Genomic DNA, 114,511 nt, shown 5'->3' on the forward strand with positions numbered 1-114,511 from the left:
GTCTGTATGCTAAGTGAATGCTGGATTAAAGTAAGCTGGTCAATCCCTTCACTGTGCTTTCCTTGTTTAAGCAGATAAAAAGAACCTGTGCTTTCCCGGCAGCCTCCTGGGTCTCGGCAGCCTCCTAGGTGCCAGCTGTGGGGGAGGGATCCTACACCTCCACCGAAGCTGCTAGCTGGGTTGTTAAAACAATCATGTGTTAGTTCTTCTTGTGCAGTGAATGTGATTTCTCTCCTAGGGATGTCTGTCTTTTAATAGGAATCTCTGAAGATTCAATATTTTAAACCCAAAGAATATTTCTCCAGCAGAACTTCAGAGGGCAGATGTTTTGGAAGCGGGAGGGGCCTTTCCTTAATCTGTGTAAATCACTGTCTTTTCCAATATGGTCAAAGTATCTCTGCCCTCAGAAAGAGACCAAGGCCTTCTTCTGCTCCCGGGGGTTGCCTGCTCTCAGTTCTTCAGAAAGCCATAGGGATAGCACTGGTAATAATCAGCAGCCCAGAAGACAGCACCCATTCCATCCCTCCCCGCCCCCCCAAAAAAGTCACCATAGCCAGTAACTACAACAGAAGGATATATAAAATGATGGGGCTGGATTAGATGATATCTAAACTGGTCTCAGTTACTTACCAGGGTGTGATCCTGGGCAATTCACTTAATCTCTGTCTGCCTCAATGTCCTAAACTGTAAAATAGAGATCATACCTACCAGTGTAATTGGGGCAACTAATGGTGCAGTAGATAAAGTGCTGGACCTGGAGTCAGAAAGACCTGAGTTCAAATTCAGCCTCGGACACTTGACACAAGCTGTGTGACCCTGGGCACACAAGGTCACTTAACCTCTCTGCATCTCAGTCTTCTCATCTGTAAAATCAGGGGCCGGATCTGATGGCTTCTAACATCTTTTCAAGCTCCAAATCTATGATCCTACAGTTCCCTGGCTCCTTTCCTCAGCCGCTGTTGTCTCCTGAGTCAGTCCCAGCCCAGCCCAGATCTTCTTCAGTTCTGCTGCTCTCACTCATCTCTGGGCAGAGGGAGGGTAAGAGAAAGGTTTGAAGTTACTATATCATTATGTTCCTGACACATAACCATTTTCCCATTTCTTCTAGTTCCCTCAACCAATATTCATTAAATGCTTACTTTGTGCAAAGCACGTAGGGGAAATACAAAGATTAAATGACACCAAGCAAACTCTCTTTACTCACCAAGCTCAAAATCAAAAACATTTGTTTTACAACTCTTTTTTGTTCCTGTTTTCTCTTCCTTTCTGCTCTAGGATTCTCCCAAACCCAGGTCCCACTTATGTGGAACTTTCTTTATCTACACCTTAAGTAGCCTTTTCCTGTTCATTTTAGGTACTTTTTGCACCACAGACAGCAAAAATATGGAAAGTTCCTATTTATATAGGATAGAGACACATTTAAACAACATTTTTATTAAGTAACTAAGGAATGAAAATGTACCTTTGCACATATTTAAAGTATTACACTCACCCCCGCAGTGTAAACCATTGCTACACTAACTTGTTCCTTAAGGCTGGTACTTTCCAATATACAATGATCCCAAGTGTGGCAGGTGGTAAACCAACCCAGATCTTTGAAAGTTTCCTTCTTTGCAAGGGCCCATGAAGAAGCAATCAAGGGATTCTTCAAGGGTTTAGGTATGTCCATCTTCAGTGTGTGACTAATCTTTTTGATAAAAAACAAGAGGGCAATATGGAGGACAAAGACCAGAACCGGCCTGATGAGGAAGACTCTTGGCAACCTTCCCCTTAGTGCCATCTTTTATCTACCTCCCCCAAATGACTCAACCCCTGTATTCAATGGAAGTAATCAGCAAGGACTGGGAGTCATCTTCAGGAATGCTTTTGCAAAGATTATGCCTTGGCAAGTCCTGCACTATGTCACTTGGGGAGTCACATGTCTCCTGTTCAAGAAAGCCAAAATAACTCAGGTTTTCTTGGGGTAGTGTCAAGTTTTTAGAATATGCTGGGGCACCCTCTCAAGTACTACTGGACCAGCCAGGTATACCTTGCAGGGATTCAAGAAATCATATTAATCTAGTGGCGGGGGGGCAGAGAATAGGAAGGTGGTGGAGATCACCTCATGCTGATTGGTTAATACTTGTTTTTCCTTTGTCAGGAGAAGTAAATTGGAAGGTGCTTCTAGCAGAGATTATCATGTACAAGCATCACACATGAAAAGGAATTAAACTAGGGTGAAACAGGAATTTTCCCTCTCTTGCAGAAGGGACTTTCAAGGACCCTTATGCTCCACAAGCACTTGTCTCCAACCTTTGGTAGAGGATAACCAAGTAGAATTTTCCTCCTCCTCTCCCCAGGATATGTTTCAGGGAAATTGTCTTAATTGACTTATTCCTCTCATGGTATAATGAAAAGGGTACTGAACTAGTCAGGAAAACCTGAATTCAAGTCCTTCATAATTCTCACTAGTTATGTGACCATAGGCAATTCACAACCTCTCTGAACATCAACTTTCTCTTCTATAAAATGGGGGATAATAGAACTATAAGGACCTAGCTCACAAGGTTATTGTCAGGATCACAGTTAGGGGGCACTGTTGGCCATGTGTCTGACCATGTTCAGTAATGGGTCTAGATTTCAATCAAATTGTCATCATCACCTGATATTCACAAATGTTAAAAATTGTTTTTACATGTAATTGTGGAAAATAAAATATTTTTTTAAAAGATGTCTGCTGGACATAAAGTTTGAGAAGTTTGAAAGGCAATTGGAGATGTAAGATTGGAGGTCATCAGAGAGTTGGGGCAAGATAGGTAGATTTGAGAACCATCAACGTAGAGATGGTAATTGATCCATGGGAACTGATGAGATCACTGAATGAAGTAGTAGAGAAGTAAAAGAAAAGAGGATCCAGGACAGAACCCTAAGGGACACTTACAGTTAGAGGGTGTGATGTGGAAGAGGATCCAGCAAAGGAGACAGAAGAGGAACTGTCAGATATTTAGGAGGGAAACCAGGAGAAAGAAGTTTCCCAAAAACCTAAAGAGAAGAGAGTATCAAGGATCAACAGTGTAAAAGGCTGCAGAGAGGCCAATGAGAATGAAGTTAGAGAAAAGGTCACTGGATTTGGCAAAAAAGAGATCATTAGTATCTTTAGAGAGAGCAGTTTTGAAGGAATGATAAAATCAGAAGCCAGATTATAAGGGTTAAGAATGAAGTAGGAAGAGACAAAGTGGAGACACCTATTGTAGCTGGCTTTTAGAAGAAGTGTAGCTACAAAGGGTGAAAGAGATATAATATTAGTGGGAATGGAAGTACTGAGAGATTTTTTAGGATGGGGAGACATAGTCATGTTTGTAGGCAGAAAGGAATGAACTAGTAGTCAGGGAGAGATGGAAAATAAGTGATACCATAGGGATAACAGAGGAAGTAACCTATTGGAGGAGATAGGATAGGATAGAATGGGGTCACTCAAACCAGTAGAGGCAAGAAGTAAGGCCACTTCATTATGTGAGAAAGAGTAAAGGATGAGATAGTGGTAGAAGGTATATGACTTACAGGTGACGAGGAAGAGGGAAGAAAGGGGAACTCATGATGACTGGCCTCAATTTTTTCTGTAAAATGTGAGGCAAGGTTCTCAACCGAGAGAATGGGAAGAAAGGAAGCCACAGGAAGTTTGAGGAGGGATAAAAAACTTTGAAAGCCACTGTGGAGAGTGGAATAGTGATTACATGATGATCAAATGATAGGTGTGTAAAGGATTTTGCAAGTCTTAAAATGATGTATAAATGTAATAATAAATAATAATAATAATATAGCATTTATGTAGTGCCTACTATGTGTCAGGCACTGTGCTAAGCACTTCACAAATATTATGTCTTTTGATCTTCACAGCAACCATGAGAGGGAGGTGTCATTATTACATTCATTTTGCATTTGAGGAAACCAAGGCAAACAAAGATTAAGTAACTTGCCCAGGGTCACACTACTAGTAAATGCCTGAGGCTGGATTTAAACTCAAATCTTCCTGACTTTAGGCCCAGCACTCCATTCAATGTTAGTCAAATGAATCTGTGACTTTATCAATGCATATCACAGTCCAGTCATGCTTGTCTGTCCTGTGACATTCTTGTCCAGGTCTTCCCATGAGGTAACTACAAAGGGTTCACCCAAAGCCTTATTCAAAGGCCTTATTCATTTTCTCTTGACATTGCAAGGATACCAGTGGAATGTAAGAGCTGCACTTTCATTATCCTGCACTGTAATCATATGACCACAGCTTCTTTATGGAGTATACTTTTCATTGCAGAGTAGGGAAGAGTCAGGAAAGTCTAGTGGTTCAGGTTTGGGATTGGAATAAAATGAGATATTTGTAGATAGTCTAACAAAAGGAAATTTACTTAGCCAAAGCATGGGAAAGGATATTCAGCAAAAATCCAGCGTTGATTCAATTGGGAACATCTTTTCTGCCTCTGCTTTTGCCATGGTAGCCTGCCATCATCAAGGAAATTGCTCCACATTTTCCTCAGGTGGCCTTAATTCATCCCCAACATGGACCCTAGGAAGTGGCATGCAACTTAGGTATTCAGAGGCATGATGCCAAAGCTCTTCTTTAACTGAGCTAAATCTCTTACCCTAAAGTGAAGAGAGAGGGACAATTTGTCAGCTGGAGGCAGGTCGAGAAATTGCTCCTAACTCTTCATTCACTGATATTTGTACTTGGAGACCAGGAAGCTATATAAGTGGTTCAAGTTCAAGTTAAGGCTTGGTCCCCTGGACCAATTAATTCTCAAGGACAGCTTTGTGGTCTTTAAAGGAAATGTAACTGTATGGAGTAGAGCTTTAGAAAAAGTAGCACAGACTATTTGGCAGTGACCTTAGCAAATATAGCTCCTATCACAGCCTGCCCCTTGGTGGCGAGTCTGTTGGATTTATTGTCAGGAAGATTTGAGTTCAAATACTACTTCAAATACTTACCAGTTGTAAAGACAAGCCACTTCATCTCTACCAATTCCAATTTCCTCATCTAAAATAGGGCCAATAATAGCATCTATTTCACAAAGTTAGTGGGAGGATCAGATGTTACAATATATGTAAAGTGTTTTACAAACCTCTAAGCAATGTATAAATGTTTTATTAATTATTATCGCTGTCAAAATTCTTCTAGAAGAATTCGCACCACTTTATGGTCCTAGGGCACCTACTGGACAACCCAGACCTTAGGGATGCAAGGAGACTGGCATAGGTGGTACTGGAGGAGGAATGTCAGCTCTGAATCCAGACCACACATTTGTAACCTTTTTCCTCCAGGGAGCAAAATATTGTAAAAGCAAATAATTTTTAAAAACTTAAGAACTCTGATCACACAATTATCAACCATGATTCCAGAGGACCCATGATGAAGAATGCTACCCTCCTCCTGATACTGAGGTGATGGACTAATAGGCAGAATGAGAAATGCATCATTGGATATGGACAATATGAGAATTTGTTTTACTTGACTATGTCTATTTGTTACAAAGGTTTTTACCATTTTGGGTGAGGAAGAGAGAAAAAATAAAAATTTAAATTTAAAAGAAACAAACAAAAATAAGTTCAGTTTCTGGCTCACAAAAAAAGTTTAATTGCTGGCTCACAGTCTTAATCTCCACCTGGGAAGAGAAGGGAAGGAAAGGGAAAAGCAGGTGATTTGGGGAACAATTCACAGTGGATTTCCCATGAAAGCAGTGATGATGAGCAGGAGCAGCATCAGGGACATAGGAACCACAATGACACTTCTGGCACAGTCGCCAATTCTCATTACAGACAGGATCATCTATAGTGAGGGGGTGGGACAGGAGGGAAGCATGCAAAGGGAGGTCTAGGGAACTCTGTGCCATGGACAGAATAAATAAGGGTGGGAGAGGGTTAAGTGAAGGTATATACAAAAGCAGTCTATCCTTATCAGGTAAGCGTTCCTGGGAGGTCAGATCCAAGAAACCACTGGACCGGAGAACCCTCCCACTTTTTCTCAGGTGACCTTAATTCATCCCCACCATGGACTCTAGGAAGTGGCATGCAACTTAGGTATTCACAGGCATGATGCCAAAGTTCTTCTTTAGCAGAGACAAATCTCTTACCCTAAGGTGAAGAGAGAGGGCCAATTTGTCAGCTGGAGGCAGGTCAAGAACCAAGGGAGGACTACAATTGGCATGAGGAGCCCTGCTGAGTAGAAGTAGCTACCTTGTTTTATTTAGAAGAACCATGTGGTCCTGTGTCCAGCCCAAGATGGAATCATGGCCCCCACGAACAGATTGGCAATAGGTCCAACTACCCCCAATCTCTACCATTCTTTAAACAGCATCAACCTAGTTGCTTAGTTCAGCAGAGGGAATAAACAGTCACCTATTGCTGCTGATGTGCCCCACAAATAATAACATGCCATGGGAGACACTGGAAAATTTTCTCTATTAGTCTTGACTCCAAGAGGGAGAATGCTTGATTCTCTAGTTCTGTTTTCTTGAGATCCCAGAGCAATCAGACCCAACAGGAATCAACTAGGACTGGAGGCCTCAGCCTCTGGTAAAATCACAAACTGTGAAAGACACTAATGTCTCATGGTCCTGGATGAACAAGTTTTTGAGTATGCCCTTCCTATTTAATAGAGAGGCCCCTGGGGCAGCTAGGTCATACAGTGGCTAGAGCACCGCCCCTGGAGTCAGGAGGACCTGAGTTCAAATCCAGCCTCAGATACCTGACACTTAACTAGCTGTGTTGTTGTGGTTTCATGGTGTGTTGTGGTGGAACTGTCTCAAAGAATTCAGAGTCAAACCACCTCTAATCCAAGTATAGGCATTTATTGAGATTGACACCTCTCATGAAGTGGGCTAAGTTCCAAGAGGAACCAGCAACTTCAGGGAAAGCAAGATGGATTTTTATAGCATAAAGATGCAATTACATAACAGAAATTATGAATATTAAAAAGGCAGGAGGGGTTTGTTAAGAGATTAGGTAAGAGGGAAGGAGTTCCAGCCTCAGTGGGACTGCACATGCAATTACCTACAATGCATACAGAAAAACCCACTTAGAGGGGTATGTACGTATGATAACAATATTGTAACAAGCCTCTCTATGTCATAAGTTCACTCTAGGTCAGTTCTTTACTGTTACTGCGCAGGTGCCTACTCAGGGAAAGTCCCTTCTATTGTTTTGGGGTCCACATCCTGCCTGGGCATCGTGGTGGTGCTGCTGCTTTCTGATTGGCTGAATATTGTGGTCCTGTCTGAGGCTAGATGAATGTGGCTGTGGTTGGGTGCATGGACATACCTGCTGTTTCTGTGGGAAATATGAGGAATGGGTCTGGGGTCAGTGGCTAGCTAGAGGCAGTGGCTGGGATCCCATCGCAAGGACACGCCTGCTGTTCTGTAAGAAATATGAGTTCATGGACACACCTGTTGTTCTAGTGAGCAGTGAGGCATATATGAAGAAGTTAGGATATTGGGGGGATGAGTGGCTAGGTAGGGGCAGTGGGCCTGCTGTTCAGTGGGGCCTATAAGGAAGTTAGAATATTGAAGCTGGGGGCAGCTTTTATTAGGATTCTATTAGTGTGACCCTGGGCAAGTCATTTAACCCTGATTGCCTTACCAAAAAAAAACACAATAGAGCCCTGCCCATCTTGTTAGAAGTACCATCTTGCATCACCTAACACTTAATAGGCAACTCTGGGGAAAGGGGAAAGGGTGATGGTATGATCCTGTATCATACATTTGATAGTAACTAGGGCCCAGTTAACAGATGAATAGCTGCTCTTCCAAAGGGGTTTAATCAGTAGTTGCTTTAAGGGAGCTTATAGCTCCAGAAGATTAAAAGTTGTTTGATATGACCACTCCTTCCAAAGGTTCCATTTAGCCTAGTCTATATGGACAGAACTCAAAAAACATGGAACTCACCGAGTCTTATCATAAAGGTCCAAGATGAGAAACTGCCAGGCAGCCCTCAACAGACCGATTTAGGTGTTCCAAGGCTAACGTGTGTTCTAAGTCCCACTTGAAAGAGGCAGATGTATGGGTGATTCAGTAAACAGGGGCCATTAGGACACCCACGTGGGGAATGTTGGTTCTTTGAAACTTGAAATCCAAAAAGCAAGAGGCTTTTCTTTTAGGCTATAGAGAAATGAGCATCTATATTTTGCTCTGGGCTGTGTCTGGAATTACTTGGGTTCACCCCATTCACTCTGTTTCCCCAAACTTGACTGGGCAGTCTAGGTCCTGGATTTTCTTAGAGCTGATCTCCCTTCCTTTTTCCTTCTCATGGGCCACCATCCTACCCAGAACCTCTGTCACTGCGGCCTCATCTGGCTCGATCAACATTATGTTATTAATATTATGGCGGACATCAATGCCCTCGGAAAATGGACCTCTTTTAGGTCTCAGCCCACTAGATTGTGTCAGTATTAGGTAGCATCTGGAAGGGTGGTAAGGGTACACATAACTCCTCCTCAGATGAAAGTGACTGACTACACTCAGCCACTAGAATAGAGAAAAAGACATTAGAAAGATTGACTCAGTATCGTTCGGTGCCAACTATAAAAGTTGGCTCAGGCAACACCAAGGATTTCCATTTGTTCCTACGCATAGCACGCCATATGGGTATCAGCTCCCAAAAGCTGCTCATGATTCCCCCTTGTCTCAACGGTCTTCCCTCCAAACTCCTCCATGGAAACTGGTGGTCCACTGGTTATGACAGTAACCTGGCTGCCAGTGGCTCCAAGGGATTCTTTAGGGAATGCTCAGGATACTTTAGGCTTGGGTGGGGCTGAAAGGTCATTACTTCTAGTTGTTGTAGTACAGCCCCGCTAGCATGCCCATAGGTTGGCATCAACGGTCTCCCTATTAATACCATGTTTCAGGAGCCACACCCAAAGCTCCTTGTTTGTCTCCACTTCTAGAGTGTCCCTATATTCAATAGAATGCTCTTGTTTGCCATAACACATTTCCCCTCAGGTTTATATACTATCCCACAAGTTTCCTGCCAGTCTAAAAGCTTTATCTAAGGCAGAATTTAGTGAGAAGCTATAGCAGTAGCAGAGATAGATTTGTCATCTAATGAACCCAGTATTTCTACTAACCCAGAGTCAGATCTCATAGAGAAGGCATAGGAGTATAAGAGATGGGCCTAATGCTAGCTCTCTCTTAGTTCAGGTTTGATTTGGGGATAAAATGAGGCACTCCTCAATCCTTGAACAGTTTTGTCCTAATCCAGCAAGGATATTCTAAAAGAAGGCGTTGGTCCTTATAGCTTTGGTTGGTACAAGGTTTCACTCTCCTCCTTATGGAGATTTGTGAGCAGCACATCATGAGGGCAAGGTATGGCTACTTGTGTGGTCTCAAGTGCCCACTAAATCCTAGAAGCACCAATTCCACCTGGTGGGATTTTTTATGCCCTTAGATGACCAGGAAGATTCCCAGGGGAACAGGGGTCAATCAAGTCTCCCTTCTCCCATAGCATATATTCTTATCCCAACCCTTTTCCCCTAGGAATTGCTACTTATGGGAGCACAACATTGAATTCTAGACTCTTTAGAATTAAAATTATTAGATACGACTCTTCAGTGAGAGGGTACATAGAAGCTGCAGGGGAAAAAATTGTCTCTATGGTGCCTTTCTCTGAGAAGCTCCATGTACTCAACTATGTTGGCAGCTGGGGGGGATGGAGCCCTAGACCCAGCTGGAGTCACTGAGATTCAAATCCAGACCTCAGACACCTATTGGCTGTGTGATCCTGGGCAAGTCATTTGATTTCTGTCTGCCTCAGCTGCCTCCTCTATAAAGTGGGTATCATAGTTAGCACCTACCTCCCTAGAGTTGTGGTGAGGACAGAATGAGATATTTGTGAATTGCTTTACAAACTTTAGAGAACTATGTAAATACAAGTTGTTGTGGTTGTTTCTCTTACCATTGGCCGAGTGAAAAAGATGAAGCACAAAACTGGAGGGCAATTTACCTAGAATCATATGGCATCAAGTATGGCATATAGCAAGAGATGGCCGGCATCCTCTAGGTATCGAGTTACTGTCCAACCCTGGGCAACTTAGATGACATTTGTTTGCCTCAGTTTCCTCAACTGTAAAATGGGAATAAGTGACCTATTGTCACAGAGTTGTTGTGAGTGAGGACCAAATAAGATGGTATTTATAAATCACAGTGTAAAGCACAGTGCCTGGCACAATATAAATGCTTAGTCTCTTCCTTCCTCTTCCCCTTCCTCTTCCTCTTCCCCCAGACAACCCACCATTTACTGGTAAAGACATCTTTGGAGTACTAAAATGTCCTGGGCTCCCTAAACTTGCTGAAGGGCTAAGTCATGGGAGGTGCTGACAGATATGATGAAAAGAGGAGGTGTGATGGCTGGTGTATATCTGAACATGTAGTCATGTTACTACCAGTGAAGAAAGGCCACCAGGAGATAAGGTTTATAGGATCATAAAAAATACCTTCTTCACTGAATCTCAGGAGGAGTTCATGTTTTCTGAGTCCCCTGATTCCTGTAACCTAAACCTGACCCTTGAGAACATCTAAATTTTTCCTGATTCTTTCGACTCTGTTTCAGTAACCCCTGAATTTGACCAAGACAAGGAGACAAGCTGGAAGAATTATGGGAATACATAAACTGCACCAAATAAAAAAGAGAAGCAGAGAACTTTTGAGTTCTAAAGGCATAGCAACACTCTCTCTACTTAGCCTTGATTGAGTCTCTTGGAGAGAGTTCACTAAAAAGTATTCCTTTTTCATCTGCCTTCTTCTCCTCTCAATTTCACAAGGGCAAAAGTAAATTTTATGCCATTCCTACCTGTAGTACAATGGGTCATTTATATTTACAGCATCATCCTTGTCCTCAGAGAAAAAGGAACATTTACCCTTAAATGAAGAGCACATTTTCGTATCAATCACTGTTGCAGATGTGCAGGCTGCCATCTTTCTTTGGGAATAGGAAAGGGGAAGGGACCAGAAGAAAGTCTATTTTCTGATGCAGTCTTTTGGAGGTTTTGGTATGGGTGTTCCAAGATCAGACCTAGAGAGGCCAATTACATTTTTTCTGGAAACTCTAATGCCCAGAAATCAGGTAGATGCCACCAGCTGAATGTCTATGTTTGGTAAAAGCTATGAAAGCCAACCAGACTAACAGAATTCTGAGATTGCAAAGGACTTCAGATGCTATCTTATTCTAACCTGTAACTGAACAAAAAAGAATCTATTCTATAACATGCATGACAAGCCATTGTCCAGCCTTTGCTTGACAGCATCTCTAATAAAGAGAAGCTCACCACCTCCCAAGGTAGTCCATTCTATTTTGGGAAAATTTTTGTTACTTGAAAGTTTTTTGTTGCATAAAACATAGATCTAAAAACTTTCTGCTTCCCATAAGACTAATATCTACCAATGTTTCCCCACACCATAGGTTGTGGTTACATACCTGCTCCTTCCTACCTGTGATAAGAATTAGTTTTCCCTAAAAGGAGACAAAGCATTCCCAGGGACCTGTCTGACCTCAGCTTCCTGGTTATTTAAGGGCACAAAACATTCCACCTAGATAGGGTTGGTGCTTCTTGGATTCGATGAGTACCTGAGACTATACAAGTGGATATACTTTACCCTAATGACCTCATGACCAGACACATTTCCATAAAGAGGAGAGGGGGGCTACTGAATTTAAAATTTGCTGAAACCAGGAGAAACAGTGATATTTCTTCAGGGATCCCCTTGATTTCTGACAAAGAAAGTGAAAGGACCCAATCACTCACATGGAACAAAGACTGATCCAGGAGTCTGGGTAGGTGGGCCAAGAGAAGGCATAAAGAAAACAGAACAATTGTAGCATATGTGAACTCAGTCCCCCTAGCAGAACCCAAAGAGTAGCTTTTACACTCTTCATTAACAGCTCCCTTTCCCCAACCAAAGCAGTAATCTCACAGGATGTTACATTTCAACCAATTTCTAATGATCTGTGGAATGGACTGCAGTAGTGGTCTTTGGACGGATATGAAAACAAAACATAACTGCATCTTCTTGACCCCAACCCTCCTCACTCTCCTTCCCTGTTCCCATCCTAAGCTGCACTTCTTCCATGTTCCTCTTTAGCACCATGACATTCATTTTCCATTATGCTGGCATTAAAACTTTTATTCACATATAAGAGATGGCATCCTTTTCGAACAAGTTTGAAAGCAGGCAGTCTTCTCATTGCAGGGCTACACATCCTCAGATCCAGGGTCCCTTACGTTGTCACCTGCCAGTTCCATTCTTACTGAGGGCACTTGAGATCCCCCAGTTTCTGACAGTATGTTGGATAGTCCATCTTTGTCCAGTGCATTTTTGGAGGATAAGGATATGGGAACCTGAGGAATGCTTACTGACTTCTAAGCACCGATTGGTGTCCCTGTTGGTGATCGAGGCTCCCTGGATAAGAAGAGATAAGAGACAACAGCATTGAAATGTCCCAGTCTTCATGTGCTGGCATCTCCAACTCTCCTTTTCCCAAATCCATGGTCACTACTACAGCTAGAGCTGGGCTCGTAAGAAACTCTCACATTGCTTAAGTTATTACCTTAGGGGAGATGCAACGCATTCATTGTGAGTCTCAAGTGGGACACAATTTCTAGCGTATACATGTTCCAAAGTGGGGGGAGGGGAGAGAAGTGCTGACTTCAGATTCCAACATTAGCCCACTCTGATTCTGAATCTTCAGTAAGCAGCCTCTCTGATTCTGCCCCAGTCCCAACATTCTACCCATAATCCTCTGACAGAGGCTGAAAAGACACTTCCTGAAGATGACTTGATCCCCCATAGAGCTTAGTCAGTCAATAAACTTTTATTAAGTGCTTATTATGTGCTTTTCTAAGCAGTGGGGATATAACAAAAGGCAAAAGATAGTCCCTCCTTTCAAGAAGCAGATATTATAGTGAGAGATATAACATGGAAATAACTAGATAACACAAGATATAGAGAGGAGATGAAGGGAATCTCCCAGGGGAAGGCACTAACAGTTGGGGGACCTAGGGAAGGACTCCTGCAGGAGGTGGGGTTTGAGCTTATTCTCTAAGGAAGCCGGGAGAGCTGAGAGGCAGAGGAGAGGGAGGAGGACATTGCAAACACGAGGAACAGTCAGGACACAGGCACAGAGACGAGAAATGGATGGAATACTGTACTGGAGGAATTGTAAACAGGCAAGACTGCCTGCAGGGGGCTGAAGTGTAAGAAGACAGGAAAGGTGGGAAGAGGTCAAATCATGAAGAGCTTTAACATTTATATAGCTTCTACTGTGTGCCAGGCACCGTGTCGAATGCTCCACAAATACTGTCTCATTTAATCCTCACAGCAGCTCTGTGAGGTATGTGCCATTGCTATGCCCATTTTACAGTTGAGGAAACTGAGGTTAATTGACTTGTTCAGGGTCACACAGCTAGTAAGAGTCTGAGGCTGGATTTGAACTCCAAGCCCAGGACAACTCATTACCCAAGGAAGGAATATATATATTGGATACTGGATGTAGCAGGGATTCACTAGAGCTCATTTAGGAAGGAGGAACATGCTCAGATCTACACTTTAGAAAAATCACCTTGGCAACAGAGTGGGACTATGTTAGCATAAGGACAGACTGGGGCAAGGAGATTCACTGGACTGGAGTAGTACAGGAGAGAGGTGATGAGGGCCTGAGCTAATGTTGTGGCTGTATGAGAGATGTTGTAAAGGTCTGACAGCCTTGGACAATTTGCTTAATTTCACTGAACCTTAGTTGCCACATCTGTATAATGAAGGGGTGGAACTTTGTTGTTCAGTGATTTTTGCATCATGTCCAACCCTTCATGACCCCATTTGGGATTTTCTTTGCAAAGATTCTGGAACAGTCTGCCCTTTCCTTCTCCAGCTCATTTTTATAGATGAGGAGCTGAGGCAAACAGGGTTAAGTGACTTTACCCGGGGTCACACAGCAAGAAAATGTCTGAGGCTGGATTTGAACTCACGAAGATGAGTCTTCCAGATTCCAAGGCCAGTACTCTATCCACAGCATTAAATGGTCTCTGAATAGATGGTCTCTGAACTCCCTTTCAGCTCTAAATTAATAAACTTATGATCTCATTCTATAGTTGATTATGGTTTTTTCTTCTCTCAGAAATCGTAAGTTCTTGAAGACACGGAAAGCTTCTAATTATTGTACCCACCTTGCCTAGCACAATGAGTCCAACATAATAAGTTTCCAATCAATCAAAAAGCATTTATTAACTGCCTATTATATTCTAAGCCCTATGGATACAAATACAAAGAATGAAATTATTCTCATCAAGGAACTTATATTCAAATGAAAACAATAAATGTATGTGTGTATCTACATATATTTTACGCAGTGTCATGTATATATTTATTGTATTACATATGTATGTAGGCTTGTTACAGTGTACATACATGTATAATTATATATGGAATAAACATAAGTACAAGAAATACAAAGCAGCTAAATACTAGATAGGGAAGGATGCAAGAAGGGGACAGGTTGTTGGGATCAGGGAAGGCTTTGTGCAGAAAGTGGTACCTGAGCTCTTGAAGAAGAGGAGGAACTGCATTCCAGATGTGGAAGACAGCTATGACAAAGGCATACACAGCTGGGTGATGAAGACAATGTGTTAGAAATAGAGAGGAGATCACCTTGGGAAGCCTGCAGAGTGTAAGAGGGGGATATATAGATGTGTGTATGTGTGTGTGTGTGTGTGTGTGTGTATGCTTGTGTGTGTGTGTAGATATAGATATAGATATAAACATAGATATCTGTGCATAGATATAGACATAGTTGTAGATACATAGATATGTATATAGATATGTGTGTAGATATAGATATAAAAAGATAGGCTAGGGCCAGGTTGTAGAATGCTTTAAGAACTCAGCAGAAAAGTTTATATTGTATCCTAGAGGCAACCACTCAAGTTGATTGAATATGGGAGTGACATGGTCAGTTCTGCAATTAAGAGAAATTTTGCTGAAACCTATATAGGGGATTAGATCATAATATGTAGAGACTTGAGGCATGAAGATTAATTAGTAGCATATTTCAATAGTATAGGTCAGGGTTTGGGGAACCTGTGGCCTCGAGGCCACATATGGCCCTCTAGATCCTCAAGTGTGGCCCTTTGACTGAATCCAAACTTCACAGAACAAACCCCCTTAACAAAAGGATTTGTTCTGTAAAACTTGGACTCAGTCAAAAGGTCACATCCAAGGGCCTAGAAAGCCACATGTGGCCTTGAGGCTGCAGTTCCCCACTCCTAGTCTAGGTGAATGGTGATGGGGGCCTAAACTAAGGTGATTATTATTTGAGTAGAGAGGATAGTTCAGAAGAGAGATGCTGTAGAGGTAGAAATGTTACGATTTGGCAACTGATTGACTATGTGGGGTGATGGAGTGTGAGGAGTAGAAAATATAGAACAGGTTATGAAGCTGGAAGACTGGAAGAATGATGAGTTTCAACAGAAATAGCAAAGTTGGGAAGAAGGTAGGGTTTGAGAAGCAAGATAATGTTCAGTTTTGAATGTTGAAGTGGAGAAATCAAGGAGATATCCCTTCTGAGCCACTGATGTGGGAATAAAGAAAGACTAGAGTTTAACATGTAGATCTGTGAGTCACCTATACAGAGATGATAACTAAACTTGTGGGAAATTATGAGGAAGTACAGATGGAAAAGAAAAGCGTTCCTTATCAAATGCAGCTGATAGGTCCACATTTGGAAGCGGCATCCCCTTACAAAAGTAAAAGATAGGGTCGTCAAGCTGTAAAACAGGAATTGAGGAGGTGGGGGAGGTTTGAAGAAAGAAGAAAAGGTTTTGAATAGCTTCTGTGTAAACTGAGACAGGGAATAAATTAGGGAGAAATAAAAAGGTTGCCTTTCTGCAGTGTGGAGCTGCCCAACTGAAGTTAGAAAGCATAAATGAAGTCAATCCAATCAGCAGAGTTTTTGGGGTTTTTATTTGTTTGTTTATTTTTGTTTTTTACTTCTTCCATCTCTGTTCAGCTGTACAGATGGAGAAGGGAGACACTCAGAGAAATCCAGGGGTGGGGTTTGGCAACGGATGAGTAGCAATAATACAGGAGGGCAAGAGATTTAAGAATATAGGACAGTGTGGATTTGAATTAATTCACTTTGGGGTCAAGATTGGGGGCAGATGGAAATGTGAAGTCAGAGTAGAGATGGAAGGATGTGAAATCACCAAGAAAAGTGCTGGACAGGTTTAGGAGCGGTAAAGCAAAGGGAGAGACAGAATGGGGAGGGTGGAGAAATGTCAGAGTTTTTAAGATCCAGGATGTGATCATCCCTGTGTGGATTTGAGGTGGAACATAAGAACAGGTCATAGGATTTGGGGAGATTGAGGAATTGGACGGTTAGGAAGCTTCAAAGAGTATCAACATACATATTGAAATCCTTTAGTACAAGGTCAGGAGTTGGAGAAGAGAGGAAAATAGTGAGCCAGGGGCCGAAATACTTTAGAAAGAAACACTAAATAGTGTGCAATTTATTTGTTGGATTAAATTGATCTATACTTAGACAACTGAGGCATCTGAGGGGCACAATGGACAGAGCGCCATGCCTGGAGTTAGGCAGACTCATTTTCCTAAATTTACTAGCTGTGTGACCCTAAGCAAGTCACTTAATCCTATTTGCCTCAGTGTCCTCATCAGTAAAATGAATAGAAGGAAATGGTGAACCACTAGAGTATCTTTGCCCAGAAAACCTCAAATGGGGCCATGAAGAATCGGACATGACTGAAAAAATGACCGAACATAAGCAATTAAGTTTCTACACCAAAAATCAGGGTTTTCATAGTTATAATGAAATTTCTCATCCTTGGTTTGGCCTAGCTGCTATAATCATCTGTCAGAATTCTTCCTTTGAAATGTCTTCAAAACACGTTCTTTGTAAATAGAAAGAAAATCTCTCTCTCTCACACACGCACACACATGCACATACATATATGCATTCAAAAGTGAACATTTTGAAATTATAAAGATCAAGGATAACTTAAAAGAAGAAATATTAGTGACATTCCCAAACCACTCCATTGCAAATGTGGGAGGTGCACAAGTATTGCAGCTGTTTTCAGAATTTTGTAATGTATTAATTGGTTATGTCAATTTTTTCTGCTTCTTTTTCTTTTCTTAAAAATACTATTTGTTATATGAGATGGCTTTCTGGGAATAAGGGTGATGCTATAGAAAATGTTGGCAATATAATAAACAAAAAACCAATAAAATCTTTTTTTAAAAAAAAAAAACCACATTGCTACTTCTATCTCCCTACTCAAGTGCCTTATCCTCTCATGCCTGGATTACTTAAACAGCCTTCTAACTATTTCCACACACATACCCCACCCCCCATTATTTCCTCTTTGTAATCCAAGCTATATATACATGATTATTCTCCCTAAACCCTAGATTTCATCATGTCACTAAATAAATGCTTAAAAACCATCAATAATTTATGTTCTACATATTAAATCTAAACTTCTTGTCCAGGCATGCAAATAAGGGGATATTTTAATTACCTGCTTAAAATCCCAATACATGTTCAGCCTTTTCACTGTGGCTTCTTGACATGACACTAATTCAGGCTTCCATCCTTCTCCAGGGTCTGCCAGGCATAGATCATTTGAAAATGTTTCTGCATAGAGCTGTCCAACATAGAGTTCTCCAGTCAAGTGGTAATATACAAACTGAAAAGAAACAGAAGACAGATACTACTAGACATTTGCCCTTCAATAGAAAGCACCCAATCTGGACAAAGAATTCAGAGGGTTACACTTAGAGAATCACAACACATTTGCCTGTTCCATCCTGGGCTCCTCTCACAGTCTACGTTATACCACTAAGTCCCAGCTGATTCCCCCAGAAAAGAGGAAAACTGTGAGAGGGGTCTGGGCCTTCTTACTACACCAGAGTTCCAACAGCTCTAATAGGAAAGAATAAAATATTCCTTAAATTAAACAGGATTAAATGGGAAGTATAGAGACTTGAGCATGAGGTCCCAGCTACATGATTTCAACTTCGATAACCCCTTCAATCTGTGCTTTTGATCTGTGCCCGCCCTTTTAATCTCTCTGGAGACCTTGTGCTGATGCTCAAATTCTTGCCTTCTTTCTTCTCTTGGCCTGTATGCTTCTGTAGACAGAAAGGACCTGACTTCACCTTCCCACCTTTTAGGAAAGGCAAGAAGTGAACTGGACAAATATAGGCAGTCAGAGGAAGAAGGAAAAATAGCAGTGAGAAGTGTGAGGAATCCACAAGATGAGAAGAAAGGATTTGGATCAATCCTAGACATTTAGATAGCAACCACTGTAATGATATAGAGAAAGTGAAATGTGGTTAATGTCGTATGCTGGTACTTATATTGATTGGATGAAGAGGTGAGGAGTCTGAGGAGAGAAATGACCAAGCTACCAGCCCAATTGGCTACCCCAGCTTGTCCCAACTTCACTCTCTCATATTTTCTTATTTCACTGACATGGAGTCATTTCCACTAACCTTTAGTTCACATTTCATTCTGCTGTGGATCTGACAAAATCCTTCTTGTGGGACTGAGTTCTGGGAGCCAAGATAGCAGAGTAAGCAGCAAATCGCTAAAGCTCTCCAACATTCACCTCCAAACCACCATAAAATAGCACCCCAGAACAAGTCCTGGACCAGCAGAGCTAGTGGAAAGACAGGGCGGAGCAATCTTTTAGCCTGGGAGACTTGGAGGATTGACAAGAAAGATTCATCTCGCTCAGGTAAAAGGAGAGCACAGTCCAGAACCAGAAGTGTCCCAGCAAGCCCCACCTCAATAAACCAGCAGGAGATCCTGAGCCCTACTGTGGTGGAACAGGCAAACGCCAACACCAGAACCCCCCTCCACCATGTGCTTTAGTATAACCAGGGGAACTGGCAGACTCTAGCTCTGAGAACTACCATGTAGTCCCAGGCAAACAGCATGACAATAAAATAGGCCAGACCTCCATGTGTTTTAGTGATGTCCCAGGTGGGCAGACATCCTCCAGCAGTCAGACTTACATGTGCTTCAGTGCAGCCCAGGGAAAAAAGGCATCCTCCAGGGACCATGCCTCCATGGACTTCAGTGTGGCCCAGGGGAAGCACAGAAACATCCCACTGGGCCTCAGCACATGCCATTCATCACCACTAGGACCACAGTTTAGCACTAGGTAAGCTGCCAGACTCCTTTGGCCTCCCACAGCACCAGCCACTCCGCACCCTAACCCCTCAACACAGCATGGGACATGAAGGTCCCCTGCAGGACTCAGGGCAACATCAGTATAGCACCGGATAAACAGCCAGGGCCTGCAGCCACTGGCATAGGAAGCCTGAGACACAGCCCCTTCCACCCTGGGAGCAGAGATCAAATTTAAAAGAAAGGAAAAAGGCCAAAAAAAGATAAGCAAAAAACAACAAAAAAGAATCTAACCATATAAAGTTATTATGGCGACAGGGAAGACCAAGACACAAACTTAGAAGACGACAACAATGTCAAAACACCTATGGGCAAAACCCCAAATTAAAATGGGAAGTGGTCTCAAGCCCAGAAAGAACTTGTGGAAGAGCTCAAAAATGAGCTTAAAAATTATATGAGAGATAGAAGAAAAATTGGGGAAAGAATGAAAGTGATGCAAGAGAATTATGAGAAAAAAGAGTTAATAGCTTGGAAAACTTATTAAAAAGTAGAATTGGCTGAAGGGAAAAGAAAGTACAAATGCTAATTAAGGAAAACAATACCTTAAAAGTTAGAATTGGGCAAGTGGAAACTAATGACTCTATGAGATATCAAGAATCAATTAAACAAAATCAAATGAATGAAAAATTGGAAGAAAATGTAAACTACCTCATGGTAAAAACAACTGACGTGGAAAATAGATCCAGGAGAGACAATATCAGAATCATTGGACTACCTGAAAGCCATAATCAAAAAGGAGGACCTGGGTAGCATTTTTCAAGAAATTATAAAGGAAAATTGCCCTGATGTCCTGGAACTAAAGGCAAAAGAGGTTTTGAAAGAATCCACCAATCACCTCAGAAAGAAATCCCAAAATAAAAACTCCAAGGAACATTATAGCCAAATTTCAAAACTATCAGGTCAAGCTAAAAATACTACAAGTGGCCAGAAAGAAACAATTCAAATATCTGGGAGTCACAATCAGGATTGTACAGGACTTGGCAGCTACAACATTAAAGGATCAGAGCTCATGGAACATGGTATTCCAAAAAGCAAAGGAGCTAGGTCTACAACTAGGAATCACTTACCTGGCAAAATTAAGCATGATACATCAAGGGTAAAAAATGATCATTCAAGGAAATAGAGGGATTTCAAACTTTCATAAGAAGAACAGAACTAATTAAAAATTTGACCTCCAATATCAAGACCCAAGAGAAGCATAAACAGGTAATATGAATAGGATGAACTCTCCCATAAAATGGAAGCAAATAGTAGAGTGGATCAAAAACCAGAATCCCACAATATGCTGTTTACAAGAAACACACTTGAAGCACAGAGACACACACGGAGTAAAGATAAGGGTCTGGAGTAGCATCTATCATGCTTCATCTGAAGTAAAAAAGCAGGGGTAGCAATCCTGATCTCAGACAAAGTAAAAGCAAAAATAAACCTGACTAAAAGAGATAAGGAAGGAAACTACATCTTGCTAAAAGTTACCATAGACAATGAAGCAATATCAATACTAAATACATATGCACAAGTGGTATAGCATCCAAATTCTTAAAGGAGAAGTTAAGGGAGTTACAGGAAGAAATAGACAGCAAAACTATGCTAGAGGGAGACCTCAACTGTCCCCTCTCAGAACTCGATGAACCCAACCAAAAAATAAACAAGAAACTAAAGAAGTAAATTGAATGTTAGAAAAGTTAGATGTGGCAGACCTTTGGAGAAAATTGAATGGGAACAAAAAGGAATATACCTTTTTCTCAGCAGCATGTGGCACCTACACAAAAGCTGAACAGGTAAATAGGGCATAAAAACCTCAAAATCAAATGTAAAAAGGCAGAAATAGTAAATGTATTCTTTTCAGATCATAACACAATAAAAACTACATTCAACAAAGGGCAGTAGAAAAACATATTAAAAATAAATTGAAAACTAAATAGCCTAATCCTAAAGAATAAGTGGGCCAAAAAACAAATCATAGAAGCCATCAATTTCATTAAGGTGAATGAAAACAATGAGACATCACAACAAAATTTATGGGATACAGGCAAAGCAGTATTTAAGGGAAAATTTATTTCTCTAAATTTTTACATCAACAAAATGATAAAATAACAGATCAATGAACTGGGCAAGCAACATAAAAGAAAAACTAGAAAAAGAACAAATTAAAAATTCCTGACTGAACACCAAATTTGAAATCCTGAAAATCAAAGGTGAGATTAATAAGACTAAAAATTTAAAAAAAAAACAACACTGTTGAGCTCATAAATAAATCTAGGAGCTGGTTTTATAAAAAAAAAATAAGATAAATAAACCATTGCTTAATTTGATTTTACAAAAAAGAAAGAAGGAAAACAAATATCCAATATCAAAAATGAAAAGGGTGAAATCACCACCAATGAAGAAGAAATTAAAGCAACAATTAGGAAATATTTTACCCAATTATATGCTAATAAATCTGACAATCTGAGCAAAATGGATGAATATTTACAAAAAAAATATAAATTACCTAAATTAACAGATCAGGAAATAAAATATCTAAATAACCCCATCTTAGAAAAAGAAATTACAAGCCATTAATGAACTCCCTAGGAAAACATTCCCAGGGCCAGATGAGTTCCTGAGTGAATTCTACCAAACATTAAAACAACAATTAATTCCAATACTATATGAAGTATTTGGAAAAATAGGTGAAGAAGGAGTCCTACCAAATTCTTTTTACAGCGCAAATATGGTATTGATACCTAAACCAGGAAGAGCTAGAACAGAGAAAGAAAATTATAGACCAATTTCCCTAATCAATATCAGTGCAAAAATTTTTAATAAAATACTCACAAGGCAATTATAGCAATATATCACAAGGATTATACACTATGACCAGGTGGAATTTATACCAGTAATACAGAGTTGGTTTGATATTAGGAAAACTATCGATATAATTGAGCATATCGGTAACAAAACCAACAGAAATTATATCATTATCTCAATAGATGCTGAAAAAGCTTTTGACAAAATACAGCACCCATTCCTATTAAAAACACTAGAGAGCATAGGAATAAAGGGAGGATTCCTTAAAATGATAAGCAGTATCTATCTAAAACCATCAGCAAGCATTATCTGTGATGAGTATAAACTAGGCCCAATAAGATCAGGGTGAAGCAAGGATGCCCATTAACACCACTATTATTCAATATAGTACCAGAAATGTTAGCTATAGCAATAAGGGAAGAAAAAGAAATTGAAGGAATTAGAATAGGCAATGAGGAAACAAAGCTATCACTCTTTGCAGATACTATGATGATATACTTAGAGACCCTTAGAGCATCAACCAAAAAAGTGCTTGAAATAATTAACAATTTTAGCAAAGTTGCAGGATATAAAATAAACCCAGGTAAAGCATTAGCATTTCTTTATATGACCAATAAAGCCCAGCAGCAAGAGATAGAAAGAGAAATTCCATTTAAAATAACTGTAAGCAATATAAAATACTTAGGAATCTATGTGCTAAGACAAATCCAAGAACTATATGAACACAATTACAAAACACTTTTCACACAAATAAAGTCAAATCTAAACAACTGGGGAAAATATCGATTGCTCATGCATAGGCCAAGCCAATATAATAAAAATGACATTTCTGCCTAAACAAATTTATCTATTCAGTGCCATACCAATCAAACGACCAAAAAAAAATTATAGAGATAGAAAAAAATAACAACAAAATTCAGCTGAAAGAACAAAAGGTCAAGAATGTCAAGGGAATTAATGAAAAAAATGCAAAGGAAAGTAGCCAACCAATATCAGATCTCAAACTATATTATAAAGCAGTAATCACTGAAACAATCTAGTACTGGCTAAGAAATAGAATGGCTGATCAGTGGAATAGATTAGGTACACAAGACACAGTAGTCAATGACCACAGTGACCTAGTGTTTGATAAACTCAAAGACCCAGCTTTTGGGATAAGAACTCACTATTTGACTAAAACTACTTGGAAAACTGGAAAACAATAGGACACAATCAAGGTATAGACCAACATCTCACACCATCCACCAAGACAAGATCAAAATAAGTACATGATTTAGACAAAAAAGGATAACATCATAAGCAAACTAGAAGAGCAAGGAACAGTCTACCTGTTAGATCTATGGGGAGGGGAAGAAGTCACGGCCAAACAAGAGATAAGAGAGCATTACAAAACATAAAATACATAATTTTGATTACATTAAATTAAAAGACTTTTGTACAAACAAAACCAATGTAGCCAAGAGTAGCAAGAAAGCAGAAAGCTGAGAAACAATCTTTACAGCAAGTATCTCCAATAAAGGCCTCATTTCTCAAATATATAGAGCACCGAGTCAAATTCATAAGAATACAAGCCATTCCCCAATTGATAAATGGTCAAAAGATATGAACAGGCAGTTTGCAGATATAGGCATATGAAGAAGTGCTCTAAATCACCTTTGAGTAGAGAAATGCAAACTAAAACAATTCTGAGATTCACACCTATCAGATTAGCTAATGTGACAAAAAAGGAAAATGATAAATGTTGGAGAAGATGTAGGAAAATTGGAACACTAATGCATTGTTGGTGGAGTTGTGAACTGATTCAGCCATTCTGGAGAGCAATTTGGAACTATGCTCAAAGGGCAACTGTATTGGCAACCAAAAATGGGCTCCTTAGCACTTAGTCAACAAGTGCCCTTGACTAGTTTGGCTTTTTCCCCTGAACTGAATGCTGTTTGTATGTTGGACTGGAGTAAGCTTGTCGGCCCCTTCACCTTGCTTCCCTTGCTTAAGCTGATGGAAAGAACCTGTGCTTTCCCGGTCAACTCCTTCACCTTGCTTAAGCAGATTGAAAGAACCTGTGCTTTCCCCGGCGTACCTTACACCCCCGCAAAAGCTGGATGGTTAAAAGCAGCTCCCGTTGGAGCCAGAGGCTGCTACAGCCACAGCCATAGCCACAGCCACAGCCACAGCTGAAGCAGGAGCTGCCAGTAGCAGAGCTGACCTACGGGAGGAAGCTGAACAAAGACTTCAGGCCAGTGGGTAATCTTTTTACCATAGAGGGGGAAGCATGATTTTGCTTTACACAATCATGCTTCTCTGTAGCCTCCTGGTTACTCTTTCAAGGCGTACTTATTGGGCCTGGAAGCTTTTGATCAATATATCAAAATGGGGTTGCTGGTTCATGGGTTGGTTACTGTGGAGCCTAAATATATGTTTTGATTCTTCTACCTTCTACTTTGAGAGTTTCTTATATCCGGCGGTTCCGAACCTTTCAGACATGTTTATGATCCTCTTTGAGATTATAAACTCTGCCCTCCTAATACAGCAACCAAACTTCATATCCTTTGATCCAGCAACACCACTTACTAGGTCTGTATCCCAAAGACATGACAAAAAAGGGAAAAAGACCTACTTGTGCAAAAATATTTATAGCAGCCCTTTTCATGGAGGCAAAATATTGGAAATTCAGGGAATGCCCCAATGGGGAATTGCTGAACAAGCTGTGGTATATGAATGTAATGGAATACTACTGTGCAATAAGAAATGATGAACAGGCAGATTTCAGAAAATCCTTGTACTAAAACTGATGCAAAGTGAAATGAGCAGAACCAGGAATACATTGTACATGGTATCAAAAACATCATGTGATGATCAACTGTGAATGACTCAACTCTCCTCAGCAACACAACAATCCAAGACAAATACAAAGGACTCATGAAGGAATATGCTATCCATATCCAGACAAAGAACTAATGGAGTCTGTATGCAGATGGGAGCATTTTTTTTCACCTACTTTACTCTTTCATGTGGGTTTTTTTAATGTCTTTCTTCTTTCACAATTGTGATTAATATGGAAATATTTTTACATGATAGTACATGTTTTAATCATATCAAACTACCTACTATTTTCAGAAAAGGGGAGGGGAGGGAAGGAGAGCAGCCATTTCCCTAGAGAATATAGAGAAGGGCTTCATTTATTTACTAAGCACTTGTTAAGTGCTTACTTTGTACAAAGCACTACTGTTAAAGTACAGATATTGAGCTTTAAAACTCACTCTGGAGGGCGGCTAGGTGGTACAGTGAGTAGAGCACTGGCCCTGGAGTCAGGGGGATCTGAGTTCAAATCCAGCCTCAGACACTTGACACATGTACTAGCTGTGTGACCTTGGGCAAGTCACTTAACCCCAATTGCCCTGCCTTCCCCCCTCCAAAAAAAATCACTCTGGGGCAAAGGGGAGCCAGATTTGAGGGTAAATCAATGCTTATATCAATTTGTTATATTTTGCTGGCCCCAGACCATGCTCCATTTCATATAGTCAAACACCTAGACACAAAAGACGCCAGCATGGACATCTTACTATATGCTCTGTTGCTACACATATACTGTCTCCTCCTTCACTTTTCATCTCTTGCTTAGGGAACAATAATCCAAGCAATATTACCATTGCCACTCGAAAGAGAATCACAATCTACCATACTATGGTTCCACTCACAATGCCTGTGAATGACCAGACTAATACTCCCTTCCCTAACCACTACTTCCTGGCACTTGTTGAACCTCCCGAGTAGCATGTGAAAACCTTGAGGGTAGGGACTGTCTCACTTTTATATTTATATCCCCAGTACCTAGCCCAGGACCTAGCAATATGTATGTATGTATGTATGCATGTATGTGTGTGTATATGCATATGTGTATGTGATTATACACATACACATATACACATACTCGCATATATACATATACATATGTATATATATACATATATACATATATGTGTGTATGCTAAGACACAATAAATACTGACCAATTGATTTCCTTCACCCTGAATGTTCCCCGCAAAACTAAACTCCAGATCCCCTGAACCCCAATGAAGTTCAGTAACACTTATAAGGGGCTGAGACATAATAGGTAACAACCAGTGGTGACATGCCCATCTATGGAGAATACCTGTTGTCTGTACCCATTGCAATTATACATGGCTGGGGTGTTTCCTTGGATATCTCCTTGGTCCATGCAGATCTTTTCATTCACAGAATTTTTCATCTGTAGGAATAAAATATGCCACTCCTGGTGAGTATAGACAGAGGAAAGAAGTGCATAATATCTGTCAGAAGTTTGCTTTTTCACACTGTTTAGTACCACAAGGCTAAATCTAGATAAAAATAAGCAAAGATGTGGGGGTCCAGAAACAATTTTCTTGCTCTTGAGAAAGAGACAAGGAGGTACTGGTTTGGTGCTCCCATATCTTGGGAACATTGACCTATCCCCAGAACCAGCCCCTAATGGTATTCTTGGGAAGATATATATGCTTAGAGTCAGATGACTGTTATTTCTGAAACAAATAGTCTGGTCAATTGAGACAATGAAAAAAAAGTGGGGTCTAGGGTAAAAACAGGAGGTAAAATGCATGGGCATGGTATTCTTATGAAACGAAGGAAATCCTCATTATGGGGGCAATAGAGTGATGAAAATCGAAAAGAAATTTGAGAAATCTTGAGAAAAAAATTAAGTGACAGAGGATTCCAGGAAGAAAGAATATTGGGAATCTTGTATACTCACAGCTCCATAGCCAACAATGTTCTGAAGTGGCATTAGATTTGGATAAACATTTCTGAGATACCATTCAAAACTCTTACACTTCAGTTTCTTGCGGAGTTCTATCCTGGAAGACACCTCTCCGAAATCGATTCCATGATTCTGCAAAGAACCAGTATGTTTCAGGGACCTACTTGTGCCTTCAAATATGTAATTAAGGGTCACTCCTGAGGTCAAGTGAGTATTTGTTCAGGGATTTCACATTCTGGAGTTTTCCGGGAAAAGGGGAAGCAGCAGTAGCTTGAGCTCCCAAAATCTGTGTCAGCTCACTTGACATTATGAATATTTGCCAGATCTGCTTTGTAGAGGCTACTCTACATTGCCCATAAAGCTTCATGCCTCGTAACTTACAAAAAAGCCTGCTTTTCTTTTTTGCCACTCAATAAGAAATGGTCAAGATCTCAATCAAAATTAAATAAGATTAGAGTGTATATTGCTCCCATGTTTAAAAAAGGCAACTAGTTCATCCTGGATTCCAGATTCACAATTAACAAATTTTGTTTTTCATTTTAAACCTTTTCCTCTTTTACTCCTTCCATTTTCTGGTACTCACCAATACCTGAAACCTCCCAGATGATGCAGTACCCTTGGTCATCCTTTCCAGTAAAGATTACCCCCATTAAGTAGGGGAAAACAGAATATTCCTCACTCCTCATTGCCACTTCCAAACTCTATGTCTATTACCATCACTTAGCAAACTCTTCTTTTTGGAGGTTTTATCCAAATTTATCACTGAATCCAGATCTTGGTGGCCATTATCAGTGGACCTCCAGGACATGTTCCTCCTTTCTCAGTGAGCTTAGTGCCTGTTTTACAGTCTTGCTCCTTACCCCAACTCCTGCTCTCATACTAGGGGACTTCAATATACAGATTGATGTTCCCTCAAATATTTTTCATTCACTTTATTTTTAATTTATGCAAAAACAAGTATTTCTGTAACATTGCATAATAAAAAGATGACTGCACATGAAACTGCAAATCTATTAGGTACAACTTGCTATTTCTTCAATTATTTCATAACTGATACTTCCATTCCATCTCTGCTACACAGCATACTTCTAATCTTACCAGCACCCACATGTTCCACTTCCACATTTAGGAACTCCAGTATTTCTAATCTTTTATCATTACAGCTCTTCCTATGGCTTACTATTCTTAATCCTATTTGTTTTATCCATTACTTCAAATCATTCCATCTCTCAGAAGTTTCCCAGGCTATCATCCTTGCTCTAACTATAATACTCTCCCTTCCTAATCTCTGCTATTTGGTGAACCATTTCAACTCTATGCTAACCTCTGCTCTCAAATCCCATCCCTTGTTCCCTTGTTCTGTAGCCTTGCCAGCACCCAAGTTAGTATTATTCTGACTATTTGCCTCTTTTTCCTATTCATATGCTGCAGAATGGGGCTGGGGAAATGAAATTGCTGACTGGGTCCACAATTTGTATTATCTAATCTTAACTGGATCCTCCCTGCAGCAAGGCAATCCTTCTGCTCCTCCCTAATCTATTCTCTGTCCCCCAACAACCATTCCAACTATTTGTTTCCTGCTTCACATTTACCCTGGTATTCCTCCTCTCTCTCTCAGCTGAAGGCTTTACTTCATATTCACACACACACACACACACACACACACACACACACACACACACACACACACACATATGAAAAAGGCTAAAGTTTTACTGAGAACTTAACTTTTTTTTCCCTTATCTTTACTCATATCCTTCAAATGTCTTCCTCCACTAAATCTTCTTTCACTCCTGTCTCACACAAAGAGAGGACCCTTTACCTTGTAAAGGCCAACTCCTACCTTTACCAAATTCTTCAGCAGATTGCCCCCATGATCATACCCAGACTCTCCCTAATCTTCAGTCTTTCTTTACATACTAGTTCTGTCCAGGCTGCCTACAAAGTTAGTCAAGTCTACCCCGATCCTTTAAAAAAAAAAGCTCTCTCTAAATCCTATCATCCCCGCTAGCTTTGATCCTGTATCTCTCACCCCCAATCAGCTAACTCCTTGAAAGAGCCATCTATACTTTGTGTCTCCACTTGCTTGCTACTCACTTTTTAATAGCATTTTATTTTTTCCAATTATATAAAAAGACAATTTTTAACCTTTTATATGTAAATATGTAAAATTGTAAAAAAAAAAAAGTAAAATTATATGTAAAGACAATTTTTAACCTTTAAACCTTTACAAAATTTTGAATTCCAAATTTTTCTCCCTCTCTTCTCCCTTCTCTTCCTAAGACGGTAAGCAATTTGATATAGTTTATATATGTTTCTACTTGCTGTCTTCCAAACTCTCTGAAATCTGGCTTTTGACTTCACAATTCAACTGAAACTGCTTTCTCCAAAGTTACCAATGATCCCCTACTTGCAAGTCTAATGGCCTTTTCACAATCCTCATCCTTCTTGACACCTCTGAAGCATGTAACATTGTTTACTACCTTCTCCTTCTGGATGTTCTCTCTTCTCTAGTTTTTTTTTTGTTTGTTTTGTTTCATTTTTACAATACTGCTCCCTTTTGGTTCTTCTCTTACCAATTTGGTCTTTCTCAATCTCCTTTACTGGAACTTCACAACTGCATATTAAACATTTCACATTAGTCATTAGATGCCACATAGGCATCTCAAACTCAACATGTCCAAAACAGAGTTCATTATCTTTCTCCCAAAACCTGTCCTTCTCCTGAACTCCCTTATTACTGTCAAGGGCACCATCCTCCAGGTTACCCAGGTTTGCAATTTCAATGTCATCCTTAACTCTTCACCCCCACTCTCACTCAGCCCCACAAATCCAATTCATTGTCAAATCTTTCTCCACAACCTCTCCCAGGTCTGTCCCTTTATCTCCACCCAAACTGCTGCCCTCTAGTTCAGGCCCTCATCACTTGAACTACTGCCTCAAGTCTCTCCACACTCCAATCCATGTTCAACACAGTGATTTTTCCTAAAGCATAGATATGACTATATCCCACACACTTATGCATGCGCGCTCGCGCACACACACACACACACACACGTTTCAAAAGCTGCCCATTACCTCAAGGATCAAGTATAAACTTCTGTGCGGCATTTTAAAGTTCTCCATAACTTGGTCCTTCCCTATCTTTCAAGTCTTCTTCCACTTTCTGTTCCTTCTCATACTCTACAGTTAAGCTAGACTAGTCTATGTGATGCTTCTCCCATCTCCATGCATTCTTACTGGCTTTCCCCCATTCCTGGAATTCTCTCTTTCCTCATGTCTGCTTCTAGAAACTCTGACTTCCTTCTATATTCAATTCAAATGCTATCTTCTGCAGAAGGTCTTTCCTGGTTCCCTCTCCACCTCAGCTGCTCATGACTTTCCCTCTAAGCTTACCTTCTATGTATTCTGCATTTATATTGTGTATTTGGCCTTTTTTATGTGCATGTCATCTCCTCTGTTAGAATCTAAGTTTCTTAAGCACGAGGACTGTTTTTACTTGTCTCACCTATGCTTAGCACAGTGCCTAGTTTATCTTTACCTTCACTTATAATAAGTGCTTAATAAATGCATTTTTTGTGGATGGATGAATGGATCGATATTATTTTATGGCCAAGTCAATTCAATCTTCTTGGACATCATGAAGGGGTAAAAAAGCAAAGCATGACTGTGGAGCCAAGAAATTCAACATAGAATTTACAGGCTACATGTAAACTATTTCAGATTCTTAGCTAAGTTTTTGGTTTTCTTCTAATTAGCAATTATACACCAAGTAGTCAACCAGAAGAGTTGAAGAACTTGCTCAGTATTAGCCCTTTATAAATGACAGTTTCTGTGCCTATTGATTAGGGAATGGCTAAAGAAACTGTGGTACATGAATGTAATGGGATATCACTATGCTATCAGAAGTGGCAAATAGGTTGAATAAGGAAAACATAGAAAGAGCTACATGAAATAATGCAAAATACAGTTATCAGAGCCAAGAAAACAATGTAAATTAAAGGAATAACCATGAAAAATAAGCAAATGCCGCAACATTATAAAGAACAAGCATAGTTTGAAAGAAGAGATATGAGAAGATATTCCCACTCCTTTGCAAATGAAGGAAGCCCAAAAGGGTTGCTCATTTGCACATATTATCAGGCTTACTCAATGTATTGGTCAGTTATGCTGATTTTTTTTTCTTTTTCCTTTTTTGTCCTTAAAAAATGCTATTTATTATATGGGATGGCTCTTTAGGAGAGGGAGGGAAAAGATAGTGGAGAAAACTATGAAAAAAAGACATCCATAAAAGCTAATTGTTTAAACTGGCCATCACAATGCATCCTATTACCAAGCTTAAATCAATCAGTAATTGTTTTTAAAGCTGAATATCATAGTCATGTAATTAAATTAATTCCACCTTCTCATATGTGAATTTCTTAGTGTGATCATTCTTGAAAAATTGGGTCACCAGAGAGTAGGAATTCTTAACCTAGGGTCCATAAATTTATGGGGTTTTAAATATTTTTATTATGATTTAATGCTATTTATTTTTTGTTATCTTTTGTATATTATTTATTACTTTAAAAACATTATTCTGAGGCATCCATAGGCTTCACAAGATTTCCAAAGGGTCTCTAGCTACTATACATGAAGAAAAGAAGAATTCTCTCATGGAGGAGAGTATATTTCTTTCCCATTGTGCCAATGTTTCCTGGCGTAACTGAATAAAGGATATTTAAACAATATGCTGGCAGCTAGGTGGCGCAGTAGACAGAGTACCAGGGCTGAAGTCAGGAAGACTCATCTTTCTGAGTTCAAATCTGGCCTCAGGCACTTACTAGCTGTGTGACCCTGGGCAAGTCACTTAACCCTGTTTACCTCAGTTTTCTCATGTGTAAAATGAGCTGGAGAAGAAAATGGCAAACTACTCCCGTATCTTTGCTCAGCAAACCCCAAACAGGGTCATGAAGACTCAGACATGACTGAAATGACTGAACAACAACAAACAATATGCTCATTATAATCTATTACCAATATCTTAGCCTATGTAAGGGATTTTGAATAATGAGTAAAATTCAGTTTAAGCTGGGCACTTAAAAATATATTCCCTAAAAATGCTAACTTACCACATAATTCCCAGATATTTATTGTAATTTCTAGCTCTCCTATCAATTTCAATTTTCCCCCCTACCAGATTCCATTCCAAATTCTTCTTTTTCATCAAGGAATTTTTTTTACTTCATGGTACTCTGAATATGATGAATGGGCCTTAGAGCAAGCAGGCTAAGCCCATCAGATGACTGACTTACGCACTTCTGAATATGACCAGTGGCCAGCAGCAGCTTGCTTCAAGCACAAATACAGACACCAGGTAGCTGTTATTTCTGGACAGTATAATTCTTGAACTGAACCAACTATTCTCACACACTGGTGACTAGATCATAATGGCAAATGGCAGAATATATTCCATGAGAACATGTGTTCAGAACCCTGAATTTCTGACTTCCTTCATGATACCATCCATAGGAATAGAGGGCTTGCCTAGTAACCCTGGGGATGGCCCAGGGTTGGTACCTTGTCACATATAAATGTGAAATCCATTGTTCTATGGCTCCTTGGGAGAGGTAGTATCTCCCATAAGTCTTTTTTATGTCCTTCCATTCTTCCTACCGCTCTGCTTTTACCTACTTATTTTGAATTCCGCTACAAACCTTCAGAGGCACATTCCAAGATAAATAGACCATATGTTTGTACTTGTCCATCCAGACTTCAGCCACACGAAGAGCATTGCGTTTCATGAGGGGTGAAATAATCAGAGAATAGGGTTTATGGGCTCGTTGAAGGTGAGCAATCCGAGAACATGGTAGGATCTCAATTCTTCCTCCACACTGCCATGTCTGCATGCAAGAAAGAGCCATGTATCCATGTAAGGGCTGGTAAATTGCAAAATATGTTGTCCCAAACAAGATTACATTTAAGTACCATTTACTTTTAGATGTAAGTTTCCAATCAAGTTCTACCTTTAAGCCTTCTCTTGCAATGCTTTTCCGGAACAACCTGTCCTACAAATCTTTTCACCCAGCTCATGAAATCCCATCTCTTGCAGGAAACTTTTCCTCACTGAACAGAGACGAGATCCCTGCTGATCCCTTCCAGTACCAGGAAAAATACAAAAAGTGCAGGCTTACTGAGAAAGTCTCTAAGAGATGAAAGAGAAATGGCTCTGTACTGCCTTACTCAAATAACCATTCCTCTTGCCTTCCCTTGCAGGCATGCCTTTATGTTTGACCTAGAGACTAATCATATCCATGTGGAACCTCCTGCCAATGGTACTGATTTCACCTGACTCACACCTTTTCATCCTATGCAATTCTTATCTATTTTTTCCTATAAATCCTATTCTAGAAATTTATATCATAAGGTACTGGCAACATAGGATAAAAACACATCAATGTGTCATGTGATATGATTGTGAAGGGCACTAGTAATTCTAGTCCTTTTGAAAATATGCCAATGTAATGGCACACACACACACACACACACGTCACTTGGAAAGCGTACCCAAACTCTGTAAGAACTAGCTCGAACAAACAGGGGAGAGTACAACAGATTAAGTCCTGGATGAAGAAAATAGGGTGTGCAGGGAAAAGAGTAAGAAAAATTTCCTCTTCATTCTAAACTTAAATTTAAGTAGGAAAAACCATCAGACTATATAGATATGACCATTCCTTATGAATATGAAGTGGAGGTGATGAATAAATTTAAAGGATTAGATCTGGTAGATAGAGTGCCTCAAGAACTATGGACAGAGGTCCACAATATTGCATAGCAGGCAGCAACAAAAAATATCCCAAAGAAAAAGAAGAGCAAGAAAGCAAAATGGCATCTGAAGCTTTACAAATATCTGAGGAAATAAGAAAAGGGAAAAGAAAAAGTATATCCAACTGAATGCAGTGTTCTAGAGAATGCCAAGTAGGCAAAAAGGTTTTCTTAAATGAACAATGCAAAGAAATAGAAGAAAACAATAGAATGGGAAAGACAAGAAATCTCTTCAGGAAAATTAAAGATATTGAGGAAAAATTTCATGAAAAAAGTGGGCATGATACAAGGTCAAAATAGTAAGTAGTTAACAGAAGAGATTAAGAAGAGGTGGCAAGAATACACAAAAGAACTATACAAGAAAGATCTTAACATCACTGATAACCGCAATGGTGTGGTTACTGATCCAGCATCATAAATCCTGGAGAATGAAGTCAAGTGAAACTTAGGAAGCATCACTAACAATGAGGCTAGTGGAGGTGATGGAATTCCAGCTGAACTATTTAAAATCCTAAAAGATGATGCTATTTAACTGTTGCACTCAAGGATTAGAAAAAATCAGTTTACATTCTAATCCTAAAGAAGGACAATGATGAAAAATGTACAAACTATCAAGCAATTGAAGTCATTTCACCTGCCAGCTAGGTTATGTTTAAGATTCTGCAAGCTCAGTTTCAGCAACATGTGAACTGAGAATTACCAGAAGTACAGGCCAGTTTTCAAAGAGGCAGAGGAACTAGAGACCAAATTGCCAACATTTGCTTGATTGTAGACAAAGCAAGGATGTTCCAGGGAAACATCTACTTCTGCTTCATTGATTACATTAAGGCCTTTGACTATGTGGATCACAACAAAATGTAGCAAGTCCTCAAAGAGATGGGGATACCAGATCATCTCACTCATCTCCTGAGGAGACCTGTATGAGGGTCAAATATGGAACAAATGATTGGTTTAAGATTTGAAAAGAAGTATGACAAGACTTTATATTGCCACCTTATTTATTTAACTTATATGCAGAGTGCATCATGCAAAATGCCAGAGTAGATGGATCAAAAGCTGAAATTAAGGTTGCCAGGAGAAATATCAACAATCTCAGATATGTAGATGATACCACTCTGATGGCAGAAAGTGAAGAGGAATTAAGAAGGCTCTTGATAAGGGTGAAAGAAGAGCGTATAAAAGCTGACTTGATGCTTAACATTAAAAAAACCTAAGATCTTGGCAATTGCTCCTATCACTTCCTGACAAATAGAGAAAGAAGAAATGGAAATAGTGTCAGACTCTATATTCTTGGACTCAAAGATCATTGCAGACAGCAACTGCAGCCATGAAATTAAAAGATGTTTGGTGGTCTGACAATATAGAATTTGTCCTTCCTAGTTCTAGAAAAAGGACTTGCAGCCCAATGATTCAAAGTTCCATCTCCAAGCTCTCTTATCTTTATTTCCACACTTGATGGTCACTTAACATCTCCAGGCCTTCTTTATTTTTCTCATATATAAAATGAGAGCTTTGGACTAGATGACCTCTAAAATCCCTTTTAAATCTCAATCTATGATACTTTGACCCTAAATTCAATTCAACAAACATTTAAGTGCCTACAATACAGAAGATACTGGGTTAGTAGGTTACCAGTGGTATAATTTATAAAACTAGAAAAAATAACAAAATGAATACAAAAAAATAAAAAGGGAGACTTGGAGAGCCTGAATTTAAATACCATATAATAATAACTATCAAAACTATCTAATGTTTGATTAAAAATAGAAAAATATGCTAATGAAACAGATTAATCATAACTCCAACCAAATGCATGTTGTAGAAGGCTGTTCGAGTAAATCAAATCACAGTCTGATCCCTGTCAAACTAGAGTTACAAGAGAAACTGAAAAGGTAGCAGAAATATACCCTCAGGCTCAGTTCTACATTTTCTCCTCCATAAAACAGCATCCCAGTATCCAGGAACCCAATCTCCTTCAAGAATAATCTGCTTGCAGCAAAGATGCCCATAACGGCAGGACTCCTGCATAAACACATAATTGAAGAGTCATTAGCTTCTCTGCTAAGGAGTGGGAAATTTGGGGTTTAGATACGAGGTGTGGGAAAGAAGGCTGGTATAGGAGGAAAATCTGACTATAAAATCAGTATCTTAGAGACCTTTAAGAGCAAAATAGAACAGTTTAGAATCAGTCCTGCCCAAGGTCAGTGAGCGGGTTATGAGTGCTCTTGAAGGCCCCATATAACTGGAAGAGCATTGGCAGTCCATAGTATACATTCATCTCAATGGACAGACATTCATGTGATGAGAAGGAAAACCCAAACCCAATCTTAGCATTTCTGCCTCCCAGAGAATACTTTCCTTTTGCAAACTCTTCAGACTTACTTTATTGGTACAGTGTCATCTTTCGGGTTGATAGACTGATAGTCATAGCGGCCGTACAGTCTCCAGTTAAACCCAATAGACATCAGTGGATACTTGTCAACTTCCAAGGTGTCAAAAAGAATGTTGTCGATTATGGGCGACACAATCACAGCGTGGTCTTCCTGGATCCTAGCTAAGATGGGTTCTGCCCTAGGAATATAAGAGAGTCAGCATATATATATATAAAATACATATTATATATAAATGTCAGGGAGGTATAGTAAAGAGTATAAGAGATATCCTAGGTTCCCACTTTTGTACTTTCTCCTGCCATACAGTGCCAGGTTATCCAGGATATCCGGGCTGCGAATACACAGAGGGGACTCAAGAAGTTCTGAGGTCATGCTCTCTTGGGGGAGAGGGAGGTAAGAGGGAGAGAGAAAATTTGGAACTCAAAAACTTGTGGAACTGAGTGTCATAAATTAAAAATAAAAAATAAATCTTTAAAAAACAAAAAGAAGTTCTGAGGTCCTTACAGTATGAATCTGGATCAGGATCAAATAATGCCTGAAGATACCTCTGCCACAACACTGGGGATTCTCACCAAGCTCATGATGAATTCTAAATCAGATCATCCCAAGTGTGAAATGTTTTCCTTTTTGGCTGTCACTGGTAGGTAATATCTTAGCTATCAACCATCAAATAGCTATATTCTAGCTACTTGAGATAAAGGGCACGTGATTTTTCCCTCTCCAACTCAGACTCAGAAAAAAACAATAGATTTTGGAGAAGCACTTGTGGACCAGATCTGGAGAAGTGAATTGAATGTTGGACTGGTAGTCAGGAAGAAACAGGTTCAAATCCTACTTTGCATACTTACTATCTCTGTGACCCTGGGTAAGTCACTTAATCTCTCAACTTCAGCTTCCTCATCTGTAGAATGAGAAGGTTGGGATCACTGGCTTCTAGGTTCCCTTCCAATTCCAAGTCTATAATCTTGCACAGATGGATTGAGGAGGCGGCTTTCTATTGTTAACAGGGTTGGATATACTTGATGCAAAACTTTTGAAAGGTGCAACACTATCAGACAGAGAGCTTTGAATGCAGATGATACAATGTTGTCTCCAGTCCTCAAAGGGTGCTGAAGTTGCAAGTTGGGGGACTAATAAGGAGGAAAGGACTCATACGTTACCCTACTAGACTCCCCACCAAAACGAGTAAGACCAAGGACACCCAGTTCTTTCCACTCCCTCTCAGCTCTTTCTTGACTGGCTCTGTCCTTTCACTCTTCCTTGGGGCAGAGCAGCCCCCGGACTGGCCACAACAATCTTCTGTTCTCCCCTTTAACCAAAGGTTACCTGTATACCTGGTACTTACATGGGAGACTCAGCTTAGATTATCTGTTGATAATCTAACTCCATTGTCTTTTCAGGAACACTGTATTTATGTTAAAAATTATATTTTTAATTTATATAAGTCATTTTGATCATTTGCACTCAGCTAGAAATTTCTTCTAAAACCGTATAATATCAAGTCCTTATTAAATAATTTTTTTCCTTCTCTTGGGAAATGTCATCTGTTTATTCAGTGTATTCAAGAGGTTCAGCCAGACAAAGGTACTACCATCCACTGCTTAATGATACAAGTTATTAGTTGGGGGCAGGGTAGCTATAATCTAAAATCCTTTCTCAGAAAAGTGTTCTTAATTCAAGGGTTATTCCAAGACAAGCCCAGAGGTTATGAGCCATTCTCATGTAGAAGGTTCCAGTTTGATCCAGGGAAAGGATAAGAAATATCATCCTCATTTTGTAATGGAGATAAAGGAAACTTAATGCTATCTTCCATCTCTACCCTATTCTACACATGAAGGAGTATAAGAGCTAATGACTTCTCTTTCCCATATGAACAAACCCCTAGTATCTTACCACCCGATATTCACTTCAGTATGAGCATCCAAGAAGACCACTACATCTGCTGTGGCCACTTGACTTCCGGACTGGCGCGTAGAGGCCACCCCTTTCCTCTCAGTGTGACGTATCAGTGTCAGTAGCCCAGGGTACTGAAGGTTGTAAAGCTGGATGTGTTTGTCTAGGTTTTCCTTTAGGTCCGCTGTCAATCAAGCACAATTCTTACAGAGTTTCTGGGTGCAACAATACTGATTCTAGTGAAGGATTTTCATGCAACCATGATACATTTTCATACACCATGCAACCATGTATACGAGTGCAAGCTAAGTTAATTCCCATGATATCATGCCACCAAATAACATATATGCATGTGTAACTCCACCTACTTCATTTAGGTTGGTTTAGTTAGGTGGGGTGAAAATAGGGCTACCCTCTCCCCTACTCAACGCCACTCCATCAACTCCCACCTCATAACCGAGTAAAAAGGTCCTTGTTCATTCTTATTTCAGAAGGAAGAGGTCAAATCCATGGGCCCCACAGAAGTTTTGGCCTAGAATTAACTTGGATTGTTACTCCCAACAGCTAAAGATATGGAATCTCCCTCTTTCAAGTGGCTCTGGTCTATAAATGATTGCTGGCATCATTAAGAGACTCTTTGAAACTGAAGACTATTCATGGATTTTATAGCTTAGTGGAGAAACTAAAGCTACAGAGATTAGTTCTAGGCCATTGTTTATAAACTTATGGGGTTTTTTGAGGCAGCTAGATGGTACAGTAGAGAGTATATTGGATTTGGAATAAGGAAAACCTGAGTTTGAAATCCTGCCTTGGCTACTTACTAGACCTTGGGCAAGTCACTTAACCCCTCTCAGCTTCACTTTACTCACCTACGAAATGGGGATAATTATAGCATCTACCTCACAGAGCTGTTGTGAGGATCAAATAAGATAATATGTAAAGCAGTTTGCAAACTTTAAAGCACTATATAAATCCTATTTTGGGGGGTAATTTATTAGGAGTAGTGAGTAATTCCCTTTCCTGGATCACTGCTTTGCCATGGCAGAGAAGCTTGAATAACTCAATGAAACTATGAGCTATGCCATGCAGGGCTGCCCAAGACAGACAGGTCATAGTAGAGAGTTCTGATAAAAGGCGATCCAGTGAAGACAGAAATGGCAAAATATTGCAGTGTCTTTCCCAAGAAAACTCCATGGGCAATATTCAAATGATGAAAAATATGACACTGGAAGATAAGCCCCTCCGGTGGAAAGGTGTTCAACTGTTAATAGGGAAGAGTGGAGAACAACTACAGCTAGCTCCAGAAAGAATGAAGTATCTAAGCCAAAGCTCAGCTGTAGATGTAACTAAGGAAAGTCTGATGCTATAAGGATCAATATGACATAGGAACCTGGAATGTAAGATCTATGAACCAGCGTAATCTGGATGTAGTCAAACAAGAGATAGAAAGATTAAACACTGACATCTTGGGTGCCAGTGATTTTAAATGGATGAGAAGAGGTGAATTTAATTTAGATCATCATTGTATCTACTACTGTGTGTGAGAATCCTTTCAAAGAAATGGAGTAGCCCTCATAGTTAATAAAAGGGTGAGAAAAGTAGTTCTGGAGTGTAGTCTCAAAAAGGACAGAATGATATCTGTTCAAATCCGAGACAAACTGTTCAACATCACAGTAATACAAGTCTATGCTACAACCACTGATGATGAAGAGGCCAAAGTCAATCAGTTCTATGAAGACCTACAACACCTTCTAGAAATAACACCAAAAGAAGATGCCACACTCATCATAGGGGATTGGAATGCTAAAGTAGGCATCAAAAAATAATTGGAATAACAGGCAAGTTTCACTTTGGAATATAGAATGAAGCAAGGCAGAGACTAATAAGAGTTTTGTCATGGCGGGGGGTGGGGGGGGGGCGCAGAACCAAGATGGTGGTTGGAAAGCTGGGACTCACTTAAGTTCTCCCCCGAATCCCTCCAAATGCCTGTAAAAATGGCTCTGAACAAATTCTAGAGCTACACAAAATAGCAGACAGAAGCAGGTCTCCAGTCCAGGACAGCCTGGATGGTTGCTGGGAAGGGTCTATTGCATGGTGCTGGAAGCAGAGTGCAGCCCACTGTAGGCTGCACCAGAACCAACCAGACTGAGAGTTGGGCAGAGCAGGCCTGAGGGCCATGAATCACTGAGCTGTGGCAGTTACCAGACTTCTCAACCCACAAACATCAAAGACAATGGAGCAGGTTAGTGGGAAAACTGCTGGATTGGGGTGAGAGGGGTCCTGCCCCAGCCCTGGGAGTGGTGGAGATGGCAGAGTGGCAGCAGCAGCAAGAAGCTCCTGTGGCTGCTTCTATAGCTCCAGCTGCAGTTGCTTCCAGCTCCAGGAATCAAGCAGCGGATCAGAGGAGGAGTACAGGGAGCATTTTTGCTGGTGCAGAGGCAGGGTTCTCTTGCTTTGCCCTACTTGGATCTAGGTCACGGTCTTGGTTGGTGGTTCTTGGGGGCAGAGGAGAGCTGGCGTGTCAGAGCTTGCAGCGACAGTGGAGTAGAAGTAGCTCTGAAAATAGCAGTGCAGCCCTTCAAGCTGGGGACAAAATATTCTCTACTCTACAAGCAGTCATACCCTGACAAAAAGCTCAAGGGTCAAGTAGTTGGCTGGGTAAATGAACAGGCAGTGAAAACAGACTCAGACTACAGAATCTTTTTTGGTGACAAAGAAGATCAAAACATACAGCCAGAAGAAGTCAACAAAGTCAAAGAGCCTACATCAAAAGCCTCCAAGAAAAATATGAATTGGTCTCAGGCCATGGAAGAGCTCAAAAAGGATTTGGAAAAGCAAGTTAGAGAAGTAGAGGAAAAATTGGGAAGAGAAATGAGAGTGATGCAAGAAAATCATGAAAAACAAGTCAATGACTTGCTAAAGGAGACTCAAAAAATACTGTAGAAAATAACACCTTAGAAAATAGACTAACCCAAATGGCAAAAGAGCTCCAAAAAGCCAATGAGGAGAAGAATGCCTTGAAAGGCAGAATTATACAAATGGAAAAGGAGGTCCAAAAAAACACTGAAGAAAATACCACCTTAAAAATTGCACTGGAGCATGTGGAAGCTAGTGACTCTATGAGAAATCAAGATATTATGAAACAGAACCAAAGGAATGAAAACATGGAAGACAATGTGAAATATCTCATTGGAAAAACCACTGATCCAAAGAATAGATCCAGGAGAGATAATTTAAAAATTATTGGACTACCTGAAAGCCATGATCAAAAAAAGAACCTAGACATCATCTTTCAAGAAATTATCCAGGAAAATTGCCCTGATATTCTAGAACCAGAGGGTAAAATAGAAATTGAAAGAATCCACTGATCACCTCCTGAAAAAGATCCCAAAAAGAAAACTCCTAGGAATATTGTTGCCAAATTCCAGAGTTCCTAGGTCAAGGAGAAAATATTGCAAGCAGCCAGAAAGAAACAATTTCAGTATGGTGGAAACACAATCAGAATAACACAAGATCTAGCAGCTTCTACATTAAGGGATCAAAGGGTTTGGAATATGATATTCCAGAGGTCAAAGGAGCTAGAATTAAAACCAAGAATCACCTACCCAGCAAAACTAAGTATGATGCTCCAAGGCAAAATATGGATTTTCAACAAAACAGAGGACTTTCAAGCTTTCTCAGTGAAAAGACCAGAGCTGAATAGAAAATCTGACTTTCAAATACAAGAATCAAGAGAAGCATGAAAAGGTAAACAAGAAAGAGAAATCATAAGAGACTTACTAAAGTTGAACTGTTTTGTTTACATTCCTACATGGAAAGATGATGTTTGTAATTCATGAGACTTTTCTCAGTATTAGGTTAGTTGAAGGGAATATACATATATATAGACAGAGGGCACAGGGTGAGTTGAATATGAAGGGATGATCTCTAAAAAATAAAATAAAATTAGGGGGTGAGAGAGGAAGATATTGAGAGAGGGAGAAAGGGAGAGACAGAATGGGGTAAATTATCTCACATAAAATTGGCAAGAAAAAGAAGTTCTGCTGGAAGGGAAGAGGGGGCAGGTGAGGGGAAATGAGTGAATCTTGCTCTCATCAGATTTGACTTGAGGAGGGAATAACATACACACCCAATTGGGTATCTTACCCCACAGGAAAGTAGGGGGAAGGGGATAAGAAAAGGGGGAATGATTGAAGGGAGGGCAGATCAGGGGAGGAGGTAATCAAAAGCAAACACTTTCAAAAAGGGACAGGGTCAAGGGAGAAAATTGAATAAAAGGGAACAGGATAAGATGGAGGGAAATACAATTAGTCTTTCACAGCACAATTATTGTGGAAGTGTTTTGCATAATGATACATGTGTGGCCTATGTTGAATTGCTTGCCTTCTTAGGGAGGGTGGGTGGGGAGGGAAGAGGGGAGAGAATTTGGAACTCAAAGTTCTAAAAGCAGATGCTCAAAAAAGAAGTTGTTTTTGCATGAAACTGGGAAATAAGATATACAGGCAATGTGGTATAGAAATCTATCTTGCCCTACAAGAAAGTAAGGGGAAAGTGGATGGGGGTTGGGAGTGGGGTTACAGAAGGGAGGGCTGATTGGGGAATGGGGCAATCAAAATTTTGCCATCTTGGAGTGGGAGGGAGGGTAGAAATGGGGAGAAAACTTGTAACTCAAAATTTTGTGGAAATCAATGTTGAAAACTAAAAGTATTAAATAATAAAATATGAAAAAAATGAAATTAAAAAAACTTTTTGTCAGGATAATTCTTTAGTCATAGCAAACACTTTTTCAACAACCCAAAAGGCGACTATACATGGACATCATCAGGTGGTCAATACTGAAATCACAGTGATTGAAGCTGAAGGTGAAGAAGCTCTAGGCAGTCAGAACAAAAACTGGACTGACTGTGGCTCAGATCATGAGCTTCTTGCCGCAAAATTCAGGCTGAAATTGTAGAAAGTAGTGAAAACCATCAGACAGTATAGAGATGACTTAAATAACATCCCTTGTGAATATGAAGTGGACGCGATGAATAGACTTAAGGGATTACATCTGGTAGACAGCATGCCTGAAGAACTACGAACAAGGTTCACAAAGTTGTACAGGAGGCAGCAACAAAAAATGTTCTGAAGAAAGAGAAGAGCATGAAAGTAAAATGATTGTCTGATGAGCCTTTACAAACAGCTGAGGAAAGAAAGAAAGCAAAAAGGAAAGGGGAAAGGGAAAGAAAGAATAGCAAGGAAAGATAAGATTTTATTAAATGAACAATGCAAAGAAATTAAAGAAAACAATACAATGGGAAAGACAAGAGATCTCTTCAGGAAAATTGGAGATAGCAAGGTAATGTTTCATTCAAAAATGACCGTAATAAGACGCAAAAATTGTAGTCTTAACAGAAGTAGAAGAGATTAAGAAGAGGTGGTAAAAAAAAATTATACAAAAGAACTATACAAGAAAGATCTTAACATCACTGATAATCTCAATGATATGGTTGCTGACCTAGAGCCATAAATCCTGGAGAATGAAGTCAAGTGGGCTTAGGAAGCATTGCTAACAATGAGGAGAGTAGACATGATGCAATTCCGGCCGAACTATTTAAAATCCTAAAAATGTTGCACTCGGTATACTAGGAAATTTGGAAAACTCAGCAGTGACCCCTAGATTGGAAAAAATCAGTTTATGTCCCAATCCTAAAGAAGGGTAATGGCAAAGAATGTTCAAATTACTGAACAATTGCACTTATTTCACATGCGAGCAAGGTTATGCTTAAGACTCTTCAAGCTAAGTGCCACGTAAACTGAAAATTACCAGAAGTGTAGGCTGGTTTTCAAAGAGGCAGAGAAATTAGAGACTAAATTGCCAACATTTGCTCGATTATGGAGAAAGCAAGGGAGTTCTAGGAAAAAAAATCTATTTTTGGTCATCGACTACATTAAAGCCTTTGATCTTGTGGATCACAAAAAGTGGCAAGACCTCCAAGAGTTGAGAGTATCAGATCATCTGACTTGTTTCCTGAAGAACCTGTATACAGGCCAAGAAGCAACAAGTTAAAACCAAACATAAAACAACTCATTCCGCGATCTGATGGAAAAGGAGTATAACAAGGCTCTATGTTGTCACTTTATTTATTTAACTTATATGCAGAATTCATCATGTAAAATTCCAGGCTGCTTAAATCAAAAGCCAAAATTAGGATTGCTGGGAGGAATATTAACAATCTCAGATGTGCAGATGATACCACTCTGATGGCAGAAAGTGAAGAGGAATTAAGAAGCCTCTTCTTGAGGGTGAAAAAGGAGAATGTAAAAGCATCAAAAAATAACTAAGAGCTTGGCAATTGGTCCCATCACTTCCTGGCAAACAGAGGGAGAGGAAATGGAAACAGTATCAGATTCCTGGGCTCAAAGATCACTGCAGATGGTGACAGCATATGAAATTAAAAGACATTTGCCTCTTGAAAGGAAAGCTATAGCAAATCTGGACAGCACACTAAAAAACAAAGACATCACCTTACCTGCAAAGGTCTGTCTTGTCAAAGCTATGGCTTTCCCAGTGGCAATGTATAGTTATGAAAGTTGGACTACAAGGAAAAGTAAGCACCGCAGAACTGATGCTTTCAAATTGTGGTGCTAGAGAAGACTTTTGAGAGTTCCTTGCCCATAACTCTTACTAATCATTGAAAGAACAAATTCTGAAGCTGAAGCTTAAATACTTTGGCCACATAATGAGAAGATAAGACTCGTTGGAAAAAACTCCAATGCCAGAAAAGATTGAAGACCAAAGGAGAAGGGACTGGCAGAGGGATGAGATAGATAGTGTAATGGAAGCAATGAACATGAGCTTGGACAGACTTCAGGAGTTAGTGGAGGACAGAAGGACATGGCATGTCCACAAAGAGTCAAACATGACTGAATGACTGAACAACAACAATAGGGACTAAACTTGTGATTTCATTGGTATAAGGAACTGCCTACTGAGGAAACTCTCTGTACCAATGAGGGTTGGCACTTTTTCTGTAACTTACAATCCTAGAGAGTTGCCTAGGGCATTGAGAGTTTAAGCAACATTTACAGGGTAGCACAGCCACTATGTGTCAGAGATGAGACTTGAAATCTAGGTCCTCCCCACTTTAAGACAAACTCTCTCATCTAGAGGCCATACTGCCTCTCTTTTTCATTTATTGGTTTGTTAATCAAATAATCTTCATAACTCATTTATAATTATGTTAAATTTGATCTGTTTGCACTCATTTCCTGGGAATCTTGTTTGGCAAGTGACCAGTTCAATACTCATTCCCTTCTATAAGTTTATCTTTCCAATAGACAGGAGGAAAATCATTAAAAACAGCCCAATCTGAGCAGGTACTCTCATACATTCACACCAGCATTCTGCCTCTCCAGCATTCTCTAGTAGCTAACTCTAATTAGTGAGTGCCAGCCCTTTCCAAAGACAGCTTTCACTTACCCATTGAGCTAAAATCATCCACCAGGATGATCTCTTTCAGCAGGTGAGAAGGGGTCCTATGGATGATACTGGTAATGGCCCGCTGTAAAATGGACAGAGCTTCATCCATAAATGTGATAACAACACTGAGGGTTGGAAGTTGTGGGAGATACTTCTTTTCAAGACACCTGTAAGAGACCTTGAGATGTTTATGTAATTTGGGGAAGAGTTTAGAGGCACCTCCAAAGTCATCTCATTCATCCCCCTCAATTAAAGGCATGATTGAACAGTACCTCAGTCCTACAAGACAATTTCTATGCACTTCTGAATAGAAGATTCAAACAGTGACAGGCAAGGAATTTTTCTATATTTATTTTTGCTAGTATAAATCTCTCTGGCCATGAGGGAGAGACTATTCAGACTTCAGTGGATATTTCCAGTTGTATGTCCAGCCAACTCTTCAAATTCAAAATCTTTCAAACTAGAATTCCCCTTCCCAGCCCCTGGAACTGACTCCACTCCCTAGATCTCTAATTTGTTAGTGGTACTACCATTTTTCCAGTCTTCAGAATTAAAACCATAAAGAGAGACATCTGTGATTTCTCCCTCCCTTCATCAAGTTTCATGAATTTTCCTACGAACTGTCCCTTCCTCTTCATTTCTGCCACCAATGCCCTACCAAATTTAGGCTCTCGGATCTTAACCCCTGGAGTAAGACAATTAACCAATTAATTTCTCTGCCTCAAGTCACCTCTAATACAACCTTCATGAAATTACCAAATTAAACTTTCTGTGATTTTGCTTTTTATTATCTTATTCCTCAGAACAACAAACTATAAAGGCTCCTCAGAAATTATAGGATTGGGTTCAAGCTCCTCAAGGACCTACATCAAATTATTTTGACAAATATTTCTTAACTATCATGTGTGAGGCACTATGGGAACGGGTGGGGGTGTTGGGGAAGGGAGAGTACTAGGAATATAGAAATGAAATGACACAGCCTCTATTCCTAAAGGAGTTTATAGCCTTATAGAAGAATAAGATATGTACATAAATGACCATGAGACAAGCTTAACACAATGCCTGGTACACAAAAGGTGTTTTAAAAAGGCTTGTTGACTAGTTGATTGGTTAGTTGGTTGTTTCTCAAAGAGGACCAAAATGATATCACTATGCTAGAGTCAAGTTTCAATGTGTCTGACTGTGACTGATCAGACCAACACGAGCTCAGAATGCTGGACCACAAATAGTCCGGACGTGTGAACATTTGGGGTGGATTCTCTAAATTTGTGCATCCCGTGTTTCCTTTGAGCTATTTCAATTCTGCTTTGCTCATACAGCACAGCACCTTCTCTGATGTGGGCATACCAGGCTGAGTGGTCCTGTGCCAGTGTCTCCCATGTCACACAATTCCAAAGTTCTTAAGAGAGACCTTGGGAGTGTCCTTGTACTGCTTCTTCTGACCACCATGTGAACACTCGCCCTGTGTGAGTTCTCCATAAAACCGTCTTTTTGGCAAGCGTACCTTTTGCATTTGAACAACGTGGCCAATGTGCCAGTGAGAGCTGCACTCTCTGAACCAGAGTTTGAATGCTTGGTAGTTAATTGATATAAGGAAGAAGTGATAAGTACAAAGGAGAAATTGGAACTCCTTGGGGATTAGGAAATATTGCATAGAAAAGAATTAGTTGGGCACCTTAGTAGGGCCTTGAAAGACTAGAAAGGGGAAGGGGGAAGGAATGAAAGTAAGGAAAAGTAGAAGAATGGGAAGGGAAGACTGGAGAAAGAAGAAGGGAAAGCTGGGAAGGAAAGATTTAAATTGGGTCAGGTATCTAAGAGGACCTTCCAGGAAGACTGTCTGAAAGAACAGAAGGCTGAGAGACACTACTGTGGGATTCAGTCCCCTTATTTATAAAATGGGAAGTAGAAATAGTGGGAGGGAAAACTGGACCTAATCATCTTACTGTAAAATCCCTATCACTTTTTGAATTTTCTGTACATTTTCCACTTGCTCTGGAATTTTGAATGGGTCATTGAACTTCTATCAACCTTAATTTCCTCCTCTCTAAAATAGAAAGTAAAATAGCACAGGGGTAACCAACTCTCTACCACTCTACTTTTTCTTCAGAGCATCTTCTCTACTTCCCTATTTAGTCCCTAATTTTAAAAAGGCTGCTTGGGGTTGGGTAGACCAATACCATTTCCACGGTACCTGAGAGAACGAGTGTCTGGAATGGATCGATTCAAGGGCAGGTGGTCACTGAGGTAAACGTTGTAACCATACAGGGAGAAGAGTATGAAGGCCTGGATCTGCTGGGCCTTGGTCAGGTCCTTACCCCACTGTCGGAAAAGAGCTGAGTCTGGGAAAATTTTCCTCTGGAGTTTTCTATATCTTCTGGCTTTCACAAATGCTGAAAAATCATTCCCCCTAGTCTCTACCTTCACTGAAGAATTGTTCACAGCTTCTGGCTGTATTGTGTCTTGATGTACCGTAGCCTTTCTTGTGGAGTTTTCAGCTAATGAATGGAAGGAAAACAAAACATTCAGGTGAACCACAATCAGTTGGACATTTCTATCTATCCCGCTTTCTCCTAGACTCAATCAAAGACTAAGAGGTACTTGCCCCCAGAGGAAATGAAATATTCCTTAAAACTCTCTGAGTCTATACCCAAACCCACCAACCATGGGTAGCACCCACATTCCATATCATTCCACCCTACTATGCCATTAAAACTTAGCTGGTTCGTACGCAATCGATGCAGTGAATCTATGAGGCATTGGACTAGCATTTATCTGGCAAGCAAAATCACACTAAAGAGTGTTAGGATGCAATTGAAAAGTTTTTATACAAACGAAGCCAGTGCAACCAAGATTAGGGGGGAAGCAGAAAATTGGGAAAGAATTTTGACAACTAGTGTCTCTTACACAGGCCTCATCTCTAAAATATACAGGGAACTGAGTCAAATTTATAAGAACACAGGTCATTCCTCAATTGATAAATGGTCAAAGGATATGAACAGGCAGTTTTCAGAGGAAGAAATTAAAGCTATTTATAGTCATATGAAAAAAATGCTCCAAATCACTACTGATTGGAGAAATGCAAATCAAAACAATTCTCAGGTACCACATTTCTCCTGTCAGACTGGCTAACATGTTAAAACAGGAAAATGATAAATGCTGGAGAAGATGTGGGAAAATTAGAACTCTATTGCATTGTTGGTGGAGTTGTGAACTAATCCAACCATTCTGGAGGGCAATTTGGAACTTAGCCCAAAGGGCTATAAAAATATACATACCCTTTGACACAGCAATACCACTTCTAGGGCTGTATGCCAAAGAAATCATACAAAGGGGAAAAGGACTCATATGTACAAAAATATTTGTAGCAGCTCTTTTTGTGGTAGCAAAGAACTGGAAATCAAGAGGATGCCCATCAACTGGGGAATGGCTAAATAAATTGTGGTATATGAATGTAATGGAATACTATTGTGCTGTAAGAAATGAGGAGCATATGGACTTCATAAGAATCTGGAGAGTCTTATATGATCTGATGATAAGTGAAGGGAGCAGAACCAGGAGAAAATTGTATATGACCACAGACACATGGCTTCTATGATGACTAACTTTGATAGACTTGGCTCTTCTCAACAACGCAAGGTTCTAAGACAGCTCCAAAAGACTCATGATGGAAAAAGCCATGCACATCCAGAGAAAGAATTATGGAATCTTTATGCAGATTAAAGTAAACTAATTGCACTCTCTCTCTTTTTTTCTTTGTTATTTTATTTTATTTTTGGTTTTGTTAAATCTTTCTCAGGGTTCATTTCATTAGTTCTAATTCTTCTTTACAACTTGATTATTGGGAAAATAAGTTTAATGTGAAAGTATATGTAGAACCTATATCAGATTACATGCCGTCTTGGGGGAGAGGAGAACACGGGGGAGAAAATTTGAAACTCAAAAACTTGTGGAACTGTGTTGTAAACTAAAAAATTAATTAACTAAATTTTTTTTTTAAAAAAGAATGTCAGAATGAATCAGCTAGAAATATTTTTACCTGGACAAAGGCAAAAGGAAGCTTAGTTGGGTACAGCCTTGGCTAGAGAAAGAAATAATTCTAGAGATGCAAGCTGAATAAGGTGTAACCTCAGAGAGAAAAAAGCCTGAGGGAGAGTCGGGAAGTGGAGGAAGTTGAGGAGGTGCTCCAGGTAGGTCCTCTCAGCAGAACCATGACCTTGTTTTGCTTTGTTTTTAAATACATTTTTATAGTTGTTCAATAAAATTCGTTTCCTTTGTGAAACTATGCTCTCTATTTTATGTATTTAAATACATTATTTTAAGAAGGAATCCATAGGTTTCACTAGAATGCCAAAGGGATCCATGGCACAAGAGATTAAGCACTCCTGCTCTAAATTGTCTGCTCTGGCCAAAATCCTGGCTACCATGCCCTACATAAAGCTCCACTCTGTCTGAGGGCTGACTGTACTTCACCTTCCCAGGAATTTGTGTCCTTCTGTATGCATTTATTCATGCCATGCTTATAGCTGGAATGTCTTTACCTCTTAGCTCTCTGTCTGTTGAAATCTTACTAATCCTTCAAGACTCATTTCAAATTTCTATAAAATAATTTCAAGATGCCACCACCTCCACCTCAAGTTAGAAATAAAAATAATAGCTCCACACATTTATGCAATGTTTTCCTCACAATAACCTCATGAGGTAGGTAATACAGATATTATAATATCTAGATCTCTTAGATCTCTCTCTCTCTCCACATATATAATATATATATATACACATACACATATACGTATACGTATATGTGTGTATACATACACACACGCATATGGATTATATATATATATAAAATTGTGTTTATATATGATAAATGTATGTGTGTGTGTGTGTGTGTGTGTGTGTGTGTGTGTGTGTATATATATATATATATATATACATATATATATATATATATATATAAATTTTTAAGAAAGGGCAGCCAGGTGGCACAGTGGGTAGAATACTCAGACTGGAGTCAGGAAGACTGATCTTTGTGGATTTAAATCCAACCTTGAACACTTACTAGCTGTATGACCCTGAGCAAGTCATTTAATTCTATTTGCCTCAGTTTCTTCATCTGTAAAATGAGCTGGAGAAGGAAATGGAAAACCACTCCAGGATCTTTGCCAAGAAAACCCTAAATGGGGTCACAAACAGTTGGACATGACTGAAAAACATCTGAAAAACAGCAGTAAAATTACTAGGAAGTTTTCCTTATATCAAACTACAATATACCTCCCTGTGACTACCCCTCTTCCCTACAATTACATCTAATGTCTGTTTTCCATTGACCAACCTTCAACCACTTGAATGCTTTTATCTTATCCTCCCTAAATCTCTTGTTCTCTAGGTGAAACATTCCAAGTTTCTTTCAACTGATCATCATATGGCATAGTACCCAGTCCCCTCATCAGTCTATTGCCCTTACATGAATCCACTCTAGTTTGTAAATGTCCTTAAAATGTGGGGCTGAATTTGGTCTCATTTGCAGTTCACATAAGTGACCAGGTCCTTTTCATATGAACCATTGCATCCCTATGACTCTTTCATGTTCCACTTGGCCCTAACAAGAACTGGGTCCAAGATACAAGGAGCTGGGTAGCTGTCAGGCCTAGATCAGTCTCTGTCGGGCTACAATGGAATGGATGGTATCTATAAGGGATTGTTGGTAGACAATCTGAAAGAATTAGGACAGTGAGGTCAGAATGAGAACAGAAAATGGGAAAATTTGATCTTGAACAATCAGAAAGCCGGTGTCTCAAAGTATAATCAAAATGCAAACAGTGGGCTTTAAAACCAGTTAAGCAAACACCCTCAGAGATCTCTGACTAGGGAGTGCAAAGATCCAGAAACCCTGGCCAGAAAGGTGAGCTATGAGTCCAGGAAGCCAAAGAAATCTCTTTCCTTTTCCTAGACTGAATGTCCAGGTAAGTCTGTAGCCTGTAAACTGTCAACAAGGGTTCATCTAGCTTGGGTTTTTGAAGCCCTCCTGCATGGGGGAACCCCTATCTCTCAAGTCACCCCCTTTCCACTTTAGGTTAGCTCTAATTGTTATGAAATTTTTCCTCATATCAAGCCTAAATTTGCATCTTCACAACTTCCCCTATATCTACCCCCTGAGCTCAAGAAGAACAGGTCTAATTTCTCTTCTAGTTGGTGTCCTACTAAATACTTTGTTAATAATAATAATAAATTACTAGCATTTGTAGAACATCTACTATGTGCCAGACACTGTGCTAATCGCTTTACAAACATTGTCTCTTTGATGTTTACAACAACTCCGGAAAGTAGATACTGTTATGATCACCATTTTATAATTGAGGAAACTGAGGTGAACATAGGCAAAGTGGCTTGCTCAGGGTTACATTAGAGCTAGTAAGTGCCTGAGGCCGGTTGTGGATTCAGGTCTTCCTGACTCCAGGCCCAGCCTTCAATGCACTGTGCCACTTAGCTGCCTCTACATGAAGGGTATCTATTATAACCCTCCTAAACCTTTTCTTCCTTATGCTAAAGCCAGCTTCTTCAACTTTTCTTATGTGATATAATCTCATCATTATTCACCATCCTAGCTAGAATCTTTCTGTTTTATCAATGTCTTTACTAAAATGCTGGAATCTGAAATGAACGCTATACTTTGGATATGATCATACCAGAGCAGAGTGCAGTGGGACTTTCATCTCTATAGCTCTGGGCACTAAACCCCCTCTTTTAAAAAAAATTTCCACATTAGTCATGCTGTGAAAGAAGAATCAGAAGAAAGGGGGAAAACTATGAGAAAGAAAAAACAAAAAGAAAAAAAATAGCATGTTCCAATCTGCATTCAAACTCCATAGTTCTTTCTCTGGGTATGGACAGCATTTTCCATCATGAGTCTTTTGGAATTGTCTTAGATCATTGTATTGCTGAGAAGACCTAAGTCAATCAAAGTTGGTCATCGTACAATGTTGCTGTTACTGTGTACTATGTTCTCCTGGTTCTGCTCACTTCACTCAGCATCAGTTCACATACGTCTTTCCAGGTTTTTCTGAAATCTGTCTACTCATCATTTCTTCTAGAGTGATACTATTCCATTACATTCATATATCACAACTTGTTCAGCTGTTCCCCTATACCTCCTCTTAACACAGCCTAAGGTTACATTAGTTCTTTTAGCTGATATAATACACTATCAACTCACATTGAGTTTGCAGTCCACTAAAATACTCAGATCTTTTGAATGGGTGAAAAAGCGAATGAACTGCTATTAAGGTACTCATTATCCAGCTTGTACTTGTGAAATTGATTTTCTGAACAGTGGTCCCAATTAAATTTCAACTTATTAGATTCAGCCAAAATAGTGTCAAGTTGGCTGTTGAGATCTTTTTACATCCTGACTTTGTCAACCAGAGTGATCAGTATGCCTCCCAACTGTGTGTCTTCTGAAAATTCACAAGCTTAGCATTTAGAGGCAGCCAGGTGGTACAGGAGATAGAGTGAATGCTAAGTCAGGCATCAGGAAGACCTGAGTTCAGATATGATCTCACACACTTACTAGTTGTGTGAATCTTGGCAAGTCACTGAATCTCTCAGCCTCAGTTTTCTCAACTGTAAAAAGGGAATGATAGCACCTACCTCACAGAGTTGTTGTGCAGATCAAAGGAAGTAACATTTGTAAAGCACTTAGCACAGTGCCTGGAACATAGTAGGCACCCTATAAATATGTATTCCCTTCCCTTTTATATCTTTGTTCAAGCCATCGAAAAAATGGAAGAAATTTCAAAAAAAGGCAAATAACAAAAGACTAAGTGCCTGGGTCACTTCAACAGAACCCTCTTCAAGATGGCATCTAACCATTAATCAACAAATTGCTCTTTGGTTCTGGTCATTCAGTCAGATACAAATCCATGTATCTGGATTTGGCCAATGCCATATCTCTCCAACTTCTCCCCAAGAATATCATTAAAGACTCTGTGAGGTAATTTGCTACAAATTGTAGAGAATTTTCCTCTACTCTATTTGAGGATATAGATCCAGAAGAGATCTTAGAGGTCATCTAGTCCAACTCCTTCATTTGACAAATGAGGAAACTAAGTCTTAGAAAGACCAAGTGACTTATGTAAGGTCACACAGATGAGTAAGGGGCAGAGCTAGGATTTGAACCCCAGGTCTTCAGACTCCAAATCCACAATCTTTTCCATTGTTCCATGCTACCTCACTAAAATTAGAAAATAACCCAAGGTCAGAAGCTGGGTAACAATGGAGTATATGATGCCCTAAGCAAAAACAGGGATGTTTAGAGCAAGGGAAGGTTAATTATTAGCTAATTTTGTATTTGGTATGTTTGAGGTACCAATAGGATATCCAAGTGGAAGTGTCCAACAGGCTATTAGAGATACAGGAATGGAAATGGATTAAGACTAACTATGTATGTTTAGGAGTCATCTGTGTACAGATAATTAGACCCATGGGAACTTATGAGATTACCAAGAGAATGTAAAGAGAGAAGAGACATAGACTTGAGGGACACTTATGCTTAGGGGGAGGGAGACAGATGATGAAGCTAACAAAGAGAAGAAATGGCCATATAGGCAGGAGGAAAACCATAGAGTCACAGAAGTCAAAGAAGAACAAAGCATGCTAATTTTCTCAGTTGCTAGTGCTCCCTACCCCACCAAAATTACTTTATTCCTATTTCAAATTTACTTATCTGCATATAATTGGCTGTTTTCCCTAGAAAAAAATGTAAGCTCTTTGAGGGCAAACACTGTCTTGTCTTGGTATCTCCAGTGCCTAGCATAGTACCTGGCACTTAGTAGGTGCTAAGTGAGTGCTTGTTTAATGAATGAATGAATTTGGAAAACTGAAGACCTATGTGGAAGCCCACCCAGGAAACTTGATGCTTTCCCAAATGAGATATGCCTACCTGAAGTGTCCACCTATAATCCATCTCTGAGAACCCCGAGAAGGAGGAGTGTGTAGGTCAAACAGTCATCAGTGATAAAGCCTTGGCAGAAGTATGGGCAAGGGTCAGTGGAACAAGAGCATAAAAGTAATTAGGAATTAGGGTCTTCTGAACAATTACCACACAGTGGTTACCACTAACCCCTCTTCCTGCAGTTTCTTCCCTCTAGTTTTGGGTTCCTTAGACCCCAATTTGAGTTACCTTGAGTATGATTCCCAGACTTTGCTGCCTCTGGTACACACAGTGAATAAAAGGATGATGAGGAATTGGTCAATGGATGTGTCCCACCCCCCATCTCTAATCTTCCCACACATTCTACTCAATAAATTCCAGTAGTTCCCTATCACCTCCAGAAAAAAAAAATCTAAGATCCTGTTTGTCAAAGTCCTTTATAGCCTTGCCCCCTCCTAACTTTCTAGTCTTTTTACACCTTACTCTTCACACCAACTGCTACATACTCTCTGCAATCCAGTGACACTGGTCTCCTTGCTGTCCCTCACATAAAATGCTTCATCTCCAAACTAAGGGCATTTCTTTTACTGGCTGCCCCCATGCCTGGAATTCACTCTCCCTTCATCTCCATTTCTTGCCTTCCTTTGAACCCAAGCTAAAATCCTATCTTCTATAAGAGACTTCTTTTGGTCCTCCTTGATGGTAACACCTTCCTTCTATTGATTCTGTCCAATCCACATCTTATTTTTACAGTTGTTTTAATTTTGTCTACCTCATTAGACTGGAGAATCCTTGAAAGAAAGATGTGTCATTTCCCATTCTTTGTATTCCCAGCACTTAACACAGTGCCTGATACATTGCAAGCACAATAACAAATGCTCATTGAATGACTGACTAGTAATTGCCAGCATTTGGTATATAGTGTTTTTCACATTTTCATATAGTGCAATTTTAAATTGAGCAACTAGAGACTAAAAATCCATCTTTAGACACATTTTAAAGCATACTCCATGACTGCCAAAGCCTTCAGTGAAAATCATGACCATGGACATACTGGACATACCCTCTATTTGGTTCTTTCCCATAGTCTATGATTCAAAGTGGTCCAAACCTACCCAAATCATGTGATATCATCCATTGAGATTGATTTTTCACTGTTGCATTATCTCTGGAAGGAGGTGGATAGGTCTTCTCTTCCCTTCCAGGTATCTGCATGTTTAGTTTTTGAACAATATCTTTGATAGAAAGGAAGAAGATGACGTATAGGGCAAGGAGCAGAGACAACCCTACGAAGAAGACCTTTAGGAACCTCCCTAGCAACATCTTCTGACTACCTTCTCTTCCTGGTTCAGCTCCCTTGTCCCTCAGAGGGCAGGGTTGGAAGAAAAGACCAAAAAGGGATGGGGTTCTTCCCCAGGGCCTCTTCAGCAAAAGCACAGTCTTATCAAGTATTACATTATTGAACCACCAAAGAATCAGGTGTTCCCTACTCAGTGAAGCTATTTGAGCTAGCCCATTTCTTAGGACAGTTTCAAAGTTTTAGAACATGCTTGAATGGATTCCCAAGAACTACTGGGTTGGTCAAGCATATCTTATAAGGTTTCAGGAATCAGATTAGATTTCATGTATCCAAATGGACTAGGCCTTTTTTTAATCTTAGCAGGAAACTTACATGGAAATGTAGCAGGGAATGTGAGACCACGTCAGTATATGTGCAAAGACAGGAAAAGTAGGATAAAAAAGGAATCTCGAGATGTCTTTACAATGCAAAAGAAGCCCCCAGAAAACAGTGACCTACACAGATCCTATCCCTAAACATCATGTTGACTCAGGCCAGATGGGAATTGGATGAAGTTTGACCCAATAAAGGAGATGTTTCAGTTAGATTTCCTTCATTCTCTTGTATTTCTGTCTTCATTTTAACCAAATTGTGGCAAAGTAGCATGACTTTGACAAGAACGTTAAACATCTACTAAGCATCTACTATGTACACAATATTTCTGAGGGTGTAGAGGGGAAGGGAAATGGGGTAAATAAAAAGTTTAGATAATATGTGGTCCCTGTCCCCAAGCAGCTTACAGACTAATAGGAGAAAAACATAGACACGGGGAATATTAATATCCAAGATGACATAGGGATTATGTATAGTACAAACAGAATGATGGCTAAACAGAGACAGCAACAACAAGAAGAAGAATATCTAAAACTTATACCCAATAAATACAAATCTGGATTCGAGGTAAAGACACTTGAGTTCAAGCCCATCTCTGACTTGCCTTCCCAAATCTCCTCCTAACTCCAACTCACATCTTTGAGGTAGCATTTGGCAAATCAATGAACCACTCTGTGCCTTGGGTTTTTATAAGTTTTTTTTTTTAAATAAGGACTAGCTCCCATTGCCTACCAAATAAAATCTTTATCCTTGTATTCAAGACTTTTCTCCAATTTGGTTGCAATGGCTCCCTCTACTCTAGAGTGCTTTTGTGTGGATATGTATGAGTTCAGTTGCTCTGAGGCCTGGGAAGGGGTGAGGTGATGCAGGTGGGCTTTAAGGTAACTGGGTGGATGACATTTACAAAAATAAATGTGCATATGCCAGAGAACCAATGACAAAATATATGCCTAAGTTAAAAAACATGGCCTAGGCTTAGCCCTCTTCCTAGGAGAAAAATGATGTAGGGCAGTGTTTCTTAACCTGTGCTAAGATTCACTAAACTTTCAAAGTCAATTGTCTTTACAATAATGTTATATTTTGTACATCCTTAGAGTTTGTTTTGTTTAAGATTAATCTCTCCTTTAATCTACTCTTCTTCTAATCCCCTTTTCTCCCTTTTCCTTCCTACTTCCCTATTGAGTAAATGCATATTTCTGCCCCCACCTCTGTGTATGTGTGTGAGTGTGTGTGTGTGTGTGTGTGTGTGTGTATACTCTTCCCTCCTTTGATCAGTTCAGATGACTGTGAAGTTCAAATGTCAGCCCCTCCCAATACTCCTTCCTCCTTGTTTTTATAGATTTCTATTTATTCATGTTGATTATGTGAGATTATTTTCCCTAGACTTCTTCCCCTTCCCCTCCCCGCCTCATTGTATTCCTCTTCCACTCTCTTTCCTTTTTTCTTTTAAGATCATCAAGATATAATAGAACCACCCCTAGATCTGGTATCTAATTAGACTCCCTCTATGACTCTTGATGATGAGATTCAGAGAAGATAGATATATCATCTCTATATTCAAATGTAAACCATTTATCCTTGTTTGATAACTCATGATTGTTCATTCATGTTTACCTTATTATGTTTCTCTTGACTCCAATGTTTATACTTCAAAGTTTCTGCACATAATGTGTGGCCTCCGTCCTCATTAAGAATACTTGGAAGTCTTCCATTTCATTAAAGGTCCATTTTTTCCCCTATATGGCTATACTCAGTTTTGTTGGATAAGTTATTCTTGGCTGTAAGCCTATATCCTTTATCTTCTGGAGTATTATATTACAAGCTTTCTTCTCCTTTATGGCTAAATCATGTAAGATCCTGACTGTGGTTCCTTGGTAGTTATATTCTTTCTTTCTAGCTGCTTGAAGTATTTTTTGCTTTGACCTGAAAGCTCTGGATTTGGGCTATACTATTCCTGGGAGTTTTCATTTTGGGTTTTTTTTAGGAAGTAACTGGTAGATTCTTTCTATTTCCACTTTGCCCACTGGTTCTACAAGATATGGGCAGCCGTTTTTTGGTTTGTTTGGTTTTTTTTTTTTATTTCTCAAAATATGATCCCCAGGGCCTTCCTTTAATCATGGCTTTCAGGTAGTCCAATCATTCTTAAATCATCTCTCCTCCATGTGTTTCTCATGTCAGTTATTTTTGCTATCAGAAACCTTATAATTTCTCCTATTTTTAGGCTTTTGACTTTGTTTTAATATTTCTTCCTGTCTACTGGAGTCATTTGCTTCTGTTTAGTCCACTCTAATTTTCAGAGTTTGTTATTTGGGCAAGGTTTTGTACCTTTCATGCCCAGCTGTTAATTTCCTTTCCAATTTTTTCATAGCTCATTTCTTTTCTAATTTTTTCTTCTAGAACTCTCATTTCATCCATAAACACATTTTCTTTTTTTTACTGCCTATATAATTTATTAACAATATAACAAATAATACAAAAGCACATTTAAATATTTCAACAACATATTCCAATGAGAAAGATGATAGTCACCTTTAATCACCAATTGCCACTACTGACTTCTCAATACTAGAAACACAATCCCACCATTCAGCTCTCACAAGATGTCACCTAAAGTCTCTCAATTCTTTTCAGATATCTCCTGCACAGCATATCTTCTCCATAGATAAAAGTTAAACTTAGTTCTCTCAGGAAATACCTCTTTGGATTCTTTCTCCTTAATGGGTAAAACTCTTTAAAGAAAGATCTCTTATGCATTTATCTCTGTTCTTAGTGTGTCCCCAGGTCACAGTTATCAGATTCCAGAATGACAATTAAACTATCTCCCAATATTCTACTCTTTCTTGAAACCATAGTAATAATGTCCATAATCTTTGTGGAACAGATCCATTGGTTCTGATGTTACACTAGATTTCTTCCTTTCACATTCCTTCTATATTCTGGGATTCATTGAAATCTAGCTTTCTCCTGAAGTCACCATATCTTTTGTCACTCTCTCCAAGACTGACTTCTCTCTTTTTGTTTTTTGCCAATTTTTCTTTTTTTGGCCAATTTTTAAAATTCATTTTAAACTTAAATACAAAATGAGAAAAGAAAAAAAAACATTGCCATGTACACAGCAGAACAGAAGAGAGGATTCAATATAAAACAATTTCCATTTCAAGAAAACCTATATAATAAATACTACACATTGTTTTCAAAGCTACCTAACTTTTCTTTTTCTTGGAGGTTTTCTTTTGTTCTCTGCTGTGCACTTTTTACTTTTTTTCCCCTCCCTTCCCCCTTTCCTCCCCATCCTAAAGAAGGCTATACTTAAATGTGCATACACACACACACACACATATATATATATTCATATACATAAATATCTATAAATATACACATATGTACACATATACGTAAGACCATGTTACACATATTTCCACTTGTCATCTCTTTCTCTGAAGGTGGATAGCATCTTTCCACATTTTTCTAAATCAACCAGCTCATCATTTCCTACAGCACAGCAATGTTCCAACCCAATCACATTCTGTCTGAGAGATTGTCTATGAAAGTTTTTTCTCCAATTTTCTGTATTCTTTCTATTCTCAGCTACATTGATTTTATTTTATACCAGAAAATTTTTAATTTAAAATAACTGAAGGTATCCATTTTACACTTCAACAATGCCATCACCTTATAATGTAGTTTAAGGCCTAATACTGCTGAATCTGCTTGCTTTACATCTTTTTTTCCCTGGTTTCTTTGAAATTCCTGACTTTTTATTCTTCCAAATGAACTTTGCTAATATTTTTTTCTTACTTGGTAAGAGAAATTTTTAATAATTTAATTGGGTTGGCATTGAATAAATAGATTAGTAAAATTGTCATTTTTCATTATGTTAGCTTTACCTACCCATGAGCAATAAATACTATTTAAATTATTTAGATATGACTTTATTTGTAGAAAAAGTATTGTATGTTTATGTTCATACAATTCGTGTGTCTGTTTTGATAGGTACACTCTCAGGTATTTTATACTGTCTAGTTATTTTAAATGATCTTAAACAATATTAAATAATATTGCTGACAATAGTTTCCCTATTTTTTCTCTTTTGATTAAATCTATTTTAGCTTTAACTTTGTCTGAGATCATGATTACTACTCTTGCTTTTTTTACATAATAAATTCTACTCCTGCCTTTTATTTTATCTTTGTGTATATCCCTCATTTCTATAGTGTTTCCTGAAAGCAACATATTGTTGAATTCAAATTTTTAATCTGCTGTCCATTTCTGCTTTATGGGTAAATTCATCCTATTCATATTCTAAGCTATAATTACTTATTGTGTATTTTCCTCCTTCCTCTTTTTCCTTGCTATCCTTCTCACTCTATTTACCCTATCCCTCCTTACTCCTTGCTTTACTTTTACTCATTACTTTGTCCTCTTATTTCTTAACCTTTCTATCTATCCAGGAATCCTTCTCTTATTCCCTTCCCCTGCCCTATCCCTTTGCCCTCTTATTTCTTTCTGAATCTAGAAGATTTTTGTACCCTTCTAGATTATATATGTATATATATATATATGATGTGTGTGTTTGTGTATGTATACTTATATGTGCATGTGTATATTTCCCTCTTTAACCCATTCCCAATGAGAGTAAGTTTCCAGAACTACTCATCCCCCCTTTTCTGTATTAGCTTTTCCTTTTATGCCTCATTTGCATGAAATAATTGCTCCTTTTTATCTCTCCCTATGCAGTTTTAATTTTTTAGAATCACCCCCTCATACATGGCTCAGCCCATAATGATGCCAGTCAAAAAGAGTACTACATTTTCAAATATAAGAAGTAAGCAATTTGACCTTACTGAGTCCCTTATAATTGGTCTTTAATGTTTACCTTATATTTCTCTTGGATCTTATATGTCAAATTTTCCCTTAAGGTTTGCTATTTTTGTCACAAATACCTAAAGGTCTTTCAGGTCACTAAAATGTCCTTTATTCATTCAGGATTATATTTAACTTTGCTGGGTAAGTTACCATTGCTCATAACCCCAACTCTTTTGCTCTATGAAATACAGTATTCTGAGACCTATAGTCCTTCAAGTAGCTGCTAAGTCTTGTGTAATTATTATTGTAGCTCCACGATATTTAAATTGTTTTTGTTGCTTGCAATATTTTTTCCTTAATCTGAGAACTCTGAAACTTGGCGATGATATTCCTGTAAGTTTTCCTCAAGATCTCATTCAGGTGGTGATTGGTAGATTTTTTTTTTTTGCTATTTCTACTTTGCCTTCTTTTAGAACTTCAGGGTAATTTTCTTTAATAATTTCTTGTAACATTATATCAAGATTATTTTTTAATCATAATTTTCAGATAGTCTGACTATTTTATATTATTTCTCCTCTATTTGTTCTCCAGACCAGTTGTTTTTCTGATGTGATGTTTCATATTCTATTTTTTTATTCTTTTGATTTTGTTTTATTATTTCTTGGTGTCTTAGAATGTTGTTAACTTTCCCTTGCCCAATTCTAGTCTTCAATGAATTATTTTCTTCCTTAAGTTTTTGATTCTCTACTTCAAATTGGTCAACTTTCTTTACATAATTTTCTTGATTGTCTTGGATTGCTTTTATTTTTTTTCTAATTTTTCCTCATTTTCTCTTATTTCATTTTTTAAAGCCCTTTTTAAGTTCTTCCAAGAACTCTTTTTATGCTTGGGACCATTTGCCATTTCTCATTGAAAAAGAAGTGGCTTTTTTTAGCTCTATTATCTTCCTCTAAATATGAACACAGATTTTCTCTATCCCCATAGGAGCTATCTCTGATTGGGTTCTTTCTCCTTTGTTTACTCATTTTTTAATTTTTATTTTGTTTTTAGCATAATTAGTATAATCAAGTTCTAGTCCTGAGGTATGGAGAATGCTGCCCTAAGCCTCAGGTCCTTCTTACTATTATTTTTTTGAGGTCCGTCCTAGAGCTCAACCTTGGGCTTGTCCTCTCTACCCCCAACCCAAGGCTAGGGCCCCCAGCCATGTTGTCCTACAAATGATCTTGCTCCCTGCAGTCTCTCAGGTGGCTGCAAACTACAGCTGTCCTCTCTGCCCTGGAACTGAAACCAGGGACTCTGGTCTTTTGCAAATTCCTGAGGCCAGGAGGGTGCCTGCCCCTCTGCTACTGCACTCACCAGGCATATGCTAGCTCTTTCTCCTTGTGTTACATCTGGTCAGCACAGGTGTGTTAGCATCCCTTGATAGCGGAAGGTCCTTCAGTTTTCTCCCACTCAGTCATCAATTTCCCACACAGTCCACGAAATGAAAGTTTCTAAGGCTGAGGTTACCTTAGAAACCCCACTGCCTCCAAGGCTTGTTATTTGTTGATTCTGCAAAGTCTACCTGGAGGTGTTTACACTTCACTCCAGCCAAGCTCCCCTTCTAGAGGTCAGGTCTTTCTGGGGTCTTCCTAAATTATCTTAGGAGAACAACAGCATTAACCCAACTTTTGTTTATTTCTGCTGCTCCATGTTTCCTCTGAGGTGATGCTCTGTCTTTTTTTGTGGAGTAAATTTGGAGAGCTAAAAGCTTTCTTACATATTCCATCACCTTCCCAGAATCCTCTCTGTAAACACATTTTTCAAACTTTTTTAAAACTCTTGCTTCATCTTTTCTAAGAATCCTAGTTGAATCTGTGCCCAAGCTTTTCTTTTCTTTGAGGCTTTGTTTGTAGATGTTTTGGAGTCATTCTTTTCTTCACAGTTTGCATCTCGAGCATCCCCTGTCACCATAATAAATTTTATGTAGGATTCCTTTTTTGTCCATCATTTTTTCAGCCTACTTCTCAACTTTTGGACTTTATTTTAGGATTATGGGTCCTGAGTAAAAAACAGAGAGAAGGCTAGTTTGGCCACATTGAAGAGTGCAAAAGAGGGAGTAATATATAATGAGGCTAGAACAGAAGGTTGGGGGCAGGTTGTATAGGGCTTCAAAAGCTAAAGAATTTATATTTTATCTTAGAGGAAGTTGGAAACTTCTGGAGTTTGTTGAGTAGGAGAGTCACATGAATAGATCTGTACTTAAGGAAAATCATTTCAGCAGCAGTTTATAGAATGGACTACAGTGGGGAGAGACATAAGGAAGAAAGACCAATTAGGAAGCTGTTGCAATAATCTAGGTGAGAAGTGATGAGGATTTAAACTAATACAGGAACTGTGTAAATAGGAGGAGTGAGGGCCAGATAGGAGAGATATTGTGAAGGTAGAACTGGAAAGATTTGACAACTGATTGGATGTGTGAGGTGGAGAATGAGGAGTCCAGGATAATGATGAGATAAACTTGATACTAGAAGGACTGTAGTAGTACCTTCAATAAAAATAGAGTTAGGAAGAGGGGAGAGTTTGGGGAGGCGGGGAATGAGTTCAGTTTTAGACATATTGAGTTTGAGATATCTTTAGGATATCTAGTTTGAAATGTACAAAAAGGCAATTGGTGACATGGAATTGATATTCAGGGAAGGGCTGGGGCTGAATGTATAGATCTGGGAATAAGTTGCATAGAGATGATAGTTAAACCCATGGGAGCTGATGTGGTGACAGTGAGAGAGACAGAGATAGAGAAATGGGGGGGGGAGAGAAGAAAGGGAAAGGAAGAATAAGGGGGGAAAACAGGAGAGAGGGAGAGAGAGAGAGACAGAGAGAGAGACAGAGAGAGAGAGAGAGAGGGAGGGAGGAAGGGAAGAAGAGAAGAGAAGAGAAGAGAAGAGAAGAGAAGAGAAGAGAAGAGAAGAGAAGAGAAGAGAAGAGAAGAGAAGAGAAGAGGAGAGGAGAGGAGAGAGAAGAGAGAAGAGAATTAAAGAAAATGAGAGGAGATTGAAAATATAGAGAAGAGAACCCAGAACAGAACTTTGGGGAATACACACAGTTAGAGAGTGTGATGTGAATAATGAACCATCAAAAACCAATGTTTTAAGCATTTTTTTCAACATCATATATAATGTTTGCCTTTCTTTATCTTGCAACATACAGAAAATTGAACCAGAAGTTAAAAAGGAATGTTCCCTGACCTCAAGATATGACATTCTATTCAAATGGGGATTTCAGAACACTTTCTGGAATCATCATCCACTCAACTGGGGAGAAAGGCAGGAAGAAGGGGGAACAAAAGCCTTCAATTCAAATATGTGGTCCTGCTTGAAGATTTGTAAACATGACCAGAAGTTTATTCAACAGAAACCAGGAAGTGATTTTCTCTTAGAATGTTCCTCTTGCTGCTTTTCTGCCTAGTTTTAGTATAGCTTAGTAGAATAGTATACTATTACTAGGCAATAATGGGAGTAGGAGGTAGGTGTTAACGTGATGCTTGGAAATATAGGATGCCCTTCTTTAAGATTAAATATTACATCAGTTCATATTATTCTTCCTAGTTTTCTTTGAGACTGGTTTTCTTTTCTTTTTTAATTTTTGTTCAGTGGAGGCAGGGGGGAGTCTGCGAGTAGAAAAAATACTTGTTCATTGAAAAAATGAAAATTCTAAAAGATTGGAATTAATCGTAAAATTGATGGTGTTTTTTTTTCTTCCAATGGAAAGGACCAGACTTTATGCTTGAAATACTACTGGTTAGGAAAAGATTTGTCCATGACTCTTCTCTTCCTCTCCCCTCCCCCCAAAATCATGTACTAATGTTACACATAATTTTGATCTATTCCCAGAGATTAGGAAGGATCTAAAGACCTGCCTTGCTTGAATCTTTCATGGTGCTGGTTCATGGCTTTCATTAAATAGTACCTTACTCCTTGTCTGAGATCACAGCTCAATCTGTTCTCATTATAGGATTATGTTCTCTCCACATGAGAGCAAATTGTGCTCAAAATCAATCATGAGGATCTGTGTGATCCTACAGGAGTTTTGCTTTTAAGTTGGTGCTGTAGTAATGAGGGTTTACCTTAGAAACACAGGGCTTCATTTTAGATTTTGAACATTTGTTGGAGACAGAAGTTCAGATTAATAATAGTTGACATTTTTGACGTGCCTTAAAGTTTGAAAACACCCTTTGATCCTCACAACATACTATTAGAATTACTTTCTCCAATTTACAATTTGTTCTAACATTTTTGCAAGGCAACTTAAGAGTTTGCAGGGACATTAGAGATCAATGACCTCCTTGTGGTATAAAATTAGTAACAGAATCTCTGAATCAAAGATCTAGAGATCTTTGGTCCCCGTATATTTTGCCACTTATTTGCATAATTCAAAACTGCTTTCCAAAATGGCTGCATTACTTCATAGCTCTACCAATGCATTTGTGTACCTATCTTCCCACGACCCCTCCAAAATCAACTTGTTTCATCTTTTGTCATCTCTGCCAATTTGCTGTTTTGATACACATTTCTCTTATTAGTGATTGGGAGCATTCTTTCACATATAGTTAATAGTTTGTGATTCTTTTCAGAACTCTTTGTTCATATCCTTTGACTTCTATTAGGGAGTGTCTTTTGTCTACATATCTTGAATATCAAATCCTTATTTGAGAAATTTGATACAAAGATTTTTTCCTCCTATTTGACCACTTCCCTTATCCTACATTTGTTTGTGCAGCTTTTCAATTTCATGTAATCAAAATGATTTACTTTCATCTCTTGAAATTGCATCTATCCCTTGTTTTAAGAATATATCTGCCACCTATAGCAGCGTAAGGTATATAATCTGCTTCTCTTCTAATTTTTAACAGTATTATCTTTAATATTCAAGTCATGAATCCATTTTGTATTTATCATGGATTATGGTGCAAGTTTTGGTCCAAGCCTAATTTCTATCAGACTGCATTCCAGTTCTCCCATCAATTCTTACCAAATAGGGATATCAAACAGTGGGTTATTGAGTTCAATTATTTCTGATTCTCCTTTGTCTAGTATTGCGCTGATCAGTTTCTCTGCAATAACCTGTGTCTTCCTGCCTCGATTCTCTCGCCACTCCAATCTATCCTCCATATAGTCTACAATGGTCAACGAGTATTTATTAAGTGCTTTTTGTGTAATAGGCATCAGGCTAAGCATGGAGGTCACAAAGAAAAGCAAAAAACAGTCTCTTCCCTCAAGGAGCTCATGTGTAATAAGGAAGATGTGTAAATAACTAGGTACAAAGAAGATTTCACTGAAGTTGAGTATCTGAAAAAAGGAAACTGGGGGATCAGAAAGACCTCCTGCAGAAGGTGAGTTTGACCTAAGTTTTAAAGGAAAGTTAAAGGTGGAGGTGAGGGAGCAGAGTATTCTAGACATGGGAGAGATTCAGTGCAAAGATAAAGACATGGGGATGGGGAGATGGAGTGTCACGTTCAAGAAATTAGAAATAGACCAGTGAAGCTAGAACATGAGGCCCATGAAGTGGAGGAAAGTATAAAAAAGCTGGGAAGATAGCAGGGAGGGGTCAAATTATTAAGAGGTTAAAATGACAAAGAAATGGCTTTGTATCTGATCTTAGAGGAACTAGTGCCCTTCTGGAGCTCATCAAGCAGGGGGATGACATGGTTTAACCTATGTTTTTAAAAATCAGCTGCCAAAGTTTGACCATCTCCCTCCCTTCCTCAATAAACTCCAATGGTTCCCAATTTCTTCTATGAACAAAGATAAACTCCTCTGATCAGCATTTAAAATTCCATGACTTGGTACTTTTTTATTGTTCTAGTATTTTAACAAATTATTCCCTTATTTGTATCCTATGGTCAGGGCGGGGGATGCCAAGGGAAAGAGGAAAGGAAGGAAAGAAGGAAGGAAGGAAGGAGGGAAGGAAGGAAGGAAAGGAGGAAGGTGGACATTTAGCCCCAATATCTAGCACATAGTAGGCATTGTACGGATGTATATTCCCATAATAATAATAATACCTAACATTTAATGTATAATATATGTATAACTATGTTCTATTTAAAGAATCCTAAAGATTCTACTAAAATTAATTGAAACCAGCAAAGTAGCAGGATATAAACCCACATAAATTATCAGCTTTTCTGCATACTACAAAATCCATCAGGGATAGAAAACTTACATTTGAAATAACTATAAAATTTGTGTTTTGGAAGTCTAGTACCAAGACACACAAGAATTATGTGAATACACACACACACACACACACACACACAAATTTGAGGGATCAGGGCTTCATTGGAATGAAGCATTTTAAAAAGCATAGAACAGAAGTTTGGAGACATAAGCAGGACAGATTGAATCTAACATGCTCAATTCATCATGTTGGTTTGGTTTTTTAATAGGTAAGCTGTTTATAGCCAAGATTCTCCATGTTTTGTGTTCTTTGAATATCTAAATGCTCATATTAACTGGTAAGTACAGAAAAATGAGAAATAAAGAATAAAAGTCACCTCCAGGGTATGGTTCTTTACAGATCATATTTGTCTCTAGTTGCTAAATACCCACAAGTTTACTTTCTTATCTTCTGGAGTGAGTGCAGGTCTCCCTTGACATCTGGAGATAGAAGCACAAGGACCAGACAATAAAAGACTTCTTTGCCTTCTAAGTTGCCTTTCCCCTACTTCGGCCAGGTTAGCCACAAGGTTATTCTGACATCATTCTAATTTAACACTGCTGACAAAAACCAAATGTTCTAGGCCAGGCCTCACCAAACTGATGGTTCCGGAAGAAATGTGATACTCCACCACGTAACAGATAACAAAAGGAAGTTTATTGTGTCATGTCCAACTCTTTGTGAGCCTTTAAGGGATTTTCTTGGCAAAGATCCTGGAGGGGTTTGCCATTTCCTTCTCCAGTGGATTAAGACAGAGGTTAAGTGACTTGCTCAGGGTCACACAGCTAGCGAGTGTCCGAGGCTCATCTGACCTCGGGTCTCTCCTGACTCCAGGCCCAGCTCTCTATCCACTGAACCACCTAGCTGCCTCAGTTAATAATACTTAGTATTATCATCTCAATAGTAATAATATGTGAAGGATGTTCAGAAAGGACACAGCATAGATTCAAGTGGGTGTAGCTTCCCTGCCTCTTCACTTGCCAAGGTGATCTGTGAGGGATTAGTGCTAGCTTTTGTACTCAGGTGACTAAGAAGATAAGCCAATGGTTCAAGCCTTAGTCCCCAGGCCAGTTAAGAATCAAGGACAGCTATCTGGAACTATGCCCAAAGGGCTATAAAAATGTGCATACCCTTTGACCCAGCAATACCACTTCTAGGGCTGTATCCCAAAGGGATCACACAAGTGGGAAATAGATCAGTATGTACAAAAATATTTATGGTGGCTCCTTTTGTGGTGGCAAAGAATTGGAAATCAAGGGGATGCCCATCAATTGGGAAATGGCTAAACAAATTGTGGTATATGAATGTAACGTAAACTATTGTGCTGTAACAAATGAGGAGCAGAAGGACTTCATCACAACTTGTAATGATTTATATGAACTGAAGCTGAGTGAGGGGAGCAGAACCAGATGATCAATATACATGATTACAGACACACGGTGTCTGTAAGGACTAACTTTGATAGACTTGACCCCTCTCATCAATACAAGATTCAAAGATAGCCCCAAAAGACTCATGATGGAAAAAGCTACGCACATCCAGAGAAAGAATTATGGAGTCTGCATGCAGATGGAGGCAAACTATTTGCTCTCTTTTTGTTTTCCTTCTTTTTTTTGGTTTTGTTTCTTCTTTCTCATGATTCATTCCATTGGTTATAATTCTTCTTTACAACTGGACTATTATGTAAATAAGTTCAATGTGAAGATAAATATAGAACCTACACTGGATTACAGGCCGTCTTGGGGGGAAGGGAGGAGAGGGAAGGAGGGAAATTTTGGAACCCAAAAACCTGTGGAACTGAATCTTGTAAACTAAAAATAAAAATAACAAAAAAAATTTTTAAAAAAGAATCAAGGATAGCTTCAATACCTTTTAAAGAAATACTAGCTTGTGATAGAGTCTGAATGCAGGTAGAAGCATACTTTTTATTTTACTCCTTTTCTAAAAATGCGCCTTCTTTCACAACATGACTAACATGGAAATGTTTTACATGACTGCACATGTGTAACCTACATCAAACTGCTTACCTTCTCAATAGGGGAAGGGGAAGGAGGGAGAGAATTTGCAACTCAAAAAAAAAATTTAAATGAATGTTAAAAATTGTTTTTACATGTAATTGGGAGAAAATAAAATATATTTTTTTTTAAAAACCACTAGATTGTATAAGGGTAGGGGAGACTAATAGAGATGCTGTGGGAGAGCAGAAACCAAAAGTGAATTGGATTAATTATGGATCTAAAGGCTTGATCTTTAGAGAACCTTGTTTGCTTTCTGGCTTTCTTACAAATTCGATTTGATCAATGTGACTATTTCATACAGTGGCAGGCTGGTTGATTCGTGCAAGGCCTTTCTGGGATTGTAACTTGAAACTATGACTACTCTGCCTACATTTAACTTAGTCCCATATTCAAAATAGCCCTGGCTAAAAGTAGATACAAATATCCACCACCAAGAGGAATTTTCGAAAAACTATCCACTATATAGATGACAGCAACTATTGGCTGAGTCACAGCCCGATTAAGGAGAAATAATGCATTAGGTGGCTTGTTTTATACTAAATTACAATTTAAATGGCTGTGAGAAATAATACAGAGACTGTCAAAGGATTTTGTGTTTTAAATACACACTACAAGAAGAGGATAGACTTTAGGCATCCAAGGCACCTTCCTCTACAAAGCTAGTATAATCTATCTAAGCTAATAACACAATTTGAGAGATAATGATGCAATTTGCTCACATGGCATTATGTTGTAGAACAATGGAGTTTTGATTGGAGAAAAAAAATTAAACTGCGATGAGATTTGCTAACTTTAGTTCAACAAATCCACTTAGGACTGATAAGGAAAACTGAGGCAAACAGAGGTTAAATGACTTGCCCAGGGTCACATGGTTAGTAAGTATCTAAGGCCAGATTTGAACTCAAGTTTTCCTGACTCCAGGTCCAGCACTCTACCACCCCACTGTACCACCTGTAGTGAATGACTAATGACTTTTAAGAATGACTGTTAAGTGAAATCTCCTTTCAAGGCAATCTATACAAACAAGGTACATTTTCACCTGCCTGAAGTGATTCTGGAGTAGTCCAAAATGCAAATGGGTGGATTAGATGATTTTTCAAAATTCTGTAAATGTTCTATAATCCAGTAATGAAAATGCTGATGCTTCTAAAATTAATCTTAAAAGTTTTAATTGAGAAATCTGATCCACCAGGCACAGAATTCTCTTAAGATAATCAATGACTGGACAGGTGACCTAAACAACATGGAAAACACAAGGCTGCCTGGGGAACATTAAAAGTTGACTGTTTTGGCTGGCTTTGTATCTTCCAGTTCAGCAGACAACCATCGGTAAGTGCGATGACGTCGAAGAACTTCAATGGCTTTGAGTTCTAAGGGAGTGGCCTCAATACCAAGGTCTTCTAAGCCAGGCAGGTGAGGCAATTTCTTGTCAGTGATGTGAATCTTTGAATACATAAAAAAACACAAAAGATCCATGAAAACCAACCAACATCATCAAATTGCCCACCCTTGTCCCTGGTAGGTAATCTGTTTATCTGTGCTTCTCCAATGTTAGTATAAGTTACAGTATCAAGACCTGGTTGACTTCATGAAATTTTGAGTGCTTTTTGCTTTCTGAAATTTAATGTTAAAATGCAAGCATAGCAACAGTTTCAAAAGAGAGATCCTAAAAATTCAAATCAAAGGTGGATCAGTGACATCTACCAAACACTGGCAACCTTTATAAAACAAATCAGTTCCCTATCAGATAAGCAGCCAAAGGATATGAATAAGCAGTTTTCTTAAAGGCAATTTCCAAAAGAAATGCAAGCTATACACAACCATAAGAATGTTCCAAGTTACTAGGAATAAGAAACACAAATGAAAACAGCTCTGACTTCATCTCATATACATCAGATAAAGGTGGAAAAAAGTACTAAATGTTGGAGGTGCTGTGAGAAGGCAGACACATTAATGATCTATTGGTGTAGCTATGAATTGGTCCAACTGCTCTAGAAAACAGTTTGGAATTATACTAAGTAACTAAACTCTATAAATCCTTTGACTCAGGGATACCACTATGAGGCAAGTCAAGGAGAGATGAAAAGGTCCTATCTAAACAAAAATTTCTACAGCATTACATTTTATAGTAGCAAAAAAAGTGGAAGGATAGCAGTTAACCATCAATTGGGGAATAGATGAGAAAATTTTGATATACTAATATAATATATTAATATTATTAATAATAATAATAATTAATAATAATATTAATATAATATTAATATACCATAAGAAATAGTAATATGAAGAATTTAGAGAAACTTGGCAAAATCTGTATGAACTGATGCAGTGAAGAAAGTAGAACCAGGAGAACACTGTATATAACCACAGTGGAAGAAAACAATGAAAGACTTCAAGACTGTGATTAATTACTTCAGTCATGACTTCAGAGGGCTGAGGGTGAAGTATGACTCAGCAAAGAAGTGGTAAAAAAAAAATAGCTACAGAATGGGGTGCACCTTTTCAGACACGAGCATTATGTTGAAATGCTTTGTCTGACTATATCTGTTACAAGGGAGGATTTACAATGCTGGGGGAAGAGAAGAGCTGTGGTGGAAAGTCACCAGGAAGTGACAAGATTTTGTAAGGCAAATAAATAAAAATCCCTACCAAAAAACCTGAGAGACTGAGAAGAAACAATGGTTGTTCTATGTGCCATTCAGTCCTCTCTTTCCTGTACCTTGGCTGTGCCTCTTCATCAGGCATGGACTCTACCTCAGTTCCTGATTGACAGGCTGCCAGAATTTCTACAGAATTTGTTTCTCCCCAAGCAGTCTTCCTGCTCATCGCTTTCTTACTATAGGCATACTTCAACCTTTACTGTGTTCTAGAGAAGAAAAGCATTAGGGAGAATATGACAACAGTCTTCATGTGTCTGAAAGGCTATTATCACACAGAAAAGATACTGGATTTGTTCTAGTTGGCCCCAAAAGGCAGAATTAGGAGCAAATGGACGAAGCTTTGAGAAAAGTAAATTTGGGCACAACAGAAGGAAAACTTTCCTACAGAGGTGTCCCAAAGTAAGAAAAGCTACCTCAGGAGGCAACAAGTTCCCTAATTCTGGAGATCTTTAAGTGAAAGCTAGATAAACATGTCAGGGATGCAGAAAAGGTACATCCTTTTCAGGTACAGGTTGAACTACATGAATTCTGAGGTCCCTTCCACCTGAGATTCCATGAACGGAGACAGTCCATGATATCTTAGATGTCATCCTACTAAGAAGGTAGGGGAAATGAATTAGGATCATAAAAGCATAGCTTAAATCTATAAAGGACCTTAAGAGTTTTCTAGTCCAACTCCCTCATTTTATAGTTAGAGAAACTGAAGTCCAAAGATTGCCCTCTGAGTGACCCAAGGTCACACAACTAGTAAACATCAGAGGTGGAATTTGAACTCTGATACTTTCACTCCAATACCAGCACTTTTTCCACTAGATCTGGATTCAAAGCCTACCTCAGTCACTTAAGAGCTGGGAGATCCTGAGCAAATCACTTAACATTTTTTGGACTCAGATACTTGATATGTAAAATGAGGGCGCTGGACTCACTGGTCACTACGGTCCCTTTCATGTCTAAATCTATGATCCTGCCTAAACACTTAACCACTTATATTTGTCCCATAATAATAACAAAACTCATCCTCATGCTTTTTTGTTTGTGTGACTGAAAAAAGTTCCGTTTTGTTTTTTTTTAATGTTTATGAAGTCAAGACTTTAGCAACCTAAGAATAGTTTGGCTTCTTAAAAACCTCACATAAGTTAATAATTCCCTAAGGGAAGGATGCCTTCTTTTTCTGTATTAATAAGGAGACTGTGCCTAGAATGAGGGAGGTGAGGGCTCCAGTCTAGTCTGTCCTATTTTAGTTTAACTAACAGTACTGTCTTCAGTCCTGAAACACAAACCAAAATGTATTCAGGAAAAAGTGAGCAGGATTGTGAGGGGACTTGAAAATGGGTTACATGAAGCATAATCAAAGGAACTATAGACAATTAGCCTGAAGAAGAAAAAAATCTGGTGGGACATCATATCTGGCTTCAAATATGTGAAGGACTGCTATGTAAAAAAGGGACTTGATCAATGCCCTATATCAGGGCTATCCAACCATAGGTTTTTATTGCAACAACAGACAATATATTTTGATTTTCCATTTTAGTGAGAGCTCTGCGGTAGGTGGGCTGCATAAATCACACTGCAGGATGCATTTTGGACAGCCCTGCCTTATATGGTAAAGTTGTAAGGTAACAGATTGTTGCTATAATATAAGGAAAAATTTCTTAACAATTAGAATTGTTCAAAAATTGAATGGTTTGCTTCAGGTAGTGATAGTAGTATCATGCTCTAAGGATTGAAGCAGGGGCAAGATGATCACTCAGTCAGGGATGCTGTAGAGCAGAGGTTCTAAATTTAGTGTCTAGGTACTTGTTTTTAATAACTGTATTTCAATATAATTGTAATTCAATATAAATATATTTTAATATAATTGGCTTTCTTTATTGTTTTATGCATTTTAGAATATTATTCTAAGAAGAGGTCCATGGCACAAAAAAGGCTAAGGCCCCTTGTTACAGAAGGAATATTCTGAGTCTGTTTTTTGGTACCCTCCACAGCAGCAGACAGTATTCAGCAGGAATTTAGTGATAGTGACTGATGATTACTTTCTAATAGGTGTGAAATGCCTGAAACTTACAGAATCTAACTTGCTCACATGCCAGTGGCTAAGCCAGGATGTGGAAGAAAAGTATGAATCAACAACTTCTACAGCTCTCTGTCCAACAAAATAAGGAGGATGTTTGCTGGTGCACACTTACTCGCTCTATTTTGTCCCTCGTGGTCCAGGGTTCAAATGGACTCATCTCAAAGATTCTTGCCAACAATCTGGAAACAAACATGAGGTATATGAATGCTCTGTATCTCTGTGCAAAATCGTGTTAGCTAGCTGAAAGAATCATACTGAGAGGTTGCTAAAGTCTGGACTTCACAAATGTTTAAAAAGACTTTTTTTCAATCACACAAACAAAAACTCTCCAGACAGATTCCAATCCCACTTGTGACATTTATTACCTGTGTTATTTAACCTTCCTAGGATGCAGTTTCTTCATCTATGAAATGAGGGGAGTGGGATTAACTGGCCTCCGAGGGCCTTTCCAACTACAAATTCAGCTTAGGGATTCATTGCCTTGAACTGGTGGTTAAGTCAGTCCTCTCTCTCCAGACCACACTTCATACTATGTCATCATTCACCCGACACCAGAGCCTCAGCACCTGGCCAATGCCCTGTGGCCTCATGTATAACGTCCACTCTCCACTTCTACCTCTTGCTGAGGTAACAACAGCCAAATCAATCTTACCAACGCTACTGGGAAGGGAATAATAAGCTAGGCTCCACTTAAAATTCTTATAACTGCCTCAACCAGAGGTTTCACACCTAGGGTCTATGGAGTTGTCTTATTAATATTTTAATTAATACTAACTATTATGGTAATGATTACTAAAATGTTGATAATTATTGATAATTTTATTTTAGATATTATAATATACCCTAATAAAAATTAATGTTTTGACATAGTTTGTTTCCTTTGTACATCCAAGCAATTGTCTCATACAGTAGGGACAAATTTCCTCTGCTTTTGCTAAAAGGGTATAATGGAATAACTAGGAAGTCTCACCTTCAGCTTTATACCCAATGTGAAAAAGGACACCATTCCATAACTCAAAACCATTGGCTCTAACAACAGAAAAAGACTCTAAAGGTTTGCAATTTTAGTTGTTCAACTCATATGATTGGTTAAACTTGAATATGCATGTTGTTATCCATTTCTATGCCACCTCCATCTCCTCTTTCCTACTGTTTTTTACTTAAGAGGAACTGGGAAAAGCTGCAAAAATACAATACTAACTGTGACTATGTCAATACTGTCCTCAGAGATGGTAAGGGTAAGCATACCTGCTTAAGTTTCTTTCCAAAGAAGGATTCCAACAAATACTTTACTTACTTATAGGCAAAACGTGGCATGTAGTACGGAAGGTATGGCCTGTGAGCCACAGCAAAGATATAATCCACCAAGTCATACAAGAGGAACCGATGTGGCCTAGAAAAACAAAAACATCTGCTCTTAAATTGCTTCTCCTAGCCCCCCCCACCTCACTTTTTTGGTTCTTTAGTTACAGAGATTTCATGACAGGAGATCAGGACTAAAAGTAATTCAGTAAGAACTCTATAAATATTTGACATGATTCAGGAGGAGAGAAATGATTAGCAAAGACAAAATGGTACAAAGAACCAAGCAGGTTCCTTCAATTTATACATTTTACGGTAGTATTTTAAAGTCCAACTCTTGTAACAGCATGCTGTGGAAGTGATCCTGGGTGCTCAAAATTAATGTCAGTGAAGCTCAAGCTGGAAAAGTTTCTAGTGCAGATTCAGCAACTGACAAAAATAGCATGTCTGTCTGTCCTGCCATATAAGGTTCATGCTAGTTAAGTGCAATGAAGCTCATCTCCAGAAGGCTGACCACATGGTTATGACTTTTTCAGCATCACAAACTCACCAAGACTGTCTTCGAAAGCATAGGGCCTAACGTAAGGTAGTAGCTGTGTGATTAGTGAGAAGTTCAACTGTGAGTGACTGGAAACAAACTATATATGTGGAGCAAGGGGAGAGACATAGGAAGAAAAGAAGAGAGAGACAGACAGGCATAGAGACAGAGGGGAGGGAGAAAGGGGAAGGAGGAGGGAGAGCAGAGAGCTTTGTGAGTGATCTGCACACAGGTTATAATTAAACCCAATGAAGTGATGAGGTGACCGAGAGTTTAGAGAGAGAAGGTCCAGAAGAGAGCCTTGGAGAAAATCCAGTTAGATGGCATGATATGGAAGAAAAGCCAGCAAAGGAGACTGAAAAGGAACAAACAGGTAGGAGAACCAGGAGAGATCAGTGTCACAAAACCCCAGAGAAGAGAGAATATTGAGGAGACGTGGAGAAGTCAAGGGTAAGGATGGAAAAATGATCACAAAGACCATCACCAGACCTGTGTACAAACCTTTCCAGCTTATGCTCAACTGGCACTGACTTTAAGGACACAAGGTCATCTCCTTTAGGACTCAGCTCAAATTCTATACTTTGCAAGAAATCTTTCCTGGTCCTTCCCTTCTGAGATTATCTTCTATCTACTACGTATCTTACATATACTTAGTTATTTACATGGTTGTTTGTTTTTCCCTATTAGAATGTAAACTCCTTGAGGGCAGGAACTGTTTTTCCCTTGCTCTGTACTGTCAACACCTAGTATAGTGTCTACCATATAGTGAGTATTTAATGAATACTTGAGATTGACTGAATTCTATGTAGACCTTGGATAAGTCATCTAACTTGTCTGGGCCTGAGTTTTCTCATTTGTAAAAAGAGAGGGCTGAATTAAAAGATCTCTAAAGTCTTTTTCAGCTTTCAAATTCTATGCTTTCCAGATTCTAATATCTTAACAAGTTTACAGTTTTTCATAGAAAGTCAACTGAGTAAATAGTTTTGTGCATCTGTATACATTATCAATCCAACTGATAACATAGGGCTTGGGATCTAAAAGTAGCTGACCACAAGCTCTCTAACAGCTTGGCACACATGGAGGAAAAAATATAACCTTTTTGGTATCTAAAAAGCATGGACTCACTGCTTAACTAACAAAGGCCAACTCTGAAGACTATGATGGTTCAGCAAGTCCAAACGCTGTTCTATTTAAAAGTCACACTATGACAACCGACCCAGGAAGAAATATGACAGTGACATTTAGTAAAATCTGAGGAAATTTCGATTATTTAATAAGTCACATTGTGCGTATTGATAGGACACCAGGCATTATTTATTTTCTCCATAGAGTTCATCCCCTTAAAAAGCCCACAGGGAAAGTGCTGAACTTTCCTGGGTTTCTGTGTTCTTAGCTTTAATCCAAGAAAGACAGTTCCTCTGGTGTGGAGCTCAGGATTTGCTTATTGACCAAAAAGGTACATATCTACTAAGAGCTTCCTGTTAAAAACACTAAACTAGCTGTTTTTGTTTCTGATTCATCCCTAGAAACAGAGGAATCCAGTTTATCTTGTTGGCATCTCAGGTGAGACTAAGAGAACGTCTGTCTGTTTCTCTCTCCTCTCCCTCTCTGATCTCTTCCTTTCTCTTCCCTCTCTCTCATTCTCCCTCTCCCCACCTCTCTCTCCCCTTTCTTCTTCTCTCACTCTCCTCTCCTCTCTCTTCCCTCCATTCCCCTCCCCTTTTCTTCTCTCCCCTCTCCTTCACCCTGGCCTTCCTCCCTCTTCCCAAACCCCAACAGGTTTGGCTTAAGACTGGGGAACTGTGTATTCTCCAGCTCCTTTGGAAGTTAAGTGTATAAAGAAAATACACTCAACGTTGATTGGTAAATAACTCAGGAATCAGGTAATAGTTCCTGACTGTCTAACTTCAGATAATCACTTAACCTAGCAGTACCTTCAGTTTTCTATTACCCTTTTTAATGTAGAAAAGATTTGATTTTACAACCACCGATAAACTAAAAATTATTTTGCTCAGAATTTTAATACCTTTTGAAATGTAAACTTGGTGCATTGTAATGAACCCTGGATTTAGTCAAGACCTAGGTTTGAATCCTAGCACTGACATTTAATACCTATGTGACCTGGAACAAGTCACTGAATTTTCTGGCCCTACGTTTCCCCATCTGTAAAATGAGAGGCTTCTGGAGCACCTTCCAGTTCTATAGTCCTGATCCTCTGCCACCAGAGACACCCTGGGGTGTCACAAAAGCATAGCCAAGAATCATTATATTGAACCCATTAATGAACTAAGAAGTACAAAAGTGAGAATCCCTGAATTAGCTCCCTGAGAAGAGGAATGATAGAAATAAATGACTACTGATAACAGACAGTTGAGGGACACTGTTTCCAAGAGATTAAATTTCACTACACATTTTGTCCAGGAAGATTTAAAAATTTTACATTAAAGCCACCTACCCAGTGATGGCATAGGTCTTCCCTCGGGCATCTGGATCCTTAATTGCATTGATAATGGCTTTGGATACATCTACTACCTATGGAAAAAACATTAATGTTGAAACAATCCAATTACAAGGATTACTGACAAACTTAAATGATTGAAATGACACCGTCTATTTTCAGAATGTCTCTTTAATAAGAACACTTCACACATCTCATTTATCGTCATGATAGGTGTGTGGTTTTGTGGAAATATCACTGCATTGGGGTTCAGAGGACCTGGGTTTAGATCTGCTATTTACTACCTTGGGCTATGACCTAACCTTTCTGAGACTTCATTTACTAAATTGAAAAATGAAGAGGTTGATGATAGCTAAGGTCCCCTTCACAGCACTAACTCTCTGGATCCTGTGAAGTACTGAAAAGACAAGTCTTGCCAGTCCCATGTTAGAGTTACTGGCCAAAAGCCCCAACCAGGGGGACAAATGAGAATGAGGAGGATGCAGTAAGTCAATAGGTCACAGTGAAACCAAAAGGCTGATGGCCATCATTTCATCCTACATTAAAGGCAGATGGGAACCAGAAACTTTCTGCACTGTCATCCTTTCATTCTGATCTCAATTTATATTCATCTTAGATTGTAAGCTCACTATGGTCAGCATCTCATATTTAGATGTATCTGTGATTGCAATAATATTGATAACCCAACCCCTACCCTCCCAAGTCCTCTCATCCTTGGCAGCTCTAATCTATGTTCTCCTGGAAATCCTCCACAGAGAGATTACCAACACGTTGGAAGCTTTCCTCTGGTTCCCTTGACATTACATTACATTACAATCGAGCAGTCAGTTTGTCTCCTGATTATCCCTCATTCCTGCCCCATGACTACTGGCCTATTGTCTTTTCTGGTCATGCAATGGATGACATCCATTATGTCACTTCTCTTACACGACTCTTGGTTGGTATGCATCTCTCCTAGAGGCTACCAGTTTTCTTTTGAGTAGGCCTATGATTTCACTGATGTATGGAACTGCCAGTGAGGAAATGTCCTCAATCGACGCGGAATGGCAAGTGCTTTGTGACTTAAGAGTGTTAGCCACATGAGAGCACTGAGAGGTTAAGTGACTTGTCCAGTCATACAGCCAGTATGTGTCAGAAGCAGGAACTGAACCCAGGTCCTTCTGACTCTGAGATCAACTCTATCCATTATACCAGGGCTGTCCAACCTTAGGTTTTTATTGAAACAATAGACAATATATTTTGATTTGCCATTTTAGTGAGAGGTCTGAGGTAGCTCAACTTCATTTACTAAAGCATTTATGTAAATTTCTATGCCATAGGCAGGCCACATAAATCGCACTGCGGGCCACATTTTGGACAGCCCTGCATTATACCATACTTTCTCTTGTGGCACCAAATTACAAAAATTAGGTGTTAATTATTAGGGTTTGCTGAAGGAGGTCCCTTCCCTCCCAATGAGAATACCTACATAAACTGGTTGTTTCACTGTCTTTTTGCCCAATGAAATGAGAGGAACACCACCAAACCAACGGTAGTCTAGCAGAAAAGAACAAAGACAATCATAAGAATATGTAAGTAGTCACACAAGACCTACGTATGTACAACTATATATTATCAATACTATTGATGATGGTAAAAGATATGTAGCTTTCCCTTTGAAGAATCAAAAAACGGTTTTTTCCAACTTATTCTGAAGCCTCTCCATGTGAGTTAGGGAAAAGAGTTTTTTCAGATGGGAAAAGAAGAGGTTAAATAGCTTTCCAAGAAGAGCCAGGAAGAGACTTATCTCCATATCTAATGTTATACATGCTCCAATGCAAAGTCCCCCAAAATAACTGGTCTACAACTTTCTTAGGAGGTGCCCAGAGCTACAAACAAAAGAACAATTTATAAATTTTCAGACTACCTCTAGGAAAGGAGGTCAGGATCCTCACCCTACTGTGAGGACACACTAGCAGGAGAACAGTATAAGTTGGTCAATGGAATCAGAAACTAAAGCCAGGGAGTCTAACACTACTATCCTTCACCCTGACAATTCCAAGTTGAATGCCTCAATGACATTGGAAAGGCAACACTTCACTCTCTTTAGAGAATGGGTTTAGCAGGGGTTTCTAACCATGTTAGGGTCATGGCCCCTATGGTAGTTTCCTAACATCTATGAACTCCTCCTCAAAATAAGATTTTAAAATACACAAAATAAAATACAAAGGATTACAAAAGGAACCAATTATACTAAAATAGAGTTATCAAAATATTTTTTAAAAACAAGTTCACAGAGCCCAAGTTAAGAACAACTACTTAAAAGTCATCTCACAATTGCTGAGGCTGATTTTCTCTCGTGGCGTAAGCACGATGGCTAAAACAGCTTTGTGAGTCAGTATAAATTCCCAGTCCACGAGAGTGTTATCACAGACGATTCATCATATGTTCTATAGTAACACTTTCCCCAGAAATTATTACTAACCAAGGACACACACACACACACACACACACACACACACACACACACACACACCATCGTATATGCAATCCCCAACTTGTGTGTGTCTCTCTCTCACATATGAATCATGACCCTGGCAACTGCCTCTTTATGATCACTGGCCATAGGAACTCTGCTCTCTAATGATTCCTTAAGCTTCTCTCCTCAGCCCCGCCACCCCACCCCTTGCCCCCCGCTGCCCTCTACTTCTTCTCACTGTGCCCCATAGCTAGTACAAAGTAGAATCTAGGTGGGAGGCCTGGGAAAAGGTGAAGAGGCAGGAACAAAGTATAAGATTGGTTTTAACCCCATCCCTTCCATTCTACAGCTCACTCAGGCTGGGGCTCATCTCCAGTTACACAGCATCCATAGCTCTTCATCTCAGAGAATCTACCTCGGGCCTAGTTCCTATGAAGAAATGCCCAGGACAGCCTAAGCCTGCATATATTTACCTCTGAAACATAAATAAATCCTACTTCATAAAATGTTATAATTGAACAGTCCCACTTGCTCTAGGAATATCTTCTTTAACATCACTGACAAATGCTCAGGCAGCCTCTGATTGAATATTTCCAGGTACCTCACAAAGCAGTTCATATTTTTGACTAATCCTGCTAGAAAATTATTCTATTTAAGTCAAATTTGCTTCCCTCTAACTTTTACCTGTCTTAGTTATGTATTTTAAAGCTATACAGAGTTAAGTCTAATCTCTCCTTAATATGACATTTCAAGAAGAAATTGATCATGTCTCCCACTTTAAATGCACTTTCCTCCTTGTTAAACATTTATATCTCCTTCTAATATTTCTTAGATGAGACAGTTCTGAGTCTCACATCATGATTCCCGCCCCGCCCCCCCCCCAATAATACTTTGCAAACAGAAGAGCCCCGTTACACATACAGAATATTTATTTGTCCCTTAAGGCCCTATCCCAGTCTCGGCCCGGAAATCTGGACATCACTCTCTTATTATTGATGTGAAATGCATACTTGTAAAAGTGGGAAAATATGAGCATAGAACGTTATATAAAAATGTCAAACATCTTTGATGTCCTGGTTGGTCTCGCTAAACTATTTATTGCTTTTTTGTTTTAAATCTTTGTTACGAGGCAAAATAGGTAGAAGAGAGGGCCATAATTACAAATGAATGTGGTGTAAAATCAAAAGGCATCAATTTTTAAAATTCATTTTTTAAAAGACAGAATTCATACTTGCAAAATAATTGAGTAATCTATCCTCTCTTCCAAAAATGTCAGAGGGCTTCATGATGATGGCTTCAGGGAATGCCTCTCTCACGGCTTCATCTCCAACAGCCTAGTCAAAATTAGGAATAAAAACAAACATCGTTCTACAAATGAGCAAAGCTTCCATTCTTTTTTGCTAGTGTACTGGTACGTGCCTTCCAAAGCCTATAATTCCCTCCCAGTTGTGATATTAATACATAACTGTCAGAGAAAATTTTAAAACTTTGGACTTCAACACTTTTAAAAGGTTAGAGTGCTGGCTAGCTGAGATAATAAAAAGGATCCCAGCAACAAAAAGCATAGAACACATACCAAGAGGAATAACAGCAAAAAAGTAGTGGGCTGACAGACAGATCAAATACCACCTATTCCCAGAAAAGTCTGACAGGGGAAAAAGCCCAGACAGAGTAGACCCAAATACCAGTCAATCCCAGGAAAAATCCAATCACTTTCTAGTCCTTCATAGCAGCAACATTTCAAGGCTACCCTGGACTTTCTGAGAATACTCCAAGCCAAAATAGAACAAGCCTAAGGGCTATCATGGTTTAGATCAGGCCCACTAAAATCATCTAAAACAAGACTGGCTTCCAAAGGCAAAAGGCTTAGATGCCATGGGAAAAGATACTCTAGCCTTTCTGTTGAATATTCCAAATCATATTCCTATTATTTCAATTCTAAGAATACTTTTTTTTTTTTATCAGGACCTTAAATGTGGCCCAGTGACAAGGAAACACTAGAATACAAAGTCAGAGAAAGAGAAACATTTCTTCACCCTGGAGAGGAGACACTAACAAGACACTGGCAAGCCCACTTGAAGGTGTGAAGACTCCATCTGGGCAATGAGCTAGAAATGCAAGAAAGTTAACCAGTCCAGAGGTTTCAGCGTTCTAAGTACATTCTCCCTTTAACATAAAAAAAAAAGCCTTCAAGAATAGGATGCAGCTAACAAGGCTTTAGATTTAGGTGTCTTCATAGGATACAAGTAGCCAGACCAGAATCAGGAAATACAAAGAGTCTAAGTGTGGGCTCAGCGTAGCTGATGGTATCTGACCACCAGAATTTCAATAGGAAGCTCTTCCTCCTTCCATCATGCTTTAAAGAACAAATGACACTAGCCCTGTGATCCACTTTCTGGCCCACTCTGACTGACCTTATTTCTCAGGTACTTAGAAGTGCTTCTGATATCAGCATTGAGATGAGAAACATGAACGAATGTTTCTACTCCAGCCTCCTTGGCCAACTGGGCTATTGTCTGGGGAATGGCAGCAAAGACATCTGAAAAGTCGAAGTTTCTGAAGGAAGAAAAAAAAGATGTCAGTAAAGAATTCAAGAACTATGATATCATGGTATAGTAAAAACAGTGCTGGACTAGGAATCAGAAATCTAGGGTTCAAGTCTCACTCTGGCCTTTACCAGTTATAGGACCCTGAGCAAGTCACTTAAGCTCTCTGAGCCTCCGTTTCTTCATCTGTGAAACAGGTATAGTTATATCTACACTACCCATCTCACAGAGTTGTTGACAGAAAAGTACTTTAAAAATTTTTAAATAGTTGTTCTTAACTTTTTTTGTGACTTGGACCCCTTCTCAAACTGTTTTTTCAATGTAAAAGTTACAGAGGATTACAAAGAAAATCAATTATAATGAAACATAGTTATTTACATATCTTTAAAACAAGCTCATGAATCCAAGGTAAAGAACCTCTGCTTTAAACCACCAATAAGTGTAAACTAACATTATCACCATAAGAACCAACTTATATCTACCTGAGAGAGACTTTGGTTTTCACAGCATTGTTTATAGCTTACACCAGGCAAATTTTCATAGCTTCATAGATCTAGAACACATCAGGACCTCGGAGACCGTCGACCCCAGTCCTGTCATTTCACAGATGAGATTAAGTGACTTGCCCAAGCTCACAAAGGTAATAAGTAGCAAAGGTGAGATTTGAACCCAGTCCAGAGCCAATGTTCTTTCCCCTCTACCACCAAGAAAGTCTTATTTACTTTGTACTGCAGAGGCAGACCTTATTTTATAAATGGAAATGACAATGGGGCCCTGTCAAAAGAATTACATCTCAGGGGCTCTATTCTACTAGACCTGTGGTCCCTGTTCTCCTTCTAATATGCTCAGCTCACGTCCTCCATCCTTGTCCTAGCCCAAGGATGGCAGCATGGTACAATCAAGTAAGAGGACCAGAGTTAGAGAACCTGGGCTCAGATGCTGGTTCCACTACCTATTTACTGTCTGCATGACCTCGGGAAAGTCACTTAGCCTTTTTGGGTCTCAGTTTCCTCATCTGTAAAAGGAGGGGCTGGAACTAGCTGAATTCTAAAGCCCCTTCTGTTCTAAATCTATGCTGCTTCCTCACCCAATAATAAGCAACATCTCTGTTCCTCACTTGCTCCTTCCTTTCTGCCCAACCCTGCCTAAGGTAATGAATGTTAAGCTAAAAAATGGATGATCAAGCAGGAGGAAGAACAGAAGAAGCCACAAAAAAGGAGATTAAAGAAAGCCCTTTGTCATTCACTTTCTTCTCTGTGTGACCACTGCCACATCCTTAATGCCTTCTATAAGGTCAATGACACCATAACCTAATATCAGTCTTGGAATGGAATGAATTAACCAATTATGTCATACAGTCATCCATGCTAATTCTTGCTCACGTAGCAAAAACTATTTATAGAGTGGGGATGACAAAAATCTAGGGACCTAGAAGAAGCATTATAAACAAGCACTGGGGTAACCCTGTGGGACTTCTTCACTTGTTTCTAAATATATAACTCAGCAAAGACACCCCAGGGTCTGAACTGGCCAGGAGACTACTCAGAATTCCTGGAGGCCCAACTTAAAGAGGACTAGGGCTTATGAACATTCTAAATGGAGCTGTGGGGCAAATTCTATAAATCTATTAACTTCTCCTTTCTTTGTAGTTCTCTACTCCAATCAGTAACAAGTACCTTTAGCTTACCTCGTACCTTTTCCCTCTAATTTGTTATATTTAGCTACCAATCTACATACAAATCTCTCCCTCTGATTCCTCCCATTCCTACTCATCTCAATTCCACCCCTCCTCCTCAGGTCTACCCACCTTTGCTCTTCACACACTCATACACAATGCCTTCAAATCTGCTCTTCAAGTGTTCCTTTTACCTCTTTGCTTTAACTATAATTTGGTTGTTTCAACCCTTCCCTGGAAGAAGCCATTACTTTTCTCCCTCCCAAGCCAACGTCCAAGACAACCCTTCTACTCTTCTCACTGGCTTTATCATCTTACTCAGTTTTCTTTTCATCCTCTTCAACACCTCCAGAGTGCTGATGACCTTTCTAACCACCTGGCCTCCATCTCCAATCTACTTCGACTACCCTCTGGAACTCACCATTAACTCTCAAAATTATTCCCTCTCCATAATCTTGAATTCTGAAACCTTCCTCTCTGCCCTAAATCTTCTATCTGAGAAAGAACAGTCCTTCCCCAGCATGAAATGGGCTACAGGAAAGTAGTTAGGTAGCAATCAGGATGGGGAAAATGAGACACCTACTCAAATATTCCTGAGCCTGAGCCTGGTCTTTGCAGTAAACCTCCATTACTTGTCTGCTGTGAACTCCCAGAATTTTCACATTCAAATATGAAGTTCACAAACATGTTCTGAAGACAAAGATATTTTTGGATTATCCATGCCTGCTCATCTCCGCTAATACATCTACTCAAGAGCTAACTATAAATTTTAACATCATGCCCCCAAGTCTTCCTGATAATATCAGATCTTCATCATGTAAAATGTACTAAGCCTTTAGCAAATCCTAAGGCTAAGTACAATATTCTGAATGACTTAGTATAAAGGACTTTACTTCTTGGGCCTCCACTATCCTCGGCCAAAAAATAAACAAAAATCAATGAATACCCAAAGTTAAAGTTCTGGTCACTAAGACAAGAGGGAACTCTTTCTCTGACCATTTCTTTCACTGCCATCAAAATATACTATTTCACTTAGGAACTGAGGAGAAGAGGACTGCAGAAGTCTATGGCTAGGCATTTCCCCCAAAATTCTAAAGCCTCAAAGCATGTCAGAATATAGCCTATGTCTTGTTATTGTATATTTTACAGTTCTCACGCATTCAAAAACAAAAGTGCCACCCTTCACAACTACCTAAAGATATGGGTGACTGCCATCATTGTTTCTCAGAAAAGCCCAGGAGACTCCTAAGAGCAAAGAAGTGTATATAAAAATGCTACAATAAGAAGTAGGACAAAAATAAAGATTAAAGAGAAGTTAGAGATCACAATCCCACTCCTTCACACTCAATTCTGCATTTAATGTATTGCTAACAATGTGTCTTACTATAAGCTATACTGTATAGGTACTGAATTTGAAAATTTTTTTATGTGTTTGAGCCCTATAGCTACAACTACATCCTAGATATCTTGAAATTCTTTTGTATCACTTACCAATTCAGCATGGTGCCAAGCACATGCCAGGTGCCCAATACATACTCTGCGACTAAAGGACAACTCTATACTTGCTGGCCAGAAAACCCTAGAGAAAAGGAAGAAGAAAAAAAAAAAACAAGCCCCAAGCACTTACTTAGTTTCCCAATCTCGTCCAACAAGATTGATGACAACATTGCTGTGCTCCAGTGCCCTCTGGATGGTACTTTTGTCCTTCGCATTCCATTCCTATAAGAGCAGCATCAGATAAGATCAAAAAACACTGAATGTAGTCATCTACAAAACAGCATTATCAAAGTTTGGGCAGGTGTTCAACTGCTTGTTACCATATTTTCAAAAAAATGGCATTTCATGAAGGCTTTATTTAATAAAATTGGCATGGTTTCCAGGGGCCAACTTGATTTGTTTACTTCTCTATACTACTCCTCCATGTGGACATGGTCAGTATTCCTAAAGGCTAAGAAAAGGCACCAAGTAGAAGTATATTTTCTTTTGGGGAATGCATGGAATCAGAGAAATAAAAAGGGGCATGTTTCCTCTTCTATCTCAGGCCACCAGGAGAATCAAGAAGTCAGTTCTCTCTCCTGACATTTAGCTAAGGAGCCAAAGACAAATTTGATGAAGTTAAGTTCCTCTTCAGATAACACGGAGCCATAGATAGCAGAGGTATAAAGGACTCTTCTTGGTGGTCAGCATCTAATTTTGCGCATTAGTAGCAGCTTGTCTGGTTGTTTGAAACGTATTTAGTTTCCATTTTGCAGACCAGAAAAATGAGATCCAGAAAGATCTAGCAACTTGCCTAAAACTACAAATACAATTGACAGGGCCTAAATTTTAACTTAACAATTTCTGAATTTCAAAACAGACTACTTCCCATAAAATGACTAAGGATTTAGAAAGGATTCTTGTATCAGATATAAATATGAGGTATTTAGTTATTTTAAACACTTTAATAGAAGGGCAATGGAAATTTCTCAGGACAAGTTGGTGATTGCCTTTAATATACTAATGTGTATTCCACAAAATAATAACACTAGCTATTAAGCAGCTAACATTTATATGACATTTACCATGTAACAGGCACTGTGCTAAGTATGTCATAATTACTATATAATTACTATCTCATTACTACCTCACAACAACTCTGGGAATAGGTGCTATTATTATCCCCATTTTACAGATGAGGATACTGAGGCAAACAGAGGTGAAATGTCTTGCCCAAGGTCATAATCTGAGGCCTCAGGTCTTCCTGACTCCAGATCAGATCTCAATCCACTATACCACAGCACTCTGAGAAAAGCGGGGGAAATGAACTGGAACTAGGCTAAAATGCAACATACCTCTTCGCCAGGAGTCAGGTGAGCTGGTGGGGAAAGGGATATGAAAATAACTATGAGAAACGCACAGGGGAAGAGCCCAGGAGGAGCTGATACAGAATAGAGGAGTAGGAAAAACAGCCATCACAAGGGCCTAAGAACAAAGTCCATCGAGAGGATATCAATAAGAAAAGTCCTGAACACAGAGCTCATGCCAACACTGGTCCAGTTAGTGAGGAACGAGGCTGTGCAGATAGCAGTTTATGATGGAAAACAAAAGAAGAGAACTATGATGGGGTGGAAAGAGCAGACCCAGAGAACTTTGGTTTGAAGCTATTTATTCTTTCAAACAAGTTAGCTCTTATAAACCTCCTGAGTATCAGTTTCCTCATCTGTGAAGTGAGGAGAATGAACTAAGTGGTCTCTGAGGCCCCTACCAGCTTCAGTTGATCTTATAACTTTACTCTTATAAAGAGCAAAAAGAAAGTGAAGCAAATACTCAGTCAAAAAACATTTAATAAGCACTTACTATGTGCCAAGCATGGTGCTAAGTGCTGGAAATACAAAGAAATGTAGAAACATTCATTGCTGATACAATCTCCTCTGAACATGCAGAACTGACTCAATAAAGTCATCAATAATGTTGGCAAGATTGAGCACAAGACAGAACCAGCTATAGGTTTCACTGGTGGAGACCTGCTTGAAAGTTTCCTAGATATTGGCTGACCCAAGATGCAAGAAGTTGTGGCTAATTCACAGTACGATGACATCATGGCATGAAGTGAGAAGCCACCACAGACGACCTGATTAAGGCTGTGGAGGAACTGACTCGGATCCATGAGCCAATTGGCCAGGATCCAACCTTCCTAGAACCTCTCTCCATGTTTTGCACCTAGAGTCTTCCCCCACCCTCTTCTTTCTTTAGCCAGCTGTCCACAGTTCCAAGGGCCACAGTTTGCCCTGTGTGGAAGTGGAGTATTTTTTGGAGCTGAAGCTAGCTCACTACAGATATTAGAACTGGGCTGAGGGTGACCATATTTTCATGGCTAGGTTTTCACCCATCCCACAGTTCAACTCTCACCAGGGACCACCAAGCCTTGGTCTTGGCCAACCGTCCTCTTTCACAGCTGTTTGGCAGAAGGGAAGATCTGCAACTCTCACTCATTCACCGTTTTCTAGGATCTTTGTATTTGGATTTGCTGGGGGTGGAGGGATGGGTGGGGTTCATTGTCTTTGAAGCAAGGTCCCTCCTCATGACTTGCCTCTGAGAGCTTCACTTGTTCAGTCCTTGACCACCAGGCAATGGGGTGACGGAGATCTTGGATTATCCCAAGAGGAAGACAGGGCTCTCTGGGGGAGCTGCTGCCTTCAAGGACAAGGAGAGTGGGGGAAGCAAATGCGTGGCTGGTTTCTGACTTTGAACAATTAAAGCAGAATCCAAGAGGAAAGAAAAGAAAATGGAAAAGTTGGCAGAAGGGGAGGGTTTGAAGAAAAGATAATAAGTTCTTTTTTAGAAGTTCTGAGCTCTAGATGCCTATGGGACATTCAAATGGAGATATCCAAAAGTCAATAAGTGATGTGGAATGGAAGCTCAGAGAAGAAATTAGGTCTAGATACCTAGATCTGATAATCAACTCTGTAAATATGAGCACTAAACTCACCAGAGCTGAGCAAGCAAGATAGTACAGAGAAAAGAGACAAGGATCCAGAAAAGAGCCTTGAGGGACACCTAGAATTGATGGGTATGGCAGAAATGAAAAACCAGCAAAGGAGACTAAGGAGTACTCAAATCAGAAGAGTGCACTATCATGGAAACCCAGAGAGAAGAGTATCCAGATGGAGGAGATCAACAAAGGCTGCAGAGGTCAAGAAGAATTAAGACTGCAAAAAAGGACATTAGTTTTGGCAGTTAAGAGATCATTAGTAACTTTGGAAAGGGCAGTTTCAATCAAAAGATGATGTCAGAAGCCAAGCTGCAAAAGGTTTAGAAGAGAGTTGAGAGGAGAGGAAATTGAGTTATTTAGCAGACTACACTGTCAAGAATGGGATGAGAAATACAGAACTATAGCTCTGGAGTTGGAGGATCAAGTGAGAGGTTTTTAAGGACAGGAAAGACAAGCATGTTTACAGGAAGCAGAGAAAGAGCCAATAGATAGGGAGAAACTGAAGATTAGTGAAATGGGCAGGGAAGGAGGGGGAAGTAATAAGCAGAATTAGCTTTGGCAAGGACTTCTTCATGTGAGACTGGAATGAAGGAAGAGACAGTTGCAGAAAATGTCTAAGATATGTAGAGGAGGGGAGAAGAATGGGCTCTCAGCAAATGGCCTCAATTTTTCAGTGAAATATGAGGCAGGATCTTCAGCAGATAAGGTGAGGGAGGGATATTGTATGGAGGTGAAACAAGGCTTAGACTGTGGAGCTGCTGCTGTGGAGTGGAATAGTGAATTGACTAGGAAGGACTTGGAATAGATGGTAAAAGGGGGACTGGACAAAAAAAGCTTTCATGGCAAGGGCAAGGATCTACAGGAAAGTGCTGCAGACTGAAAAAGGGAATGACAAATACCAGCACATTGAAAAAACTGCTTGATCCTCTAAATCTGAGCCAAACTGAGTAATATAAAACTATACAATATATAGTTTATACTCCAAATTCTCTCACAGTATAATTAAATTTAGGTGTCTAGCAAAATGTTTTGCACACAATGTTTGTTGAATGTCTGAATTACTGACTGTGCCTCTATTAGAGAGTGGGTGGAAGAAAGGAAAGCCACTGGAGAAGGCAGTAAAGTGTAGAAAAGTTGAGATACAGAGCTTCGTCTCCTTTGTACCTTGGGGGAACAGTGCTGTACAATTCACCTGTCCATTTATGAGCAGTGGCATTTACTGCGGCAGTAAAAAACAGGAATCAAAGTGGATATGGAGGCCTATCAACCTAATAAATCATAGTTTGTGAGTGCCATGGAATATTATTACACCAAAAAGAAGTGACAAAAATGAAGAATTCAGAGAAACATTAAAAAACTGTAGTAAATGATACAGGGCAAAGAAAGAAGAACCTAAAGAATAACATATACTGTTGCCTCTGGAATGCAGCTAAAACCACACTTAAAAATGGCTGAACTCGAAGATGGCCACTGGTAAGCAGGGACTGGAGTGAGCTCCGTAGGGAGCCCCTCCAAAAACCTATAAAAAATGGCTCTGAACCAATTCTAGAACGGCAGAACCCACAGAAGAGCAGAGGGAAGCAGGGCTTCAGCCCAGGACAGCCTGGATGGTCTCTGGGTGAGGTCTATCCCACACGGAGCTGGGAGCTGGGAACGGAGTGGCGCAGAGCCCAGCCTGAGCGGCCTGGAACATCCAGACCAGAAGCCAGGCGGAGGGGGCCCTAGTGCCCTGGATCAGTGAGCTGCAGCAGTTACCAGACCCCTCGACCCACAAACACCAAAGACTGCAGAGAAGGTTAGTGGGAAAAGCTGCAGGAGTAGAAGGAGTTCCCGGTTCGGCTTCCAGCCCCGGGGGCAGCGGAGGTGGGGCAGCTACAGCTGTTGTTACTTCCGGCTCCAGGCCCACCTGGTGGGAGGAATTAAGTGGCGGATCAGAGCAGGGGTGTACAGCCTGCTGAAGATCTAAGCCCAGTTCGGGCTGGGGGTTGGGAAGGAGCAGTGCTGGTGTGGCAGAGCAGGCACCTCCCCCCCAAACGTGGAACATAGAACTAACTCTGTAGTCTACAAGGAGTCATACCCCACTGAAAAACTCAAAGGTCAAGTTAGTTGGCTGGGAATATGGCCAGGCAGCGAAAACGCACCCAGATTCAGTCTCAGACTTTGCATTCTTTCTTTGCTGACAAAGAAGACTAAAACATACAGCCTAAAGAAGACAACAAAGTCATAGAGCCTACACCAAAAGCCTCCAAGAAAAACATGAACTGGTCCCAGGCCATGGAAGAGCTCAAAAAGGATTTGGAAAAGCAAGTTAGAGAAGTAGAGGAAAAATTGGGAAGAGAAATGAGAAGGATGCGAGAAAACCATGAAAAACAAGTCAATGACTTGCTAAAGGAGACCCCAAAATATACTGAAAAGTACACTCAAGAAAACAACACCTTAAAAAACAGACTAACTCAAATGGCAAAAGAGCTCCAAAAAGCCAATGAGGAGAAGAATGCCTTGAAAGGCAGAATTAGCCAAATGGAAAAGGAGGTCCAAAAGACCACTGAAGAAAATACAACTTTAAAAATTAGATTGGAGCAAGTGGAAGCTAGTGACTTTATGAGAAATCAGGATATTATAAAACAGAACCAAAGGAATGAAAAAATGGAAGACAATGTGAAATATCTCATTGGAAAAACCACTGACCTGGAAAATAGATCCAGGAGAGATAATTTAAAAATTATTGGACTACCTGAAAGCCATGATCAAAAAAAGAGCCTAGACACCATCTTTCAAGAAATTATCAAGGAGAATTGCCCTGATATTCTAGAGCCACAGGACAAAATAGAAATTGAAAGAATCCATCGATCGCCTCCTCAAATAGATCCAAAAAAGAAATCTCCTAGGAATATTGTCGCCAAATTCCAGAGCTCCCAGGTCAAGGAGAAAATACTGCAAGCAGCCAGAAAGAAACAATTTGAGTACTGTGGAAACACAATCAGAATATCCCAAGATCTGGCAGCTTCTACATTAAGAGATCGAAGGGCTTGGAATGCGATATTCCGGAGGTCAATGGAGCTAGGATTAAAACCTAGAATCACCTACCCAGCAAAACTGAGTATCATGTTCCAAGGCAAAATATGGACTTTCAATAAAATAGAGGACTTTCAAGCTTTCTCAGTGAAAAGACCAGAACTAAATAGAAAATTTGACTTTCAAACACAAGAATCAAGAGAAGCATGAAAAGGTAATCAAGAAACAGAAATTGCAAGGGACTTACTAAAGTTGAACTGTTTTGTTTACATTCCTACATGGAAAGATGATGTGTATGATTCATGAGACCTCAGTATTAGGGTAGTTGAAGGGAATATGCATATATATATATATATATATATATATATATATATATATATATATATATGTGAATGTGTATGTATGTATATATCTATGTGTATGTGTATGTATGTGTATGTATGTATATATATGTGTGTGTGTATATATGTGTATATATATATGTATGTGTGTGTGTGTGTATATATATATATATATGTAAAAGAGAGAGAGTAGACACAGGGTGAGTTGAAGATGAAGGGAAGATATCTAAAAGAAATAAAATGAAATTAAGGGATGAGAGAGCAACATACTGAGAGAGGGAGATAGGGAAAGATAGAATGGGGTGGATTATCTCGCATAAAGATGGCAAGAGGAAGCAGCTCTGTGGGAGGAGGGGAGAGGGCAGGTGAGGGGGGAATGAGTGAACCTTGCTCTCATCAGATTTGGCCTGAAGAGGGAATACCATACATACTCAGTTGGGTATCTTACCCCACAGGAAAGAAGAGGGAGGAAGATAAAAAAAAAAAAATAAAAGGGGGGGGGATGATGGAGGGGAGGGCAGATGGGGGTGGGGGTAATCAAAACAAACACTTTGGAAAGGGGACAGGGTCAAGGGAGAAAATTCAATAAAGCGGGATGGGTTGGGAAGGAGCAAAACGTAGTTAGCCTTTCACAACATGAGTATTGTGGAAGGGTTATACATAATGATACACGTGTGGCCTAGGTTGAATTGCTCGACTTCTTAAGGAGGGTGGGTGGGAAGGGAAGAGGGGAGAGAATTTGGAACTCAAAGTTTTAAAAACAGATGTTCAAAAAAAAAAAAGTTTTTGCACGCAACTAAAAAATAAGATACACAGGCAATGGGGCGTAGAAATTTATCTTGCCCTACAAGAAAGGAAGGGAAAAGGGGATGAGAGGGGAGGGGGGTGATAGAGGGGAGGGCTGACTGGGGAACAGGGCAACCAGAATATAAGCCATCTTGGAGTGGGGGGAGGGTAGAAATGGGGAGAAAATTTGTAATCCAAACTGTTGTGAAAATCAATGTTGAAAAAAAAATATGTTAAATAAATAAATTTAAATTTAAAAAAAAATGGCTGAACTCAGGTTAACTGAATTGACCCATCTCGGTCCCTAAAAATACACAGTGAAATACATTTCCCTTCTCTTAGCAGAGGTGGAGGGAGAGAATGTTGCATACCCTCTTCAGAAAGCCTATCAGCCTCTTTTGCAGTTGCTTTTCTTTGTTATTAGGCAGGATTAAATGGGGAAGGAGGTATGTCAAGAAATGACCAACATAAAAAAACATCAACAAGACATTTAAAAAAAAAAAAAAGGAAAAGTTAACGTGGAACCTGAGTTATTGAGCTTCCTCTTTATTTGGGGGTTGCCCTTGCCCTCTGGTCTTGGGCACGGGAGGAAACTGCCCTGCTTTTTCACCCAGCTTTGGGAATAACTCATGTTTGTGATATTTACTATGTTCTTACCAAAAAAATAATCTGACCCAGGTCACCCATGGGTCGAAGATAGGTGAAGTCATAAGGCTCACACCGATAGGGGACGATCACCTGTGATCCCATGCGCCCTAAAAAGGCAGAAAAGATGTGTTGAAACAATCTACATAACTATGAGCACATGCAGACAAATCATGGGTGTCTACTGGAAAGAGTAAACTGGGAAAGGGCTGTAAAAAAACTTTCTCATCTTAGGTTCCCTGCAGCCATACTGAGTGGAAAATCTTTCAATCCAACTTGACCTGAAGTATATTTTGTATACTTTATCACCACTATCCTTCCGTTCAGAATGCTCACTAGCCCCTGGTTTCAACCTAAATTGAAAGTGTGACAACACTTAACTCGGAGGCATACAGGTTAGGTAGGCAGGCAGACATAGAAGTTCTAATATCATGCCTGTATTAAGAACATTTTTTCAATAAATATTTTTGCCATACCAGAGAATTCTACAATTTTCCTTTGTTGTCCATTCCTTACTGTTAGGAAATATGAACTCCATGAAGGAAGAGAATTCTGTAAGTACAACTTAGGAGTAATACAGAACATTTCTGGAAAGCAGTAAAGGCAACATGCACAGTGGCAGAAGAACATCTCAAAGAGACTATGTGCTCAAGCAAGCTTACCAAGATGATTGACGACATATCGACCCAAAAATCCTGTTGCTCCAAATACAGTAGCCACGATCCCACTGACTGAGGAGCGTCCACCTTTCCCATGAGGCATAAGAGCATGATGAAGCTTACGGTGGGGCTGGGTAAGAAATACAGATGTGGCTATAGCAGTAATGCCAGATCCTTAAACATGACAAGAGAGTAACCAAAAATAAGCCAGACGTTAACATGGGAAAGAATATGTATACAAAGACTCCCCCTCCCCCAACACACTCCCAAGCATAACTTGCCAATCTTTACTCAATTAGCTTGTTAGTAACACAGTCAGCAAGCTTATGAACCGACTGCCATATGCAGAGTACAAGCTAGGCATTATGAGGCAATACCTAAGAACTATTAGACATGACTCCTCCCCTGTAAGAAAGTACAATTTTGACAGGCAGACGGAAGTCACGAAAGACAACAATGAAGTCTTTGTTCTTTCCCTGTCTCTGTTGTTTTCATCTACCATGCTCTCAGTCCAACATTCTAAATATCTTTAGCACCTGCTTTCCTTCCATACCATCTCCTCCCATCATTCTATCTTTATGTTGATGAGCCCATTAACAGTATAACTAAACAATTGTCCAACCAATAATAGCATCCTCCTCTACTCCATTTTTGCAAGACACCAGCAAGATTATACCTTAGATTTCTCTATTCTTTTTTCTACTTATATTTCTTATATTATCCTACTTCTTTTATACCTGTGAGGGATATCAACTCCCAATCAACAATTTTTATTCTGTCCTTTCTCAATCTTCATTCTTCTTGACCTCTCTTCAGTCTCTGACATTGCTGATCTCTCCTTGACACTATCCTCCCTAGATTTTTGGGACACCACTCTCTCCTCATTCTCCTCCTACCTGACCACTCCTTCTCAGTCTCCTTTGCTGGATCCTCATCCAGGTTACACCCACTAACCGTTAGTGTCCCACAGTTCTCGTCTCTCTATATATATATTATTTAACTTGGTGATTTCTTCCACTCCCATCAATTCAATTATGATCCCTTTGCTGATGATTTTCAAATCTGCCTGTCCAGTACTGACCCTTCTGCTGACCTTCGACTTCACATCTCCAACTGCCTTGCAGACACCTCAAACTGGATGTCCAGTAAACATCATAAACTCAAAAAGTGCAAAACTGAACTCATTATTTTTCTCCTTGAGCCTCTCCCCTTCCAAACTCCCCTATTACTGTTGAGGAAACACCATCCTCCCAGTCCTCCGGGCCCATAACCTTGAGTCACTGACTCCTCACTATTTCTCACTCTCCATATCAACTCTACTGCCAAAGCTCGTGGGTTTTACTTCTGAAATATCTCTCCAAAATACCTTCTCTCCTCTGACATTTCCCCTACACACTCGTATCCTCTGTTAGGCTTTCAAAGCCCTTCATGACGTAATTACCCCCTCCCTTTACAATCTTTTTACACCTTACACTCCCCTACATGGTCTTCAATACAGTGACACTGACCTCCTGGTTGGCTTCTTTCAAGTCCCAGCTTAAATCCTACTTCCTATAGGATGCTTTTCTCAATCCCTCTTAATTCTCATACCTTACTCCTGTTAACTATTTCTTATTTAACCTGAATATAGTTTGTTTGTACATATATATATATATGTGTATGTATGTATGTATACATACATATCTAGTTTTTTCGGTTGTTTTCCCTATTAGATGTGAGCTCCTTGAGGGCAGAGACTGTCTTTTTGCCTTTCTTTATATCCCATTGTTTAGTACAGTACCTGGCACATAATACATGCTTAATAAATGCTTACTGAAAGGCCAACTTTACAATCCAAAGATCATTCACCTTGGCAAAGAGAACAGTAGCAAAACTGAAGTTGAGCAGCTCTATCTTCTCCCCATTAAAGGGCAATGTCCTGTCCACCCTAAGTAGTGCACAAATCCTTTCCATGATCCCATTTTCCCTCTATAGATTAAATTAAAAAAAAAAATTTTAACCTTTTTTGTTTCTTCATTTTCTCTTCTTTCTATTTGCTCTGTCAATATTATTCCTCAATATGCATATGGACCATTCTCATAAAAAATTATGATGATGATGAGTAAATAAGTTTGTGTTGGTAGTTACTGATGTCCCTTGGATTGCCTATAGGCAGCATTAATATCATCTGTGATTTTTTTCATCTTTTGCAAACTTCTCTTCCTTGAGATCTCAAGTGACTCCTCAAAGTTTTCAAGACTACGTTTCCTCTAGCACAGATAGCCTTGCTGTGCATCTCAGAAAATAATATATTCCTGCTAGGGACAACTAATAACAAGTATATGGAGCTTGGACATTTTTAACTTGATTCAAGTTAGAGTTAGCAGAATTCATGTACACTCATAGCAAAAGAAAAGACAGTCTTGTATAATTCTGCACAATTTACTGTTTTGAACAAAATGTTGCCCTTGAAATACCTTCAGAGTGTGAATGGTACAATAGCAAATAAAAAGAATTACCTCCATTCCCTCCCATTCACTTCTCACCACTTTGCAAACTAGCTTTTTAACTTCACCACTCAATGAAAACTGCTTTCTCCAAAGTTACCAATGATCTCTAAAATGTCAAATTCTTTTTGGCCTCTGCAGAATTTGACCCTACTGACCAACCTCTTTTCTCTGAGCTATGACACCACTGTCTATTGATTCTCCTATCTGACTATTCTGAGTTTCCTTTGTTGGTTTATCATTCATATCGTAAGTCCTGACTGTGCATATACCCCAAAGCTCTATCCTTGTCCCTCTTTTCTTCTCTTTCAGTTCTGATACTCAAATGTCACCGTGAGACAGTGTCAGTGTCCCGGCCTCATCAGTCAGAATGTAATTATAATCTCTATGCAGCTGATCTATATATCTAGTTTACCCATGCTGATTGGACATTTTCCTACTAACGTTGTATAGGCATCTCAAATTCAACCAGCCTAAAACAGTTCATTATCTTTCCCTAAAAATCTATTCCTCTTCCAAACTAGTCTATTTCTGTTGAGGGGAGCACCATCCTTTTAATAACCAGGTGTGCATCCTCAATCATCACCCCTCTGTCACCTTCACCCAAATACTCCATCTTTAGTTTCTAACTTTTCAATCAACAAGCATTTATTAAATGCCTAATATTCACGCACTGTGCTAAGGAATAACAATGGCTAACATTTATATCATGCTTACTCTGTGCCAGGCATTGTGCTAGATGCTATTATTAGCCCCATTCTATAGATGAGGAAACTGAGACAGCAGAGGCTAAGAGACTTGCCCAGGGTCACACAGGTAGGAAGTGTCTGAGCTGGATTTGAACGCAAGTCTTTCTGACTCCAGGCTCAGAGCTCTGACACCACCTAGCTTGAGGTAAGGAGGTGAGTTTATTCCTAGGAACTAAGAATACAAAGATAGAGGATGAAACAAGTCCTACTCAAAAGCAGCTTACATTTACTGAATAAAGAAGATAAATACAAATAAATTCAAAATAACTAACATAGGGGAGAATGGCAGTTGGGGAAATCAATCAATCAATGAGTATTTATTAAGCACGTATGTATGTTGCCAGGCGCTGTACTAGGAGCTGCGGATACAATGAAACAATCTCTATTCTTAATGGACTTACAAGGGTGCATATAAGTATATACAGAATATATATATATATATATATAGAGAGAGAGAGAGAGAGAATAGAGAATTAACACAAAATTGTTGCATTTACTATTAATAGCAAACAGAAAGCTGAATAAAAGAAAGTCACTAGCAGTTAAGAGAATCAGGAAAGGATCCATGAAGTAAAAACTGATTCTTCAAAATGGAGGTGAGGAGGGAGTGCGTTCCAGGAATGATACCAAAAAACAGTGACAGAGATAGAATGTTGTGTTTGAAAAACAGAGAGAAGGGCAGTGATACATAATGAGGCAGAAAAGACAGGTTAGGGAAAGGCCTTTAAAGGCTAAAAAGAGGCATTTATATTGGATTCTATAAGCAATAGGAAGCTAGCAGAATTGACTGAAGGGGGGAGTGACATGGTCAGATGTCTGCTTAAGAAAAACTAGTTTGATAGCAGTGTGGAAGTGGGACTGAAGTAGGGAGAGTTCTGAGGAAGGAAGATCTGTTAGGGAGTCTCTGCAATAACCGGAGCGAGAGATGGTAATGGCCTGAATCAAGGTGAAAGTGCTCTATGTGGAGAAAAGGGGCCAGATGCAAGAGATATTGTGAAGGTAGAAACAGCAAGATTTAGCAAGTGATGTAGAGATAAGAGAGAATGAACAAATAAGAATAATGTTAAAGTCAACCTCTACAGAATTCCCATCTAACTCTGTCAATGAACGGAAACGAGATAAATCTGGCACAATCCCTGTTCTTGGTGAAGTCATGCTGCCTCTTGGTGATCTACTCGCTCATTTCTAAATGCTCATAAACCACCCTTTAAATAATATGTTCTAAGTCAAGCTCGAGGGCCAAGTGTTTGCTGACCCCACCCTCTTTTTTTTTTTCATGCAAACCTCTGGGAATACAGAAATTTAAAAGGATACTCTATCTTGAAGAAACTTTTGATCCACGGAGGTGACATCTACACAAATAAGCAGAACGTAAGGTGGGGTGTTACAAAAACAAAGGAGAGTTCACGACGAAGAATCTAGGACTCTGGGGGAGGGAAAACCTCCTAACTGCTCTAAAGTTCCCGCCCACGAAGAACCGACGGACGGGTGATGGTCCAGCAAAGGAAGCTAAAACAGGTAAGAGAAGAACCAGGTAAGAAAGAGGAAGAGCTGGCGAAGCACCTGCGGGAGGAAAAGCTTCTCGCCCCAGAAACGGAACCCCGCCACAGTGATGCGGAGAAACAGCACGAGGGACATGGGGTCAGAGAACTGGATTCAAGCCCCCGCTCTACTGTTTACTACTTCAATGTTACCATGTGTGACCTTGGGCAAGTCACTTCCCTCCGGGCCTCAGCTTCCTCTGTCCAAAGAGGGAAGGGGAGATGATGGATCTATTTCTAAAGGAAGGGAGACTAGAGCAGAGAACGGCTCGAGCTCCATTAAATGGAGTAAAGGGAAATAAATGGGATAAGGTGAGCGGGTAACGTGGGGCGGACTGGAAACGGCCTTGAATGCCGAGCTTCGCGTACATCTTAGAGGGAACGGGTTTGGGGGCGGAGGAACGCCGAGGTCAGCCACTCCGCGCTCCTCTTTCTTCCCCTCCCAATCCGTCCCCCCTCGTTCCCGTCCTTTTCCGCGGCCCCGGCGCCAGACTCGGGCGTCCCAGAGACGAGACGAAGGACTGGGTCAAGCCGGTCCGCGGAGGGAAGGACGGCCCCGGCCCAGTGAGGCCGGGGCGTCTGGGACTCTTCCTCACGAGCAGGGCGGAAGCCGCTCGGTTTGAAGCACCGCAGCCTAGAACGCCGGCTCCAGCCGCGGGTGACACTTACGTGACATTGTCAGGACCCGGGGACTCCGGGCGACCAAGGCCGCCGCCATGATCTCCCACAATTCCACTCCCCCCCCCCCCCCGCCTTCCCAAGAAAGTACGACTGCCGAATAGGGCCAAACTACCTCCTCGCGTTTCGTGTGCGCCTGCGCGGGGGTGGGTCCCGTGGGGAGGAGGGGACTGATTTTTATTCCCAATCTGGTAAAGGAAGAGATTTGTATGCGCCTGCGCGGGAGTTAATTAAGGCTGGAATGCTGGAGCAGCTCTACACTCAGTCTGATTGAGTAAGGAAGAGTAGAGAGGCAGGATCAAAATCGAGAAAAGAGGCCCCAGAATGGCATGAATAGTAATATTCTTAAGAGTTGTAAGGGATGTCGGATGTCAGTCACTCGGCATTTATTAAGCACCTACTACATACCAGGCAGGCAGTTCCTGCCGTTAAGGAAGCAGCTCCTACATGTTTAGAGCCCATTTCTAAATTTTCACGTTGAGCATTATTTACACGCCAGATACGGACAAATGCAACAAATCGAGGATGACTTCATTTATGGTTTTGTTCATTACCTAGATTTAAGAAAGCAATGCAGAAAATATTAATAAATGCAAATTAAATTTAAAAGTAGGTTGTATTTTCATAGTTTTTAAAATGCTTTAAGTCATCATGGATTAGAGAAATGCAAATTAAAACAACTTGGAGGTAACATCTCATACCTATCAGATTGGCTAAAATGATTGAAGGGAAAATGACAAATGTTAGAGGGGATGTGGAAAAATTGGGACACTTAATACATTGTTGGTAGAATTGTGAACTGATCCAACCATTTTGAAGAACAATTTGGAATTATGTCCAAAGAGTTATGAAACTATGTAAACCGTTTGACCCAGCAATACCACTATTAAGTCTGTTTCCCAAGGCACTCGGGTAAAAATGGGGGAAAAAAAAAACCTATTTGTTATAAAGTATTTATGGCAGCTCTTTTTATGACGGCAAAGAACTAGAAAGTGAGGGGATGCCTATTAATTGGGCAATGGCTGACAAAGTTGTGGTATATAATTGTGATGAAATACTACTGTACTGTAGGAAATGGGTTTTAGAAAAACATGGAAAGACTTGAATGAAATAATGCAGAGCAAAACAAGCAGAACCAAGAGTATGTCGGGAACACAGTAACAGATTGTTGTTGTTTGTCCTTCCTTCTCAAAGAAGACCAATGACATCAGGAGGCTGATGTCTTGACTTGCAAATGAATTGCAAAGTCATCAGCCTCATTCCCCCACAATTATTAGAATCCAGTGGCAAGACACAGGTCAAGACGATTGAAGATGACCCCAGATGCAGTGGGGGACCTTGGCCTTCCTAAGCTAAGGTCTTTCCCAGGTCTCAGTTTGTCTGAAGCAACACCCATTCAGTGATATTGTTTGAAGACTAAGCTAAATTGTTTGAATGGCTAAATTATTTTGAGTAACATGAGCATTCAAATCAACTCCAAAGGTCTTTTAAAGAAAAATGTTATCCACCTCCAGAGAAAGAACTGTTGTATCGAAGTATGTATTGTATGGTTCCACATATATAATTATATCAAATGTTAGCCTTCTCTAACGTGGGTTTGGGAAGGAAGGAAGAAGGGAGATAATCTAGAACTCAAAATACAACAAAAATATAATAATAGTATTTTAAAGTAGTTTCTGTGCACATTTCCCCACATAAAAATACTTATTATTAAATGTTTTGGAAGAGTGGCTGTAACGATTAGGATAGTAAGTTAATTAAGGAGTTGTAAAAGGATTCCCTAGCATCAGCAGAGGCCCAGTTAAGGTTATATAACATCAATTTGTAGAGGATGAATTCAGAATGGTTGCATGATTTTCTCTGCTTTCGTTCAGTAGCACATGAAGGAGCAGAGAAATGGTGGAAGTAACTTAAGACTGAATCTTGTTGGGGCACAATCAGCTATATGATAAAGGGGTAAGGGACTCAAGTGGGCAATGTAGAGTTGAACTGGTTCAGTATGGGGAAAGGAGGAGATTGTGGATAGTGCAGGTATAATAGTCTAGGAGAAAACTGAGGGGTCAAGGGATTGAAGGTCAAGGTATGGATGAAAAACAAAGTTTGTTATTGGACAGGCAGAGGAATAGATGGAAAGCCAATAAACTGTGATCAGATAAGGGAATTTCAGAGTTCATGAACACCGAGGTGTGAATTTGTGGGTGAGGGCAAGATCAAAAGTGTGACTATCCTTGGATGTGGCTGATGTAGGGTGGGGGAATAAGTCATGGGAAATGAGTGTGTTGAACTGGGAGATTAGGTGCTTGAGGGAATATCTGTAAGTACGTTGAAGTCCCCTAGTGTAAGGACAAGAAATGGGGAGGAAAGATTGTGAGTGAGATACTGAACACATTGAGGAAGAACATAGAGTATCCTGGAGTTTATAGACAATACCTACCAGGATTTTAATTGGATGGTAGGAGCAAGAACTTGGAGCAGAAGAAGTGGTGCTGCTCTCCTTCTCCCAAGGCAGAAGACAAAGCTGCAAACTCGATAGAATGGTAGCACCTCCCCTCACCTCAGCAACAGGAGACTGGTATGATGGAATGGCACTTCTCCTCTTCCTACAAGAGGCTGGAAACCATGCAGAAGATGTACAAGAAACCACAGAAGGTACCCATTTCTCTTCCCCCTCCCACCAAAAGACCAGGCAAGAGACTCATGGAAATTAGGCCGGAGACCCACCAAGCATGATCATGAGTCACCCTCATCTCCTCTTTCCTCCAGAAGCTGAAGATCAGTCAAGAGCATGATGAAAGACATCTATCATGTCCCTCTCCATAAGTCTTCTCTTCTCCAGGCCAAACAGTCACATTCCCTTCAATTCATCTCAATAATGTGTAGTCTCCTATCCTCACCTTCCTGGTGACTGTCTTTTGAACATACTCTACTTTGTAAATCTACTAAAATGAGTGCCCAGAACCAAGCGTCATACTCCAGATGTGCGCCCTGCCATCTCTAAACCTTTAAGTCTGTGACCAGAACCAAGTATAACAGGGACTATCACCTTCCTTCTATATAAGAGTTAAACTAGAATTTCTTTGATGTGCTGAGTCTAGAGAAAATGACCCTCGAGGTCATATGAAGCACTTCATGAAACACGAAACCAGTTTCCCAGCTTTAGCCTTGCTTGAGGAAACACTGTTTATTAGGCTCTTCCAAAGCAGCCTGATTCTTTCAAGACCTTGGTTGTTGTTTTTTTAACCTTTTTTTTAACTTACATGAATTGATGCTGAGTGAAGTGAGCAGAGCCAAGAGAATGTTGTACATAGTAATGGCAACACTGTGTGGTAATCAACTATGATCGACTTAGCTCTTCTCAGCAATGCAATGATCCAAGACAATTCCAAAAGACTCATGATGGAAAATGCTGTCCACATCCAGAGAAAGAACTGGCGGAGTCTGAGTGCAGATCAAAGCATACTATTTTCACTTTCTTTGTTTTTTTCATGGTTTTTTCATTTTGTTCTGTTTCTCCTTTCACAGCATGACTAATGTGGAAATATGTTTTATATGATTGCACACGTATAACCCATATCAGATTGTTTGCCATCTTGGGAAGGAAAAAGGGAGAAAAATTTGGAACTCAAAATCTTATAAAAATTAATGTTAAAAATTGTCTTTACATGTAATTAGAAAAATAAAAATACTATTTGCATTTTTTAAAAAGGCCATGGGTTTTTTTAAGAGAGGAAAGCGGAACATTGATTAGATAGGTTGGTAGATAGACCATTTATTAAACACTTATTATGTGCCAAGTACTGTACTCTGTTAAACACTAGGAATACAATGTGAATAGGAAGACTTTTCAATAATCTAGGTCAGAGGTGACAAATCCAGGTGGAAGTGATGGGAGAGAAAAGGGGTCATATGCATACAACTGGATGGATAAAAGGACAACAAAAGCAAACATCTCTTAACCCCTGTACTGAGAACTTCAGACTTCTGTTGTTTTATATCTAGGCTTTGTTTCTTTCTCTTCTACCTTATTGGCAATTATGGTTCCAAGGGGAGAAGTGAAAAAACAAGTAAAGATGAAGAGCAGAAAGAAATATTGAAAAACCTTTATGAGATAATGCAAAGAGGAAAAGGCAAATCCAAGAGGTTAAAATAAATATTCATTATGACCTTATAAGAGAAAAAGTGAATGGAAAATAATGGACAAAGAATTCTGATTGATCGTTAGAAGGAATGACTATAAAGTTAAGAGATTTTAAGCATTGAATTTAATTTAAATGTAGTGGTAAAGCAACTTCTCTGTAAAATGAGGACCTTGTATTCAATGAGTCTAAATCAATTACACCATGATCCAATTGGTTGTATTGATTAAGTTTATAAGGAATCATTCTTTTTAAAAAATGCAGAGATATGGGTGCCAAACACATTTCAGTTATCTCATATTCGTTGCCTTTTATCTCATTTTTTATTTTGAACACATTATTAGTATGTTATTGTGTTAAAAACCAAAAAGTATGACATTGATATTTCGTTGTTCTACAAAGCAGTAAGTCCCACAATCACCACCATCCTCATATCTGCATATCCCTGATCAGACATTGCCAGTAATGTCTATGACCAAATACTATATGTCTTATAGTCTAAATATTGGCAAGGTGGCTTAGGTACACTAACATATTAGACCTGATGCAAGAGCTCAACGATGAGTAGAGAAAGACTTTCGTCTCAAAAACCAGCCTAAGCACGCTATTTCAAGAAATCTTAAAAGAGAACAGCCCTAATTTCTTAGAACCAGAAGGCAAAGTAGAAAAGGAAAGAATCCACTAGGCAGCTCCTAAAAGAAACTCCCAAGTGAAAACTCTCAGGAATATCATAGCCAAAATTCAGTTTCCAGGTCAAAGAAAAAAATACCACAAGCAGCCAGAAAGAAAGAATCCAATTACTGAAGAGCCATAGTCAGTATCAGACATAATTTAGCAGCCTCTGCTATAAAGAGGGAAAACTTACAATATGATATTCCAGAAGGCGAAAGATATGGGTCAAATATAACTTGCCCAGCAAAACAGTACAATGCTACAAGGGGGAGAATAGACCTTTAATGAAATAGAGGACTTCTAAGCACTTCTGATGAAAAGAACAGAGCTGTGTAGAGACTTTGAAGTTCAAAGTAGAAGTCAAAAGAAACATAAAATAGTAATGAATAATGAAAATTAACTAAAGAATAAACTGCTTACATGTTTCCCCTCTGCACCCTATCATCCTCAGGAATCACATTGTGGATTAGTCATTTTTCAGTCATGTCGGACTCTTCATGACCCCTTTTGGGATTTTCTTGGCAAAAATAATAGCATAGTTTACCATTTCCTTCTCATTTTACAGATGAGGAAACTGAGGAAAATAGGGTTAAGTGACTTGCCTAGGGTCACCCGGATAATAAGTAGTTGAAGCTTGATTTGAACAAAGGAAGAATCTCTAGGCCCTGTACTCTATCCACTTAGGCACCCAGCTGCCCTAAGTCATAGCAGTCATAGAGGGAGTCTAATTACACAAGATCTAGGAGTGGTCCTTTCTTGGTGATCTTAAGAATGGAAAGAGGAATACACTGGGGAGAAAGAAGGTTAGGGGAAACTATCTCACTTGTTTAGAATGCACAAGTGATAAATCTATACAAACAAGGAAGAGAGGGTGGGGGAATAGCTGATGATGTGAATAATGAGATGCCAAGAAAAAAAAAAACAGAGGAAACAGAGAGGCAAGAGGAAAACCAGAAGGGAGCATCCAGGAGAAGGATAGTCAAGAGTCCCCTGTAGCAGAGAAGTCAAGAAGGATGAGGACTGAGAAAAAAAAAAACACAGCAGATCTAGCAAGTAACAGATAACTTTGGAGAGAGCCATTTAATTTGAGTGATGAAGCAAGATAAGGAGGTGTGAAATCTGAGAGCTGTTGATTGAATTGGTTAAATATACAGTCAAGATGGGGAATGACCTAAGAAAGTACTGAGGGGTAGAGGGATTGAAGGTAATGACAGTATTGAGGAGGAGTGAGGCATAAAGAGAGACGGACTGATGCAAGGTTATGTAAGATGGAGGAATGTCGGAATGTTTTTATTAAACAAATAGAACACTTGTGGGTAGTAGTGAGAGCCAGAGGGTAAACACCCCTGTATTTGCCTGAAGTGGACTGAAGGAATAGGTCATGGGATTTAAAGAGATTAAAGAATTCATAGGGTCATAGATTTAGAGCTAGAAGAGACTGAAAAGCCTCATCTTGCAGATGAGAGAACTAAGGCACAGAAATCACAAGTTATTTGCCCAACATTACACACAACTGATTTTGGAAGTTAGGAATTTTGAGAGAGCATCAGCATGGATATAGAAGTCCCCTAGTATAAGGGCAGGATTTAAAGAAGAGAAAAAGAGAGTGAGCCAGTTGCTGAACTCCTTGAGAAATAAAGGAGAATGACCTAGAAACCAGTATTTAACAGCCACAATGATTTGAATAGGGTGGAAAATTTTTATACAGTGGACTTCGAAGGAAGATTGGTTGGTTAGTGATGCTGGCAAAAGGAGAGCCTGGAAGTAACAATAGGTAGCAAAGAATATTCCATCATCCTGAGGGGTATGAGTGAAGGTAAAGCCAGTGTTAGAGGGACTGGCCAGAGGGAAGCCAAGGTCCCAATGACAACAAGATGTAAGAAATATGAGAGAAAGACGTTCAGAATGCCAGGAAGTTTATTCACTATGAAATGGGAATTACATAGAGCACAGTGTAAGGGGTGGACAGTTGAACTGAGACATGGCAGGGAGGTGGGGTAGAAGAAAGAGAGACAGGGTTGAGAAGGCTAAGGAGAGAATATCAAGAAGTAGGGGTCATATAAAGTTTGCTCTTGGTGGCCAGTGATTAGTAATACAGGAATAAGAGGAATGATTAGTGGTAGAACTTTGTTAACCATAGAGGGTAGTGGTGAATTACAGGCAAAAAACAATGCTTATAAGTCTCAAATGGCTCACCATCTAAACCTCAGTCTTCTGTGACTATTCTCTCTTCCTACCCCTTGTGTACTATTTCTAAATTTACTTAATTTTTAGACAGTCGGAAGGCCTGGAGTTTGGGTGAGATAGATAGACTTTGGATTCATCTGCATAGAGGTGATAATTGGACCTGTGAGGGTTAACGAGATTTATAAGGAAGAAAATGAGGAAAGGATTGAATATAGCAGCTAGGGGAGCTATTGACAAAGGTTGGGGAAAAAATAAGCAAATGGAAAGATAGGCAAAGCTGAGGGAGATTATCCAAAAAAGACAGTAGTCAGTAGTATTAAGTACTGCAGAGAAACCCTCCCTGGCCACTACTACACTTGGGTTGTCTTCCACTATTAGAACATAAGGTCCTTGATGGCAGGGACTGGTTTACCTTTTGTACTGCATCCCTAGTACTGAGTACAGTGCCTGGCACATAGTCAGTGCTTAATAAATACTTTTTTACTCATACACTTATTTTAGAAAGACCATTGGATGGGCCATTGGATCATTGACAACCTTAGAGCAGTTTCAGGAGCGTGTTGGGAGCGGAAGCCAGATTGTAAGGAGTTGAGAAGAGAATGGTTGGTGAGGAAGTAAAGCAAAGGTTAGGTGGAGATTAGTTTATCAGGAAGTTAGTTTAGTTTATCTGTGCAGGGGAGAAGAGAGAAGTGTTAACAATTGGATGGGGCAAAAGGATCTAGTAAAGGATTTTTAGAATTGGAGCGACCTGAACACATTTGTGGACAGATGTAGAAGAACCAATGAGGAGTGAGCCATTGAGGACACACTACTGCTTTATAGTGGTGAGATATTATTATTATCATTCCTATTTTATTTACAGAAGAGCCCATTGAGACTCAGGGTGGTTGAAATTAAGTTGCTAGAGGAGGTTTTAGACACTAAAAGGGGAAGAAAAGAGATGAACTGATTGACAAGATAAAGCCAGGGTCATCTTGATTGAACGTGCAAGCATTGACCACAGCAGCTCTGGGACAGATGGTACACAAGACAATTATAGCAGTGACCCTGAACTAATATACTAGACAACCACCCACAATATTCTTTCGTTGGTAACATCCTCATATCTTCACAGGGACTGGCACACAATGGGTGTTTAATAAATACTTGGTAAACAATACAATTATTAAAGTACTTACTTAAATAGTTAGGTGGCATATGATAAGCACTAGACTTGGACTCAGGAAGACTTGAGTTCAAATCCTACTTAGTTGTATGAACCTAGGAAAGTCAGTTAACCTTTCTCAACCTCAGTTTCCTGAACTGTAACATGGGGTTAAAGGTAGAATATCATAATGATAGAATACCTTACACTGTTGTCATGAGGACTGAATGAAGTCATGTATGTAAATTGCTTTGCAAATTTAAAGTGCTACAAAAATGCTAGTTAGTATCAAGCACTTGTCTACGCATATATTTTATGAAGTATTTACCTTCTGGTAGCTTCCAACCAAAGCAGATGACAAAGAAAAAAAAGAGAGTGGGAACTAAGCAAGCACTAAATTCACCCATGAAATTCCATTAAAATTAATAAATATATTAAGATTACACTGTACAAAATGAAGAAGTTGAAAGTAGACCGTGGGAGAAGAGTAGATAGCTATACTCCAATCTGAAAAAGAGTGATTAGAAATTGCAGCTATAATGTCTCTTAAAAATGCCAACAAGAAATTATAACTCAGAGGGTTGTCTTTTTAGAAAGAAAAGCATAAATGGCTTTGCCAATAACACAATAAGAAAGCACACTTAAAAGATTCCGTGGTCCTTGCATAGGAAATTTAAGCAGACTTTAAAAAAATTATCCCCTCATTCTCCTCTGTTGTATGACTATTTGGGTTAAAATTTGTATGGATTTGTTTATATTGTAATCTTGTCCTGAATCTGATTTTTTAATCACAATTAATTGTCAAATCCTTCTCCTTGACATTCTCCTTGTTTTCCTCACTCTCCGCTCCTAGAGAATCAAATATCTTCCAAACAAAAATGATCTGGACAGAGAGCCCAACCCTTCAAATGCAGCAGCAGAGTCACCTCACCTCTTGTCCTTCTGACCAGGCAGCTCCTTCTAGCATCATCGTTGCTATAGAGACAGTGATGTCACCAGGTTTGATTCTGATGTCACCCTCCAGGCCTAACAAGGGGGAGGTGCATGGAAGACTCAGGGAGGAAACAAGATCTAGAGCTGAACAAGAACATCACAGCATCTTTAATTGACTTTTAAAAGTGTATTCTGGAGCCTTTTGTGGTCCACTGTTCCAGTGCTGCAGAGGTAGGCAGTCCTTATAGGTTGATCATAGGGCCCATCTCTCAAATTCCCCGTGATTTGAAGGAAGAATGTAACAATGGCCAAGAGACCACCCAAATGACACCCCCCCCGCCGTGATTTAGTAAACCTTCAGGATATGTGAGGGGCGATTTATTAGTATTCTCCTCTTATAGAGGGTGGAGACACAGGCCCCCAGTAATGAAGTACCAGGTGTTCTTTAAGGACTTTGATAAAAAGGGAATTCACTATTTATTCTGTTAAATCCTTCATTGTTATTCCCTTCCCTTTTTCTCCTCAATTGTGGCCTTTTTTCTTTTAATTATTTCAGGTCCTAATGTTCTTTCCATTTCTGTTGTTCTTGTTTAATTCTCTGTCCTTATTTGATAATGTATCATTAAATTCTATAAGAGTATGAGATCTGGTGGTCTAGATCAAAGCCATAGATCAAAAACCACCATATGTTATCATTATTTTGCTCTGATTTCCAGTGTGATATTTGAGTGAACTATTTACCTCTCTGAATTTCAGCTTCCTCATTTATAAAATGGGGAGAAAAGTCTAAATTCCCTTTTCCTCCTCTGATAAGGAGATTGTCCCATGAAACATGGGGCCTATAATTTGTGTGGAACCTCTTGAGGCTAGTACTAAACCTTTCCCTATCCTGATTGTTTTAAATAGTCTCTGCTCAGGTCTCCCGAGAGATTTTGTTCAACATAGGAAAGAGCTTTGGGTAGGTTTGACGCTAACCACCCGACATGATCTCTCTCCATAAAATGAAGGAGTTGAACTAGATCAGGGATTCCCAACCTTTTTTGTCCCAATACCTCTTGGCTTTCTGTAAACCTTCCTTGTGTCCCTTACTCAATATGAAAGGTAATAAATTTTAGAGTTTACCATCCATGTGAAAACGATTTAGTTTCACTAAAAAAAGTAGTTATTTACCAAATATTTCTGTTCCCCTTGACAAGCTTCTCATACCCCAAGTTGGGAGCTCCTGGACTACTATATATAAGATTCTTCTCAACACATTCTAAGTGTTGTGTCTAAATGTATTCTCTGTTTTTTCATCTCAAAGGACTTCAGAAATGTAAGGGACCCCAAAGGCCATCCAGTCTAACCCCCTCTTCTGCTCTATGAATTTTGTCCTTTTGTCCTTTTAAATCACATTGCTTGTAGAATGATGAAACTTCTGTTTCCAGAATACCAGTAATTAAACCAAACCTACCGTTCTGGCTGCTGAGTTCTGCCTAGAGTTTGCTATGGATATTATCAGGCCTCTTTGGCTCTCTGAATTGACAAATGGTAGGGGTTACTTCTTGCTTCTCATTGTGGTGATGGGAGTGAAAGACTGGGCTACCTTTTGACTGATCATTCTAAAAAGTGTGTGCTTTCCAGTGCTCGAGTAATAGGAAAAGTCGACGTAGAGTAGCTCTGGGTTCTTTTTCTTCTATGCTCCATATTTTCCTTCCCTCCAGGTTAAAAGTTTTACTAAGCAAGTGATAGTGAGAACTGGGCCATCGGTGGTTCAGGAATACCTTAATGGCAAAGAAAAAGAGGTTTGTTCTCTTGAGCTTGGGCTCTTAGAATAAACAGGACACCCGGTCTCAAGGAGATTCCTACAAGTGAGGCTCTCTTATAGTTTATGTAACTTAGCCATGTATTTTGCTTATGTAGAGTCTGCCTTACTTATTTTTATAAACCACATCCCTTTCTATATTTCTCTCTGTACTGGGAAATAGAATTCTGACATCTGAAAAAAAAGAGGATTGAGGGAATTTACCCATCTAAGCATAGAGGAAGGGGGAAAAGAATATGCCATTAGATAGCATCTACTATGTGTCTGGCACCCGTGCTGAGTATTTTTACGAATATATCATTTGATCCTCAGAACAACCCTTTAGAGTAGATGCAATTATGCCCATTTTACAGTTGAGGAAATGGGGCAAACAGAGGTTAAGTGACTTGCCCAGGACCACACAGCTGGTAAATGTCTGATACATATTTTAACTCGGGTCTTCCTGCGTCTAGGCCCAGCAAGTAGTCTATCCAGGGCACCACTAGTTGGCTCTAGACTGGATCTTCTAGGAAAACTAGACAACTTGTTCCAGTGGCCAGAAACCATAGGATTAGTTTAATCGCTACCTGGCTTATTTCCTCTTTAGGCCTAGATGACTTCTAAGATCCTTCTCAGCTCTATAGTAACCAGTGCCATCCTTTTCCCCACTGAGTTTAAATCTCACCACCATGATTTTTCATTTGGCAAATCTTCCCTACGCTGAATTCTTTCATTTTCATTTCATTGCATTCCACTCTGCCCCTAGGATATGGCTCATTAACTTCTGTCATCAAGTTAGAGAAATCTATGAATCCATCCAGGAAACTTTTTGGATTTTCTTCTTTTCCTTTTCGTAGTCAAGGAGGTAGAGGCTGAGATTCTAAATCTTTACTCTTATACATGGATGATGATGATATGAATCCCCTTACTGTGGTCATCCAAAAGTACTCAGTAAAAATCTCCTTGAGCATATCCCCATGCAAAGCTAATTAAAAAGGTGCATTATGACCTCTAGGGACTCCATGGATGCAGGTAAACATGAGAAAGACACAATCAATTTAATTGATAAGCAAGTACTGATTAAGGACCTTAGCCTTCTTACTGTTCCTAACACAACATTCCCTGTTCTGTCTCTTTGTCTTTGTGCAGACTGTCCCCCATATACTCCCCCCTCAGCTTCTGTGATGCCACATTATTCTCTCCAAATGCTTTGGTTCACCTTTCTGATCTCATTAAATATAAGAGGGGCAGCTGTAAGGATCAGGAAGGGCTGCAAGTAGGAGATGAGCTTGAGCTGAGCTTTGAAGGCTATTAGAGATTTGAGGAAGGAGGGAGAATCTGAGGGGAATGCCCTGAGGGGGGAGTATATGGGGGACAGTCTGCACAAAGACAAAGAGGGAATGTTGTGTTAGGAACAGTAAGAAGGCTAGTTTGACTAGACCATAGAGAATATAAAGGATAATGGTATATAAGTAAACCTGGAATATTAGGATGGAGCCAGGCTGTGAAGAACTTTGAATACCAAACAAAGGAGCTTATCTCTGGTCCTAGAGCTAATAGGGGGCCACTGGAATTTATTGAGCAAAGAAGTAAGATGTGGAATGTTGGGGGTGAGGAAGAGAGGAGGCAAATTTGGCTGGATCCCAGAGTGCAAAAGAGAGCAATGCACAATGAGCAAATAAATTTAAGCATGTACTGCATAGAGATGATAATTGAATCCATGGGAGCTGATGAGATCATCAAGGTAAATAGCATAAAGGGAGGAGAGGGCCCAAGACAGGACCTTGGGGGACATGCATGGTTGGGTGGGGGACACCTGGATGAAGATTCAGCAAAGGAGCTTTAAGAGATAAAACAAAAGAAGATTATATTTTAATCCTAGAGATAGTAGAGAGCTATTGGAGTTTGTTAAATAAGGGAATGACAGGATCAGATCTTCATTTAAGTGAGATCACGTTGGCGTTTGTGGGAAGGAAAGACTGAAATGGGAAAACCTTTTAGCCAGAGACACCAATTAGGAGGTAATGAATACTAGGAAGAATGGTGGCACCATGCTTAGAAATAGGAATGTTTGAATGAGTGGTGAGTTTGAGGAGAGAAACCAGGGCTGGATCTGTGAGTCTTTGGCATAAAGGAGAATGAAGTCACCCAGAGAGATAAAGAGAAGAGGGTGGGGGCAGAGCATTAGAGAATACCTCTAGTTAGGGAATAGGATATGGATGATAAACTAGCAAAGGAGGAGGCTAAGGAGGAATGGTCAGTCAGGTAGCAAGTGTTGCTTAAACACTATGTGCCAGAAACTCTGCTAAGCACTGGGGATACAGAAGCAAAAATAATCCCTGACCTCAAGGATATTTCATTCCCATATAGCAGACAAGCATAAAAATGACTAATTACATTCACAAAATATATACAAAGTAGATAGGAAGTAATCTCAGAGTGGAAAGCACTAGAAGTTGGGAAATCGTGTGGAGGGGAAGCTTTTCCTGTAGAAAGTAGCATTTGAGAGAGAAGTATCATCAAAATCCAGAGAGGAGAGAATATTCACGAAAAGGTGGGTCGATGATGCCAGATGCACCAGATATGTGAAGAAGGATGAAGAATAAGAAAAAGCTATCAGATTTGCCAATTAAGAGATCACTGGTTACTTTGGATAGAGTGATGATACTGGAAGCCATATTGCAAAGGATTGAGAAGTGAATGAAAGGAGAGAAAGTGGAAACAGGGAGTATAGAGAGCTTTTATTAGGACTTTTGCTAAAAAGGGAGGATACATATAGACAAATAGTTTGAGAAAATAGTATAGCCTAGTAAAGGTTTATTTTTTTTCAGGCATGAGAGAGACTTGGGTATGTTTGAAGGCAATAAGGAAGGAAGAATAGATAGGGAGAGTTTGAAAATTAGAGAAAGAGATATGGGGTGTTTGAAGGGTCAATCTACCAGAGAACACAGGTGGCACATAGGATCAAGGGCACAACTAGATTGGTTAGCCTTGGCAAAGAGAAGGGCCAGCTAATTATCAGAGATTAGAGAGGAGGTAGAGAATTTGGGGGGGGGGGAGAGGGAGTAATATCAATAGGCTCTGAGAGATGGGGAGAAGGGAGGGCTCTCCACAAATGGCCTAATTTTCTCAATAAAGTAAATGTAATACAAATGATGACTAAATTTACTTTCAAGTTTGACAGGTAAAGTGGTAAGAACATGTTTGACAAAGTTTATAGTTCTGGATCTTTTAAGGAAAACAAAGAGGGTAGAAGGTGGCAGTAAATATATTAACAGTAAAAATAAGGGAACCAGTGCAGTATAGTACAATGTGCTCTGGACTCAAAATGCATGGTTCAAATCCAAGCTCTGCCATTTAACTTGGCTTTATAAGCAAGTCACTTTCTCAGGATTTCGGTTTCCTCATCTGTAAATTAAGGGAGTTGTGCTGGATCACTTCCAAGGTCCCTTACAACTCTAATATTTTAGGATACATGAATTTAAATGATCTTTAATCAGAAGGAATAAATTACCTTAGATTATGAGCTCCTTGAGGGCAGAGACTACCTTTTGCCTCTTTTTTGTATTCCCAGCACTTAATGCTTAGCACCTAGTAGGAGCTAAATAAATGTTTCTTAA

At 39.5% G+C, this 114,511-nt stretch overlaps 2 protein-coding genes across 2 annotated transcripts; both read right to left on the reverse strand.

Annotated features, from left to right (window-relative positions):
• Positions 1-12,197: 12,197 nt before the first annotated feature.
• Positions 12,198-55,478, reverse strand: LOC118851160 (probable polypeptide N-acetylgalactosaminyltransferase 8). The gene is made up of 11 exons (XM_036760681.1): positions 55,379-55,478; positions 47,526-47,829; positions 45,335-45,501; positions 37,873-38,056; positions 35,969-36,157; positions 35,494-35,608; positions 32,479-32,664; positions 26,777-26,914; positions 26,165-26,260; positions 17,546-17,713; positions 12,198-12,416 (listed from the first exon to the last, which is right to left on the reverse strand). The coding sequence occupies exons 1-11, from the start codon at positions 55,476-55,478 to the stop codon at positions 12,243-12,245; spliced, it is 1,821 nt and encodes a 606-aa protein (XP_036616576.1). The 3' UTR covers positions 12,198-12,242.
• Positions 55,479-70,106: 14,628 nt separating this feature from the next.
• On the reverse strand, positions 70,107-100,121 carry NDUFA9 (NADH:ubiquinone oxidoreductase subunit A9). Its single transcript, XM_036759664.1, has 11 exons — positions 100,028-100,121; positions 94,586-94,756; positions 93,936-94,033; positions 86,293-86,384; positions 82,859-83,000; positions 81,676-81,778; positions 79,455-79,522; positions 77,984-78,060; positions 74,986-75,081; positions 73,801-73,867; positions 70,107-70,397 (listed from the first exon to the last, which is right to left on the reverse strand). The coding sequence occupies exons 1-11, from the start codon at positions 100,074-100,076 to the stop codon at positions 70,227-70,229; spliced, it is 1,134 nt and encodes a 377-aa protein (XP_036615559.1). The 5' UTR covers positions 100,077-100,121; the 3' UTR covers positions 70,107-70,226.
• Between the last annotated feature and the right edge of the window lie 14,390 nt (positions 100,122-114,511).

The sequence above is a fragment of the Trichosurus vulpecula genome, chromosome 5, assembly GCF_011100635.1.
Source record: "Trichosurus vulpecula isolate mTriVul1 chromosome 5, mTriVul1.pri, whole genome shotgun sequence".
NCBI classification, from domain to species: domain Eukaryota; kingdom Metazoa; phylum Chordata; class Mammalia; order Diprotodontia; family Phalangeridae; genus Trichosurus; species Trichosurus vulpecula.

Bases quoted from the DNA above. Each gene is read 5' to 3' on its own strand.
- LOC118851160 (XM_036760681.1), bottom strand. From the start codon at position 55,478: ATGCAGATACCTGGAAGGGAAGAGAAGACCTATCCACCTCCTTCCAGA. The intron at 17,714-26,164 runs GTATTCTCCATA...GTTTCTTTTCAG, and splicing joins GCAATGGGTACAGACAACAG to TTTGTATATTACCACTTGAC. The intron at 12,417-17,545 runs GTAATTAAAATA...CTTCTTATCCAG, and splicing joins TGTATTGGGATTTTAAGCAG to GGAGCCTCGATCACCAACAG.
- NDUFA9 (XM_036759664.1), bottom strand. From the start codon at position 100,076: ATGGCGGCGGCCTTGGTCGCCCGGAGTCCCCGGGTCCTGACAATGTCA. The intron at 79,523-81,675 runs GTATGAATTCTG...CTTTTCTGCTAG, and splicing joins ATTACTCAATTATTTTGCAA to ACTACCGTTGGTTTGGTGGT. The intron at 73,868-74,985 runs GTAAGTAAAGTA...GTTTGTTTCCAG, and splicing joins ATGCCACGTTTTGCCTATAA to ATTGTTGGCAAGAATCTTTG.